This window comes from Fringilla coelebs (genome assembly GCF_963513975.1).
Source record: "Fringilla coelebs genome assembly, chromosome: Z".
Lineage (NCBI taxonomy): Eukaryota > Metazoa > Chordata > Aves > Passeriformes > Fringillidae > Fringilla > Fringilla coelebs.
This window is the reverse complement of record NC_140031.1, coordinates 66,344,038-66,480,689: the sequence shown is the minus strand read 5'-3', so window position 1 is coordinate 66,480,689 and position 136,652 is coordinate 66,344,038. Positions and strand designations below refer to the sequence as shown.

Sequence of the window (136,652 nt, the reverse complement as noted above, 5' to 3'; positions counted from 1 at the left end):
CACGGAGCCCATCAGCTCTCTTGGCCTGGCTCAGAGACTGTCTTCCAGAGCTGCACGGTTGAAAGAAAAAGGCAGAGCAGGTGCTCATGGCTATGTAAAAGGGAATTAGAAAGCTGCTTCATACTACCTGGGGTCTTTTTGAACACTTGAGTCTGATGTTTGTCATCACAACACTTTGTGTCAATGCTTCTATCAAATCTTGGAGGAGATCAGTTCTACTCTATCAAATGCTCTCTGCTCATCTTTCAAGTAGCCATAGCACAAACCTAGTAGCAGGCTGCTATGTCCATTCAAATTATGCTCAAAATAAAACATTCATATATGTTCCCTGTTCTTTTTTTAGAAGACCTGTTTCTTACACACTTCATTAATGGATTTTTCCTTTCTTTTAATTTCCTGGGAAATCTGTAAAAGTTTAATGATTCCAGAAGAAGGACATGATTCCAATTAAAGACAATACACACACTGAAATCTCCATTTGTTTTTGTACAAATGGTTTTATCCAAAACTTCTGAATTGTATACATTTAAAAAGCTCTTCCCTGTCAACAGGCCAAAAATATTACCATATTTAAAAATGGTATTAATTGTTTATGCTTATTATTTGACCACTCTAATTGCAGTTTTTCCTCTCAGAATATCTACTTGGGCTTTGCAAATGATATTTTTAAAAGCTGAGGGTGAAATATTCCTTTTAGTAAATCCATTTTTACTTAATTGGGAAAAAAACGAATGATCTGCTTGCATGTCTTCACAGATGGGATGACATAAGGTAGCTTCTCACACTGTAGATATTTAAAGCACGATGCAGCTGAGAACTCGGAGGCCTTTGCTACAAAGAGCATTGAAAGGATTCAACATGAGACAGAGGCTTACACGACGAAGACCTAGCTGGTTGACTTTTTACTTCACAGGTACTAACTAGCTCAATTAACATTTTTTCCTAATAAAATTAAGACCTTAAATGATGCTGATAAATCACCTAAAGCCTCTCTCCTTAGTTAAAACTCTCTACAGGCTTCTCTTACTTGCTTGTCCTTTATGTGTATCACAAGCTTTCCTCTAGAAGCAGAGAGTGAGATTTTTCTCTAGCATTTAACCAAAGTTGCAGTTGTATTCTTCTTGTCTCCAATGCACCACCTACACACTGAGACAAGGTATTTCTATTTCTTTATTCTAGTTTATGCAAAGTATGAGCTAGGTGGTGACCCCCAAAAGGCCAGCTCTCCAGTCATCAAAATTTTATACCAGTTGTACAATTTAGCAAACAAAGAAACCACAGTTCATTGGCTACAAGTTACATAGTTCTCTTATTAATTAGTATTAGACCTTCTACTGGTTGATTGATTTCTCTCTTGCCATAATAATTAGTTCACATGTGTAGATTTCTTTTCTTTTGAGTTTGTAAGTTTCTTTAGTTCATGGGCTGTGAGTCAGTGGTCCCCGTCTCCCTCTGCCAGAATTGCTTTTTAAGCAGTTGGAGCTGATCTCAATACGGTTGCTGTGTTTGCTTTATTAGTTTCTTCCTTATCGTAGGACTCGTGCCAAAAGTCCTTGTGGCACATAAATTCTGCTTTGTTTTTGTCCACTATCAGCAGTACATCCTTCTCCCCAAGCTTTGTCAGCCTCCCACTAGTGCTGAAATTACTGAAGCGTGTTAAGCTTTAAACCTTAACAAGGCAGTTCTACCAACAAGTAATTTGTCTTTCTACTTCTGGACATCATTCTGAACCCATGTTCTCTTGAAAAGAAGTAAGATGGGAGCTAAATATTGTTTTATGATAGGCTCTAACATCTCTTGTTTGAAAGCAGGTAAAGCCAGATCATTATTTCAGGGCCACCCCACCATTTCTTGGTTCCATGTTTTCTGTCTTCTACACAGAGGCCTGGCCATATTTAATTTGGAGAAAGCCTGAGTGGTTTCAGCTGAGGAACAATATTGTGCCTCCTAACCTCCTAATCTTTCTGAGGCCTTATGTCACAGAGGAATCAAGCAAAAATGCCCCTTGCCTCAGATTTTTATAAAGGAAGAGAGTCCAGTGTAAGTCAGGTGGCTGGAGAAGGCACCTTCTTACCTTGCAGTGTCATGCCTGACCCAGCCCATAGGTGGAGAAAAGTCGCAGTCCTTTGCAGGCATGACAAGTGTGTGTGAGGAGGGTGTGACTGACCCTTGCACGGCCCCAAGTCTAAGGACAGCACTGCTCATTTACTGTGAGACTCATCAAGCTGGGTGGAGATCCACCAGTGCTGGCACATAATAAGCATCTCATTTCTAGGGATTTTGTTCTTTATCTCTTTATCTGTGACCCGCTGTAATACCAGTAATACGACTTATGGGACTGACCTATTCAGCCTTCAGCGAAAGTCTCTGTGTTAATAAAAGGAACCTGGGTTAATAAAAGGAACTCCCTGATGGCTGCACTTGGCCTCCTAGAGGCCAGTCTCCTCCTGGAAGATTTTTTAAAAATGAAAAACCAAAAATAGTAAGTGAGATTTCTAAGCAAGATTTAATAACTCCAGAAGCTCACCTCTCCTTATTTATGGTGCATTGCTTAGATAAACATCTCTTTCTTGTAGAAAAACAGCCTTGTCCCACTTGCCTGGAAAAGTTATTCCTTCTTCCACTCTCTGTGAATAACCTCTTTCAAGGCTTCCTTTGCCTGAAGTTGCATTGAAATGAACACTGATAATAGGAGTCTGTTTCTGCCGTGGTTCCTCTTCCCTCAAGCCTTAAAAAACTTGCTTTTCTTGGTATCGCAAGATGAGAGGTTCCCTGCTATACATCTCTTACCAAAATGCAGGAGGCACTACTGATCTTCAGGGTAATGAGCTGCAGGCTGGTGCTAAACACACAGGGCATATTTGCAGTAGTACATGTCAACTCCCTCAGCATCTATCCAGCATGGTGCCAGCCCTGTCTCTGTCCTTCTGATCTGCATGCTTGTGCAATGGGCAGAGCTGGAGGCTGAGCTACTTCATCTGCCTGTGAGTGAGCTGTGGTTAACACAGGTTGAACATGCTGAGCTGGGTACAGCTCAGGTAAATAACCTGGTGGGGTCAGAGGATGGAGACTGGGAGCAGAACAGACAAGTTCTGCCACTATGCTCCTCAAAGCAGTCCCTAGAGTGGTACTAAGCAGAGGAGCTGTGAGATTAAACCTCAGCACTCCTGCTATCACACAGGAGTGGCTGTAGTGCACTGAGTGGACATGCAATGTGAAGAATGTTTGCAAGTGGGCTTGCCTTACCTGGGGATTGTTAATTTACATCAGTGTCTGGCCTCTTTAAAAAAAAAAATACAGGTTTCTTTTTGCTTGCTTACATCTACTTACATGGGACATATTCTTTCAATAAAGAGTTAAATGAAGTTGGTGTCTTTTAATATGTCCACACTATTTCATAAAATGCACTGAAATGCGGTTCTCTGTGAATACTTCTGAAGAGACATGTCTCTTAGAATTTAATGTATTAAGCCCAGAACAAATAAAATTCTTCTTGTTTTAGGTTTGGAAACGTATTAAGTTTTGATACAGAGTCTCTCAGCTATAGCACAACTAAGAGAAAGTGATTTTATGGAAAGTTCCAGTCTGGAGAAAAAAATCTCATCTCTCCTACAGTGAAACAAGAATAAAAACAACAGCCTACACTGGAAAGGATTCTGTTAATTGTAATCAACTTGTAGGAAAAATACACCTATTATGGAGAGAATCCTCCCAGCAGGCTTGGATGGCTTGACATTGGGAAACTCATGGGTCACTGCAATGTTAGGAAGATTGGTTTAATCATTCACTTGGAGAGCTTCAAATATCAATACTTACCCAGGGGGTTCCTGGAATTCTGAAATCCTGAACTTCCCCTTGTTTACTTGGAAGCTACTGATGTCCCAATGGTTTGATGTAGTCCTCTTGAAGAACCTTGATTTTTTAAAAACACCTGGAATATTTCAGAAAAAAATTGAAATAACTTCTAAAAGAGGACACCTGTCCACCTGGAAGTGTTTCATAACAGTGAGCTCTTCCACAAGAATTTACAACACCTGCACAATCTCCAGCTTTAAATTACTTTGGCCATCCTTTACTCAGTAAAGCAAGTTGTTATTTCTAGACCTGTCTGTCAAGTGAAGGAGCTGTGAACTGGGATTCAGTTTGACAGACAGACAGACTGGCAACAGCAGAACCTGAGTTTGAATCTAGGTATTTCTAGCTCCATATTCCAAAAATTTATAGTCTACAAGCCCAGAACATCTTCTTCACACTTGGTAGCTTCAGTAATCACTGCTCAGGTCTAATGAGAAGGTTGGCTGTTGCATTTTTGCTTTATCTGGCTGCTAGTCCTGTCTCAATACAAACAAGTTACACAGGCAGCAGGACTCAGAAGGAATGCTGAACAAAAGCCAGGGTTGTTTTAATTTAGAGAAGAGGTAACTGGGGGGTCATACGATCCTTGTTCATGTAATTACAGGAGTGCTTCAGGAGAGAAAGGTATAATCTGTTCTCTCTCCTGGATAAGATAAACGTAGCTGGCTGAAATTACAGGAAGGAAAATTTAGATGTCTTCCACTTGTTAAGATAGTGACACATTTGAAAAGATTACCTGGGATAAAGAGGGATATCCAGGCCCAAAAATAATAGGGATGGTTAAAATGGTGTTCATGCATTCACACAGCTGGTATGGGCTAGATTAGCATATTTGTCGTGTGAAATATGGACTACAGAGTTACAGTCCATGAGATGTACATGGCCCATGCAGCATGCAAGGGCAATGGGAAAACGATCTAAAGATATTCCTCAATCTTCACCTAGCCCCCTACCTCTGCCCCCTAATCTGAGGCATTATTTGACATTTTGGGATCAAAAATACCAGTTTGTAAAACCTTGGTCAACCCTTTGACGAAATGCTAAGTAGTTTACCCATGTGTCGCCTTCCTTGCTAATCACCCTCAGATCTTGTAATGCTTATTGGCTTGTAGCCTTTTATTTTCTGACTAAAGAAAGTTGTGACATTTTTGAACTACTTGACTTTCCAAGTTCCCCCCACACATCCTGTCTAAGATAATGTTGATTTCTGTGAGAAAGTAATTTGTATTTATACCTCAAGATTTTTACAGTGGTTTGATAACAGGCAACTACTGCCAAGAGCCAGTCCTTTTTCTCTGAGCCTTCTACATTTTGAGTGGCTACCAAAACAATCAAGGATGCTTCAAGATTAAACATTGCAATGCAGCTCTGCCCTCTATATGCCATGAAGAATTTTGTGCTGGGATGGTTGCAGACCTGGGAAAGGGTGAAAAAAACTGAACGCTGTGCCATAATTCAGCTCTGCTGACCTTTTCATTATTTTTTATCTGTGATGTTGGGGCAGCAGCTTGGGTTCACCAAAGAGCTGCCCTTTGGTAACCAGGAGCTCTTCCCTCTGCTAGCAAAGAGAATGAAGGAATCCTCTTGTTAGAGCTGGCAGGATTTCAAAAGGGACCAATGGTGTTGTTAGTGTTGAAACACCAAACTATGGCCCTTGTTTGCCTGCTGGCAGGGCACATGTATCACAAGGACCTTCTGCCAATGGTAACATTTTGTGAAGTCTCTCTTCCTACCGATTCACTCTTTTGGGCATATCTCTTGCAGGTGTGTCAGTATTTCCCGCCTCCCATTTGTGTCCTGCTGGATACCTTTGACAGGGAAGAAAATTACCTAGATGAGTAAATCTCTGGCCAATACTGACCGCTGCCCAAAGAGATGTACTTCTCCCTGTCTTTGACTTGGAACAAGCATAAATAAAGTGCTGATTTCTATTAAATTAATTTTCCCTGAGACCTCTGTTCTACATTTGTTTGAAATTAGCCAACCAGTTCAAAAGATGCTTATGGGAAGCAGACAGATGAACAAACAGATAACATGTTGCATAACCCCATAAGCTTTTGTTTTCTCAGAAAACCCAGCTAAAACAAGAACTGTTGAATCAAATTGTTGCTGCCTGTGTGTTGGTCAAGTTAGGCACTCAGGAGAAAGCCTGTGCCTCAAAAACCATGAATCCAGCAGACTCCTTGGGGGAGCACACACTATATGAATATTTTAATATTTATAGTATTTGTTTTTGTATCTTTGATGAACATAAATTCCCTGTCCAGGCTGAATTATGGTTCAGTGTTCAGCAGTGCTCTCAGTACAGCTTCAGCAGACTATGGGCAAAGGACATGAAGACACCCTTGTGGTTGAAGGGCAGGATCAAGTACAGAGGACTGGGGTTGGTCCCATCTGTGATGTTGCCTTCTTTTGGGACTTGAGGGAGAAGCTAAGGCAGTGGGTATTAGGATATGGCAAGAGGGCAGCCACAGAACCTCAGTACCAAGTATTTCCTTCCAGGGCACCTTTATTAGTTTCCTTATCATTAACATCTTAGAAGTCGAATGTCGACTGCTAAAAAATATCACTTAGATTGAACTGTGAACTTTTTGGGTAAGGAGCAATGCTAGCAAGCATTGTCCACACTTTGTTCTCTCTCACAGGGTACACAGTACTTACATTAATAGTTTTGGGTGGTCTGTACTGTACCTTATTTACTGCAACATGCTTTAGTCTTTGAAAGCATTCCACTGTGTTCCTTTCCAGGATGGCTTTCATGCTCCAGTGCACTCCAGTCATATGAGTTTTCCCCATAGTTGTCCAGTCTACCACTGCAATCCCATTTGAAATACATAGTGCCATATCATAAAGATTACTCTAATCCATAAAGGGAGTTTTTGACTGGTGATTTGTCTTAGAGAAATCTTGGTGGCCTGAGATCCATTAGTTGTAGGTAGAGTTGTGTGGTATGTACACTACAATCTGCCAGGTATTTTATGGGCTCTGATCTATAGGAAAACCCATTATTGTGGTGGCTGTAAGGCAGATTGTATCCCTCTGTTCACTTCAACTACCTCCCTCTGCTGGATCTGCAGCCACATACTTAAGCCAGATTAAAATGCTGGAGTCTATGCCCAACCCCTGCCAAGTCTTGTAAAGTAGTGCTTGGATCCCAGAGATGTTCTGGCATAATTAATTTCAAACATGGCTTCCTAAAGAGTATAAATTCCTTTGACAATCTGTTTTGCCGGGTTACCTCAGTGCACATAGCACAATGAGTCTTTCTGTGTATTTGAATATTTCATGTCCAGAAGAAACCCTTGTTGAGGTACTTGCAAATCCTCAGGCTGCATCAAGGACAGCTGTATGGCTTGAGGTCCATAGCCTCAATACAAATATTACCTTTGTGATGTACATGTTCCATTCAAAAAAATGCATTCCCTGCAGGAAATGCAGGGAGAATGCAGGAAATGCAAAAACGATTCCTGTCACACCACCAGATGATTTGGTAGTTTTGTGTCGTCATAAGCCTGCAGTGTTTGTTTTCTTTAGAGATCAAAGCCATTATTTAAGTAAGTTACTTCAGCAATAACCACATTCCCATAATGGGAAGTAGAAGGAATTTCCATTGTACTTTTGGCTTTTGCTAACATCCAGTGCAAATGTTTGCTTTTCATAGGTGTATCTAAAGAACTGCTGGATGGGTTCTTTGGAAAAGCTGAGCCTTTATATTCTACCTACAGAAAAAACAGTGCTCTTCTCTTGGTATCAAGGGAAACACTAGCACATTTACAAATACGGACTTGCAAAGTCTTCCATCCAATTCAGAAAATCCCTTCAAACTCAAATCCAAGATGTGAGGTTTATTAATCTGGACTCATTGATTGAAAGGTTTTCCCCATTCAAGAAGGGGATGGAGGGACAAACCTGAGTGCCTCAGGAATATAATTCTCTTCTTTTTCCATCCAGTTCCAACAAGCCCAGGCAACCTGGGGAAATTCAGGCCCTCCCTGACATCTCATTCCACAGAGCTCACTCCTGAGCCAGCTGGGCTGGCTGGCTATTTAGTGGCCACTACAACTGTAGAAGCATTCAACAGAGTTCTTGCCCAGCCAAAAAATGTGAATGTGGATCTAAGATCTTTGGGTCCTAGATTTATAAAGTAGTGGTGTGTCTGTCTGATTTAATGTATGTGACTACCTGCAGTGGGAACCGTATGTTTTAGTGGGGACTGAGAGGCGCCGAGCTGAGAGATATATGGTTTATTGCCATGCAAAGAGGAGCCTTTTCATACTGAGTGTAACACTCCCATGCATCTGTGGTTTGATCGGGTCATTTAACTTCTCTACCTCAGTTTTTTCATCTGAGAAGTCAGATTGCTAGGGCTTGCATTATTCAAGTGGTGTAGGAGGATTAACTCATGAGTGTGCACTCTGGACTTCAGACAAGCCTACCAGTATGAAAAACTATAATTAAGATTGCTTGTCCTGTACTTGAACACACTTGCACACAGCCTTATCCTGAGTACAGCTGGCTGTTTGCTACTAGTACTTAAGGCAGTGAAGGCTGAATGTGCTCAGTAGGATTGGAATCAGACTAAAAATTTACTTTTAAGACAGTCATTGAAAATCCAAAGTCTGGGAAGAACCAAGAGAGACTCCAAAGGCTGAGGCAGGCAGTGGTAGCTTTCCACTGATTCCAGCAGGCTTTGAATGAAGCTTGTATCTCCCACAACTGGCTGAGGCAGTTATCATTCCTCACCATACATACTTCTTCATCTTCTGCTTCTCTTAGAAAACAGGAATCCAGGAAGTTGTTCAAGCCATAAGAGACTATTTCTGATGTCAAGGAAAGGGAAGAAAACAGCATGTTGCTTCTGTACCTAGCTATCAAAATCTAGTATTCTAATTAAAAATATATAAATGGGAAAAAATGTGAAGGATTGGAACACATACTTGTGGAACTAAGCAGGCTTTTTTTCCTTGGAAAAAAGGGGATTGGATTGGTCTTGAGATAATTAGGGAGTTGTAAATCTGGCTTCATGGAATTGTAAGAAGTCAATATGGCAGTGGATGAAAAGAGTCAAGATTTTGGAAACAAAAGAAATAAGGATTTTTGGATTTGAGGAAGTCAGGAGCAGCACATTTGTTCTACCTGTAGGTGCTGCATCCAAATGGTTGTGGTGGGTGATGAGGACCAATAAATGACAGGCAAGGCCCACCAACACCCTCGGTTGTTCACATAAAACTTGCTTTGGAGGAAATTGAATCTCCATGCTAGAGTACTGTATTGTCCATTTCATGCCTTCTGCATTCCTGGTGAGGATTTTCTGGAAATAAGGGGAAGGGAGAGATAGATGCTGTATAGCAGCTACTCTGACTTTTAGTGCAGTCATCTGGGGTGCAGAGGAAGATAATATACAATGGTGAAAACTAATGCTACAGGAGCAGGTGAGAGCTGCTTTACCCAGTTGGTGATGGAAGAGTAAGGCTGAGGCAAAGAGCAGGGGGAGCAAAGGTGATAAGAGCAACTAATTTTAGGGGAAAAAAGGTAAGGAAAAAAGTTGAAATGCAAAATGATGCTCTTTGGCTAGAGCATTCTGTCTGCAAAGGGCGTGCCTGGTTACATGTGGCATTTGGCACAACTGCAAAATGTCAGGAACAAATGAGAGTGGGGTGGGTGGGAACTTCCTATGTCTTTCCTGCTGCTTCAGTTAATATGAAATGTCAAATTCATGCTCCTGTCTCATTGATGAAGTGTTGGCTCCAGGCTATCAGCAGGGTGGCAATTAACAATTAGCTGGGGAGAGAGCAATACTAGTAAGATGAATTGCTAAGGAGATAGGGAATGTGAGTGTTGGGATGTATGGCAGTGAGGCTGGGACTCTTCACCAATAGGGCAGCAGTGCTACAGAGTAGAAGACCCGGGAGACTGAGAGCTGCAGTGTTGGGGTATGGGTTTGAATGATGTAGGAGCCAGGGCTGTAAGGAGCAAGAGGTGGAGTTTGGTTGTGAGGAAATGAGGTGGTACAGGAGACAGTGGACATTTAGAGGAGGCATGCTGACATTGATTTTTGGAGAGGGAGGAGACAGAGATGAAAAGTGTGAAAGGAGGTCTGGTAGAAATTGAATCCACTTTGGAGAATCAACCTTGGAGAAGAGCAAGAAATTGTAGATTTACATGAGAAGAGAGGATGTGAGTCTTCCCCAGTAGCCAGTTTTCCATCCACATATTCAGTGTGTGATGCCAAGCACAGTGTCCCTGTCTCTTGATGCAAAGCTATGCTTCCCTTCTTGCTCTGTCCTCCCAGGCACCTCAGGGCTGCTGCTTTTTTAAACCTTTCCATCCCTTCATATGACCCTTCCAGGCTGATATTAGCCCAGTAGGCTGTGCAGCAGCCTTGTGTGGCAGGCTGCCCCTAGAAACCAGCCCCAGAAGGAGAAAACACCATACTCCCCCATGCTTGGGGGAGCCCAAGCACAGCCCACTGCGCAGCAGACCATGTGTTACCATGTTGTTACCATGGTGCTGCATCACAGGAGTGGGTGTCTCTGGTGTCACACTCTGGCTGACACCTGATACTTCTGTCTCAAGTCTTTTTCAGTTTTGGCTCCTGTCCTCTGCCATGGGAATGCATGGTGTTTTACTTTGTTTAGAAAATCTGCTGAGAGATTTGCCAGCTGAGGCCTTCCAGTTCTGACCAAAGCCAATAATGATCTGCTCACACTGGCTAGGATCACTCTGTCCCCGTGAAATGGGCTTGTCCCCATTTAACTTTCCACCTGTCATTTGTGACTGATCCGTGCTCACTGCCAGGGCAGAGCTGGGGACGGATGTGGATGTGCCCATCCAATTCCAACTCTCTGCTGTCAACACCCATTGCAGATTTGTTTAAGAAGAGGAAGTGATCTTGTTAGTACTTTTCTTCAGAGCAATGTTATTTGTGCTTCTGACTGGAGCATTTCAGCCAGAGGCAGCTGTATGAACATGCCAGAGTTACAGACCATAATTATCTCATTTTTGGGAGGAGAGTGGAGTGTTATGCTTTATGTTTTCCCAGCTCTGAAGGCTGCTTGTGGCATGTCAGTGTGACACACAATTGTAGCTGCAGCAGTCCTTCTCTGACTTGGGTTTCCAGATGCTGATAATCCTGCAAAAAGCTGCTGTCTACCCTACCAAAAAAGGGGCCATTGAATAAATGTTATTTTCCCCTCATGTCTCACTGGCTTTGTATCTGATGTGCAGTCTCAGTCCTCTGAACCATCTGTAACAGGATAAAGAGGATACTCATGAAAAAGGGAAAATTGTACAGGAGATTCAACAGGAATATGCCAGGGTCTAAGGAAGCCAAAACCACAAAGCCACCATATCTTGGCTTGAAATGTATGCTTCCCTTGATGATAGCATACCATACAGTTACAGTATTTGGCACCTCCTTTAGGAGGTCAAGACCAGAAAGATTTCTGTGAGACTGGCTAAGGCTTCTGTAGAAAGAATAATGCTCTGTAGAATCACATATCTTGTTCAGGAGGGTAAAAGACCACCTGGACCATTTATCTTCTGCTCAAATACAGTATTTCCTCACCTGTGTGTTTTAATGCACTTTTGAACACCACTCCTGATATTTATGCAAGACATTCTTTTTTCTTGTGGCTGATAGACTAGATGTGCTACTTTACTAATGAATCCATCTGGTTACCAAATGCAGGCACAAAGTAGAGATGGCAGAAGGAATCAGTGAGACTCGGGCAGATGGGGCTCTGAGTGGAAGGCTCCTAAGAGCAGCCATGCTTAAGCAGAGGTTTTTCACTTATTTTGAGATGGCCTTTGATAATTGGATTCAACAGATGAACATAAGGTTCAGTGCTTCAGCCTGAGAAAGAAAGGTTTCTCTTTCCTTATATGATTCCCTTGCTTTTCTACTATGCACTGTATCCTCTGGGAAAAAGCTGGAGGAGATGTGCCTGCCAGACTGACTTGTGGGGCTGATGACTCTGATGTGATGCATGCTCTGCAGTACAAGGCAGTGTGTCCTTGTTAAGCTAGGGCAGAGTTAATTTCTTCTCAGTAGCTGTTACAGGGCTGGTTTTTGATTCAGCACGAGAACAGTGTTGATAACACACTGATGGTTTGTTCTTTGCCAGGTTGTGGTTATCCTAAGTCAAGACTATTTTTCCCTTGTTTTGTGCTCTGCCAGGGAGGCAAATGGGAGTGGGGGGGAGCACGGCTGGGACAGGTGACCCAAAGGGGTGTTCCACACAGAACGTTGTGCTGGGTATTTGAAATGGGGGGAGTTACCTGGAAGGGTGAATGATCTGGTTTTAGGAAGGGGAGGTCTGCTCAGTCAGTGGGTGGTGAGCAATTGCATTGTACATTACTTGATTATTTTTCATTAACATTATTATTTACCATTATTATTTTATTTTCCTTTATTTTCACTATTAAAGTGTTCTTAACATACATTATTTGATTCTCCTCCCCATTCCACAGGGGTGAGGGAGGAGAAGGGAGGAGGCTGAGTGAGCAGCGGCATGGTACTTAATTTCCATCTGGGCTTAAACCATGACACAGTTAAAGAGCTCTTCCCTTATATTCTCCCAATGCCAAATCTATCTTTGCCATATGGATAACACTGCAAAGAAACCAAAATGTGATTCAGTTCTTTACCCTCTATGTGCAAGTTGGGGGAAGGGAAAGAGTCTTGGTGATTTGATCCCTAGAAAACTCCATCTAATGATCTAATATGGCAAAGATCCAGACAGAAAAACAGCACCAAGCTCTGGGAACTGGCTGAAATTTCCTTTTCCCTTCCTCCACTGTTGGTGTTCCCTTGCTGGAGTATCCTGAATTCCTGGACCTGGCCTCTTGCTTGCCTGTCAGGAGCAGGATGGAAGGCCTTCCTCTTTCCAGAGAGAAGGCTAGGTTGTACCCTTAGTGCTGGGAAGCAGCAGGAGCTTGGTAACCCTAGAACAACCAGTTATTTCTTTGTCACATTTGGAAAAGCTTGGGAAGAACATGGCCAACATCAATCTGGCCGGAGCCCTTCCTCATGGTCTTCACTATGGCAAACTTTTAGTATGGGCCCCTCAGTTACACCATGATTGCTGCATTGGGCTGCCACTTTTGAAGGGAGTTGGCAAAGAAAATATTTAATGACCTGCCTCTGCTTTGGGCTCATCAGTTCCACACAGACATCCAGGAGCTGTGGCTGTTTGTTGGGGAGGGGACAGCAGCCTGTTTAGAAGGTTGTACCCCCTACAGATGAGCTGATTTCAGGACCCTGCAGCCCTTTCTAAAAAGAAGGCCAAAGTGACAGATTTGCTGGACATGGGGAAGAGTAAGGGTTAAGATTAAGAGAGGACATGACAGCAGAGACCCATGAGGTAACCAAGAACCTCCCAAAGCAGGGATATTCAGCAGAGTTTTCTGTGTTCTTCAGTTTGACTTGAGCTAATAAGGAGATTTCTAAAGACTCACTCAGCAGGGGACGTTCTGTGAAGTCCCTGGTTTTGAAAGTAGATATAAAATTGGAGGTTCCCAAACTTTGATGGATAGAATAACAAATTTGAGATTTCCCATCAAATGGTCGAATTCTGCCTAGTTACCGAGCTCCCTGGGCAGGGAATGTTGGTCATTTCCTTTCCTCCCAATAAACATATCAGATGGAGGACAGAGTGAAGTGAAATCTTTGGATTGTTCCTTGGCCATAGCAAGACCCCAGAGAATTGTCCATGAGTGAAGGAGCAGGACAAGAGTCAGTTAACCCATAAAAGGGAAGTTTCCAGGAGCTCTGGGTATGAAGCCAAACAAACTGACAACCTTGAGGAAAAAGCCAAGTAAAGAAGGGTGGTAGTGTTGTGGTTTGCAGCATACACCTTCTCACAGTGAAGCTGGCTAACTAGCCAGTGTGTCCACTGGCTCATTCCATGGTGTAGCTGTTGCCCTGGGCTTTACTATAATAATTTATGCCTGAGTGTTTTTAAAAAAAATAATAGGAAGGTTACCATACATACACATGGTATTTTTCTTACTCTGTACTTCACCTCCAAGTCTGCTGTTCCCCTTGTGAAGTTGCAGCTTCTTTTCCACCTTTAATTCAGGAAAAAAAAGGTTGCAATGGCAACTATGTTTTTCTGAGTAAAACAGAAAAAAAAATGTTTTCCCAGCTGTTTCCAGAAAATCCGGACACATGAGGAAAATCCAGTAAATTATTAACTTTGTCTTTCCATCTGTAGATAGTGGTGTTTCTGGTTAGGCTTTTTACATGATATTATTTTTTTATATCCCTAGCCTTCTTCTCCCTCAAGACAAAAGAGAGTCTCTTTGATTTGAAATGCAATGTCATGAGAAATTTTATGGTGAGTACCTGGATGATTACTTACTTGTGGTTTTCTGACTTTTGAACAAGAAAAGATTATATGGAAGTGAATTTCCTGTACTATTTCCCTGTGATGGCAACTTTATTCGCAAAAAATGACAGAGTTTATGCACTGGTTACTCTTTGCAGAACACTGAATTTAATACACTCCTTTTTTTATTTTTCCTTCTTTATTTTTTTTTCTTCATCATGGGGTGGTATAGTGAGGTAGGGTATTTTCAGCTGTGAATTTTTGACCCAGACAAGTTTGTCTTAGAAAGTAGAGGGGAAGAGACTGGTACCATCTGGCTGGAACAGGCACTGACACAGCAATGCTCAATCCATGTATCCACTTAGGTGCCTCCCTGCTGATGAGAGAAAGAATCCTATTACCCCTGTGTTGTGACCAGAAGCAGGTTTGACCCATGTGTTATAGTCAGAAAACCAGGTTTGGTTTGCTGCCCTGTTCCCACTCTGGTGGTCAAGTGTGGGCTTGGTTAACAAGCACATCTTGGCAGCCCTTGACACTGCCTATTGTACCCATTTTCCTATTTATTGATCTCCTGTTTTCTACTCAAGACTCTTTGCAAACAAGCAGTCCACCATAACTGCTTTTTTGCCCAGGGTACCAATTTTGCTACCTGGCATACCCAAACTTGATATTTTCAATACTGTGACCTGGACAATCTCAGCTGACAGCCCTACTAGGGCACTGTTGGCTTTGCAAGGCTCCACTCCCCCAAATACCCCCAGCAACTACCTTTGCACTTTGGCTACTTCTCACACAAATCCTTCTTATCCAAGCTGTGGAATCCAGCTGTCCCTTGTGCTGCTTTCACACTTCTGTCTGCTGCAGCCACCAGCTTCTGAGATTGTCTCCCATTTCCCATGCCCTGCTCAGCCTCAGCCCAGCACCCATGCACATCACCTACCCAGTGCTGGCTCCCTGCTCCCCATCACTGCCCATGACTGGGGAATTCAGAGCAGCTTAGCCACTGCACAGGCTGGACTTGACTGCCATCTTCTGAGTTTTTGTTGTTTTTTTTTTTTTTTTTTTAAATTTTTTTTTTTAAATTTCTGTTTGGGTTGTTTAAAGATACATGCTGTATGCTCATGACTAAATTCTTTAACAATTAAGAGTGCTCTCTAACTGCTTAGAAAGCTGCCAGGTTTTGTGGCAGCTTTTTGTGTCTTTTATTTTTTTTTTAATATAACTACTTGAAAATTTATATCAAGTGTTTGGATAAAAAATAAAGATTTCCTTCACAAATGTACTAACCCCACCACATTTCTCTGCTGATTGCCCATTCACAGAAATGTTTAGGATTCAATATGGCCCTTCTGCAGAAAACAATGATCAGTCATGTAAGAAACACCAGCTGGTGCCAGTTTCAGGACTCCCTCACCCTCCTTTGCAGTGAAGCTAACCAAGAGCTAGATGCCCACATAGCAGAGGCTTGCAGGACCATTCCACCCCAGGCTGGCAAACGCTCTCCTTTCCAGTCCCTCGGCACAGAGCACATTCTGGGCAGCCTAAATGTCTGTGTGACTCAGGCCAGATGCCTGGATAAGAGAGAAAAGGTCAAATTTTTCTCAGCACAAATAGGGGGTGGGAAAGCTCCAAACTGGAGTGCAGTCGCTCATCAGGCACCTTGGTACGCAGGGCAGGGGATGTGCCTTGCAAGGGACATCACCAGCCCCTGACTCCAGCCCTGCTTTTGCTCCCTCCCAGCTGCCTCCTGGCCTGCAGTCGCATGACCTCAGCGTGTCAGGAAAGAGGCAGGCAGAGTGCATCAACTCCTTGGAGACCCAGGCACTGGGTGGTTTCTTTTTCCGCTGCATTAGCCATCTCAGCTGTGGCACAGATGGGGAATCTGCAGCCTGTGCCCCCACACCGGCTCCCAGGGCCCCCAGGGTGTCTGACAGATGGGACAAAACCTCGACGGGGCCAAAACATGTTTGTCACAACAGCTGTGGCTGGGGGAGAGGGGTGAAGCCCATCAGCACATCGCCCAGCCCTGTAAGCACAATTCAGCCACAGAGGATGGGCACAGAGGAGCTGCATCATAGGGACCTCTTTGGGACCCTTGTAAGCTGTTTCAGGGGATGGAAAGACAGGTTTTCACCCATCTGTTCCCAGAGGAAAGAAACGACTGCATTGGAGTGCTGCTGAGCGGGTAGGGAGCAAGTCTTGTGCTGCTCCTGGGATGGATAGTTAAAGACAGCCTGTGGTGCTGGGGAGCAGGTGAGAGGTTTGGGATGGGGAGAGGGGAAGTTGTAGGGAAAGAGCAGAATGCCTTCTGAAATACAGTGTACACCACTGGCAGCCAGATGACAGAGGCAGTGCACTCTGCTGCCAGGTGACGTGGGTGTAAGGCAGGGGCAGTGCTGTTTGGGTAAACACGGAGCTGGAAGTGCTGAGAAATCGTGGGTTCAGTTGAGGAGAAGCAGTGCGAACTCTGCATTGCCACAGCCCTGTTGGGAAGAGCGTGCGGAGGTGCTGCTGGATGGAGCCCCCAGACAAGCTGGAAGAGGCCGGAGATGGTGCTGCTGCCCCTGTCTTATTGCCAAACAGGGAAAGCTTTAGGCCAAGGTGCTTCAAGCGTTATGCCTGGACACATACTTATCCTGTTGGAAATGGATTTTTTCCCCCATGGGCTTGAAGAAAGGCTGAGATTGCCCAGTGCTGGCAGGAAGGGTGGCTCTGGCACTGAGCTGTGAGGGCAGTGGGGAGCAAGGCAGGGCTCTCCGGAGCCACAGAGGTGCTCCTCTGGCTGGGTGTGGTACGCTTATGTCAGTGACTTCATGGTGATGCACTTCTACCACCAGCACTGTCCAAAGCCTTTCAGAAGAGCACAGCATTAGAGAACAACCTTGCCTACCACTTAACACATGGGGTTTTTTTACCCATGCTCAGAACGAAGCAAACATACAAAGTGTTCAGTGATTCCTGGTCTCAGAGATTGTTCCAGAAAGCAAATCGTCAACCTTGATTGGTTAAAACCAAATAACTTTTCAGAAGTTTCAGTTTTCTGCTGCTGAACAAAACACAGATATACTGAACTTAGAGAAACTGACATCCTCCTTTACGTAGTCTGCCAGCTAAGTCTGCAGTTCACTCCTCTAACTGGGCTAATGAGATCTGGGAGTATTCTATAAAGCACAGATTTTGATAGGGAAACCCCTCTTTTATTTAAAAGAACAAGGCTCAGAGTTCCTAGTTACAGAAATTCTAATGATGTGGCTGAGTGCTCTAAAACCTGACGATGCAAGAGAGCTTCCAGCGAACTGTGAAAAAAACAAAAGTGGAAAATCAGTTTCGAGTGTTCACATGGGGTTACTCCAAAGACATCTGCGCTCTTCTGCTTTTTGAAGGCGAACTGCGAGGGAAAGCCCCAGGGCTGAAAAAGGCTTCCGCTTTTTTTTTTCTTCTTTCTTTCTTTCTTTTTTTTTTTTTTCCTTTCCTCTCCCAGCAACTGCGAGCCGCACTGAGGGGATTTAAGAGCAGAGTACGACATGTCCCAGCCCCCACGGGCTTTGGTCGTGTTCTTGGCCAGCGCCGCTGCTGCGGGCACGCGGTCTAGGTTGTGCTTTTCACTCTATTGCTTTGCTAATCCTGAAATAATTCGCATTTATTTATTTATTTATTTAAAATCTTTTCAAGGAGCACGTGGTGCACTCCGCTCCCCCCCCTGCCCTGCCCTCCCCTTCATCGTGCCCACCCCCACCCCCGTCTCCCCTGCCCTCCCTTCCCGGGCCGCCCCGCCCCGCCCCGCCGGGCCCGGCCCCGCCGCCCGGCCCGCGCCGCTCCGCGCCCAGCGCGCCGGGGCCGCCGCGCTGCCCGGCTCCGCTGCGGGCCGGGGGACACCACGGCACGGCACGGCACGGCACAGCCCGGCTCGGTGCGACTGGGCTCGGCGCGGCCCGGCGGGAGGGCGGCTGCGATCCACCGCGACCGGCGATGGGAGATGGAGGGAGCCGGCGGTGCGGTAAGGGGCGGCGTATGCCCGTGCGGGTGCGGGGGTTGCGCTCAGCCGGAGGCACTTTTCCCCATTTACTTTTGCACTTTTTCTTTCCCCCCGCCTCTTTTTTCTTTTTTCTGTTTTCTTTTTGTTACCCTTTCTCTTTTCTTTCTTCCTTCTTCCCTTATCCCTTTTCCTCTTTCCTTTTATTGTTTTCATTTTCCCCGCTCAATTTCTTTCTTTTTTTTTTTTTTTTTAAGTCCTTTCCACAGTGCCCTAAGAGAAAAAATGTTGGAGCCCACTTCTGTACTCGTAACTGCTAGATCCCGAGAGACACCAGCTGCGGCAGAGAAGCTGCACTCAGGGCTGGGACTCCGAGCCTGCACATCGTGCAGTTCGTTTTGCTCGTGTCTCCAAGTAACTTGTCTGTCTAACACATCAGCACTGTTGCTGCGCTGACAAGCTCTCTTAATATAGCCAAATTCTTGAATTAAACAAGACGTTGTTAGAAAAGCGTTTGGCTGAGTAGTAACATTGCACTTTCAGGGCATGAGTGGGGTTGAGATTATTTCACCAAAAGTGGAAAACTGTAGAATATTAAACTACCCAGGCATGCTCCTGTGCAGTTGAAGTGTTATCTTCATCCTTGCTCCTGGGAACTGGAGCTACACTTCTCAATGGGAATATAAACATATATTTGAAATGAGTTTGAACTTCACACAAACCCACTGAAGTTGCTCACTCCCATATAGGTGAGTATTTCCGTGCTATAAACATCAATTACCTGTCTGCCACAGGGTCCAGTTAGTATATTGTCAGGCAAAGCTACACGTATATGTAATTGAAGTGCTTTGGATGTGTAATAGGCAACTGCAAGCACTCTTAGTTTTGCAGCTTCAGTCACACTTTAATTCTGTCTGTGCATAGGGCCATTAACACAGAATGTCAAATGCAGTATTTGTAATAAAACTGGAGGTTGCACACCCAATCTTTGAAGCAATTGTAATAGAGTGCTGAGAGTCATCCAAGCCTTTCTGGTTTAGCTAGTAGAAAGAAGCCTCTTTCTACTCCAAATGCTTTTTCATCAGTCATAGCCTTAGTTGATGTGTTTCAGCAGATGTTACTAGTTTATTGCTCAGTGAATCTGTCCTAGCTCTGTTGGTTTACACAGACAGGGGGTTAGTTTTGGGGCATACTTTTGATGGGAGAGAGGTGAAGTTAATAATATATGAGACTCTGTTCAAATCATCCCATTCAGTTAGAGCCTTGGTTCATTGGGGGATGTGAGAACATCGTTTGTGGTAGTGGTGATGATAAAAAAGAAAGTCCAGGAAACTTACATGCTGCTGTTTTCAAAACTTGAAACAAGTTTTGGAACAAAACAACTAGGACTTCTTAATCCACATAGAAAATTTTTGCGTAACTGTTCTGTGTGAAAGTGGTTCTCTTGAGCTATTTGTACTTAAGTGGGTTGTTTGATTTACTATTTCCATTTTTCAGTTTGATCTCTGTGCCATCAAAGTGAGAAGGAAAGAGAGAGGAAAAGAGTGAGGATCTTAATGAACATACTAGTGACTTTTTTTCCCCAGCAAATCCTTCTTTACTGTTGTCAAGGTGCATAGCTGAAGGACATGGATGTTGTTGAGAGTACTTCCCCCCCCTGCCTCCACACCAACACAGTCCTTTCTATTCTTGCCTGTCATACCAGGAAACTGGCAATTGATTTTGCAGCTTTGATATAAGACATGGTTTTGGGTTTGATTCTTGTGGGCTGAGAGGCAGACTCTCTGCAAGAGTGCCATGGAGCATCTCTGTGGGCACTTATCTCCATGAGTGTGTTCTGAGACAAGTGCTGGAAGATTCATCATTTAGATAGCACAACTTCTACACCACACAAGGCCACCAACACAAGCACTAAGTAAGGGTGCCTGGGCCATGGTGGATAAACTGCCTTTGTGCTTGCACAGTAGCTGATTGCTTGAAACCATCCCTGCTTCATGGTTAGACAGGCTAGCAGACCTGAGGACTGGAGTGATTTTTCTCAGGCATGTGTTTCTCGGAGGCTTGTGTTTCTCTTTGCTTGCAAGGGTCTTGAGAGAGAGCAAGAGGCTGGGGGTACTGCTGGTGCTGATTTAAATGTAATTTAGAGGTAGCACAATGTAGTGGCCTAGTGAAGGGAGCCCAAGAAAGAGAGGGACGGGGTATAGTCTCCATAGTATTAGGTGGGTAGGTCTCCAGGGTACGAGGGAGCCATCTGCCAAGCTGCTGTTCTTCAGCTGAGGCTGGACAAACCTGTGAACTGCTGCCAGAACTAAAAGACTGGGGCTGTCAGAGTATCCTGCTCCAGATCAGCTCTGCATTGTGAGTGCTGAGGATGCCCAGGGTGCAGCCACTGTTAGAGTTGTTTGGTGAGAGTCTTGCTGAGCTCACCCAGCAAAGGTGGGAGTAATGTTCCTGGGCTCAGCAGGGATGCATGCCACCCACTGCCCTGGAAAGGACATTTCCTTGCAAATGGTCTCTGATGGAAGGCTGGCTTCTGGTGGAACAGGGATTTCTCGATCTGCCACTTTTCGATCTGATTTCTCGATCTGCCACCAAGACCTGCTCTGTGACCTGGGTGGTTCATTGCATCCTAGTGGATTGTAAAATTGCATGTGTCTCCTTCTCTCTGGAAGTTTGGCTGAGATGGAGGATGTGTGCTAGGGAGCTTCTCTGGGCATTCACCATACAACAAAGTGTGTCTGCAGATAAACTAATTTAGGTCTTGTGCAACTTGTGTCCTAAACTTCTGAATATCTTCCTAAATGGATTGATGCCCATCAAACCCCATGATCACAAAGACTATTTCCAGTCCTTATTTTCCTGTTTGTAGTGATGCGAATTTGGGGGGCGGGGGGGGGGTGGGGGTGTGTGCGTTAGAAATAATTTTCTTCTGTTAGGTGAAAAAGCTGTTTGAGACCAGCTCAAAGTGTCTGCCTCATACTTTCATTCTGGATGTAAGTGCCTCTCAGGAATGGCGCTGTTTGAAGTATCCTTCTGCAGTATGTTTCCAGTTACTCTCTCTAAGTGCAGCTCCTCCTTGCTCTGAGATGTTTCTTGCTGTTTTGCCAGCTTCTGTTCGAGACCACAGACTCCTGTGATGCTAATGCATCCAAACATTTATTCTCTTCATTACAGAGATGAGCAAGGCAGGTTGCGGATGGTGCTTAAAAGCAGGGTGGGGTGAGAGCTAGCCCTCTGGGTGCAGGCTTGGTTGCTACAGGGTTGAATCAGGAGTCAGAGGAGTTCCAGTATTATCTAGCCCTTGAAGCTTGAATGGTTTCTGAATTGACTGTACTTCCTGGATGCTGTAAGTAAAAAAACCTGTTTGGACACTGGATCAGGCTGTCCATCAGGGATCAAGCTGTCCATCAGAGTGTGAGCACTGCATTTCCACTTCCACTGAATACCTCAGCCACCAGTGATGGCTGTGGGAAGTGTGTGGCTGCCTTTGCTAACTGCACAGAAGATTTTCAGTGTTGCAACTTCTGAGCTAAGCCAAAGGAAACCAGGCTGGAGCTGGCTTCTGAAGATGGCCTGTCAGGGCAGAAACACAGTGGTCACTGCCATGCTTGCCGAGAACATCACATCATAGCCACAGCAACTTTTTGTTGCCTGGTGAAAGGACTGTCTTGCACAGGACCAGGAGTTGGGACTTGATGATCATGATGGGTCCCTTCCAAGTCAGCGTATTTTATGATTCTAAGACTGAAAGGAGGCCCTTGTCTTGAAACTGTGATGCAGTAGTTTGGGAGAAGTAAGAAAACAACTTAATGGCACAGATTACATAACACAAGCCTCCCTTTTTGCAGAAGCCATGAATGGGGCTTGCTTTCTCTTCTCGGAGTGAAATGACTCAGTGGAAGAGGTGGTTTAAAGTGTACTAATTTTTTTACAACAGTTTTCAAATAGGAAGTGTCATTTGAGTAATAACTGCATCTCCCAGGCTGAATGAAAGCCAAGTGTGATGGCAAGATGCACTTAGGCCTGGGATATGTCTGCATGACAGTGCTAACAGAAGAATGCTTCCCAGGGAAGCCCTGTTCTCAAGAGGGAACAAATTCTAGTACCAGCAAGTTCTGATTGTTGTCAGCCGTCTTGTCTGTGGACTTGCTGTGACTTAAGGAGGAAAAAAGAAGCGGTATTAACTTCCTCACCAGTGGGACACGAGTGCCAGCTGGCCTGTGTTGTGCTGCTTGTGGGGGATGTAACATCTTTGAAGTCTTCTGCTTTCTTGCCACAGCTGGAACTGCCTGTTGGCTCCTGACCACTTGCAGAGCCATAGCTGCCCAACAATGTTGGCAGTCCTTAAGGTGCACTTTCTTAGCTAGCATTCGGTCTTGAAACAATATTTTCAGTCCCCCAGTGCCTGCACCTCAGGAGAGATTTGTTAATGTGTTTTCTCACTTCTGCCTTAATTGTGCCAAAGATAAGATGGCTCAGATCAAACTTCTGTCAAATTTCTGTTCCAAACACCTTCTCTTAAATCTAGGTAAGGCTCAGAAAAAACTGCTGAGGGGAAAGCTGTAAAATTATTTTTAATATATGATATGAAATAATCATGCAGAATCAGTAAGCTGTGTCTAAGATACATACCCCTTTTTGCACACTCTGTTAGTGTGTTGTTAGTTCTACCGTTTGTGCTTGCCACAGAGAAAATGCAGTTTTTACACTTTTGCAAATGTTAATTCTTCCAGTGTGGAGAGGTCTGATGGCTGGGTGTGGGGTGGTTTTTTGTTTCTTGTTTTGTTTTTTGGGGGTTTTTTTTGTTTTTTTTTAACCATTCACTCAAGTGGAATATTTTAATCACGTGGGGACACTCCCTTAAACTATGTTTATAACATTGATTTGAAAAATGAAGATGAGCTTTCCCAGTACCCTGCCCCTCCATTCATAAAAGCAGTATATATTTAACTGGACATAAAGAATGTACAGCACATGGCAAAGGATGCTGTCTGTAAAGTTTCAAGGAACAGCAGATGTTGACTAGGGTTTTGGAAAGGATTTAGTTGCTTAAAGAGAAACAGAACTAACTTCTGATAGGCTCATGAGGCATTTAGGTATACTCAGATTTTAGCTTCCATGGAGGAGAAATCCATGTGGACTAGACCTGTAGCCTGTCTAAACACTGTCCTGCCATCTGAGATGATTGAAGATGATGGAAGCACACTACCTGCTGAAGTGAAGCAGTCTGTCAGTTTGCTAAATATACTGGAACAGATTGAACAAAAACAGTAAATGCAAGATGTCTAACGCATGCATCACTGAATTCTCTGAATATAAGATGCTGTCTTTGCACAGTTTTTCTTAAATCACACCCCACCCTAATGCTCTTTGACATAACTCAGGAATATACTTGCACTGTGGCTTTATAAAAGTTTTGGGTGTTTTTCTTCATTTTTGTCTATTATGTCTAAGAACACAGTGGTTTGGGCAGTGAGCTAAAGTCTTCTTCTCAGAGGACTTGTTTTGATTCTTGCACATACCTTAGAAATAATGCGTAGATACCCAAAGGTCCATACAGCATGCATCAAAAATCACTGACTTGACAAATACAAAATGCTGAGTGACCTTTAATGGTAAAGTGTAATTATACAGACTTTGAATTAATGTGCTCTTCACAGCCATGCAGTTGCAGCTCAGACAGCGTCAGCCTTTGCATAATAGAAAGCATTTAATTCTATATAACAGCTGACTGCTTCCTAACAACTTCAGCCAAACAACAAAGCAAACATTTTTTTTAAGGGGAGAAAAACTCAAGTGCAGGTCCAAAACAAGGTGAGCAGACTGGAAAAAAATTTTACCTGCATGGTACTGTTGCTAAGGCATTAATTTGAGGCTTTTTTGTCGCTGTTCCCAAGTTTTTTCCTAAGCAGAAAGTCTTTTGCTTCATTTCTGAACTGAGCTTCTCTTTTGAGACTGAACTTCTGTGAAGTCTTCCTTTGTGCAGGGAGAGCAGCTTTGATAGTATCTGCACCCTTTCAGTTTTGCTCTCTCCAGCCTGACTGCTTCCTGTGAGGCTGCTCATAGTAAACAAACCCTGTAGTGCTGGGAATTACGGCATAGGAAGCCTGCAGTGCCCTGGTGCCTTTTGGTGAATCCCTGGGGTAAGCTGTGGAGTGTGTTGTGGTGAGGACTCAGGAGGAGCTGGCTGGATGGTACCAAGGGTGAGGTCTCTCCAGTCCAGGGCCATCCAAAGCCTTGTGAGCAGGTAATAGGGACTCTCTGCCCTGGTTTGGATTCACGGCTGCTTTAGCCCAGGAGCATGTATGTGGTCATGGAGGTCAGCAGATGCCCAGGAAGAGGTCAGCTTAGAGATTCATGAGAAGGATGTGATTTCTATAATGTTAGGGATTTGTATGCCTTGAGCTTGTTCACCCTCCTAGTTAGGTACCTCAGTATTTTGGTTTCTGTGAGATTGCTTTGCAAGGTGGTTTGTGGTTTTGACTACACACTGTACCAGGAACCATGTCCTTTGTGGTGTGGTGCTGACTCCCAGTACCTTCTTCTGTTGTCTTCTGGCTGTTACATTTTAAAAAAATAATGGGGCTGAATTACTGATTGTTCTTTGCTTTTTTCAGACCCCTTATCACTGCAAGCACCTCTGCCATATCTCTCAATTGCCTTGTAGTTGAAAAGTCTTATGTGTCCCTCTCTAAAATCCTGACTTCTCTGCTGGAAAACAGCTATATGCAGTGCTCTTACACAAGGCCATTCTTTCCTCCCCACCTTCTGTCTTTCTATACATCTCCCTGCAACTCCTTATAGTTAGGAATTAGTTTAAAACCCAGGCATAGATTTCTTCTTACTCAAAACCTTGGCTAGCATTAAGTTTTAGCAGCTCCAGCTGAGATTAAGCCATGCAAAGCTCCTGTTCTTTTGGATTTTAATTACTTTACCAATGCTTTAATTCAAGAATTGTGAACGTGTATTAGTGTGGGGAGGTATAAGGAAAACACAGCTCTGGTTTATGAGGTCACATGGAAATAAACACTACAACCATTGCCTACCCAGTGGTCTTACTGTGAGCGCCCACACTCTTCCTGTGATGTTGGTACACTAGGTTTTACCAGTTGGCAAGTTTATTTTAATGCCAGCTTTCTGCATTTAATCCTGTTACTTAGGAAAGCGATTTAAGACAAGCTTGACGGGCCTAGTCTTTTCAGATCAATTGCTATGACCTATCAAAAACAGTGAAGCTTGCTGAGCTCTTGGCCACTCAGGGATGATGTGACAGGAAAGGCAGAGCTCTCAATGCAGGATTCTGTAAAGACTTGCCCATGACATTGCAACTTGCTGGAGAAGGTTTTAACATCTGTGGGAACCTTCTGTCTGTCATTCCTGCTGAGAACATAAACTCACTGTATCGGGGTATTTGATACGCTGCTGACAAGCAATTGAGTTTTGTGCTGCTAGAGATGTTGGTGAAGCAATGAGAATGGACCAAGCACAGCCTGGGATTAGAAATGGCCCAGGTGTGTCTGTGAAGCTCTCCATAGTAGACTCTGATTTACAGGCATTCTTCAAGGCTTTTTTCTGCTTTCTTGCAATACTGCAGTATTTCCCCAGTAGCCTCAATGAAACCTCCAAAAGTCACTCCAGTGTGGGGGCTGTTGCCTGTTGTCAGGGAGCTGACATCCAGTGGTGGTATGGCTGAGGGGGAAGGCAGGAAGCTCTGGGAAGCAGAGCTGTGCACATGTGAAAGCATGTAAAACTGGCTTTGTCATGATATGGCTCAGCTGTGGAGACACGCCTGAGGATGCTTTCACCTCTGTGTCCCAGCTAACAGTTCTTCATTGATAGTCCTTAGGTCCCATCCTGCTGATGTTTCCCCTTAGGATGAGTGGTCTCTTGCTGTCCAGAATTTTGGCTGACTCTTGCCCCCTGAAGACTCATGCTTGAGCACTCACCCTGTTCTGCTTTTTCTTATGCACTCTTTTCCCAGGTCTTCTGCAAGGAGTGAGTCTGTCTTAAACAGCATCTGTCTGTCCTCTCAGGGAGTCTGAAAAATTCCAGACTGGAAGTTGCCATTTAATTATCTGCTTCTTTGAATACTTCCTCCTTATTAGACATTTTCAAAGAAAATATATGACCTTAAGTGTGAATGCTTCAGGAGGCACGGGTTCACACTGGTTCTTTGTGCTCAGACTGACCCACTGCTTATTGCAGAGTTGTGGACAGTGTTATCCCCTTCCACTGAGACAAAGCCCAGCTCTCCTATCAGGTCAGCTGAAAATGGTGGTGAGATAGCAAGAGTTTGATATTCTTCAGTTAAAGATTTCTGACATGTATGTATGTGTCTTGGCTTGAAACAAGTTAGGAGGAAATGTTCACAGCAAGTCAATATGATAAAAAAGGCCCCAAGACAAAACCAGTTGGTCCCAAAAGAAAGGTCCCAACCAAAACCTCAGTGAAAGTCAAAAGAGGATGCTTTGGTGCTTTTCTTCTGTGGAGAAAGGAGAAGCATTTTCTTCAGCTTTTTATGACTCACTATACCTATCTAGAAACCACTGGGAGTTTTGGAGGGCAGTTTGAAGGGAGCTTACGAGTTGAAATGAAATTCATCCAGAGAGTGAAACTGAGCTTCAGGAAAGGCAACAACCAGCTCTCATCAGGAGTTAAAGACACTTCTCAAGGGTGATTTGTGGGAACAGTTTCTCCTTGCAGATACTAACCTGCTGCTCCATTTGCACATCCAGACAGCAGAGCAGAGGCAGTGTATGTGCTTCTTGCTGGACTGACTTATCTGTCCTTGACAGCTCCTGCTGGAGAAGCAGGAACCCTCTGGTCTTAGCATCCTGCTGCTGTTCAGTTCAGTGCTGAGACACAGATTCAGCAGCTTCATTCCTATGCTGGCCTGAAACCACCACAAGCACCACAGGCTTATCCTAAAGAATCTCTCTGCTCCCTAAGCATGAAACAGAAGACCAGCAAGGTGGGATCTCTGTTGACCCATGTCAATGCCTTGTGTGAGGTCAACAGAAACTGGTCCAGTGTGTTGGCAGAAGGTCTGAGGGGTGAGGACTGCTAAGTGCAAACTAATGCAGCCTCGTAAATGTCATCTAAAATTCACTGAGAGGCAAATGCAGCCTTCCTAACTCCTGACCAAGAGCTATGACCTGGAGAAGTAGGCTTGATCAAACATGTTCAAACAGGCAGAAAGCACTGCAACAGTGATGCACCAATGGGTAGGAGCTCGCTGCCTCTCTGTCCAGAGCATCACTGGACTGAAAAATAATATGTATATGGCTCATGAGAAATGTATGTACAGCTGGGCTGATTTAAGGGGATTGGTGCTCTTAAGCATCACCCTCTTCAGTAGTGACAAAGATGAGATGCTTCAAAGGTGGTAGATGAGATGCTTCAAAGATGAGATGCTTCAAAGCCCTCTGAGGGGAGCAATTATGAAATGGCTGACCTGGATGCAGATTTCTTTGCCCTTCAGCTGAGAGAGAAGGCTTAAGCAGGAGTTTTATATCCCTTTCAATCTTGCTCATATTTAATCTTTGCTAATGCAGCTTGAAAGCACCATGAATGTTTGTCCATCCCATTTCTGGGCTCCTTGTTTTGGGGCGTTTTGACTCCTGCAAAGCTTGGGTGAGTGGTAGATCGAAAGAAGGAAAGGAGAACACATGTTGTCTCTTGATTTGGACATTGGTAAAGCAATAGTCGTAAAAACTAGCTCTGACCTCAGCATCCTCATTCTTTCCTGCTCCTGCATTCTTTTTTAATACTTGTTTGGATGAAATATGATAAACTTACCCTTAAGTCTGGATATAGACTTTCTTTATACATCCTTTTAGTGCTCTGACAACCTAAATAGATGTTTAATACAGCTGTTCCCATACACAAGCCAATATCTGTAATTTTCATCAACAGAGTTGAGCACTTCTGACAATCAAGTTACCCCTTTCAGATGCAAAGACTAAGATCATGCAACCTCTGTTTAGGCACTTAACTCTGATAAATGATGGCCTATATACTGAAACCCCATTAATTTTACAATTTACTTGTGACTGTTACTGGATAATGCAGAGGGTGCTGTGAGCTGGAGTTTTCTTCTTTGCTTTACAGTAAGGTACAGGCAAATAGAGATCCTTGGAACACGTGTTTGCTGGCAGGGATGCTCAGTGCAGCAGATGTCTGTGAAATCTCAAAGAGCAAGGCTGAGGGATGGAGAAGCTGTGTCCCAGAGGGGTATAGATCAGAAATTCCTTACTGCTCAGGAACCGGACTCTTCTGTTCATTTTATTTTCCATTTCATTTATCTGTCACTGGGATTTGGCACCAGCTAGTTATAAGCAATCCCATCCCTTCACAGCCATCTGAGTAGGCTGAATTTTTGTCTGGCTCTGTAAGCTACTCCTGTCTAAGCTTTTGCAGACAAAGAGCCTTCTCCTGTGTGCTCTGGCTCCAGCTATTTTCTAGCCCTTCCTGCCTCCCTGTCAGTGAATGAATGCAGGCCTGTAAAGCCAGAACAGACATGGTGATTTCTTCCTAGGTCATTTTGTCATGTTTGTGATAGTCATCTTTGGGATAGTAAGCCCGCTATCTGTTCCATCACATCTTTACCAAAGGATTGGGTAGGCTGGTGTTAGCACGTGCATCAACATACGGGAAGCCCTAGTGCCAGGCAGTTGGACTAATGAATGTCTTGTGAATGGTAAATAAATTAGTCCAAGACCCCTGTGTAAGATCTGCTGTTGACTTTGGGTAGAGTGGTGTTGTACTAAATCTTGCAGAACTGGCACAGTGCAGAAAGGTAGGAGAAGAAATGGGTGTAAAAGGCCAGGGGAACCTGGAGCAAAACCATTCTAGGGCATAGGGCAAGGTAACTATTTGTCAGTATGCTCTTGGAAGAAAATACAATTGTTGGACAGATGGCCTAGGAGGAATATATGGATTTGTGATTCCATCCATCTCTGATTAAAGAGCTGTGACTTCATGTTTCTGTGAATTATGTGTCCCTTTTACTTTGAATTTCTGTTTGTATCTCATGCTTATCCTGAGGTATTGGACAGAAATACATAAAAGTTATTGTTGCCCTGGGGGGCAGAATGTTCCATTTAACTTTGTTTTTTAAAGAGGGTTTTCATAAGCTAATGCTTTCACCAATGTAAACCATGCCATGGCTTGCTATGCCACAGCAATTGACTGCCTCATATGAATATAAAGTTTACTGAAGAATTTACACAGTTAGTGATTTATTTTATCTGTCACTTCAAACAGAAGAATTACGGGCTCTGTCTTGCCCAGCTGGGAAGAAACTTTATGCTGACTCTAGATAGTTTTTGCACTACAGTTTATTGCTGGTGTGTGCTTTATCTTAGAGATTTGTTTTGTCCCTACCTGTTCAGAAAAGTGTTTTGATCTTAGTCCTGTAGCCTTTCTCTCTTCTGAGAAACCAGACCTTTACTCTATCGAAGTGTTTCTTACAAGAAAGGAGCCCTGGGAAGGTGCTGGGGGCACCAGACCTGGGTAGAACTGGTTGCTCAGTCCGTCTGTCCATTCACCCCTCCAGGTGTTCCCCTGCTCACTGGGCTCACCACCCTGTGTCCCCTCCCTGCCTCCTGGCCAGATAAGCAGGTTTGACTTGTGTGGTATGGTTGTAAAACCAAGTTGGGCTCTTGTCCTGACCTAGACAGTGGTGGTCATGCATGGGCTGCCCAACAGTACTGCCCCTTAGACACTACTCCTAAGTACATGTTTGCATGCCTTATCCTTCTTCCCCTTCTTGATCATCCTTGTTGTAGTCCTTGCTCCTCACTTTCTCTACCCCACTATCTTTTCAAAGAGACAGCTTGCCCCATTTATGGTTTTCCCATGGGTTCCAGTTTTATGACATACATACTCAAATTTGCTATTTCTGATACTATTCCCTTGATATTTTTAACCCTAACCAGTATTACTGAGATAGTTGGCCAGTGCTGCTGGACTTCCAGTGGGTAAGCTGGCTAAAGGGTGTGTAAAGAGTGGTTGCGTGCTCTCACATCTCTGTTAGGTTTTTTTTTCTTAATACTGAAATTCTTTGTTCAATGATAGAGGGGTGAGCTCTTCAAAAGTGCACTGAGTTGGCCCATGTCTACTCTGGATGATCTTCGTGGTGACACAATGAAATGAATCCTTTAAAAATGCTGCCTGAAGGGATTTCATGTTCCTTCTGCTGTTTTTTCACTAAAAGGTATATAAGCTTTGTTTATTTTTACTCTAGGCAGAAGCACTTGTGCGGGATAATGACATATCAGCTCATGCCCAGAATGTTGCCAAGGCCAAATATGCATTTTTATTTGGCTTGGAAGAAGACAAGCCTTCAGGAATGGGTAAGTTCTATTTATTACTACTGTGTGAAAAAAAAAATATCTCTTGAGCCACTCAGGAAAGTTTTGTAGAAGCTTCTCCTTTAATGACCCCGTGAGGCTCCCTCACTGTGCTATGCTGCCCTTCACAAGTAGCGGACCAGAGGATCCTTCTGGTTTGGCCACAGAAAATGACAGTGGTTCCCTCTCTTATACCCCTGCCTTTCTTCCTGGCTCATGTGGGTCACCATGATGTGACAGCAGGGACTCACCTGCTAAAGACACATTGGTGGAGGGAGTCCCTGCACTTCTCTGCAGTGGAGTTGTTCAGCCACGAATTCTGCAATTGCACATGCTGAAACGTGGAGATCCTTCCAGAAATGCACTTTGTGGTCTTTCTTCAGGTAGAGGTAGGTAAGATTTTAATTCAGATACTTGAGGTGGTATCCGAACTGCTCTGCCCTCTGTAGTCAGTGATTCCAGAAGTCTAGGTGCTTCCATAATATCTAATGTTATGCCTAAGGATCTGTCTTATTCCTGTTGTCTTCCTGTAAATAATAGGGCATTTTCTACCTTTTAAGAGCCCAAGCTTAGAAGGAAGAAAATGTAGTTATTGTAGCTATTCCTCTTGCCTTGTCAAAATTATCAACAAGCCCTGCCCTCTTTAAAAAAACATTTCCTCAGGCTGTTTTCTCTGTGTACCTTGATCCTTTCTAATTGCAAACTTTCTGGAATGTCACTTAATTAAAGAAGACTCTCTTCTTGCCAGAAAAGGGCAGCACTTTGTTCAGAAACAAACTGTGTATTTGCCTCAACTTCAGTAAGGAAAAAAAAAATATTAATAATAATAAAGAATAAAAAAGCAGAACTTGAGTTTCTTCCTGGATTTTATGAAGTTTGGTCATCCACCTGGGAAATACTAGTTGCAAAGTGGAAAAAAATCCAAATTTACAAAAAGAGAAAAAAAACCCTCAAAAAAACCCAAATCAAAAGGATCTCATTTAGGAATTTTAAAAACTCTTCCAAATTGCCATAAAACATGTATCAGTTTATTACATGAATCATGATGACCTCATTTCTTGCTTGGAAAGACCCAGTGTGAGAGCACTGTCAGCAGGCATTGGTACAAATCCAGAGATTGGTATTAAATAAAGTATGCTGTGTCTAATAAATCCAAGTGAATCTATTGTTATTACCAGCCAAAACAATTATCAAATATGACGGGTATTTCAAGCTAAGTACTGAGCTCAAAAATAAAGGGTAGCAAAGAGTAAGCCAGATATATTGACTGATATGCCTAATTCTCTGTATTTTTCCTGTGCTTCCTGCCTTGTTTCTGGATCTCCTCCTGTTCCTTTATTAATGAGAAACTACCATTAGGGGCTAACAATTAGCAAAATGGGAGTGATTTCAAGGGACCCTGACAGGATGGTTTGTGAATATTTAACAGTGGTTAACATGCAACGTTCGTGAATTGTACCCAAAAAACTGGGTGACATTGTGCTTACCCAGACTGGCCTCATGCTGTCACAGACAAATGCATCCTCCTCCTCCTCCTCTTACAAGTTGACTGCCATGGGTAAACTAGAATGGTTCTGCCCCCTCTAGTTTTTTCTTCAGCTTTTAACTGCTATTTACTGGAGGTGAATGAGGACAGGGTTGACTGAGGGGACAGTAGTACAAACTCAGGGCTTTTGTACATCAAATCATGGTTTTTTTGGATTTGACATATGTCAAATACGTCATGACATATGCTTTTGAGGGAAGCAGCTATGCTTGAAAGTCTTTCTGTTCTTCTCCCTGTTAGATGGGAAGGGAGAGAACACCACCAAAAATCCAAATAAACATGCTACTTTCTGAAGTTTCCTTTAAAAGAAAGAAGACATGCTTTTTAGGGGTCAAAGTATGAAATATTTTAGGCAAATGAGTGACAGGGCCATGAGAAATGTTGGTGTTTAAACTTGATCAAGAAAACAGCTTGTCACTGTGGGCAGTTAGGCTGAACTTTAATTTACCTAACCTAAAGCAGCTGACCCATGGCATGGCTGGCCTTAGAAACGGAATGTAGCATGTAAGCTGCTAAACAGCTTAATTACTTCTGCCTTCTGGTTTATACTTTCCCTTTCAGCCACAGCCATGTTACTGTAGCCCTGCTGATGCTGCTGAGGATATTTATGTCTTGACTGAGTACTAAAACACTTGCATCAGAGAAGCCAATTCACAAAGAAAGAGCAATAATTGGGGGCGGCTGTGGCAAACACTTCTGTTTACCCACGTGGGAGATGGCAGCTTTTGTTAATAAGCTCCTGGCTGATTTTTACCTTCCAGGTTGAAGCTGCTGGTCATTTTCAGATGAGAAAATGGGGGGGGGGAGTTAGATGGCTTTAGAGGAGGTGTTTCATCAACGATATTCAAATGCTAATAAAGCTGTCACTAATAAAACATTGTCCTTTGTTGTCTTCAGCCTGATTTTATCTGGGATATTTGTGATCACTGATGCCCTAATCTGCTCTTGTCTTTAATGCATGATGCCTCTTGGCTGGGTCCTCTCCTCTCTTGTCCGTGGCCCATCCTCCTGCCCTAGATGCATTACTCGGAGCAGAATCAGGTCCAAGCCCCCGGGACCCTCCTGTTGTGGAAGGGTTCAAGACCACGCGTTTCCCTGCAGACCCCTCCCACTGGGGGAGTGGGGAGGATGCACCACAGCTGTCCACGTGGCCCTGCACAGCCTGGCCACCTTCCTTGGCGAAACCCCAGCCTTCTGCCTTCCAGCAAAAGAAAATGTTTTTTAGAAACTGAATTTAGCTGGCTTGGATAAGGCCTCTTCTCAGACTCACTGGCATAAAAGGCCGCTTGTTGTATGTGGAAACATACATTCCTTCTCTGGAAACTGCCGTGGAAACAGTGATCTCTATTGAGCAGACTTTTCTTCAGGCTTGGCTATGCTACAGGCCTGATTTTTATGACTTTGCCATTAATACATTTAAATACCAAAAAAGAAAAGAAAAAGTCACGTCCACATGAGCATTTTTTTTTTTAGTCTTAAAAGTGCTTCCTTGGGGGAAAAAAGTGGGGGATACTACAAAATAATTCCTTAAATAAACATGAAGGCCAAATACCCCATAATTCTTGTTATATGAGAAAATAAATCCAAAACTGTTGTTAGGAAGAAAATAGCTTCTTAAGATTAATAAATAGTCTTTTCTCTGATGCTTCTGAGAGGAGAAAGCTTTCATCCCTCCTGTGTACCAGAGGTTTAATCTCTTCACAAAAAGCCCTGTACAAATACTGCCTGTGTTGCTATGCAAATCTGGTCTTTCCCAACAGCTGCTGGAAGAAGCTGCTGGTTTTGAATTCCTGGTGAAACAAATAGCTTTTTGGAAAGCCTGTCACTTGCTGTTTTGTGTTCAGTGAGGTGTCATGAGGCAACTGAGCTCATTTAACATCTTGCTTCTGCCAAAAGAGATGGTTCCAGACACACACTGCCACCGATTGTCTCATGCTAGTTCTTGTGCTCATCTGTGTGCTTAGCAAGCTCAAGCCAGCAAAAACTGTAACAAACCCCTCCAAAATAATGCCAAGAGAAAAATTCTAAAAAAAGGCCTTATTTTCTCCTGGCAACGTATACTGAATCACCTTTGCAAGGGGTCAAACAATGCCAGATCTGACACGTGAAAGAAAATCAAACACATACTTTGACCCATGCAACATACCTGTTCCTGAACTGCAATCAAAGAAATGATTGCTTTTGCTTTAGAATGTCTAGAACCTTTTTTCAAGAGCAAAGGAAGGATGCAATGCCTGCCATTTTGTAAAAGTAAAGCCTTTTCAGAGTTCTTATGCTTCTGATTTAAACACCTTTAAGAAAATTATCCCAGTATCTTTGTATAAAGTGAGCATCACTGACATACATTCTGCCTTGCTTGTCCAGCTCTGCTGCATTGCCCTCACATTGCATGGATGTGGCACCTTCCTGGTCCTCACTGCAGGAACTGCCCTTAGACCACAGGCACTCATTACATTGTTCTCATGATAGCCCAGACTGCTGACTGTAATCTTGCCCAGTGCTCCAACCCTGTTGTTTTCCATTTTGAGGCACCACCCTTTCATCTCTTGCTCTTTCCATCTGCAGGCAATCCTGAAAGTCTGGGCTGCCTGGTCTGGTATCTTCCTCTGCAGCTCTGTTTTCCGTAAGAGGTGCAAAACTGCATTTTCTGAGGGTTGGAGGACTGCCTGATTTTTACATTAATTTTCCTTAATTGCGGTGAAGGATTGGCACATCAGATGTCCTGCAGTGTTTATCAGGAGCACACACAAGGTTGGAATACAGAAAGCTCAGAGCTCTGGTACCCCTCTCCCACATAATTAAAATCCCATCATCATGTTGTGCGTATTTGACTTTATCAGCTTGTTGTTGTTTCTAGTGTCCCACTGCATTTTCTGACATACAGAAGTCCTGCAGGAGTTTTAAAATCATAGTGTGTAATCAATAGTTTTCTCATAAATATCCCCAATGTTTGATGCAAAAAGAAGGTTAACTTTTAAAATTAAAGTCTCCAGAGGTACTGTATTAGAAGGCACTTTTCCAGTTGAGTTTCTGCACTACAGGAAGTGATTACCTCTTTTTCACCAGCATGTTCACTGGCCATGCTGAGTGCTCCTCTTTTGCAACATGGAGTAAAGCAGGTCATTTTGAATGCTCTGCAGAGCAGTGCTGTCAGATGAGAATCGTGCCCATGGAAAAATAAGTGCTGGTGCAGAAGGACAGGTTCTATTGTGCTCTGCATCTTGGCTGCAGAGGTGGAGAGGTGGAACTATTTTGCTGTCTCCCTTGAATTTCTTAGTCCCGCTTCCTGGGGCTGGGAGAAGTTGAGGCATGCTCTGGAACTGTCAGGTGTCATGTGATAGATGTCTGAGTTTCCAGTCCAAGGGGGAGGAAAACTAAAGGGGGCACAAGGCATTATCCTAAGTCCCTTGCTCCACAGGAGGAAATTGAATGTCTTGTGACCTCCACTTGAAAGTGGATAGATCAAGTTATCATAACCTACAGCTGTAGGGAGGAGATTACCACATCCTCAACTTTCTAAACAACAGAGTTGTTTGAAGGCCAAGAGTTTAGTACAAATAATCATTAAAACATGTACTGTTTGTTTATTGATTTTTAAAGGTGCAGAATTAAGCACTCAGAAGTTAGGAAATGCCAGAGTTAAGGCAGTAGATGTCTCCCTGTCTGTGTTCTTTTGGCTGACGCTGAGAGCCATGCTGATGTGAGCACACAAATATTTGGGGACCTGGTGATGCTGGCAGTCTGTCAGTGTCTGGCCACATCAGATGCTCTAAGTACACATGGCACAGGCTGAATTCGGCAGGGCTCAGCAACAATTTCCTGGAGGCAGTCAGGTCATCCTCTTCCATCAAGCAGAGAGAAAATGGGGCATCTAGATCAGTGGGCATAACAGGAGAGGCTCAGCTAGCTGACTTGACTTGTTATAGGCAGGTACAGTGGGACACAGATGTGTTTTTACCTGTCACTATGGCCTCCTCAGCCTCAGCCCCATCATCTGGCAAGATCTGCAGCACACCAACGCAAACCATCTACTGTGCTGTAGCCTTGCTTCATTTCTGAAGCTTTCTGAAGGAAATGATGCATGTTAACTTGCTGCTGATATGCACACGGAGAAGGCATTTAAATAAAATTATATGGATAGGTGCAATTCTGGCCTGGTATTGGACTGAAAGAGTGTAACACAGAGTACAGCATGTATTTTTCCTGTTCACAGTTCGCTGCTTTAACAAGTACCTTCTGTCGTAGATCCCTGTGTTGTTTATTTAACTCTATCCAGCGTCTGGAGGAAGGGAGTCTCAAATGCTGTGAGAGCCTGCTAAAAAGTTACTGTGCAATGTCCAACAGCACATTTAGCAACAAACACTTGGAGCCTGGGAGACGCACGTGTCCCTCTGTGTCCTGTTTTTGTTTTAGCTGGGCACATAACTTGAGATCCATCTCCTAGGGTGCTTTAAGAACTGCCTAGCAAGACTACTGTCAGATTGGTAATTGGTCCCAAACCCTGAAAAGTAGTAAAGGACATCCTTTTCTGCATGTGTGCCAGGTTTCTGGATCTACAGAAATCCAGAGTTTCTGAGATCTGTGCTTACAAGTGATGGATTTTTAAAGCCCTTTTTGCTTGCTCAAAGCAACTTTCCAAGGGTTTTGAGAGGATTATTGAAAATACAGTATTCTAAATATATAACATTAATTATAAGTGAATTTAGAGAGGCTGTAAAGTCATTGTAGATGCTGAAAGTGTCAAAACAGCTGTGAGTTGTCACTGCTTCAGAAGTTTTTTCTTCAGGTGAAGTCTCTTATGGAGCTTTTAAAGTAATTCTTGCTAATTACTGTGTGTGTATCTACACTTAAAAAATCTGTTAGCTACTTCCTTTCTAAATCACGGCAGCAGAAAAATAGAAAATTTCAGATTCTTTTTGGATCTTTTGTTTACATTTTGGGTTTCAGACTTCTCCAAACATAATAAAATTAAATGAAAACTTGAGATTCTTAAATGAAAACTTGAGATTCTCACAGCCATATAATTCCAGAGTATGCAACTGCAAAGAAGAAAAGGGCATTAAATATTCTAAGACCCACTTGCACTTTTATGTCAGGATAAGGAGTCCAGATATTCCCTTTGTATTTTCTCTCCTGTTCCTGCTCTTGCTAGCAGCTGTTCCACTCTACCATTTTGCTTTCCAGGGTAATGACTCTTGGGACTGAGCTATCTCACTGACCATCTGTGGCCCATACAGCAATTTGTAGTGGATAATCCCTCACACTAAATCCTCTCAGCACGTGCTGCATGTTAGTTTTGGACTTTGTCCTGTTTTGAGCTCGCTGTAGGCCTGTGAGTGACTGCAGCAAGGTGCCATCCTTCTTGCAACCAGGGGAAAGGTACAGGGCTCTTTGGAGGACACTTAATTCAGTGCAGTTGGGGTTATGCAAGTGGTCTCAAACCCTGTTTACCACTGGGAATTAGTTAAAATCTGTGGGGAAAATATGCAGCTAAGTCACAGTGTTGCTTGCATAAAGCTTTCCATCAGGAATAGGGCTAGGACTTGTGCAGTTGTAAAAAAGTCCACACAAACTCTCAAAGAGACACAAAGTGACCTGTATATTTTACATGCTTTCTAAATGGTCATTGCTTTCTAAATGCACAGAATTTATGTTCTTATCCTAGTGGCTTTTCTCACTCTTTTCCAAACCAATGACAACTTAGCATCATCATATCCTGCCAGACTCCAGCACTGGCTAGCAGAGAGATTCATCACAGATTTATCTAGCATGGGCATGGTGGTCCTGTGGCAGACTGAAGTTTTGTCTGTCTCTGGTAGCCCAAAACTGCCAGAATTTAGGGAACTACACAAGAGCAGTGGTGGGCAGTATCTTTTTGTGAATCTCTTCCCAATGTGCAGGAAGCTGTGGGTGTACGATTTCCTGAGGAACATACTGCGCCTGCATGTGTGCAGGGGATTATTTTTTTCCCCCAACAAATTAGTTTAATTTCTGGGTAACCCTGAGCCACTGGCTATCACACACTGTCTGGCTGTTCAAGTATGGGCTGCAAAGAACACACAGCCAGTTTGTGCTGTTGGGCTCTGTGCCAAACCTCCCAGTGACCACAGCAGGGAGTCCCTCTAGTTGTCTCTTTTTGGGGTGAGGGATCTCAGCCAAGATGGTCAATTTTTCTGCAAGGGCTCAGCCATACCTCTTTTCCTTTTTACCTTCCCTGCTAAGGCACAGAAGCATTTCACCAGGATTTATTTCTAGGCAACTCTCCCCAGCCTCTTCCCTGTGCCTCTCACTTTCCCTCAGCTTCCCCATTTCCACCAACTTGTTGTTTTTACATAACGCTGCTGTAACTTTCGACGGGATGAAGACCTGGCTCTGCTTCTCCTTTTTGGAGCAAGCAAACTGCCCAAAGGCCTGGAGTGTCTGCAAGCTGCAGAAAATCCTGCGCTCAGTCCAGTGTGGATGTTTGCAGTCCAGTTACAAAAGCCCCATGTTTGCATTATGTTAATCCCCTGGCTTTGGCTACTCTGGCCAGGCAGGACCTATTGCAGCATGGAGAATGACATCATTTGGAAAAAGAGCTGCTGCACGAGGCTGCCAGAGGCTGTGCAGCAGCCCTCCCCTTTTATAGGGGACGGCTGCTTCATCTCAGCAGTAGCAGGCTGCTTTATCAATTGGAATAGTTATAGTGACTGTAGAAGTTGTAACATGATGCAATGCAGGACAAGGAGATGTGTGTAACCCTCCTCTCTGGCAGGCTGCAGTAGTGATACAATACTGTAAATCCTGTGATTTGTTCATTGAGCTCTGTCACCTAGAGATTTGTCTCATCTTAATGCATACATTGTTTTTTACTTGCCCTAATTTGCCTTTTACAAATGGTGGCAAGAATACCAGGAAAGCATAAGTGATATGATGCTGCATGCGAGCTCACCCACGTGCTACTTGTGATCGGCGCAAGGAGCTGCAGAGACATAAAATGCAGGATGACTGGGCTGCTTAGTGAATGCTTCCAGCTCACTAATGCTGAAATGCCATAAAGCATCCTGCATTCCGAAACCAGCACATGACTCTCAGCATCGCCATTCTGCCCGATTCTCCCCTTACGGACGCAGTTACAAAAACGGCAGCTAAGCACAGACGTATCCCTGGCATGCCGTCAGGCAGCCTTGCTGGAGGAAATTTTTTTTTCCCCCTGCAAGCTGCCAAGGTGGACTCCTTAGCTCCTGCGATAGACTGAATGAGACTGCAGTTCCCCCATCAGTTTCATAATACTCAGAAAGCATCCATTTACATCATTGTGTGCAGTGCAGGGCAGCAGCTGCCAGGAAATTTGAAACTATTTTGATTCCAGTTGACTAGAACAGCAGCAATTGAATTAGCTGGTATCGCTATAGATAAACTGATGATCTTTGCATTTTATTTCTTTGACCAATGGGTAACTGCTGGAGCTACAGTAACCTCTGTGAGTAAGGAGACTGTTCAAGCAAATATATCTAATTTCTCGAGCTATATAATATATATATATATATATATACTGTATAGAGAGAGACACTCACACCATTCTTTTTTAAAATGTACCTGTAAACAAAATGTCTGTCTATGCTTTTAACTTGTGTTTTGCTTCCTAGAATTTCCTTTTATTATGCTGTAGACAAGTTTGCTTGACATGGAATGGTTATTTACCTATGAAATATCATATCTATGCCTGATTTAAGTAATTAATTCTTTCAACGTCTAGTCATCAGAAAGGCTGCCAAATGCTGTTAGGTTATATTTACCCGGTCTCAGTTTTCTAGTCACTCACCCCCTTTCTATTTTAGCTTTTTCCCTATCCATTTCTTTCTTCTTTTTCTTTCTTTTTTTTTCATTTGTTGAAAGAAGCCACCTTCAATGCAAAGTAGAAATTTGTGTTACCTGGAAGTGTGTGTCCTTTCTTTGTTTGTTTGGTGGTGGGTATTTTTTTTCCCTGCGCATCTTCAGTGCAGTCCTTAAATTTTGTTGTTGTCTTTCTATCCTTGTTTGTAATGCAGTCATATTGGGGGATGGGGTTAGACAGGATATGCCAGTAGCTGCAGCAAGACATGATGCTGTGGTGGTGGATGGGAATAAGGGAGGAGTTTCCCTTAAAGAGCTCAAGCTCCCCTAAGCTCTTGTACCTGAAATAGCTCTCTGAGGAAAGGGAAAGGCTTTACAATTTTGGGAGAGAGTGGCGGATTGGTCTTGGTTTACTTCACGAAATAGAGACCTTGGCAGTCATGTGCATGGTGGTACCTAACATAATGGCGACAGAACACCGCTTTGATGTCATATAGGAAGTTTTTTCAATCAGACAGAGAATCAGGAAATATTCCTGCATGAAGGCAAGAATCCCACTGACTTGTGCTTGCACACAGCAGCGACAGCAGCAGCAGCAGTCTGTCTAGAGGATGGCTGCTGACATCTCACTTCAGAAAAGGCTTTACATTTCTACTGTGATAGCACTACTTTCTTGCTCAGATGAAACACAGCTTGCAGTGTGGCAGAGGGGAGTACATGTAAGCACTCTCTCTCCCTTTGGGCACCTCTCTGTGCCTGCATGTGCAGGTATGTGCTCTGTATGTGTACCTCTTCTGGAGTCTGGTGGGCTTGCCAGACTGTGAAGCTCAGGAGGAGAAGTAAATCAGAAACTTGCTCAAGATTTCTTTCCACAGCCAGCAGTGGCTGTCAGCGGCAGATGGGGACGCGCAGCAGAGCATTTAGCATTCACCACAAGAAATAAGGCCCCCTCTGTTTCCCTCGTGTTGGTTCAGAAGCTAAGATAGCAATTAGTAGAGACGAGCCTGGCCCCTTGGCAGGATCTGTGTGCGGTGCCTTGTTAGGGCTTGGCCTCTGGAGCACATTGGCTGCCTCCCAGCCCCACAGGAGGCTGGGGTTGATGCTCTGGGCTTCCTTCCAACACAGCGGGATGTGTGGGTTGGAGTGAGACATGGGGGGTCCCAGCTCTTGGGGCACTGTATATTCCCTTTCTTCACACAGTAAGCCAGAGAGTGTGGCCCGGGCAGTGGCCTGGCCAAGTGCTGACCCACAGTGCTGAGGGCACATACTAAGCATTGCTTGTGGGTGGATGTGTCCACCAAGAAGGGTTTATATTAGCATCTATAGTGACATGCTCCCTATTAGTACTATGAAATCCCTCCTCTAGAGCGTGCTGAGAGAGCAGCAAGCACTAAAGCTTCTGCATTAGAGAAGGATTGCGGGATAAGAAGGCAGCTTTGGGTTGCTTGCCTGGGGTTTTTCTGGTGCCGGTGTAGGGGCATTGTAACCAGAGAGCATCACTGTCATATGTGAGTCTGTCCTGGTGAAAGTGTCCCACAGTGGCAGCCTGGTGCCTGTGCTGTGAAAAGTATGGGCTTGAGATGCACACAAGCACTGTGTGGTTGAGTTGTGTGCAAAGGGGACTGTTTGTCTGTTGCTTCAGACACTCAGGAAAAGCACTGTGGGTGCCCCCACACCTGTGTTTTGGAAACCTTGCCATGAAGGTTTTTGCTGGTGATGCAGTTGTGGACAGGGCATCCTTGCTCCTCTACGGCTCCCTGGGACCTTGCAGCAGAGAAGAGGTCCCCACTTTGTCCAGTCACTGTCCTGAACAGCAACCAAGTTGCCTGGATGAAGCTGAATTTTTATTGTATAGTGATTAAGACAATGGCATAGAGACATTTGGAGAACCCACTGGGGAAGATTCCGAGGCTTGGCAGAGTCCAAGACTGTCATTTTGATCGTGCACCACACCCATTGTGTGGTATTTTCCCTGTAGCTAGATATACTGGGATATACTGGCAGGTGTGAGCTTCTGCTTACCTTAACAAGCCGCTGCCACATAGATAGCCATATTAATGCGGCTCTAAACTTGTGTTAGATTATCCTCTCTTTCCCTTTGAACTCAGCATATCATTAACCACAGCTGTATGGCTTCTGCCTCAGAAACAGACCTTGGCCGGCCTGCTTGGGGCAGAGATGGGGATCAGTTTGCAGCGCAGCACCTAGAGATGCACCTTGGGACCAAACCATTCAAATTCAAGTTGGTGTCTGGTTTCAGAGCTGTCACCCGCGATACTTTTCAAAGTAGGTGTTTGGATCTGGCCACCCTGCAGTTTGATTTAAAACACTTTTATACTGCAGGCCAGTTGTTTTTTGTTTGTTTGTTTTGTTTTGTTTTTAAAGTAGTGGGACAAATGCAGCTGTTGATGGTTGGCTTTTTAATTGTGCTTGGGGTTTTTTTTTGCCCCAAGAGCTCAGTTCCTCCTTGGACTGTGATATAAGGTGGGCAATTATCTGTCATTATGTGATCCCTGAGGTCCCTTTGGACAGATGGTTCTCTGTTACCTCGAAACAATGGGAGCCACTGGGTGCTTGGCGCTTGGAAAATGGGACCATCCCATTTTTGCTCCTGCTTTGTTTACATCAGTTGGAAAGGCACAAGGAAGAGAGGAGGGTAGCAAGGTTTTTCTGCAGCAGTGCACTCGCAGTAGGAAATGTGCATTGCTTGGTATGTATCCCTCACTGCAACATGACTTATAGCTACCTGAGTTGTTAAAGGAAGAGGGTAGTGCTGGCAGAAAGTTTAATTGCTCATTAATTAGTCGGTAATATAGCTAATTAGTTTTGTCAAGGCTGTAGAACATAAGGGGTGTGGCTGATTATCTTCCCATTGTTTCACCTTTACAAGTGCAAATTACCTGAAAACGTAAAACCATCACGTGTAGTGTCTTTTTTAAGTAAAACCATCGTGGGTGGTGTGTGCCGTGGATGTATGTCAGACATCTGAATCTCTGTTTTCTTAGGCCTGTGGCCTGGCCTGAGGCCTGAGACTGTTCACGTGCCATTGGGACCTTTTCTGAAGTGTAGCAGACATTTCTGGCATTCCTTCCTCTTCAGTGCAGACTCCCAAAGTAGGGCCGCCCAAAAACTCCTATGTAAAAGGACCAGCTTTGGATAACTGCAGTGTGAGAGCAGAAGCGGGTTAAACTGAAGTATTTTCCCTGCAGGGGAGAACGTTGTTGCTCTGTTAGGAGCGGGCCAGGGAGAGAGATCAGACTTTTTGCTTTGTGTGTGTGGTAGATAAACCCAGGCTCTCTCTCCTTTTACTTTGCAGGTAGTGGCCGCGGAAGCAGCAGTTTGCCTCCTCATACCACCATCAATGAATTTCCAGAGTACGGCACTGTAGAGTCGAGCAGACAAGCGCCGTCGGCTCCCTCGACGTGCCGGGCCGAGCCTGTGACACGCAGTCCGGACAGACGGGGCAGTCCCCGCCGTGCCAGGCCCGTTCCTCAGCGCACGGCTCCTGATGATGATAGTCTGAGGCCTGATGCAGGGGCAGTGCAGCTTCACACTCCAGAAGAAGGTTTGCAACCCACGGGTAATCTGCCAGAGATCATGAAAATCTCTCGACAGCTAGAAGCAACAAAGGTGCAAGAAAGAGCAAATAGTTCTCTCGATTCAGAGACGCAAATGGAAAAAAAGAGTGTTACTGGCAGCCAGAATGTGGAGGCAGCCAGAGAGCCAGTTCCAGCAGGCCAAGAAAAACTCTCAGACATGCTTCTTCCATCTGAACGAACAGCTGAGGAAAAAAAGTATTTGATCATAGAGAAAGATCTGGCTTCAGTACGGGCTGGAGAAAAGCAGTCTGAATCCTCACAAGCCATAAGTAATAAAGCAGAGGAGGTCCACGCAGCTCAGGAACCAAGCTGTCACAAGCCATCTGTGACAAACCTGGAAGCAGTCAGCAGAGTGGAGAGGGGGACACGTTTTGAGGAGTTTTCAGAGTACAGTCAAGGCAAAATGCAAACAGGTACCGAGAGAAGGCTTGCTAAAGAGGCAGCTGTGGGTAAACATGTAGAATTTCAAGGTGTGGAGATCTTATGGCTGCAAAAAGCTGAGGAGCAGAGAAGAAAGAAGCACTCACTGCTGGACTCTGTATCTGTGGAGAGGAAGGCATTCCCCAAAACATCCAGCCACCCTGTGTCACCAGTGATCTCCCCAGCCTTGCTTTCCTTGCCAGACAGTGCATGGAGTGAGGTCTGTGAAGATGCACGGCTGGAACCTGCTGCTTCTGGAGCCACTCCTCTACCACTGCTCGAAGAAAGCAGGAAGGATGAAGTTTCTGTGAAGGACAGGAAGAACTGTGGTGAGGAGGAGATGGCTATGCTTGCAAGAGGCCAGAGCAGGTGAGCTGGTGCTAAGAGGGGAGCAGGGGTCAGGCAGGGATTCACTTGTCTAGGCATGTGGCTTGTGTCCACCTGTTTAGGAGATAATAAGAAGGAGCAAATATTTGTCTGCTGCCTGTGGTGTGGTGTTTACAGTACTGGTTTACATAGTTGGTGGTTGGCCTGTGCCTGAAGTTGGTACTGAAGCCACTTCACACCATCTAACTGAAGTTTGCAGTCCATTTCAGGTTTTGAAACGTAAAGATCAGAAGTCTTTCTGTTTGCACAGTGATGTCTGTGTGATAAAGCATCTCTAGCAGGTGTAATTGGGATCTGGACATGCCATGTAATTAAATACAGTTGGCATGCAAACCTGGCCATACGCACCTGAACAGATTTTCTGGTTTCATTCAGAGTTTGGGCAAAACCAGTATGACAACCTCTGAATGGTTGGATAATAAAGACATTTTATCCAGGGCCACGTAGATCATAGGAGGATAAATGTTAGAGTATGTGCTTTCTATAGCTAGCTAGCTATCTGTCTATCTGTCTATCCGTCTGTCTATCTATCTATCTATCTATCTAATCTTATTTATCTGTGTTTATATATTTTCAGCAGTACATATTGCAAGAATGGCGTGCTGCTTTGCATCTTGATTTGCTTGCTTTTCTTTCCTGATGCACATCTCTGACAAAACAAAGGGTTCCACTGGTGTGCTCTGAGCAAACCACGTCCACTTTGACCTGGAGAGATGTGTGCTACTGACACATCTCTACAAGGGAGGCTTTTCTGCCTCTGCACCTCTGTATCTGTGGAGTTTTGCTTTGGCTAATGCATGGGATTACTTGGGCTGGCTACCCTGACCTCTGGCATGTTGAGGAGCCCCACAGTATTTGGTGCATCAGAGAAGAAAACTCTTCTGGGGGATGGTATATCTTTCCTTGCATCTCCAAGCAGGCTGAGTCTTCTCCCTTCAAATCTGGTTTCCCAGGCTCCGTATTTTTAATTGCATGTGCTTTCCTTTGCATTTTGGAGTGATTTCCTTCAGCTTTTTGCTGAAGACCCCAGTCCTAGGACGGCAGAGATAGCAAATTATCCTTCAGGGGTAGAGGCTCCATCGGAATACACATCTCCAACATGTGCAGCCTCTGGCTTGGCTCTGGTGCTAGGATAGATTTACACATTGTATGTGCTTTTCTCTTTTGTGTGTAAGCAGCTGATCTGTTAGACAATATTAGGATGTCTCCTAGCCCTCTTCTTTTACCCAGAAAATTGTTTCTTTCTATGTCCCTGGAGAGGGAGATGATGGCAGTCATAAAGAGGAGTGCAAGGAGAAACCAGCATTTTACCTGCAGTGCCCTCTCTTGCATAAAGCTGCATTGATCTTTCCGCTCAGAAAGGCGGAAGGTCAGAAGGGTTGCCCAAAGTCTAAACCTTGCCCTCAAACTGAAATGAGCTGTTTCTGGTTAATTTTCAGGATGGTGGAGGAGCGGGAAGCTGCCACAGAAGGATACGAAGATTTCCTTGGGCAGAGGCACTCTGACGTCTCCACTGATCTATACAGCTCACAGTTTGAAAACATCCTAGACAATGCATCTTTGTACTACAGTGCGGAATCTCTGGAGACATTGTACTCGGAGCCCGATAGCTATTTCAGCTTTGAGATGCCACTCACTCCCATGATCCAGCAGCGCATGAAGGAGGGTGGACAGTTCTTAGATAGGACATCAGCTGTGGGGCAGACAGATGTCCCTGACAGGGAGGTGAAGAGATGTGGTGAAGGCATTGCCAATGGCTTAAGGGATGTAAGCGAAACACTCTTCAAAGGAGATGTCACAGAAGTCCCTCATCTGGAAAGGTAAAAGTACTGGGTGAGCTTTCTGTGTGCCTGCTGATTTTCCCCCACCCTCTCTTTACTTCAGTGTGCTGTCACAGAGTGTAGTTTTGCCTCTTTTAGCACTTCTAATTTTCTACAGAGAATAATTTCCAGGGGGACTGCAGGAGAGAAATGAGCCATCCAAACCTGCCATTCATAAGAAGAGTGACAAATTTACATTATGAAGGTTTATTAGGCAATGCTGATGTGTTGATAAAAGTCTGTCTGGTATTATCTCATCTCTGGGACCTGTCTCTGGAGGAGTTAGTTATTAGTTATAAACGAACCTCAGCTACAGTTCCTATCTGAGTTTATTGGCAGCAACATTAGGAGTGGTAACACTTCGTGTACACAAATGAGTTGTCCAAATGCAGTTTGTGATCTGGATGTTAAAGATGTGTCTTTGGGCACAGTGTTTCTCTCTTGAAGCCAGTGGGAGTTTAGAACATTACTTCTGCTGGGATGAGATTTTGCTCCACATTCACTGGTTAGCTCTTCTTTTGTTTGTGCACTTACTGAAAGGAGCAAGCATTGCAAAAATGTTAATAATTTCTATTCAGGTAAAAGGAGAGGTGAGAAAGCCTATTTAAAGAAAGTCATGTGAAAAACAAAAACTAGGCTGAGTGGTAAGAAAATACTGTACAATTGTACAAAATCACTCTGTGCAAACTTCTCATATAGTGTGCTGTCAAAGAGAGTGGAGACACTGAAAGGCAGACACAGACAAAGTGGGAGGTTGAATTAAAAGCAGAATGGTGGGGGTGCAACACACCTGCAAAGTGGTGAAGGACCTTGTGAGTGACAAAGATACCTCTGGTCTTCATCCTCCAGGGACAGGATGATCTAAGAATCCTACGACTATTCCCTTAGATTCGACTAGTCTAGTTAGAGCTTTTCTGGGAGTAAAGGTGGGAGATCTTTTATCTGTTCTATTTCTTTTGTGCTAAAATGAAAGAAGTCCTTTGAGCAGAAGTAGTTTTGCTGGCTTTATGGATTAAGGTACAGTTTGTTCTTAAAACAGCAGGCAGAAGGGCATTAGAGTTTAAAGTGTTTTTCCCTCAATCATGCATTAAAACGGGTGTTTAAATCTTGTGCATGCATGGTGCCTGCCAATAGGCAATAAGTGATTGCTAATCTACAATAACCTGTATGGAGCCAGAAACTGAAGTCAGTCCTGAGACTTGCAGCTCCTTACTTACAGCAAAACCAAAGGTTAACAAAACTGGACAGAGGAGAACAAGCAGCACATTCAGATCCTGATTCTGTTACCCTGTATTTGCAGCATCTAGTATTTAAAAGATACTGTCCAGTAAGGCCTACATTGGCTCATCAGGACAAAAATTATGACAAAGATCAGATGAGTCACATCAGGTGCCTGCCTAGTGTGGATTTCACTTGGAATTAATTTTAGTTTAGATTTGCAGTCATACTGATAAACTAGCAGTAGATATTTAAATACTTTTCCCCTCACTTAATTAAAAAAAGAAAAGAGTGTCCCTGGTTTGTTTAGGGATAAGTCTCAAGGGCTCACCTAAGGTAGGTGCCAGGAGAGAGTGTCGCCACGGCAAGATAACTAGCCACGAGTACGCCCAACAGAGTAATCCTCTCAACAATAATCTCACAGCTAACACCACCCTTCCTCCTCCGGTATTTCAGTATCATGTTGTATTGCACCAGGCGTGTATCTTGTGTGGTGACTGACAGGCGACTGACAGGTCGTGAGTACTACTTTGTTGGAGCCAGTGGGGAATCACGGTGTTAAGAGCTCGTGGGTGAGAAGCAGTGTGTACGTGCTGGGGGCGGCAGGAGCTTTATCGCAGGCGGGTCAAGGCGGTGTGTCATGGTGATGCTCAGGTGAACCAGAAACAGCCTCCTAAGCCCTGGCGTCTCAGGGAGTTTGAACGCGCGGTTGTGTTGCCTGAAGCAATCCGAGATTTAGGTTTACCCATGTCTGCCTGTGCGATGCGTGTATGGCACCTCTGTGGCTGCTGCTGAAGCTCTCGTTTCCTACCGTGCCGTGAGCCTGCGGTTGTGCTTGGGGCTGGAATTCCTCACGCGTAGTGCCTGCCTGGCGCTGCAGAGCGGGGGGGGGGGGGGCACCCTCCGCAGTGGTCCAGCCCTCCCGAAGGAGGAGGGTAGGGGAGGGAAGCCCTCCGCCCCGCCGTGCCCGGCCCGGCGTGGTGCCGCCGGGGCGCTCCGTGCGCTTTGCCCGTCGGGGTTCTCCGCTCCCGCCGCCCCCCGCCTGGAGGAGAGCGGCGGGAGAAGCCCCTCCCAGAGGGGTGGGGGTTGCTGTGGGGGCTCGGCATGTGGATACTGGCAAGTGAAAAGGGAAGCGGGGGGATGTCGGGTGCGGGGGATTTGGGAGTAGAGCAGGGTAGTGTGGCAGTGCCAGACAGCAAGGAGCATGAGACCCCTCGCCTTTTCCGGAAACGGTACTGCCAATCCGAGTGAGCAAAAATCGAAACCAAAATGTCAAGCAGTGCCTTGTGCCGTGATATAAAAAGTGACTGGGGAGGGAGCATACTTCCAAGTACCAGCACTAGTTAACGGGGAGCAGTGTGAAACACGAGCAGTTCCTCCTGGCCCAGAGCAGAAGGGGATGGCCGACTTGAAAGCAAAGAGCTGGTGGTTTTTCACCTTGAAATTGAAAGCTATGTGCCAGTTGGGAAAAGGGGGAGCCCCGTGCCCTCCTGTTAGCACGTAGCTGAGCACCACAGCCTCTTCTGCACCTGTCCAGAGGGATCCAGAGCATATGCTCTTGATGCACAAGGACAAAGAATGGCCTGGCCTCGTAATGAATAAGCGGGAGGGTAACATCCTTCTCCACTCTTAGGAAATTGCTGGCTTTGGGAGGGGTCAACTCTGGTATGTGAGGGCCGGTCACATGCCTTCAGAACTGAAAAAAAAAAAAGAGGAAAAAAATTATTAGAGGCTTGCAGGCTGCAAGATCCTGTGAGCTCCTAGGTGTCTGAAGATTTCATTCCTGCTATCCTCCCTGTCAGCTGCTGGCCGTGGTTAAACACAGTAAGTCCTGGCAAGAGCTGTATGATGGACCTGCCTGCTTTGACAGCCACCTGCTTCCTTAGGGTAGGGGGATGTCAGCTGCCCCTGGGTCTTCCTGCAGAGCAGGCAGGCTTACTTTTGCAAGTAGTCCTTTCCTGGCGTAGCTTAGGTGCTCTTTGTGCCTGGCCAGTGGAGGAGGGATGGTTGGGGCAGAAGGGCGTGCAACTTGCCTTCTTTTGGGACTCTTAGTGTCTTTGGGGTGGAGTTTATTCTCTTTCAGTTCTCTGAGATAAGCTCAGTTGGTTAGAGCATGGTGATAATAATGCCGAAGTTGCGGGTTTGATCTCTGTGTGGGGCGTTCACTTAACAGTTGGAGTCGATGATCCTTTTGTGTCCTTTCCAACTCAGAATATTCTGTAATTCTGTAGTGATTAACCCTCTGAGGGGAAAAAGAAATTCTGCAGCTGAAGTAGCCGTGAATTTCCACAGGAGGGGGTCAGAGAACAGGGGGAGGAGGGGTAGTGTGTGAGATTTCAGGGCTGAGCGACAGCCTTGCTGTGTGTCAGGGCACCATGGGATACTCATGAAATAGGCTGAGCCGCAGGCTGCCAGTGTACTGATGAAGCTTTGTATTCTCAATAAGGACGTTGCAGTTGGACCGTGTTTGGTGCCCTTGTCTCTCTGTTATCCTTGCAGAGGCATGCAGTCGTCACTGCCACACCCATGCTCCAGGTGCTGTACTCCTCCCTTTCCATGACAGTGGGCTGTGTTAAGGCGAGCGAGGCTCAGCCTTCCTATCTGGGAGTTTAGTCTTACTTTTGAGGCAGTAAGGGAAACTGTTGGAAGCTGCTACCAAGACACTGAGCCTGAGTTTGTGTTGCCTGGACTAGATGTAATGATTTGCAAATTATTTGATTGAAATTGGTGATCCAAGTCAGAGTTGGGTGAAGGGGATGTGTTTCCAAAGCAGTAGGATATACCTGAGGGGAAAAGGAGCTATCTTTTATGTGTATACCACAGACAAAGCATCTGTGTGACTAAATGTGAACTGTGAAATTATCACTATGATGATCTTTATACTTCCAGACTTTAAGGACTGGAATTCTTTTAGTGTTTTCTTATACTGCACACTTTACAACAGGTTTCCATTCCCTCTCCCCTTGTAGGTTAGAGTTGGAATAAATTTTTAAAAACCCACAAAGCAACAACAAAAACTTATGGCATTTTTTTTCCGGCCATAAGTGCCTTTTCCTGTTGTCTTGGGAAGTATTGTCTCTGTTGGCAGGACATTGCCCAAGATTTTTGTAAATTCAGAGAGAAAATAAAAAATCTGTATTGCAACTCCTAATCCTCAAAAAATGCTAAATATTTGCCACCTGCCATCATCTTCAAAGAACTGCTGGTGCTCAGCAAATTCTGCAAGTCCTGGTTTTTTTTTGTAGAGATGCAAACACAAATTTAGTTGCCTATGTATTCAGGAGGGGAAGAAAACAAACTCCCTAAAGCAATCTGGCAATTCTCAAAATAAATTCACAAGAATGTAGCCTGAAATTCCCATGGGTACCAGGTTACTTTTAATTGTTGGGGCCTCTTGTGGTAGTTCCCATAGTGGATATTTTTCTTCTGTGTATTGGTCATTGCCAGCAGTTTCTTACTTGGCACTCTGCTTATTTCTTCTTTAAGACAATAAACTTTGTTGACAAATAAATTCAGTTTTTATTCCTCTCTCTGGGTTGATTCTCTAAGTCTCTTCCCAGTTTATGAATACCACATGCCAGTTATAATTTTGGTTTTCAGTTTGTACACTGGTATTTTTTGTCCAAAGTAGCTTGTATTTGATTTTTCAATGTAGTTACAAGACTCAGTACTTAGGAATCTAACATGTAACCTTTATACATTCATTTTATTAGTCTGTTTGACAGAGGTGTGGTAGAATTTTTTTTCACTTTGAAGATTCACTTTGAGACCCAGGTGAATTTTTTCATTAAGTGTGAAATCTGCTGAGATGCCTGTTTTTCTGAGTGGATGGTTTTTTCACCTTCAGACATGCCTCAGCTCATGGCAGACTCTGGGACTTAGGAGACATAGGTCAGTGAGAACATGGTACTTCACATTTGCTGCCAACCATATGCCCAGCAGAAGGTTTTTCAGAGGGATGGTGTTGGTTATTGTCCTAGAAAAGCAAATGCATCAAATGCATCTGCAGCTGGTGAGCAAGCAAACAAGCATTGGAGCTCATTTGCTGGGCTCTGCATTAGCCACATGGGCTAATGCCTCTGTCAGTTGTTGAACCGCTGCTAACCACAATATGCTGCCACAGGTGTATGTTGAATGGAGGTAAAGATGAAGTGGCACAATTCACAGGGTAAATTTCTGGCATCACTGGCATTTTGACAGCTGAGGATTTGCCTTTTTATTTCACAGCCTAGTAACTTCTAAAATGTTGTGCTACACTGTTCACCTTGGTATTCTCTCCAGGAAGGTATCATCACTTTATCAAGGCTCTGGAGATACACTTTACAGAGTCTGCCTTTGCTCTGGCCAATGAGGTCCTAGTGAGAGTTTGTAAAGCTGCTTCTAGTTCCTAAATAAACTGTTGTTTTATGAAAAAAAAAAGGGCTGCTGACTTTTCGCCTCTTCAGTTCCCAGCCTCCTCTGAAAATAAAACAAACACAACAAAAATCCAAGAGCTGACAGAGACAGAAGAGAAAAAGAAAAAAAAAAAAGTGGAGCAGCTGATCAGTTTGCTGCACAAAGCGCCTCAGTATAGAGCTGTCAGCAGCTCAGCCTTTAAGCTGGCATCTGTTGGCCCATCTCCATTAAAGTCTAAGCCATTTAGGTCAGGAAGGCTTGATTCACCAAAACTGAGGCATCTCTGCCAGCTCTGAGCTGGTCTCAAAGTGCAGCCTTGCTGTCTCATCTGTTAGCCACAACTGGCTGCTAGTCAAGCCCCTCTCCACATTATTGCTGGTTAAGTCTCTTCTTCCTGTGTGTGTGTGCTGGGGTAGGGAGAAACGGAGCCTGGCAGCTGTCAGGATGGCATAGAGAGGCATGCATGTCTTTGGATGTTGCTGGAGCAGCGGTGGAGAAGAACTGGGCTCACAGAGATTGCAGACTCCCTGCTAACACAGCTGGGTGAGCTGTGGGTTGGTTAGTGGTTGCTTTTTCTTTGTTGTTTTTTTTTCTTTATTCAGTAGTCTTTTTGAGGACAGGTAGTTCATTTTGCTGCATGGTTTCAGTGTATAGCTCCTGTGTGATACTAGTGGCAGTGCTCAAGTGCTTCATCTGCACATTTGCATGGAAGCCTGAACTGAAAGGTGTAAAGACATATATTTTTATGCATCTGTTTTACTCCCTGCCAGGGAGGACCAGCTGGACCAGCTGCCTGGTTAATATTCTTTTCCTGAGCCAGTCTCCCAACAGTTAAACCAAGCCCAAGCACGGGGGTGGGAGAGAAGGTCCTCTGATGTCTTCCCAGTTTCGGTCCTATCCTTGAGGACCCAGCAGGAGCCTTATAGGGAAGGAGGGTCATGTAGGTGCTGAACACAGGGATGGTGGCTCTTGATACCTGGAGCAGGTGGGCTCTGAGGGGAGAGCCTGAGGGTTCCTGAAACATGTGGGGGCTGAGTGTTTTCTGAGCAAGGTCATAGGTATGCAGTGCATTTGTTGGGTCTGTTTTTTATTTTTGTTGGGGCAGGTGGATCAGATTCTGAGTATAGGACAATCCTGATGCTTTCAAAAGACCAGTCTGTGTGTCTATGTATGTCAGAAATATGCATTGCAGGGAGGAGCCTTTGGATACCCCCTGTGGTGAGGACCAGTTTTTCACTTTCTAGGCATGGTGACATTAATGTGGTGAGTGTCCCTTTGCAAGCACTGACCCTTGCCATAGTGATGTATGAAGCCTGAGGTCAAAATGGAATCAAACCTGAAGTATTTTTAGCAAGACATTTGTACTTCAGGTAGCAGTGGGCCAGCATGTCTGTGTAATAAAGTACGCGCTGTCTCTCTCAGGATTGCAGGGACTGTGGTGGGACTTCTTGTTCTAATGTTGTGATCTTGGAATGACAATTGCATTTGCTGTATACAAGCCTACAGGAGTGGTGTTTTCTGAATGCTTTAGCTCACTTTTTTACAATCAGTAGGAAGTATTTTAATGAAAGAAAAAAACCAAATTATTAAAGGAAAGAGGAGGTTATTTTTGAACAGCAGTATGCATTTCTGCCCATGAAATTGACTTTGCATATGTATTTTATTGATAACCAATAGGGGATTACAGGGATTGTTACTTAGCTCCTCTCCCTGTGATGTGACAAGGTTGAGGTACTTTCTAATAGATGCTTGGTGGTTACTCTGGCTTATGGATACCATCCTCGCTTTGTATGTCCTGGCTGATGCTGTGCTTGTGAGACACCCACTGAATTGAGTTGCAGCAAAGTGCAGCTGTGTCAGTCCTCAAAGAGAGATCTACTTCAAAGCATGTCTTTGAAGAGAATCCATACGTAGGACTTCAAAGCTGATTAAACCATTTGGAGTAAAATAGCACACTGAGTCATCTGCTAGGAAAGGGCATTATTTTTATTTTTTTATTATTTTTCTCCTTCCTATGTCCTATCTTGGATGAGCCCTGGAGCTTAAGGTAACTGGCAAGGTAAATCATTGCTTGAAGTGCTTTTGTGCCCCCTCTCTCTTGGCCCTGAAGAAGCTAGTTAGGAGCTGCAGCAAAACTGCAGCCCAGCCCTTCCCAGCCCGTTTGTGTGGTCAGGTCATTTGTAGCAGGAACTGAGTCATCACATCCCACTGCTACTGGAATTTCTTCACTTTCTTCAGTGGGGCTGCTCCTTTCAGAGCTGGGCTGTTCAAGTACGGCTTTTCAGGTCTTTTTAAACAAAATGCAGACTGTGCCACTGGTTATGTCTGGTCTGCTCTGAAATGTGAGAGGATATCATTCACTGAACAGCCACATTTCTCCAAAGGGTTGCAGACCAGGGATTTGTTTCTGCAGGGCAGGACATAGAGGATGGAGCAGAGGAGTGGGGGCAGGCACAGTGGGGGCACCTGACTGTTTCTGATTTGTCCCTGCCATGCTTCTGAGAGGCTGTTGAACTAGTATTAGAGCATGATTTTCATGGACAGAGTTGATGGTTATGGATGGGATACTGTCCTCTTTCAGAACTGGGAGGAGAAGGCTTGGAGTGAAAGCATTTAAAACAGGGTCCTGCATGCGTGTTTATCAGCTTCAGTGTGGCTCCCCAGTGGACACTGTACCCCTGCTGAAAACAGCATTGGTTCTGGCCCTAGCTTCAGCATGCCAGAATGTCTCTCCACCCTTCCTTACTTTTAATCATTGCTGCGTTTTGCTCTGATGAGTTTTGCTGGCAAATGCCTGACACAGCTTGCCTTGGAGTAAAGCTGATGTTAAATGCATGCACATTTATTTGAGAGAAAAAGTTGTTTTTCCTCCTGTTCCCTCCTGCTCTATTTCCAAAAAGTCTGTGAAGGCTCCAGCCCTGTCTTAATCCAAGCGGCCTTGGAATTGGCGCAACTAGTGCACTCCCTCCAGACGTGTATGCCAGATGAATTAATGTTCCTTGGGGAAGAAACATATGCATCCAGGGGAGTCCATGTGCCACAGAGCATATGCTGTGCATCAGTCTGGTAAAAGTGAAAGGCAGTGGCAAGTTGGGATCACTGGAGTGGCTGTGATAAGGACAGCACTTAGGCTGAGTTGTCACACCCTGCCACTCAGTGTCAACTCTGAACGTCACTTCTTTGTTAGCAGCTGGGCCAATTGCTCAGAGCATTTACTCCATAAAGGAAAATGCTAATAGGCGTTTTTTCCTTGGGATGAAGGAGAGAGTTTTTTCTCCATGTATTTGCTACAAAATGAAGAGCATAGCAAAGTTTAAGGCATCATAAACTCACACTCAGACTGAGGTTTTCTCTGGAAGCTTAGTTGGCTGGGAGGGTGGACCACTGAGATACAAGGTGCCTGTATCATTATCATTATATTACTGGCCTTGCTGTGTTTTTTCTGGAAATTGCATCCATTGTTCAGTCAACTGTGTAGAGTTCCAGTTTTGGTGGGACCTGGAATGGCAGATGGGGGAAGTAAGTGAATCTAGAATGTTCACAAACAGATCTAGTGTGCTGAGTGCTGAACATGGCAAGATTGAGATAGTTTGGCATTGGGAGCTAAATCCCTGTAGAACTGGTGTATAATGGAATAAGTGAAGAAAACAGTATAAAATGCCTGGCAGTTATGGTGTATTACAGGAATGCTGGAAAGCCTGGCAGAGCTTAGAGCTACAGCTTACATGTTTTATCGGTGAGCTTGGAGAATTGTTAGAAAGTATTGCATTTACCACAGCAGCTGCTTATCGAATTCCTGTAATTTCTGCTGGATATGGTGGTCACAGCCTCTGTGCATTCTGTGTGGGTGTGGGATGCTTTGACAGAACGAGAAAGGATGCATCAGGAGTGCATTGCTGGGGACAGAAATACCATAGTCTATAACCCTGGTTTCTGGCCAAAGCTCATGTGCTGTGAGACTAGAGAGGTCTGGAGCTTTTTTGTAGCTTCTGTTTTCTGTGTTTTCTCATAGCAGAGATTAATGTAAGCATCTCTAGATAAAAATCAACAGCCATTGCTGGGCAGGCAATTACCAACAATATCATTACAATCCCTTTTAGCCTTGAATCTAGGATTAGGGGGAATATAATCTATTACCTGTGTTTTTCAGCGGTGGTTTCTCATTTTTATGTGATAAAGAGTAAAGCTGCATGAGAAATCCACGTCCAGCCTTGCTTTGCATCACAAAGCCTTTTCTTGGCGCTGTTTTGATGGTAATGCTGCTGTGGAGTCTTTATGTGTAGAAACTGTAGACTACAGAAGAGAGACCTATTTTCAGCCTTGGTTGCTCTTAGCTCTTGATTAGAATTCATTATAAGCACTTTACAGAGGGAGGCAAGCATTACTGAGTTCAGTAGATTAGTTAACTGAGGTATGAAGGGAAAATGATGGACCTGGAAATCGTTGAAAATAAGAAGGGATCACAGCCTTTTCCCGGAGTAACACCACTTGGACCCTGCTAAAATATCCTGCCCTGAAGGTGGCTTGCACAGTAGTCATGCACAGGTGATCTGCATTTCCTAAGCCTTCAGTGACATAAGCAGTGAGTCTTCAAGCTACCTAAAGCCACTTGAGAACTGAACTCTCACTTTACTGCTAAGAATCTGTCATTTCCCCTGAACAAGAGGGTTATGTTACAGACAACCTTTATTGATTCGACAGTCTTTTTGTACTTGTACTTTGTGAGTACAAAAAGTACTCACTTAGTACTTACTTCTTGTACTAGGCACAAAAAGTACTTTCTTAGCCCCCCCTTTGTACTAAGTAATAAGCTAATCAACTGTCAGAATTAACTACTGGAATAGCAGAAGGCAGTATCCCTTATTCTTCAAGGCATGTATGGGCACCCTCGGTCAGTATGAAGTTTTAGAATGGAGAAGTTGGAACATAGTTTTTCTTATGCAGCCCTGTTGACTAGTTTTGGCAAACAGGGGAAAGAGCACACCCTCCCTCTTGCAGGTTATTCCCCCTTCACATCCCAGCCATAGCTCTGAGGGGCAAAGCAGAAGCTGGGAGCTGCTGTACTGTTAATTTCAGTAAGTGGCAGATGCTGGCGCTTCCTTTCTTTCTGAACTTTTGGTGGTTTGTGGTAACATTGAATCTCGTAGTGCACTAGTTCCTAGCAGGGTACAGATGTTTCTTGTCAGCTTTGGCCATCTTTCAGGGCTATAAATACTACCTTTAATACAGAGTAGTGGTGAAAGAGGATTGTGATATATAGTGAGGTGAGGCTCTGTGAATTGGCATGGCTTTTGAAGCAGCGTTTTTACATTAAAGACTGTAGATTTGTTAGCTCACCTGGGTATGCCTTGCTCTTGTCAATTGTTGGAGATGGGAAGTTGGAATGAGTCCTGCCTGATTTGAATGGACGAGGTGTTGCTTAGGGCTTGCATCAGGGTACTCTGTCATTTGCTTTCTTCACGAGTTTCGTACAGGCCAAATTTAGAGAATTTCAGACATTTGCTAGTGGCTTTGGGTAGGGCCAAGGAGGCATTTTCCACAACAATGATGTCAGGAGGGGCTTTTTTTCTTTCCTAGGATAACTGATGGCCTGTGATATTAGTGTTGTTGGAATTGTATTTACAGTACTTATTTCCTACTAGGCATTGAGACTGACTCCCTTTTGCTATAGCACCATTTTATTTACACAGAAATAATTACAAACCAGTGCAAATCCCCAGTTCTTGCAGGAACCAGTTAGATTTCTGTTTTCCCCAGATACTTGATAAAGAAGTTGTACCCACAGGGTGAATGTGTGGTATTTCTGATGTTGTAGAAGCACTGAAGGAGGGAAACAGAGGTAAAATGGGCAAATCTCTGTTCTGTACGTGTCCTTCTCTTAAACCATGCATGAGAAGTGAGGTAGGAAGTAAGTGATGATTTGTGGCATGCAGAATACCTGATTTTTTGCTTTTAAACTCACCTTATATGAAATCTCATCTTTGAGAAGTTAATGGGTGGCTAGCAGACATTTGAGTAAATGGCTAGACAATTGTTACTGGAACACAGTGATCAGTTGTTTTAACCACAGCTTGTCAAGTCTGAAAATTACAGTGGTATGTGAAGCTGTGGTATGTTGTTTAAAGTGCTATGTGCACAAAGTCATCTTTAACTCATTCCATTCATATCTGTCCGGTGCGTAACCCTTGCTGATCATTCATTATCCCTGTGTAAATGGCATTTTAGTAAAAAGAATTTCTATATAGTATAAGAATGTAGAAATAAAAATTGAAATGCTGTCAAATGCACACACACACACATACACAGAGCTGAGATTTTGCAAAAATTTTCATACCAGTGTCAGAGAAAAGCTCTTCTGAAGTTCAAAGTCTGCCTTTGTGCAGGGGTGTGTATGTGGGGGTGTGCTTTTGGGCTCTTGGCCTCTTTAATGGGAGAAGCAAAGCAGGCACACAGCTCAGCCAGAGCTCTCCTATTGTACTAGAGGTGGGAGGAATCTGTAAGTGCATGATTTATCTGAAGTGCCCTGGGATTGCCATGCTGAACATTTTGACTTTGAGCAGCTGGTGAGGGAAATAATTGCCACCATGAGGGAGCAGGAGGGAAGCCAGGAATTCTCCAGGCTGGCATGGGTAGTTTGTGTCTCTCATAATCCAAACTGGGCTCCTTGCTCCGAGTCATGCTTTTTCTAGCAGTGCCTTCCCATGAGATGTCCACTGCTCATGGGTGACACAGAAGCCACTGAGAGTTCTGGTGATATTGTTTTAGATTTAAGGAATTGTGTTGTTTCCAGGACAATGGGGAAGAATGAGGAAGGGACGTGTTCTGACTCAGCTTGGAGTAACTGATCACCCTAGCTTAATCACTGCATTTCTCCTGGAAAATGGTTAATTTCCTGCTTTTAAAGAGGCTTCTTCAAGCCAAGCAGGCAATTGCATTAAAAAGTACTGATGCAAGAAGCATTGGTGCAGTGGCAGTTGTAGGCTGAGCTCTCTCTGAAGTGAGCCCAAATTGAGGATACTTAGCACAGTCAGAAGGAAAGTCCATGTTGTTTGGACTGTCTGGCTGTTTGTTAAAAATCCTTAACTTTTGCTGACTGCTAAATGAATGTCCCTGTTCCACACTGCCTCTTCAGTTAAGTGGATTTTGTTACATTGTGTCATCTTGCCTCTGTACAGTTAATTGCCTTCTGTTCTAAGAGGAAACTCTTATCTTATTTTTCTTCTTTCCATATTCTTTTAATCTCACAGCAATGTTGACCTACAGAATGTGATGTTAGACTCCAGTGCAGCCATGGGGAGCAGTGAACTTCAGGAGAAAGATGCCACTGGAGCTCTTGGCCATGACCTCAGCAATGGCAGCAGCAGCAATTTGGAAGCAGCCAGGCGCCTGGCTAAGCGCCTCTACCATCTGGACAGATTCAAGCGCTCTGATGTGGCAAAACATTTGGGTAAAAAGTATGTGCTGATATGAGTACATGCTTGGCCACATTCTTATTGATGCTTCTGGAGGGGTTCGTTCTTGAATGATAACTTTTATGTATTTCTTCGCTTTTCTTTAGCAATGAATTCAGCAAGCTCGTGGCCGAAGAATATCTTAAATTTTTTGACTTCACAGGCATGACGCTGGACTGTTCGCTCAGGTACAATTCCATTTGTGGACTTTATATTCTTTAGTAACAGCGCTGTTTGCAATGTTATCCTGATTTACATGGTTGTCCTTTTGGGATGTAAGAAGATGAAGAGAGGACTGTAATGTATTTTGGGGACAGAGCTTTCCTCTTCTGTTTGGTTTTGTGTGCTACCCTGTTCTAGTGCTACTGGAGTGGTGACCACACAGAGGGGGAAATATTTGGGTGGACCTGCCTTGAGATGCTGGAGAAAAGTGTCCAGTCACTGGTAAAACAGGGTACTTGTAGTCTGCCAGGTGCAAGTGAGGAATTACAGTGTTGCTCACAGCTGATCTGCACAGACTCTCTGGCTGATGCCTTTTGGTGCTTACCCTGCTTTGCTGCAGTGCACTAAGACCAGGGTTTGGTGTGGTTTGGCAGCTCCCCTCTCCGTGTCTCCCTGAGGAATCCAGGAATGTGCAGAACAGCAAAAGCTTCTATGCGGAAAAAGCTGTAGTGAGTTTGGTAACTGTTGACTTGGGTGTTTGAAGACCCAGCCCTTCCCTTTTCTTTGCTTTTTACATTGGAATCAGACCTCAACAATGTTTATTTTCAGTGTTTGTTTTCAGAAGTCAAAACACCAAGTGTAGCAGTGGCCTGTTAGCCCAGTTGCTGGTGTTCTGGTGATTAAGGAGATTTAAATGAGTTTAACTCACTTGATTGAGGTTACTTAAGGGGGAATTTTTTTCTAATGAAAATCTAGAAGATGTGCACACACTTCTTAGCCCCTTTGCAAATGCATTTCTGGGGATCTGATGCCATGAGACCATAGCAGATCAAAGGCACCCACAAAGTCCTGCCTGCTGAAGGCAGTGGGAATGGAACATGTCTGCATAAACATGAATCACCTGGTCCTGAGGCAGGGGGAGTGGAGCCAAGCTGGAGCACCCTCACTGCTGGGCAGTGGGAGGTCTGTTGCTCATTTCCAGGTTTCAGCACCCCTGAAGCATTATGCTAAATATACCCTTCTTTTCAATTGTGAAATCCAGCACATAATTGCTTTGTGGCACATATTTAGGAGGTCTCTGCTCCCTGTAGATCTCCTGTTAATATTACTAGTTAAGACTTTCTCTAAAATGTGCCCAGGCTCATGTAGGACTTAAACAAGTCAAGGGGATGTTGAGGTTTCAAGAGTAGCTACAGTAGTTGCCAGCTACATGCCCTAAGCATGCAGCAGCACCTGGGGACAAAGAATCCTTCCAAAGCCTGAGGAAACTGAGGCATGCTACCTCACGCTTGGCAGAGAGTGAGAGGAAACAGTGTTGTTGTTGCTGGCTCATTGACAAGCTGTTTATTGAGCATTTTGGGGGCAGCTGCTGAGATCTCTGCTACCTCCCAGCTGTGGGAGGCTGTTGTGCAGCATCAGTGACAAGTCTGAGGCCTGGGAAGGTTGTTCCTTCACAGTCCACTCCCTGGATTCACATTACCCATGTATACCTCCTGAGTGCATCTCTTGCAGCCTCTACAGGATGACAGGAGGGAATGTCATGCTGCTCTGGCTTCTCTCAGTGTGCATTCTGGAGTCCAACCCTGGACATGGGGAGAGCAGACTTAAGGCTGCTCAGGGAGCTAGTTAGTAAGGTTCCCTGGGAAAATGCTTCATAAGGTGCTGGGATCCATCATTGCTGGTCACCACCTCCTAAGGGCACAGGGCAGGCAAATCCAGACAAGGCAGAAGGCTGACTTGAATGACCATGGATCTTCTGGAGCTAACATAAAAAAAGGTGTTCCTCCAATGGGAGAAAGGTAGCGTGATGTGGGAAGAATACAAATTTGCTGCTCACTGCTGTAGAGAGAAAATTCCAGCTGACAAAGTTCCGCTAGAGTTGAACATTGCTAGTATTTGTGTGAGACAACAAAAATATATTTTTTTTTAAATAAGTCAATAGAGAAAGGCAATGCAGAATGGCTCAGTGCATTGAGGGACCATGGCTGTGAGAACGATAAACTCCCAGCTGACCCTGAACCTGTGTGGGATCTGTTGCTCCATCTGCATCTCATGAGTCTATGGGGCCACATGGGATTTATCCAGAAATACTCAAAGAACTGGTTGATGCCATTGTGAAGTTTCTCTTAATGATTTTGAAATGGTCTTGAATGATCCAAAGAGGTCCCATTTGACTGGAAACTGTCTAACGTTCAAGAAGGGCAAGAAGGATGACCCTGGAAACTATAGGCCTGTCAGTCTCAGTTCAGTGCCTAGTAAAATAATGTAGAAAATTATTCTGGGAGGTATTGAAAAATACCTGAAAAGCAATGCAGTGATTGGTCACAACCAGCATGGCTTCATGAGGAAAAAGTCCTGTTTATCCAACCAAATTTCCTTTTAAGACAAGGTGACCCACTTAGATGATCGAGGGAAGCCATTTGATGTGATCTTTTTGGATTTCTGTAAAGCTTTCAATACTGTCTCTCTCAGGACCCTTCTGGAGAAAATGTCCAGCCCACAGCTGGATAAACACATCATGTGATGGGTGAGCAGCTGGCTCATGGGTCAGGCACAAAGGGCTACAGTGAATGCGGTGACATCAGACTGGTGTGACCTGGAGTTCCACAGGGCTCCATTCTTTGCCCTGTGGTCTTCAACATCTTCATAAATGACTTGGACACAGGACTTGAACATATAATAAGTAAGATTGATGATACTTTACTGGTAGGAGCTATCAGCTCCCTCAGAGGAACAGGGGTCCTTCAGGGAAACTTTGATGAACAATAGGTCTGGGGAACTACCAATTTCGTGAAATTTAACAAGGGCAAGTGCTGGATTCTGCACCTGGAACAGACTGGGAAATGAGCTGCTGGAGTGCAGCACAGTGGAAAAGGACCAGAGAATCCTTATGGAGGGCAAGTTGAATGAGAGTGAGCAGTGCCCTGGCAGCCAGGAGGGTCATCTCTGTCCTGGGGTGCATCAGGCACAGCATCAGCAGCCAGGCAAGAGAGGGGATTGTCCCAGTCTGCTCTGCACTGGAGCAGCATCACCTCAAGTGCTGGGGGCAGTTCTGGTCCCTTCAATATAAGAAACATATGAAGCTACAAGGAGATGTCCAGAAAAGGGCTACAAATATGTTGAAGGGCCTGGAGGGGAAGCCAAAGAAGTGGCTGAGGTTCCTTGGTTTGTTCAGCCTAGAAGAGACTGAAGGGAGACCTCATTGCAGTCTACAACTTTCTCACTGATCTCTGTGGTGACCTGTCACAGGATGCGAGGTAATGGCTTAAAGTTACGTCAGGGGATGCTTAGTTTCACACAGCACGGGATTGGGCACTGGAACAGGCTTCCCCAAGGAAGTGGTCACAGCACCAAGCCTGACAGAGTTCAGGAAGAGTTTGGACAGCACTTTCAAGCACATGGTGTGATTCTTAGGGGTGTTCTGTGCAGAGCCAGGAGTTGGACTTAATGATCCTTGTTGGGTGCCTTCCAGCTCAGTGTATTTATTCTATGTTCTCTGGTGGGCAGAAACTCATCCCTGTGGCCCTTGGCTGTAGCATTGTGCTCTGAGTGTGAGGAAACTGCCTTGTTTATTTACCAAATATACTTTCATCAGTTTCCTCTCCAAGTTATCTTCCAAGGGTGTAAATGTGCTGCAGAGGAGGAGAAGGTATAGGTCAGTGGTACCTGGCATGGGCTGGAATGAGCCCAGACTGGGGTTTGGAGACAGAAAGATGGCTAATTCTCAAAATGTGCCTTGGGAGCTGTTGTGAATTTAGGAACAGTATTCCCCAATTTAATGTTCCCACTGAAACACTCCAAAACATGCACCACTTGCTCCCTTCCCCCTCCCCCTCTCTATGGGGCATCTGTAGAGGAGAACTGGAGGCACAAAAGGCAAAGATCAGGGGTTGAGATAGCAACAATTTACTGGAAACAGTAAATGAAACAAGAAAACCAAGAGTAAGGGCGACAATATAAATAACAGAGTGTACAAGAATCACATGCAATCTCTCACCATGTGGAAACCAGCAATACCCTGACTGCTCCACCATGTTACCTGACCAGAACGGATGCCTCCCCCTCCCACAACCTGTGTCTGTAGTTGTACAGAATAGCATCAGGCTTCTAGGCATGCTCCTCCTGGCTACTGCAAAAGTTAACTGTCCTGGCCAGAATCAGAATGTTTTCCTTCTCTTACGCTATACCATCTATATCATGTCCAGGTCGTATACCTCCCATCTACATATATATATGTGTGTGTGTGTGTGTGTCTGTCTGTCTGTCTGTCTGTGTGTGTATGTATAAATGCAAGCATGAATATAATTTCCATAGTCAGTGGCTGTCCTTTCAACATGTATGTTGAGTTCCTTTAGTCCATCACTGTGGGTTCTGTCTGTTCTAGATGTCTTCCAGGGTGGGAGGGCTGCTTGCTTTCACCTGGTTGCAGTCTGCGTCAGGAGCTCGTGACTGGTATATCTGGAACAGTCCGTATTCATTCTCCATAGTAGTTACAACATACAGTGGCAGTGCCATTCAGCAAACAGTATTGTACAATTGAACATTACAGACCGTTCTCACCCAAAAATTGAATTCCCTTAGGGTATGCCTCATGTTTCCTTGTCCCTCTGCATTACCCATCAAGTGCCATCAGGTCCTTGAGCAAAACCAATCCCATGAATGGATTTGCCTTTGCAAAAAGGTGGGACCAATCCTGACCATGTTCCCTAACACATTTCTCCTTTGTACGACAGGATCTTCATCCCCTGCTACAGTGCATAATAATTTTAATTGGGCAGGACCAGCTTGATTGGTAGAGCCTCTTGTTTTAACTAGCAAGTTGGCCTTTGCTAAATGCAGATCCCCATGTTTGAAGGTGCCGCTGCCCATTGCTTTCAATGTCATTTTTAACAGTCCATTGTACTGTTCAGTTTTCTCAGAGGCTGGTGCATAATAGGCAATGTTTATACCCACACAGTCCTGTGCCCTCTGGCCCATGTGTCTGTGGGGCTCCTTTTGAAATGAGTCCCATTAGTCCAACTCGGCTCTTTCTGGGGTGCCATGTTGCTGCAGAAGTTGCATCTCGAGGTCCATGAGGTGTGAGGCAGAGGCTTCGTTTCCAGACACAAAGTGGTTGTTTCCACCATTGTAAGCACTTGAGTCGCTTGCCTTGGTGGGTTTGCAGCAGTGTGATGTAACCAATTTGCCAGGCTGCTCCATATTTGTGTTTCAACCATCTGTACCCACCCTACCAGGGAGGCCTTACCTGCTTGGCCTGCTCGATCACAGCGCATGTTTCACAGTTATGGTAACTGAGAGGCATTGTCCATGGTTAAGTTTGCCCCTTGATCACAAGCCCACATGTATGTTGTGTCTCTTCTGTGATGACCTGAGGCATCTTGAGCCCACTGAGCCAGAATTAATTGGCTCTTACATTGCCAGTCCGGATTAACCCAAGCCGCTTTAATCTTGGTGGCCTGACCCACCTCTCCATCGTTGTGATGTTCTTCGGCAGCCTGACTCTTGGGCAGATGTGCATCTCATTATGTTCTTCTAGAGCCAGCTTCTCTACCAGGGCAGTGATTTCTTGCCAGGATTCATCAGCCCAGATGGGTTTCCATCTCTACTGCCAATTGGCCTTTTTCTGTCAGTCCTGCCACCCCAACACAGCGTGTGCCACTATCCATGAGTCAGTGTAGAGGTAGATTGCTGGCCATTTCTCTTGTTCAGTGATACCTAAAGCCAGCTGGATAGCTTTCAGCTCTGTGACCTGACTTGATCCACCTTGTCCTTCAGTAGCTTCTGTGACTCATCATGTAGGACTGTCTACGGCTGCTTTCTGTTTTTGATTTGTACCTGTGGTACAGGAGGAACTTTTAATAAAGAGATCGTATTCCTTTTCATTTATAGGTAGCTGATTGTATGGTGGGGCCTCCTCAGCATGTGTCCTCTGATGATGATCATGGTAGTCTGAAATTTTCAGCTTCAGGCCAATTAGTGATGACTTCCAAGATCCCTGGGTCATTGGAGTTTCCTATTCAAGCTTGCTGTGTGATCAGAGTAATCCAGTTACTCCACAGTGGCATGATGTGTTGCAGGGACTTTCTCTTTGAATTTTCAGCCCAGTGCTGGCAGCTGGGGCACCAGGAGGGGCTGTGCCTTGGTGCCAATCACTTCTGAGGCAGCTCCAACCCCTTCATAAGTTGCCAGTGTCTCTGCTTCAGTGGAGGTGTAGCTGGTCTCAGATTCTTTGTATGTTGGAATATTTGTATTCCCAACTCTGGAACACCAGGTGTCATTGTCGAAGCTCCACATGTAACCTTTTGCCAGCGACTCCTGGGAAGGATCGTTCTTCCCAGCTGCACTGTGGAGCATATTTTTTATGTCTTGTAGTGTTCTGACTGGCTACTGCATGAGCAATCTCCTGTTTAATTTGTTCAGTATTATTATTTTTCAGGACCCTGCTTGAAATCCTTTTTCTTTGGTATCACTTGATAGAGAGGTTTTAAAATCTGACTGTAATCTGAAGTATGCATCCTTCAAAAATGCACAGTGCCTAGGAAAACCTGTGTTTCCTTCTTGATGATTGGTGGGGACATAGTTGCTGTTCCAGTGACCCTGTCCATTGGAATCTGATGACATCCATCTTTCCATTTTACTCCTAAAAACTGAGTTTTCTGGGCAGGTCTCTTGATCTTAATTCACCATGGTGCAAAACCAGCCTTCAGGAGGATTTGGATTGTCTTCTCCCCTTTCTCAAAACTCCTGCTGTGTTGTCCTGCATGATCATGTTGTCAGTATATTGCAAGTATTCTACGACCTCACCCTTTTCATTACATCCTTTTCCAGTGCAGTCTGGATTAGTCCAGGTTAAATAATGGGTTCTGTTTCCACCCTTGGGGAAGTCAGTTCCCGGTGGATGTCACACCCCTCCAGATAAAAAACTGAGGCCTGCACCCTGCTGCTAAAGGAATGGAGAGCAGCATGTTAGCAGTGTTGATGGTGGCGCCACTTCACTGCTTTGGACTCCAGCTCATACTGAAGTCCCAGCATGTAGGGCGCAGTGGCACTCAGTGGTGGTGTGACTTTATTCAAGCCATGATAATCTGTTGGTCCCTGGGCTTACACACTGACCAACCATATAGGACTGTTAAAGGGTTAACAAGTCTTTCTGACTACTACCTGGCTCTCCAGTTTGATCATCTCATGGATGGGGGTCAAGAGTCCCAGGTGGTGAAGTATTGTCGATGGTGCAGTAGGGATGGGGTAGCAATTGTATCTTGTTCTTCGACCCTCCGTTGTTCTTCGACCCTCAGCAGTCCCTAAACAGAGAGTTCCTCTGAGAGACCAGGCTAGGTGTTCAGCTGTCTCATTTCTTCTGTCTCCACAACAGCCATCCCAGAAATCCTAACAATGCCTTTTTGGGTCCTTGAAATATCCCCTCTTGGGGTAACCTGTGCTAAGGATGCGCAGGGCCTCAGGGCCAGTCACAGTGCGGTGTTTCTGCCATTCGTTTCTCTCCACCTTCCAGTGCAGTCAGCTTTTGGGATCCCTTTGGGACCCCAGAAAGAGATGGATTCTGTCCCCACATATCTTGGTGGCATCAGGGTACATCATGTGCCAGTGTGAGCTAAAGCCTTATACTCTTGTGTGTCTGATATGCCAGAGCACTGGATCCACACCGTCCAGTAGATCTGATTGGCTCTTTCTTCTACCAGGCTGGGACCTCTGTAGTTCTAGTGATAGTACATGTTGCTCACTTCTTGTAAATATGAGCTGGAGGTCCCTTCAAGAGGATCAGAAGTAACATCAGCCCTTATATTAAAAATTAACTCTGTCCTGGCCAGAATCAGGACAGGAGCACAAAGTAGGAACAACAGAGAAACCCTGTCATGGTTCACTTATATCTACTTGTGAACTGGATTATTTGCAATACATTACATGTGAAATTAAGTTATTACCATGCAGATCACACTCTGTGTGGGTGTGAGATTGTTGCAAGTACAGCCTGTCTCTGACCTTACATCGGAGAGAAAAAAATTAAAGTTTGTGCACCCAGACTAGATAGATGTGAATGTTTCAGCAATATATTCCATTCCTCTCAGATCTGGTGTTAGTTTCTAATGGGATGTTTAAAAATTGTCTGTTAGATGGTTATTCTGTATGTCTTCTTACTTCAGATCCAGAAGTTTTGTGTTTTCAGTATTTTCTTAAAAGCATCCTGATAAATGAATATAGAAGGTCATCTTTGGCTGTGAGATGCATTTTTCTATGTGGGAAGAACAGCAACGTGGTTAAGAGGAGGTGTGGTCAAGTAGGATAGAAGTGAAAGAGAATAGAAGTGAAAGATGTGTGTCCTCCCCACCTCTCTGCACAGGCTTGCTGGCTATATCCTGTCAGTGCCCAGGTGTGCACCAGCCCTGCACCCTGGGCTCTCATGAGCTAGAACCTCTGGAGGGCCAAGTTACTCCTCCTGTTGTTGAAGCTCAGTGGAAGATGTTGTAAGTCTTCTGCCCTTTTGCTCAGTTATTTTCTGCAGGTCCAAGTAGTCACACTCCTCCCCATCTGATGTGGTCCTGGCCATTCTGATAAGTGAGCACACATTCAGTGTTAGCGGTGAGTGCTGTCCACTTGCTTGACTTCACCACCCGGAGTAGCTTTTCTGATTTGGAGAGCAGTACTTACAGTAAAGTTAAAAGGTGCAGGGATGGTGGGCAATTAGAAGAGAATAAGGAACATCCTGGATATCTTATCATGCATAAAAAACACGTGTTACAATTCCTTGCCCATAGGAAAAAAAATTAAAAGTAAGAACAGCTCTTTCAAATAGTGAAATTACTTATTTTGTATATTCAGTGGCTGAGACCAATGGTAATTTAAACCTTCTTTCATTTACTAAAATGTTGGAGTTAACTGCACTCAGAATGATAGCCCAATTTCCTAGAAAGGCTCCTTGGAACTGAATGTGTGCTTATGTACTTCTTGCTGTGATGTGTGCTTTGCTCTGTGCACTGTGTGAAGCAAAAAGAGATTTATTACCTTAATTTCACTTATTTTTCCACTGCTCTTTTAGGAGTTTCTTTAAAGCCTTTTCACTTATTGGGGAAACTCAGGAGCGAGAGAGAGTTTTAATCCACTTCTCCAGCAGATACTACCAGTGCAACCCAAACGCCATTTCTTCTCAAGGTAACTTTGTTTATGATCCTGATACTGTTTTTGATACTGTCTTTACCCACATATGGTGTATGCCTGGAAAATGAAGCTGTGTAGTCACTGTGCCACACTTTAGAGACTCTCTCTGGTAAGCATTGAAACCCTCGGCACGAAAGATATTAAATATAAATAGGTCCTCAGTATAAATCCTCAGTTGTGGCACCTCCAGATTTGTCCTCAGTTGTAGTTTCTGGTCTTGCTGGCTTCGGTGTGTGGGTGCTTGTACTCCAGCTGCACTCATGTGGACAAGAATAGGTCCCGTGTCAGGTGAGAGAGAGGTTGTTTGCTTTCCATGCTCCATTCAGCGCTTGTATCTGCATGCACTGGCATCAGGCATGCCAGTTCTTGCCAGTTGTGGGGGTGAATTTTGGGTGCTGTATCTAGACACTGGCATGGTTTCATCTCGACTAGCTAACATCAGTCAGAGTGCTTCTCCTTGCCAATGTTTTCAGTCAGTTTGGAAATAAATGATGGAAACAAACAAGCACATAGATCAAACCTGAGAAAACTAGGATTGCAGAAGAGGACAAACTGTCTGTTGGCATAACTGCTATGTTCAGCCAGACATGCTGGCAGAGCCTTGTGGCCCTGTGATTGCAGCACATGCTGATCACACACTGAAGGAGGAGGTTGAAAAAGAAGGCAATCATTGGTTTAGCTATACTTTAAGTTTAGAGTGTGAGAAAGAGATGCTACAGTTAGAGGTACCACTGTGCCTCCTTACCCCTTGCTTTGTGACCTACCCTTGTTGCAGTGAGATAATGTTTAGGCACTTGGCACATCTTCAGCTTTACTGGCTGTCGTGCAGGGGAGGGAAAAAAGTCAGGAGTAAGACAGGATCTGCTCCTGTGCTGTCTCTGTACTCTGCCTATTGCCTTTCTTATTTCAAGACACTGTAGGCAGTCAGATAGAGCAAGTGCATCATGACCAGAGTGAAATAATGACTTGCCTGTTGATGCGGCTGCCTTATTCTAGTTAAGACTGCAAGAGGGATATTGCGCCTTTGGACCCCAAATAAGCATTTAAATCCTGCACACTTAACCCAGGATCTTAGTAGTGTATGCAGTTTGGGCACCACAACATAAGAAAGATACAAATCTATCAGAGAGTATTCTGAAAAAGGATATGAAGATGGAGAAAGGTCTAGAGGGGAAGCCAGATGAGGAGCAGTGAGATCACATAATTTGCAGTGTCTGGAGAAGAGGAGACTGAGGAGAGACCTCATTGCCGTCTGCAGCTCCCTCATGAGGGGAGGGGGAGGGGCAGGCACTGATCTCTTCTCTGTGGTGACAGTACCTGAGGGAAAAGTTGTGTCAGCAGAGGTTTAGGTTGGACATCAGCAAGAGGTTCTTGTCCTGGTGGGTGGTTGAGCACTGTAACAGACTCCCCAGGGAAGTGATCACAGCACCAGCCTGACAAATCTCAACAAGTGTTTGGACAATGCTCTCAAGCACATGGTGTGATTCGTAGGGATGTCCTGTGCAGAGCCAGGAGATGAACTCCATGATCCTTGTAGGGCGCCTTCTAAACTTGCTTGGAAAGGTTATTCAGAAAGGGCTTAAATTACTACTGCTTTTTCCTGAGTTGGGCACAAAGAAGAACTTTACAAAAGTTCCCAGAATGTTCACAACCAGACTTTCCTACCAAATCTTAGAAAATCAGGAATTTAAAACAAACATTCAATCAAAATAAAGCATTTCACAGAGCATTGACTTAGTAAACTTTACTCATCCAATCTTAATTACCCGTATTTCAGAAAATGGAAATTAGGAGTAGAAAAGAGGAAAAATATACAAAAAGAAAGAGCCAAAAACAAGATACAGCTACTGCCCCGGATCCTAGTGTGATTTCAGCTATCCAGAGACAATAGGGACACAACCATATGTCCTGGGGTCTGCTCTGGCTTCCTGTGGCAAGAAACCCCTGGGGGCACTTCCAGTCATCTGGTCACCCCAAGGCTTGACTGGGGCTCCGGGGTAGATTGTGGGGCATTGCTTTCAGTGTGCCAGTGATTAGTGGCAGTTCTGATCTAAAGGGTCCAGAGAGTGGGTTGTGGAGCAGTGCACCATCCCATTTTCTGCAGAGCTGCTCCCCCTACACACACATTTCAGTTATTTTGAACCAGTAATAATTTTCTTCAGTCTCTCAGTCCTCCAGCTTTATTCTGTGGTTCTATGAATCTAGCTTATTGCTGAGGGTGTTGGCCACAGGACCAACTTAGAAGCCCCTCTGGAGTGCTCTCTACCAACATGGAGCCAAGGCAGCACAAGTAACTGACTGTTCTTCTCCAAAATTAGGTCTAATTGAGCTCTGAATGAGGACTAAGCCAGAGGGGGAGAAAACCAGGATACCCTGCTGCGCCCACTCCTTACAAAAGAACAAAATGTATTTTACTTTTCCCGTTCTGCACTGAAGTAAATGAAGAAGGAGGTGTTGATTCAGACTGTAATATTGGTATTAGCAAGCTAAGAGTGATAGCATGATTTCCTGTCTTGCTTGCTGCATCCATGGGTGCTGCAAGACAGTTTTGACAGTTACTAAAAGATGAAAGAAAGACTGTTGTGGTTTGACAGCTGTGTGATGACCTCATTGTTCATTTATTTAATTATGTATATTTCATGATAAAACAGATTCTTAAGAAGGGAACAGACTCAATTAATCCATGAGTCTCAGTTTCAGCTTCTTAAAGGTCCAGATGTGGTTTTGCACATGACTCTGGTTATTTCTCTTTCTGCAGATGGAGTTCACTGTCTCACGTGTGCCATGATGCTGCTGAACACAGACCTCCATGGCCATGTGAGTATGCGCAGCTTTGTGTAGACTGCTCCTATCCACACCATGCTGGGACTAGGTAGTCTTGTGGCAGCCCCTCTGCTGGTGGCCTTCTTCTGAAGCCCCCGCAGACAGCAAACAGTGAGAAGGCTGCACTCCCAGGCAGGCCTTTCCAGCATGCCTTGATCAGTCATGTGTGAGCTGGCATTGTGCCTGGCGTTGCCATAATGTCTGAGCACACTCCCTGACCTTAGGGCCGTCTTTCTGGCGTGCTTACCATCCTTCCTGCTGCAGGCCCTGACCGGGAAGCTGTGCTTGGGATTGGCTTCTCCTTTGTAGTATGTACAAACATGTGGGAAGGCAGAATAGAGATGGGAAGTGAAGACAACCTTTTGGGAAGGTCACAACACAAAGGGAAGGTGATGTTTGCAGGCATTCATTTGCAGGCAGCAGATCGGGTGGAAGCAGAGTTTTGCACAGACAAATGATGGGTGTACTCAAAACCAGGAGAATGGAGGGAGGATGTGAGCATGCTGAGTGGGAGCCCTGTGTTCCTTTACTGCACACCTCTCCCCACTGCCTGCCTGAGTGAAATAGTATTCTGGTTTGAGTTCTCTTAGTTACCCTGCTGCAGGGTGCCAGCAGCCTTAGGATGGGTATTTCAGCACAAATGGTGCAATACACCAGCTATGCAAGGTATTCCCATGCTGATGGGAGGCTTCCTCTGCCCTCTAGTTAGGATGGAGTGTGTAAAAACACAGGGAGCATGGCATTATAGTATGCAAAAGCAGTGGCTTAAGCCAAGCGGCTCTGAGGCTCCTCTCTTGTCCTCCATTGCACTTGCAAGGGCTCTCCCAGGAGGATGCCTGTCGGGAACTCTTATGTATCAAGGGTGTTGGATTGGGCAGTAGGACGTGGAAGCATCCTGGGTCTGTCTCAACAGGCTACTTAACCCCTGTGGCGGTGCAGGTAATAAAACCAAGACTTGAGTGTTCACAAGGAGTTCTGAGACCCACCTCCCATTAATTGAATGCCTTTGTTTGCAGGTTGTGGAAACAGGAGCGGGTAGGGAGTTGTGAAGAATTTTTTTTTCTGAAGGCTTAGCTTTCCTTACTGAAGGACTGGATGCGGGGCATATAGGAATGTGCTGCAGTTTGTCTCTTAGCACACATGGCTTCTCTTGAGGACACCTTGAGTATTTCTGCACAGGTATCCCACTCCCCAGAGTGGTGAGCAGCCTGGGACTCCTGCTTTACAGTCTGCCTGGCCTCACATTCCAGGGAGGGAGACCAATTAATGGTCATGCATTAGCCTGACAGTAATTTTGATTGCTCCCTGCTTTAGTGAGCTGTACTGTCTTCAGTAGGTACTGGAATAAACAATCTGGCTCTGATCCATCATTGCTACTACTGACTCTGGTTGTTGCGGTGTGTTACTTTGGAGACTTAGCCCACTAGCAGTTGACAGTGTGTTGTTATGTATATGCAGCTGTAGCATTTGCCAGACTCCTGCGTGTATTATGTCCATGGGTGTGTCATTGTGTTCCCTCAAACCCCTCTGATTTCCTCTGAATTTTGGTCTTCCTCTTACTGCTTTGCATTTTTCCACATAGGTGGTAAGTTTGGTATTTTTGATTTGGAATGCAGCCCTTGCAGATATGCCTAATTGCCTGTTTCCTAACAAAGATAATGCTTTACCCCATCCTTACCAGGATTCTGCTAGAGCAGGAAGCAAATGAGTCACAGGGCTTGTCTATACACTGTGCTCTATTTGTTACTGACATACTGATCATAAGCACAGACATATCTATTTCACAGTCAGCTCCACTGTTTGTGGGGCTGTAATGCAGCTGCTCTGCCTTCAGTTCACACTTGCCTTTAACTCCTGTAGACAAACTCTCACTTAATCCCCTTTATGTTCCCTGTCTTGCCACACTTCTGTTTGTAACCAAACGGTTTTTGCTAGGTGTGTCTTGGAAATGCATGCTTGCTTCTCTGCACAGAGGTCATCACCCACATTGGTGCTAGAGAGTTTTGAGGTATCTTTAGAACATCAGGCACATCTTCTGGAACCTCTCTCGCACTATATGGAGATGTTAGCTTTGATCTTGCAGCAAAACAGCCCTTTGTCTGCAATGCTGGCTTTGGTCAGTGTGGGGAAGCTGCCAGCTGCTGCTTGGAGGAAACAAATAGAAGTAGGCTGAAGTTTCAGGGAGAAAGGAAAGCACTTGTAAGTGTACTAGACCAGCTCCAGCATGCATCTGAAAACTGAAGTTAGAAGTTGTGTTCTATAAGCTTTGCAACCAGAGTTACAGCCTATCTGTGTTGTCAGGAGCCATCCTTTTGTGGGAAGACAGGTATTGTTCCAGGGTTACTGCTTGCCTTCTTTCTGTGGGTTTGTGCTGGCTGCAGGCTATGGGATGTTCCTTATTGGCAAGGTGAGGCTGATGGGAAGATTTGGTGGTTTTCCTGATCAAACATTATGGAAGGGAAATAGAGGATAATAGAGGACTTTAAACTGTCATGTAATTCATAACATCGAATGGCCTGTATTAGCAGCTAAGGGCACCAGTCTTGTGTTAGTTTGAGCCCCTGCTCCTAGCCAAAGACAATGCTCACACAGAGCTCTTCTGCTGTATTTCTACAGACAAAACTTGCCCTGACAGTGGAAAAGTCTTCACTTCCATCTCCCGACTGACAGTGGTGCTATCCTCAAAGATACCATGACTGTCACAGAGCCCTATTTTCCCCTCTCTGTATACTGTGTTTCACAGCTCATCTCAGGCTGCTTTTCTTCCCTCAGATATCTTTGGTGTCCTTTTTCATCAATGCAGTGTTGTAATTGTTGCCTGTTCACGAGGCTCCCCGCATGCTAAGCAGAGGCCTTCTAGCACCTGGGGGACTGAGTACAGATGCTTTCTCTGAGGGGTGATAGAGGCAGGGATTCAAGAGTAGTTTAGGGCAGCCTCAAACTTCTGGATGTAGTTCAGCTCCTACACAGACATGTAGGGACAGCCAAACTGTTCCTTTGTGTTTTTGGCTTATTTGGGCAACTTTCAGTCTGAGACTTCGACTGGAAGAGAGAAAAGAGAGCAAGCCTATGGAAATGTCAAAGCAGCTTCAGCTCGTGAATCAGAAAAGGTAATGGCCATGCCTGGACATCACACTCCAAGTCACAATAGTTGCCACTGAAAGGAGGCATTTGAAATTATAAGAGAAGGGTCTAGAAAGGGCCTCAGTTGCATGTTTTCTGGTGCCCCACAGCAGATTTAAGTAGAGCTATTCCGTCAGAGACTCATAGAGCTTCTGGAGACATGGGGATATAAGGCACCATGCAAATAGTGCAAATACCAGAGATGATCTTCATTGTCCTCTTCATTACCCCCAGTATTAAGGTGGGGTTTTTTTGGGGGGGTGTATGTGGGCCTTGGGTTGCAAAAGTACTTTCCCTTTTCTAGCTATATGCATACAAGGATGCTCATCTATGAGTAATCTCATGAATGCATTCTTAGTGCTGCCTGGCTTGGGCTTAAAGGAGAGCAGAAAGATGCATTTAATCTGATGATGCTTGTTCCTGTCATTATGGAAAGCAGCAGGAATATGATGTTGTGTTTCTCTGACACTCCTTTCAGAACATTGGGAAAAAGATGACCTGTCAAGAGTTCGTTGCTAACCTCCAGGGGATGAATGATGGCAAAGACTTCCCGAGAGGGCTCTTGAAGGTAAGGAATTAACTGCAGAACGTGGGTTTCATTTCTATTGAAAGATGGTTTGAAACAAAACACCCGTCTTGCATTTTCTGAATCCTAATTGTCAAACATGACAAGTGATGGGCACATTTCTCCTCCCAGAACATACATAATATATATAATGTTTATTCTCTTGTTTTCCCTCTTACCTTCACTCGATAGTGAAGGAGACTCTCTGCAGCACAGAGAGGTGAAACTGAGCTGTGGCAGGTCTTGCCCCAGAGCTGTGTGCTTTGTAAACTCCTGTGGTCATGCCAACCCAGAGTGCTGTCTCCTGATTACAGCAGACAGAAGCAGCCAGTTGGCTCTGAATGTGAATACATTAAAGGCTAAGCCTGATCTCTGTGTACAATCTGGAAGGCGTGTGTGTTTTTTCATCAAAGGTGCTTTGGGGTATTCACATTAGAGCTGGAGATGTAATTTCAGATTATAATGTGCTGTCTGGCACAGGCTGCATTGCTTCAGCTTTTGTTCATTAAGTTTGTGCTAGGAGTTAAATCTGATGAATGGGGGAAGAAGCTGAGCAGGACAAACCTTGTTTTCTTGTCAGTAATAACGAGAATGTTTTGCCTCTTTTTTGTCTGATTGCTAGCATGAAACAGCACTTTGTTTAATGAAGACAGGTGTGCATACTCTGGAGTTCATTATTTATTTATTTTTTTGTAATGGAAATAAAAATAAGAGGCTGCCACATCTGAGAGCTGACCCAATGCCTGTTGAAGCCAACCAAATGAGTTGCCATCTCTTGTGTGAGTTTTGTGTCAGAATCATTGAGAAATACAGATGTGCCTGTGTAGTTAAAGCAGCAGAATTTGTCTTCTACTACTGGTAATTTCTTCATTTTCTTAATCTTCTTCAGGGAGATTTTTGTTGGACCCTCCTGCTTCAGTTCTTAATATGCAATAGGAAATATTAAATTTTAGATTTAATGTCTTTAATTTTTGAATCTGTATATCTGTCAGCAGCCACATTTAAATTACTTTTTCCCCCAAAGGAATCTCATTTCTCTGTTTGCCTTAGAGGGATGTGTTGAGATTAATTTGCAGGCTAATTACAGCCCTTACTGAATAAATAGATCTCCAGATTGTGTTTAAATAACCTGAGTGTACTGACAAGAGACTTCCAATGGTGCTCACCTGCTGTTTGTTTTCCTCCTGACAGAATTATGCAGTTGGTGCTGTACCTTCATGTTTAGTGCACACCTGCTGATGCTAGGGATGTCTGACTCTTCACCCAAAGCAAATTCCAGGGCTCAGGATTTTTTGGATGTAGACGGAAGAAGTTTGGTGTTGGTGTCCCATGTTGCTTAAGGCTTTCCGCCCTTTTCTGTGTGCTGCCTTGATGTCTTGGGGACAGAGGTGGCATCCAGCTTTGTTTTCTCATCTGGCTTGTCTGAAGATTTAATAAACTGACCTTTATTTTTTAATTTATTAGTGGAGGGGGAGTGGAGTGAGTACAAGTAATTGTGCTACTGTGTTCACAGCAGCCATACTGCCACTAAATGTGCGATAACAAAGAATTAGCGGAAATTAGTTTTTGCATTAGTCTCAATAAATTAAATTCACAGCACCCTCCTTCAGCACAGCACCGAAATGCATGTGGCTTGCTGCTGCATTAGCTGTGTAGCCACTGAGCATGGGTGAGGCTGCAAGCCTTCTCCCTGCATCCTTGCCCAGCTGCCTGGGAGAGGAAGAGTGGTTTCCACAGGGTGGCAGTGTGTCCCTGTAGGAGTGAGGTCCTGAGCATCCACTGGTGACTTACGCAGACCTGTGGTGAAGCAAGTGAGCTTTTCTGCCTCTGCAATCTCTCCGTGTTCTCCTCGTGGCCCTGCTGCACCCTTGTATGAAGCTCTGCAACTCTGCTGAGCCCCAGAGTAAAGCTGAGCAGTAGCGGAGGGGAAGGAAGGCTGGGAGAGCTGAGTGTTCATCCAAGGCTTATGAAGCTCTGTGCAGCATTTATTGTGGATCCAGTTCTCAGAGTCAGGGGTGCAAATGCAAATGCTTGTGCTATCCAGGACAGCTGGTTGACAGTCATCAGTCAGACATTGCCTTCAGTCAATCCCTTCACTGTTTGGAGTGTGTCACTAGGTGTTTCATCTGGATAGGAAAATAGCACATCAAAGGACAGACATCAACACTTGGGGAGGGACACATTTTTGTGTGATCAGCCTCAGAAAACCTGGGACATTGGATCAAGTTACTCCTTTCTTAAACCTCCATGGGGGAGCTATCTCTGTGTTTTATTACGTTTTTTTTCCAACAATGAGAACGCTTTTGGTGCAAACCACAAGGCCTTCGTGACCTGATTCTCTGTGTGTCACTAGTTGTGCTTTGAGAACAGATTATTTCACTCTGACTTGAAAGTAGAAATGAGAAATGCTAATGTGATCTTGCTCACCTTGTGTCCTGCTGTTTGTTCATTTAACATTGCTTTTGTACACGCATCTGCACAAAGATTCATTGCCTTTTTCCTCGCTCCTTTAGTCAGATCCGAGATTGCTTTTGCACTTGGGACTCATAAAGACAAATACACCAAACTGTGATTAAAAGTGCACTTCTCCTCATGGGGTCTGCTTGTAGTATTCATGTATTCATCACATATATATATGTAGAAAGGGAAGTCATTGCTAGGATCTCCCTCCTTGGAAAAAAACCAAAATCAGTCTGGACATTTTGGCAGTGTCAAGAACCTCATGATTACAACGTAGGAGTGGTTTCTTTCTCAAATGCTCACACCAGCTTTAATCTTTTGTAGTGATATCATTCTCACAATTACATGCTAGGGAATTGTACTGTGTGACTGTAGCCTTCTTCAGAGCTGGGCTGCACAAGATTTTTCTGGAATGAAGAGGAGATTTGCTTGGAAATAGCCTAATTTTGGCCATACATTCTTGCTTAAATTCCTGAGGGCAGTGTGGTCCCCACAAATAAAGTGCTGGTATGGTGTTGGCCACAATGTTTTTCTCTTGTCATCTTGAGACAAGGTGTGGGGTGGTCCACTCCAGGAAGGTGGCATTAACAAGGCCTTTCATATGTAAGGAGAGAAAATGTCTTCTGTGGTCCACAGAGGGCCTGCAGGAAGGCATCACTGAGGACATGGATCCCTGCTTTTGTTAGCACTGTGTTCTGGGAGGGGTACTCTGTTGTTAGGCTGTGTGCAAAGTACCACCTGTCCTGTGTAAGTAAATGTCCTCTGCATTTACAGCATCCAACACACCTCATTCATGGAATCACAGGCATCACCCAACCTCTGACATGGGCTGACTGGTAGTGGTGCTGCCCCATGACATGAAGTGGGGAAGTCACACCTGGCTGTGTGTCTTTTGGTAGGAGGTAGTAGCTCTTCTCTGACCTGTTATACCATCTGGGAACCTCCATCATGCTGAGGTACCTGGGTTGCACTTGGCTAGACTCATCCTTTCAGGTGACTGCTGATCGAGATAAGATGCCAATCCTGCATAAAAGATCTGCTTTTTCTCAAAGGGTGTTTTTTGGGTAATCCTTATCTCCTGCAGAAGTACTGTAATGAAGTGGCCAAATTAACTTGGAGTTGCTGGTGCTGAACTCTTCTGAAGAACCCGTTCTTAATTTCCTAAATGATCTGAATTCTTGATTAGGATTCCTGGGATATGCAATTTCCTACAGAAGCTGCAAAGTAGGGTTTATCTCGTGTTGCTCTCAGTTCCCTGCACTTTAATTATGGGGTGTTTTTGTCACTGTCTTTCTGCCTCCTCTCGCTCTCCCTCTCTCTTTTTTTTTTTTTTTTTAATTCCCTTTGAAAGCCCTCCAAAGCAAATACTCAATTTAAAGAGAATTACTGGCATCTTACTTCATCCATTCCAATCATTTCAGGTATTTAGCAGAGAGAATGAGCATCAGGTGGCTAACTTCTCCCTGCACAGCCTCAGCTCCCCTTTACGGAGAGGAACTCACACTGATTGGACTGCTGTGTGCACCCTAATTGCTCTCATCAGCAGTCTCTGTACTTCATCCATTTCATGGCTTTTGGGCAAGAAATTCCCACCTTCGAGGGAAACCTGATGAAGTTGGGGAGATAAGAGTGTGTGACAGCATACCAGGATGGCCCCAGGAGGACCACATTGACTGCTCTAACACCCTGCAGCAGTGGGCAGAGGAGGAAGAAGATCAAATGCCTTTGCTTCACTGAATAAGACAGAGCTCTGGCTCCTTGTTTCTTCCACAAAATAAAGTTTTTTCTCTTCAAAGTACTTCTGTTGGAAATAGTATTTTTGGGCCATTTCTTATCTGTATGAAATAGAAGATCCATTAGAGAAGGCCCCTTTCAGATGCTAGGAGACAGAGTCTAATCTGGCAGTATAAAAGTCAGGGAATGCAGGATTAAATTGTTAATCCTTGTTTTAAACAGTTGTTTGTGAAAGCATACTTTTTTTTTGCTCTCAGAGGAGCCACAGATCCATAGGGAACTGTAGGTGACTGTAGGGAACACCTGGCTTCTCTTTACTCTTCTCCATCCTTGCTGAGAACCTTCCTGCCATGATAACCTTTGTTTCCTTCAGCTTGAAGTTTTTTGGGTGTTGTCATTTGTCCTATTCAAGAGCAATAGCCATTTAAAGCATACCTATGCAGAACTGAGAATTAGACCAGGTTATGATGGGGTGTGTATTGCTTTGTGTCCCTTGAATTACAGAGATTCCTGACACCTTCCTGCCCTGTTAAAATGCAAATATATTTTCTTTTTGCATTTCAGGAGCTTACCTCAGTGCATATAAAAATAAAAATCTATAATCTATATGTTTTTTCTCAAGTCAAACCCAGATATTGAGTTGAAGAAAGCCTTATAATGGCAAAAGCTTATTACCAGCTGTCCCTGAGCAGGGAAAGCAAAACTTTAAACAAGGCTTAAAAAGTTTTTTGAAGGTGATCCAAGAATTAGGGTTGCTCTGCATAGTCTAGGAGTGGTATGAGGGATTTCTTATTTTACTAGGAAGCAGGCTGAATTTCAGGATGGACCCGTTCTGCTTTGACAATTTGCATTTTCCCTGAATTATTTTTTGCTCCTTTAACCTTTCACCTTTTTACTTTCCAGTGTTATTCAAAAGATCTCACTTAGCCTACCAGGCTTTTGTGTCAGTAAGGAGTGAAACCCAAGCAGGGTCAGCTAAGAATTTCCATTGCTACTGGCTGCAATTATGTGGCTCAATACCAGCCTCATAATGAACATTTAGGGGGTTAATTTTCATCTGTGGAGGCAAGGTGTCTGTAGTGTCTTGTCCAGGTTGATCAGACAAGGGAATTATTTGACTGATGTTGGATTTCTCCAGCCTGTTAGGTAGCCAAGGCTGTCAACTTGTCTCCTATTGTAGCTGAAATGCGTAGCAGGTCCCAAGGATGAATGTCATCTGTCAAGTGTGGAGGATACAGACTGGTAGCCTCCAGGCATGATGGACTTTGCCGCTTTAAAAGAGGAATTCTGGGCTCTTTTCAGACTGGGAATTCTCTAATACAATGTCACACATACATTTTGGTCCCTATGACTTATTACTCCCACCTCCATGTAGGTAGAAAACAAATTCTGAAAAACATTCTTTGATCTTCCACCCACTGATCTGCTTGAAATTTAAGTTCTGTGCTGCATCTCAAGGGAAGGAAGAGTACGAATATAATTTATACTATATTAAAAAAAAAAGGAAGAAGAAGAGAGAACATTCCTTTCACCAGCTTCAGAATTATTGCTGTATAAATCTTCGGTATTCCTTCCTTCTGTTTTTTGCCACACATTTCAAGTAGCATTGGACTGTTCTCTCTCTGACCCAGTTACACTGTTTTCTTTCAAACAAGAGTATTAGGCTGCTTCTTAAATTCAGATTTTTTTTTTTGTCCTTTCCTGTGATGTTAAACGGAATATTTAGTTTCCTTCCAAAGTCACACTTTCTTGGATGATTAAATATTCACAGGATCCTTGTACAAATATGGGGCAAATCCAAGGCACCAGTTTTCTGTCCTGTTGACATATGGGTTCTGGAAGGTGTCAAGAGAGGTAGAAAGGATTTAATCTGCTTTTGGGGCAAGGTAGCTGGATGTGACTCCATAGGTGGATGGAATTGTGGAGAAAAGGTATGTCAAAGGCTATGCCTATTTTTCCCCCTTCCATAGTGCAATGCCTACAGCCACAGGTGACACCAGCTTGTAACCTGTGTGGATCTTACAGTCACCTCAGTTTCCTTCTTCCCTGTCTCTTCTCCCACTTCTCCCTGTTGTGCCCCCTCCCTTTCTTTTTGCCCCCATTCTTTTGCCTCCTTCCTTCCTTCTCCTACTTCCTCTCCCCTGGACTTTCTTGTCCTCCCCTTCCTTTTCCTCCTTTCCTTTTTGTTGATGCTGAGTTTGCTATTTGAGTCAGAGAGAAGCCTGGGAGCGAGGTTGTTTTTCCTTTATTTTTTTCCTTTTTATTTATTTTTTTTTTAATACAGATCTCTATGCCGAGGGGTTTATATCAGTGGTGTTGACTCAAAGCATGCTCACTGCAGGGACAGAGGCAGAGGTTTTTTGCAGCTGATCTGAGATAGCTTGTAGACTTTACATCACTTCTTCAATCATTTTTATGTGGGTTTCTGTCACACCTATGCAGAATTTTAGGGTTTTGATGCTTTTATGGATTTTTTGAAGTACTGCTGTTTTCTGTAGCTACATTTGTCAGCTTTAAGTTAAGGAACTTGGTGGTCTGTGTTAGTCTGCATACTGTATGGCTCACTTAATTTCAGTGAGCTCTGTTGACAGCAGATGATAATTCCTAAAAGGAGGAATTCAAGGATTCCTGTTGACCTGTTTGCTTGTGCATGTAGAAATTAAGTGGCTGCTCTTAGTATTTCTGCTGTTCACAGGAGACATGTAATCTTGATTGTCAGCTCCCCCTAGTCAACAGACCTCAGAAATTGTTATCATAATATTACAGGAATTTTACTGTTGATCAGTTTTAAGCTCTAGTTCTGTAGCCATTGTTTATTTAACAAACAGCATTTAGTGGCAGCATTAAGTAGTTCTGCCTTTCTGTGCTACACAAATACGTTACTGGTTTTTGAGGGTGTACTTTAAGTAATTGATATGCATGTGTTTATGTATTTTGTCAGCTTGTGTTGTTTGTATTTGTTATTGCCATCAGGCCTGAATGATTCTAAAGGATTCTTGTGACTTTGTTGGAGGACATTGGAGTTCTTTAGATACAGTAATGTGGTCTTTAGGTTTGTACCCCAAAAGCCAATATTGAATTTTACTTTGAATTCTGCAGTTTTTCTTCTTGTGTTGTTGATTCACTGAATGACATTAGGAAGACCAAGTAAGGACTGAGTACGTTTTGCCTCCCAGGGAAACTTGACTGGTGGGAGGAACAGATGGGAAGGAGCTTATTTCAGGGTAAGTTGGAACAGCTGCCCATTTCCTCTATGGGTGATGGGGTCTGACATAGTGCCTTGTGACAAGACAAAAGCTTTTGTATGGTTTTAAAAGGATGAGATGGAAGGAATAATAGAAACTCTGGTTTTCTGTTCGTGCATCTGTTTTGACCCAAAGTTTTAAAATTTCCTGCTGGTTTATGGTTTGTTCCTTAGAGGAACTGATTGGAAAGGTCCCTATATAGGGTCACAGTCCTTTTGGTCAACCCAGGGGTGTTACTGCCTAAATGAATATTTGCATTCTGCCCCTTTTCTATCACCTCTTTGCTTGACCTCTGAGCAAGAGGAAGATGCTGAATTCTTGAAACACTTAGGAGGTCCCAAGTGTTTCAGCTGGGTGTGGTCAGCTCTGATTTTTCTGATACTGCGCAGCTATTTCAGCCCCTCTTTAAAAATGTCTTTTCTGTCCCTCTATTTATGTTAACAAAACACTTTTCCCTCAGAAATTCCTGTTGCTCAGTTACAGACATAAATCAATCCTGTGTGCATACTAATTTCTAAAATGGTGGGTCTTCTCTAATGTCAAAGCGTGGCCTTTCCCCAGAACAGCCGTGAATGTGTACACAGAATATTGGCTCAGTCAGGAGTACAAGGTTGTATTATCACTTGCAGATGAAAATCAGGGATGCTGATGTAATCTAAACTGAATCCCCAATCTGAAGATATTTAAGGCTTCAAATGTGTTCTCTCAGGAGGCTCTCTTTGTGAGAGTGTGAGCTGAGAAGTGTTTTCTAAGAAAACACTGAAGAAAGAAGAAGAAAGAAAGTCCTTGGGGTTTTGGACTGCTGCAGAAACAGACTTGTTCTTTTCTTAAGCAAGGTTCCTGTCCTACTTGAGGATCTGCTAACTTCAGCTCAGAGAATGCTAGATGAACTGCTGCAATTAGGCAGCAGTGATGATGCTGTGGGCAACAGAAGAGAAATATTGCTTTGATTCAGTCTAGTTTGTGTTTAATAATAAAATTGCTTTGTATAATTGACACTGGCCTAGGTCTGTGTGTGATATTTAGGGAGTATAATTATTTCAGATATAGTGAGAGTGCTTGGGGAGTTAGCCCTGTAAATCTGAGAGCAAGAATAATCTGCTAGGCAGGGGGCTGCTAGGATAGAGAGTGATTTGTGGCCATTTACGTAGCACCTGTCAGGACCTGCTGCTTAGCTCATCTGGAGCAGTTTGACTGCAGTGCAAATTTCCTCTAAGAAGAGATTTTCTTTGAAAAGCTTTCGCACAAGCAGTGGATAATTTCACATGGGTTAAGTAACATAAAACCTTTTTAGCAAAGTGGCAAAAGTAACTCAGAGCATGAATATTGCCAGGGAAAAAGGTTCCTTTCAGTTATCCTCTAGCAATGACAAGGGGGACATTTTGGGTTTGATCTTAATGTGTGAGGTAGGGATGGGCTTGCTAGATCTAATGTGGTGGAAATGAAAATGTATTTTTCTTGTTGGCAAGAAGGGAAAGTGTCTGTGCCTCAAGCAGGATGGAGGCAGAATCTGTGAGGAATCAGAAGTTTCCCACTCCAGGGACAGTTTTTGTGTTGATATTTAGGTAACCTGTTCTCTGCCCCACTGATTGTTGTCCTTCAGCAGGGTCCATACCTATTACAGTCTGTGGGAAGGATATGCACCTTGTAGCATCATTGGAGACAACATTAGCAGAGGGTTAATGCTGTCAGAAATGCTGCTGCATGCTGTGGAGACAGCAGCGTCTTTTATGAGCAAAAATGCAGCTAGGACCATCATGTGGCTGTCTAGCTATTTGCCCTGTAAGGATGTAAATTCTGATTGCAAGAGACTGGGAAGATGTAACCAGGAGAAAAGTCCGCTCAATTCATATGCCTCTTATTTACCCTTGGGTGCTGTTGGGTGCATGATGTGGGATAAGTTAACTCTCACTTTGTTTTCACGTGGCTTGGCAGACATGGTGAATGTGGGGTTCAGATGTGAACAGAGGTTCAGATGTGAACAGAGGCTGGAGCGTCTTCACCCAGCTTTTGGCTGCCTGAAGTGTCTCAGCATGGGACATTCAACTCAGCATGCCAAGGCAGCACTGCCTCATTGCTGTCTGTGTGCAGAGTTGCACCCTGTGTGTCTTGGTGTGAGTGGGATGACAGCCCTCATGTCCCCCCACCACCCAGCATCGCTGCTGCTGTCCTTGCCCTACCTGTGATATGGTGGTATGGGGCAGATTGCTGAACGTGGTGTTAGCCTTGCTGCAGAGTCTGCCAGCTCCTCGTGCACCCTCTGCACAAACTGTTTGCCTTTTCGGGGTTTGGCACAATGTCCCCATTGTCCACTTTTCCCTTGCTGCTCACACAAGCTGCTCCACCTGTCCAGTGTGTGTCGGCAGCTGTCATGATCCTGTGCTGAGCAGAGTAGAGCACAGCAATCTCTCTCTCTCCTCTCTCTCCCTCACACCCTCTCTCTCTTACATTGGAGCATGTTGCCATGGCAATGCGCAGTCTGCTGCACTCTGGGTCTCCAGGAGCCAGAAATGATGGTGCTTTTGCAACACTGAGGTAAACATCTCTCTTTTCCTGCATTTAGCGCATCCACCCCTCAGTAAGAGTACCAGCTCTTTTTGGTGTTGGCCTCCCCTTGTCCCCTGTATGAAGGCAGGTGGCTCCAGGCACAGAGAGAGTGCCTAGCCTCTGAAGCCAGACTTGTGTGGGTTTGAGTGGTGCCTCCGGCAGTGGTAGCGGCCCTCCCATCACTAGGCTGTGTGGATTTCCCACGAGGGAGAAACAGGGTGCCACTCGGGAGCTGCATCGCTTGTGTGGGGGTATGCCTACAGCTCTCCTGACTGCTGAGTGGGGAGTCCCTAGGTGCTTCTTCATGACTACCTCTGGTTTGCACTGATTACCTTGCAAAAATAATCTCTTTTCCCCTAAGCCCCTTTGAGAGTGTGAAAGTGTTCCTGCTCTTTCTTGCACTTTGGGAGGGCACCCCAAGGTGTCTGGCTAGTGAGTGCAAATATTTAGAGTTTTGGAAATTTGTTGATTTGTCTCTCTGGGGCTTGCCAGTACTTTGTTATGGTGCTGTAGGTTTTCTGTCATTTCTCCAGTACTCTGGGAATCCATCAGTATTTCTCACATCCAGAAGTCCGTAGTTTCTGGCAGTTGATTGAAGACTCTTTTTACAGTGTTCTTTGTTATTGCAGTCAGTAACGAGCATGGCAGGCTGTTGCAGGCAGGGAAGTGTGGCTGCGTGAACTGAAAATGAATATCTTGCTTGATCTGCTGGCATTTGTTCCAGTATCTTTCTCTCCACCTCTCTTCCTCTCACTGTTGGTGTGTGTGTGAAGGGGGAGTTGATGCTGGAGAGGGGAGCAGAGCAGAGCAGGGGAGGAGTTTCTATCAGCGTCTTCCTTTTCTTTTTCTTTTTTTTCTCCCATCCAGTGACGTGAGCAATGCCTGGAACAATCAGGCTGGCTCCAAACACTGTGCCTGAAGATGCTGGAGAAAACAGCCTAGTGTGCTTTAAGCAAACACTGATTGCTTGAGCCTGGGCTCTCCAGTCGTAACCTTTTCCAGTTCCACTGCAGGGGATTGGGAAGTTTCATTAGCTTTCTTCTTTCCCATCCCATCCACTCACTTTTGGAAATGATTGGAGTTAACAGTGTTCAGAGCACCAGCAAAGTCCGGGTGAGAGCCACAGGTTCGGTGAAATACTCCCGAGAAGAATCTCTCTGGCGGCAGTCCCATCGGTCAAAATCTATGAAAATCTCCAACTCTTCTGAATTTTCTACTAAAGAAAGCAAGGTAAATGACTAAATATTAGTATTGTTTTGCTTGGTTAGGCTTGGGGTTGATGTTGGGGAAAGGCTATGCTTTGCAGGAGTTAAGAGCTCTGGATGATCTGCAGTGATCACAGAATTGCTGTCAGGTCATGAAAAAAAATCTCTGCATTTGAGGAGAGATCTGAAGGTGAAAGAGCTCTGGTGTTACAATGATCAGGTCCTGGTTGAATGCCCTGTCACTGAGCTTGGTGCAGTAGTAAACAGGAAAAACTTGCTAGTGACAGTGCTAGTTGGAGCTGTACTCTTGGGAAATGTGCCAGCGTTGGCAGGTGATGTCCTTGGGATTATTTGTTTAATGGGAATTGTTTTCTATATAAAAATAATTTTTAGTCCTTACCTACAGCTCTGTGGTTTAGTAGGTGTGGATACTAGGTGAAAATATTGTCTCAATTGCATGCATGATTAAATACTGCTGTCAAGTATTTATTAGGAAGGCATTGCTTGTGCATTTATAGGAATGCATTAGAGTATTGTAATGGCTGGTAGCACAGGCTATTCCCAGCTGCTACAGTGACTGTGAGCAGCATCTCCTTACCCAGCCCAGCCCAGCCCAGCCCAGTTATTCAGTTCCTAAGCAAACATCTCTTACACCATGCAGCATCTCTTTTTTTTCCTCATCCCTCTCTCCCACACAATAATGGAGAGGCACCCAGGAACTCCTTGCAAGTGCTTTAAGAGCTGTCTCCCTCTCAAAGGTGCTCCCTATCTCCAAGGGTTGGATGAATTTTATGCAGTGACAAAAATATGCCTCTAATTTCATTCTTATTTGCAGTTGATTCTGACCTTGGGATTGAAAGATAAGACCACTTGCAGAGGTGTGCATCAGCCCAGCATTTAACTATGTCTTGGTCCATGTACATGCAAAGCAGGCACCATGGACCTTCCCTAAATCTCCTGTCTGTTCTGTGAGAAACCTCCTCTGCTATGGTGAAAAGACCCCAGTGCTGCACAGTAGTTCCTAGCAAAACACACTCTGCTAGCTTACAGGTTGTACGGCTTTTCAGAGCCTGAGCTGTGTAACTTAAATCACAGGGTACTGCAACCAGAAATAAATGTTGAGTATTTTATCAGTTCAATTAAATGTGCTTCTGTTTTCAGGACCTTATAAACAATATCTAAGAAATAGTGTATTGCTGAGTTAGGGCAGAGAAATGGCATGGCCATCATTTTCAGGCTGTTGCTGATGCAGTATGTGCTTTTCCAACAAATATCAAAGTAAAGGCTGCATCTTGCAGGTGCTCTGGGACCCTGCTCTTGTGATCACTTTCACCCTAAGCATGCGTATTTGGTAGGAGGATTTATGCATGAAAACTCTCCTGCATATGGTAAAAACTCAAGTCTTTTAACACTGGATGAAATCCTTAATCTCTAATCTTCCAGGTTTTGTGTCCACTGTGTGAGCATGGTGTAGCATTCTCAGGGCAGGGACTTTCCCCCAGGGATGGTGTCTGACACGATTAGTTAACTACTGCAGTAATGAAAGCTCTTTATTTATTCCTCCGTGGAATTCACTTTTCTTCCTTCTAAGTGCTGTAGGCTGTTATTTGAGAGATATCCACTTCTTTTCCTGCCTATCTCAGTATGCTGGGAAGAACACTGCAGCTTTGTTTCAGTTTGTTGTACTGTTTCCTTATTTCAAACAAGGGTTTTTGTAGCTGTAGGGCATCTGAGATGCATAAAAGCTGTGTTACAGAGGGCTGAGAAGATCCCTGTATTCCCTTCAGTGCTGCTTACCTGGTTGATAAGATGACAAGTGGCTCTGCAAGTGATTGGTGTCGTGATTTTGGAAGTCGTGTTCTTTCCATCTCTCTGTTCCCCCTCCTGATTTTGTCTGCCCATTTTTTTGCTAAGATGTTGCTGATTTAGAGAACCAATTTATAATTGAGCTTTGGCTGTTCAATACTGTTGTGTTGGTGGAGGAACCTGGAGGTTAATCTGTAGTGTGGCAAAGGAGCTCTTTTTATTAGTGTAACTGTGCATATATGTTTGTGCATCACTTCTCAGGAAATGTCTTCAGTTCTAGGCTGAGTTTTTCTGGATACCAATGTCGTGTAGATCTCCTCAGTCTTAAGTAAGGTTTGGTTTGTAGACTTCATATTTCTGTGGGTGTGTCTCCCTCTTTGTGTCCAAACTGCTTTGTATTTTATCTGTTCCCCATATAAAGTGATTACAATGCTCAAGACCTGTTTCTGTGACTGCTTCAACTGACTTTCGACAGAAGATAGATTTAAATCATTTGTGCCTCAGAAACATACTCCTCTTTTACTTTTCAATTATATGACTCAGCCTGTTTTGGTAAGCTAGAGAGTATTATGTATCCTCATGCTTTAGTAGTATGAACTAAGTGGCAACATGGTGCCCGCAGAAAAGGTGTGCCTGCTGCCAGTGTCAAGAGAAGCTAGGCAGCCCAAGTATATCCTTGACACACATCAGGTAGTGCCTCTGTGTGGACAGGCTTCACTAAGGGTATGCATCCCGAGTATGTATTATAGGCAGGTACCACAGCTTTAGGCCAGCAGAAGAACCTGTGAAATGGCGCTGTAAATTCTGTACCATTGTTCTGTGGAGGGCAGGCTCAAGTCCAGACTGCATGCAAGGTGAGTCTGTGTATCTTAGGATGATCCGTGTGACCCAGCATGCTCAGTAGTCTCTTTTTCTGACAGACTTTTTTTCTGCAGCCAGGGACTGAATTGCCAAGTACTTGTGCCTGTCCTGCCTACAAATGCACAGGGCCAATAAAACAGTTGGAAATAGGCTGTGTAGAAATAAGCTGTCGAGGTGCTCCACTATCAAGAAATACTTCTCTAGCCTTTTCTCTGTTTTTCTGTAATAGTTCAGTATTTACAATAACACTGATGAAACGCTTCAGCAAGTACAGAAAAATAAATCTTTTCAAGCAAGCCATGTGTATTAATACAGAGGATATATTTCTTGTGTGGCATTAATTTCTTGGGTCTCAGGAGCCACAGCTAACCATCCTTTTCTGTTTTATGATGATATATCTGGCACAATCTTTCTTTCCTTTTTTTCTTTCTCCCCCTCCCCCTCCTTCACCATATACAAACCAGATTTTTAACAGAGGAGTTTCTCTTCGAAATGTTCTCCTCCAGTTGGTGACGCACTTGAAATTCCCTGGGTGAAATGATCTCCTTTCCTTCCCTCTAAAACATTCCTATCAACCCTATCTCCTCCTACACCAAAACAGCATTCATCAGTTCCATATGCTGCTGAACAGCTCTGTGCTGTTTCATGAATAATGTATGCTGGCTTGTTAGAAGAACGTTTATTGTACAAACCAGTGGAATTTAAAATTGAGAGCAATATCAGCAGACGTTATGCCATGCACTAATGCACAGGCTTCTTGGGGTACTATTTTGGCATCCTTGCTGCATCCCCATCTGAAGGGGGGAAAATGCATGAGAAATTGAGGGTGTGTGGGCTTTGAATCTGGCAACAAGCTACAGGCACTCAGTGATCAGAACCCTTATCCTCCCTTTGCCAGGTGTTACAGATCCGTGCATGAGGACAGCAGAAAATGTCAAGATCTGGGTTTTAAGGGAGGGTGGCAAATAGCAGGTGGTGGAGTAGTATAGATCTGTATTCCAAGTGAGGGCCAGCCTTCAGATAGTGATCTAAACAGCAAGCTACGAGTGGTATATAGCAACCAATATAGCTCTGCATCCAGTCTTGGCAGAAGGTAATGATACAGAGCTATGTCCTGGTCCAAAGGATGAGCACATTAACAGCTATTAGGACTCCATGCAGATGTTTGTTATGTCTAGTATCTGTTGCCTCTGTAACCTGTTTTATTTTTGTAGAGTTCTGCTACTTCAGTTGTTTTTTCTCCCTCCAGTAAAGCACATATGGCAGGAGCTGGAGCTGATGCCTGTCTGATTGCTCAGCTCCAAAGGGCAGAGCCGATGGACAGATGCTGAGTGACTGGGGGAGGTACTGTGACTGCAAAGACTGAGCATGTCTTTGCCCTCAGGTGTTTATGGGGCTTCCTTGCTGCTTGAAGTCAACCATGCTGTTATCAGCTGGAGGTGAAGAAGTGTATCCAGGCAGGGCTGTCTCTGGAGGTGGCAGCAGGGAAGTGTGGCAAGGGCCTGGCTCAGAGCACACGTGCATACCTGTTCTGGGGGCATCAAAAGGCACCCAGGCTATCCTTTGCAATGATCGATGATCATTCCTTCAACAATGTCTCCAAAAATCAGGGAGGAGCTGGATGCAAGAAAAGACCGTGGGAGACAAGAACTGGAAAAGACAGTCTGGGTCATCCCTGATGTCTCTATGAAATTAGTTTTGGTTTTGCCTATTTACTGGCTCACAGCAGGTGTTTCCAGCTCCTCTTCTGTGCATGAAGCAGGTGTAAAAAATGTGTGGTATATTCCTTTCCCTCTTGGCTGGCTTTTCTGCATGGGCTAGTGCAAACAGAAAGTCAGATTTCTTCAAGAGCCAGCCCTATGTTGCTTTTTGAGGACAGGAATTGTACAGTGCTTTGGGAACTCTTCAAACATCTTGTACCCTGCTGGCCAGGTTTTGGGGGCCCTGTGTCTACTTGTAACTTAGATGATTTACCGCTCTCAGTATCTACATAATTTGCTCTGTCTTTGTCCCTGTGTACACACCTGGTTGTGCCTTTCTTTTGTGCACTGCTTCTGCATGCAGAGGCTGACTCACAGCATCACTGGCAGCTGACAGGTGACAAGAGCAGCTTATTTAAATGGGTCCAGTGGTTCATGCATGTGACAAGATTTTGAGGAAGGTGAGGGTGGTGAATGACCTTTTTTCCCTTGGTAGCTTTGTAAAATAAACCAGAGTTTTCAGAGGCATTCTCTCCATAGTTTTGCTTTTCTTTCCAATTGGAATAAAAGAACCATTTTAGTAGTAGTGAGAGCTTGTGAAAATCTGGGGTTTTTGTGGATCTACTTGCTTACAAAGGGGAAATGGGGTGGAATTCAGCAGTTTTTCAGAGCTACAGCCTTCCACTTAAAAAGGAAAGCATTTCTTGCCTATTTTATGAACAAATACAAACAATTGCAACAAACACATAGCAAATCTCATTTTCTTTTACACTTCAGTCTTCTGAGGGTCAAATTGGAGCTGTAGGAAACAGCATTGGAGTTAAAACAAGGAAGCTCCTATGATTTTGCCTACTGTTCTGCTTTATGCAGCAATTTCTTTTATTCTGCCTTCAAAATTGCACTTGTTTCTCCAAGGAGTTTTTAGCCATGCAGAGCCTGAGGTGTGATGTACCTAGAGATCAACACTAATCAGAAAGGGGAAAGCTGTCAGCTGTAAGGAGTAGGTCTTTGTGTTCTGTGTAATAGGGATAAAAAGTCAAAGCATTGAAGTCAGACACTGCTGAGTAGTTGGTATCTGGGGGTTTGGATCCTGTTCAGAGTAGCCTTGGGTGACAAAAGAGATAGAAAGTCTTTCCACTTTCTGACTGGCATCAGTCCAGATTGGAAGATGACACCTTTGCAATATCCATTCTGTCATTCACTGCTCTGGTTCAACCTCCTATTTTCTGGCTTACATAGCAAATTTGCCGAACACTTCACAGGCTAGCAGGTAGGAAGTGGTCAGTGTTGTCAATCTTTAAGAGTGCTTTAAATGAGAGCTTTTTTCCTTTATTCTTTTTTCATTTCCCAGGGAGAAAACACAAGTTAATAAAACCTGTCCTTGCAGCTAGCTAAGTACAGTGAGAGTCATGACCTTGCCATAATCTCTGATGAGCTTTGTTGCAATTTAGTGAAGCATTTAAGTGCTTGTCTCCAAGTTTGTTTGATTTACTCATACTCTGGAGAAATGTCTATTGAAAAGTGCTACTCTCTGAATCAGGGCCTTGGGGAATACCCATGAGGTAAATCAGGGAGCGGGTGCTGTACTGTGCACATGTAGTTCTGTTAGCAAAACATGGCTGGAAGAAATTTTGCTTCTCTGGAACATGTGAGAGCCCAGGTAGACATAAGGAAATTGTTTTGGAGAAGTGACATAAAGCAGCTCTGAAAGGCTGGTGAGTCCAGCAAGTGCACAGCCTTGCCGGCAGTCTCTGCCAGAGAGGTAATTTGGGGGACAGGCATGAGAACTCATGTATTTGCATCCCTGGAGTGGTCTGCTTGCTGAGGTCTCAGTGAACATGCCTGGTAGACACACAGAACATGTATAGGTTCACAGAACACAGCTGCCCAGACTATGCATACTCTCTATAGTTTTCTTTCTGTTTTGTAAATGCCGGAAACTTTTGACAGGCTCTGTTTGATGGTCTGTGGGGAACACCATGTCCTTGGTCAGATGTGTACTGTATGACTGGTTTGGTGTCTGTTAGTCCCTAAAGAAGGAAGATGATGTCTGGCTCATTAGTAAAGGCTGGGACAAACATAGCTCCCTTTTCACGAGGCAAAAGCCTGGGGCATTTGTTATCCCTGCCCCGATATAGACTGCTGCTTTTGTGTGTTCTGCTCTTTGGCTGCAATGATCCCTAGAGATGTGCTTAGCAGTGAAATCTCATAAAAACCTGCACAGGGCAGGTGTTAATTTTCAGAGGTTTTGACCCAATCTTGTTGGCATTTGGGCCAGAGAGCAGCAAATGTGTTTCCTCTAGCCAGGTTTTTGCTGTGTCTAAACGCATTGAGATAGATGAGGAAAAAAAATTACTTCTGAAAAATTGAGGAGGCAGCTGGAGGAAGTATGCAGCCTCTTGGCTTTGTATTTGGAGTAATTTTCTGGCTCAAAAAGTAAGAGAATGTTTCAGTCATAGCAGGAAGAAAAGAACAAGTCAAAGAATAAGACAGGGGCTCTGGCCAAGTTATGAAATAAATGCTTGGTGACTGCAGGAACCAGTATCAGCATTGGTTTGTGTACAAAAATGGAGTTATGTCTAATTCTGCTGAACTGGCAGGAGAAATATTAACTCTTTCTTTTGCTTTCTTTCTACAGAGTGGTCTTAAAATCTCTTGATAGCTTTCTTCTGAAAATTAGCAAGTGCCTACAAATTGCCAGAAATGCATATTCTTTCACCTTTGACTGTCTGCCTTTTGCTCAGAGCACCTATATACTTCAGAGAAGATAGGTTCTGTAGAAATAGTGAAAACTCCAGACTTGGAAATACTTAGTCATATTTCTCTGAATGGCACAGTGAAGCTCAAGTTAGTGTGAGGACCTCTCTTTGCTAGCTCAGTATCAGTAGGATGAGGCATGAGTATTCTTCATGTTTATATCTGTTGTATTGCTCTGAGAAACTTACTTTATTGGAACACTGTGACCAAGAGTTGCTGCCTGTGTAGCATCAGCGTGAGGTGAATTATACCATAATGTTTGACCTGCTTGGGTATAGTTCAGTTAAGCCAGATTTCCACAGAACTGAATATTAGGGATCTTCAGGTAAGACTTCCAGATTCAAAATGGAGCCAGTGGTTGACAGGATGAAGAGTGGGATACGCCTATGGTATTGCTCATGTGAATTCAGCTGTGGCATATGCACAAGACTAATTTCAACTCTTCAGTTTCCAAATTATTTTTGGTTTGGGTCAGCATTAAGGCTATCTAAATGTTACAGTTTCTGTTGAGCATCATGTCAAAGCTATTATAGTATGTGATTTTCAGCCTTGTTCATACTTGATGTGCTACTTTTTGCTAATCATGTGCATCAACAGTTCTTCTACACGTTAACATATTTTGAGGCTGTGTAGGAGTTATGTGCCAGAGGGAGTAAATCTAACTATGTATATAAGGTGAATTACAAATGCAGATTATACGTGTGAGAATCAGGGACATTCCATACCAAAATACTTCACTTGAGTTAAGTGACCTATTTGAAGAACTCCACTAGCTTGGTAATACCAGGGGTTTATCCATTGTATACATCAGCTCGTGGAGGGCTGAAATAAGACATACTTATCCAACTGATAGATATACTTTCTCTCAAAAAAAAAAAATCCATCCCAGCTGTCTAACACTCACCCAGTCTTAAGTTAGGTTTCAGACCCTTTGCAAGCTTGTATCAAAACCAGAACTGTTACCTTTGGTGTCAAAAACAGTGGGCATCTTTGCTATGAATTGAAAGAGGAGCAGTGTTAGTGGTCAGCAGTCCAAAACAGTGATCTTCAAGCACAAAAGTTGCTTAAGTTGCTTAGCATTCATTTGCTGTTTTGCACTAAGAAATTGAACATGTTTATGTTTAGGTGTGTGACTGGGAAAGCATTGAGGTGTCTATGAGGCTCAGGGACTTTGGATAGCTATTCTGGCAAATTTTCACAGATTGGCCCATATGATGAAATCTTAAAGTCTCCATTTAAGTCATTGTCCAAAAGGTCTCATTGTCAGGAATTAGACTGAACCTTAAGTTTCAAGGCTGTAGTCTTGTGGCTTTTGCAAACTGGAAGTAAAGTTCAGCTTCATTATCACCTGAGGAGCTAGAATGTACCTAAGTCTATTAGAGCCAGTGAGATGTATCCCAGAGTCCTCCGGGAAATGGCTGATGTAGTTGTCAAGCCACGCTTCATGGTATTTGTAAACTTACTGTAGTCATGAATTCACCATTGTATTGGTGAAGTCCCAGGTGACTGGAAGAAGGGAAACATGGTAGCCATCTTTTGAAAGGGTGGAAAGGAGAACCCTGGCAACCAGGGACCTCCCAGCCTCACCACCTGCCTGGTAATATCATGGAGCAGATCCTCCTAGAAGCTGTGCTCTGGCACATGGAGAACAGATTCAATACAGCCAGCACAGCTTCACCAAGGGCAAGTCCTGCCTGACCAACCCAATGGCTCTGAATGATGGAGTGACCATGTTAGTGGACAAGGGAAGGGCCACAAATGTCATTTATCTGAACTTCTGTAAAGCCTTAGACAGAGTTCTTCTCAACATGCCTGTATCTTAATTGCAGAGAGATGGATTTCATGCATGGACTGTTAGATGGCTAAGAAAGTGGTTGGATGGTCACATCCAGAAGGTAGTGCTCAATGGCAGTGTCCTGATAGACATCAGTGACAAGTGGTGTCCCTCAGGGGTTCATACAGGGATCAGTGCTATTTAATGTCTTCATCAATGACATGGATGAAGGGATCACATGCACCCTCAGGAAATCTGCAGGTGACACCCAGCTGAAGGATGGGATGGCATCCAGAGCAACCTGGACGAGATAGAAAAGTGGGTGCATGGGAACCTCAAGAGGTTTAACAAGACCAAGCTCAGGGTGCTGCACCTGGCTCAGAGCAACCCTTGATATCAGCACAGGCTGAGCATGAACAGATTGAGAGCAGCCCTGTGAGAAGGACTTGGGGGTGCTGCTGGGTGAGAGGCTGGACATGACCCAGCCATGGGCACTGCCAGCCCAGAAAGCCAAACGTGTCCTGGGCTGCATCCAAAGCAGCGTGGGCAGCAGGGGAGGGAGGGGATTCTGCCCCTCTGCTCTGCTCTGCTGAGAGCCCACCTGGAACCCTGCATCCAGCTCTGGGGTCCCAGCACAGGGAGGACATGGAACTGTTGGAAAGAGTCCAAAACAGGGATACCGAGGTGATTAGGTGGATGGACCACATTTCCTATGAAGACAGGTTGAGAGAGCTGGGTTTTTTTAGCCTGGAAAAGAGAAGGCATGAAGGTGACCTAATTGTGGCCTTCCAGTCCCTGAAGGCAGCCTACAAGTAGTTTTACAAGTGTATATAAGGAAAGGACAAGGGGCAGTGTCTTCAAACTGAAAGAGAATAGGTTTAGAGTATATGTTAGGAAGGAATTCTTTACTGTGAAGGTGGTGAGCACTGGACTAGACTGCCCACAGAAGTTGTAGATGCCCATCCCTGGAATTGTTCAAGGAGAGGTTGGATGGGGCTCTGAGCAACCGGGCCCATTGAAGGAGTTGCCATGGGCGGAACTAGATTTCTTTAAGGTCCCTTCCATGGCTATTTCATGATTCTGTGTTCTTTAAAAGTCACAAACCACAAACCTCCCAAAATTGCTTTAGAAAATGACTGTTATCTTAAAACATGCGTTCAGTATTTTTTTCTTAGGTGGAATTTCTGCTGAAGTTTCTCACATTATCATTAGCAGATATGGGACTTTCTTGATCAGAGACTGCTTGCTTGGTGGCTTTACCTGGGTGTCTTTACTGAGAATATTAATGTATGTGTAGGAGGGGTCAAACAATAATTCCATCTCATTTCTCTCCTTTTGCAGGCCCTCTACAATTCAATCAAGAATGAGAAGTTGGAATGGGCAGTGTAAGTATACTTCTATTGTAGAAATTAGAAGTTTTAACAGTAGTACCTGTGTAGTAATCTGTTTATATGTCCTATGTCACCATCTGTGTGGGCTCCAAAACCTGTAGAAGATAGTCAGCATACATAAAGAGTTTGCTTTTTTGCTAATGAATGACCTGGCAATACAGCCTCATCTCTTTCTCCAGCAAGGGGAGTTGTTAATGATAGGAGTCAACTGCATTTGTGAGTAAAGAGGACATTTCATTTAGTAGGAAACTTCAGCCTGAAAAGAGAGAAATGAAATCCTCTGTTCTTCTCTGGCTGCATAAATAAAACAGAAGTTGACGTCTCCCTTTATCTTTCTGTTCATTGTGTCAGAACCGCTGAATAGAAACACACTTCTTGGATTGAGTTTCCTGCTGTTGGTTTATTGTCTTGGTTTGTCTCCTGATTAAGTATGGATAACTTGACAACAACCTAATGTGAAAGATGATAAATGGACAAAGTCTGATATTACTCCCTCCAATCCTTAGTTGCTTTTGACAGGCTAACACTTGTTAACTATGTAAATGCTGCAGATGAGAAAAAACTTCAGTTTCATATTTCTGATTAAACTGACATTTCTCTGTGCTTATATTTTATGTGGTCTAATTATGCCAGAAAAGGACAGAAGTGTCTACTTTTGATTTTGCCACTTGCAGAACAGTGGATTTTGGTATAAAATAGGAAAATTATGTCTTTCATATATATTAGCTATACAAGGGTATTTCCCTGCATGTATTTGCATATTTGAAACTTCACCCTTCTGGGAACAAGATATGTCTGGAATGCATGCTCCTGCACCTCTTGTGCTAGAATTTCTAGCAACTGCCATAGGTCTTGTAGGCCCAGTGGCTTTTATCTTCATTGTTTTAAGTTCATGATCTGCAAACAAATTTCTTGTTAGGGTGTGCAGCCTCTCAGGGGCAGCTGGTTCCAAGAGGGATTGCTCTCCCAGTTCAGAAATGTGTTAGGTGGTGTCAGAGTAGTAAAGAAGGTGTGCTTTTAATGGGAATCAGCAAGAAGTGCCATCTCTAATGAGCATTAAAACTCGTGGTGGGAGCATTTTCACAGACTGTGTCTTGGACCTGGAACACTCTGTGTGAATCTTACGTGTCACACCAAAGCTGTTTGCCAGACACTGTCACAGGTACTTTAGTACCAGCAGAATCCATTATGTGACTTTCTCAATGTCAGAATTTTCCTCCATCTCTTGCCAAGAAACTATACCGTGTCTAATACACTTGGGCAGCCTCCAGGTGGCAACTGGCTCACGACTGGCTCTGCTCCTGTGAACCTCAGTCAAGGTGATTTATGAGATCTTGCTGCTGTATAGGTGGTAACCGCTTTGACATTTACATAGTCTAGTCCATGTCCTTTGTTTGGGGGAAAATTCCAAACAGCCTCAAAGAGTGATAATTCAGACTCTTTCTTAAATAGGGCTTTGGGTGGATATAAAGCTACTTTCTTACAGGAGAATGCTCAAAGGTGCCAGTTGTTGGCTCCATTCTGAGATGGACACATAACTAGGACTGATGTTACAATTAATTTCCATGATGAAAAACAAAGCTCATTCTGGGTATAATTAGTACCTTTAGAGCTGAGAGTACTGGCTGGAAGAGGAAGTGTGAAGATGTTTCTCTTCATTTTTATAGAGACGTTTGGTTGGTGTAAAGTAATAACCCCAGGAAGACCTGGGGCTGCCTGAGCTTGAGGGAGGAGGCACATAAATCTCTTGCTCTGCTGTTGTCATCTGCAGAGGAAGCTGAATTGGAAGGAAACATGATCAGTTTTGTTCTGGTGGGACCAAAGAAAATCCTGTCTCCCGTCCAAAGATTATTCCTTTGCTTCCCTGATGCACTTGGCAGGGTAAGAAGAGGGAGGTAAGGCAAAGGTGAAGATAGGACTCCAAAACCCTGGATAAGCTCTCCTGCAATGCTGGCATTTTGAAGGAATGCCTTTCCTCCAGCCAGAAATCCTTTGAGGATCTAAGACGCTCATCAGCTGAGCAAAGGTTTAAGAGCTGCTCTGAAAGTACATTATTTAGTGTATTAATGGCTATCAGTAAGCCCATAGGCAGGAAAGGGTAATGGTAAAACATAAGATGGGGAGGGACTGCTATCCAATCCTTATCTTACTAGTTGTGAGCTAGTTGTGTTACCATCTTAAAGAATTTGCAGTACATTTCCAGTAAAATTATAGTCTGATCCAAAGCCCACGCAAAGAAAAGGCTACTATTGACTTCAATTTTGTAATCACAAGAAGTGACACCTTAATCAGCAGATGTTCTCCAGAGACTTTCAGTAGGAGTGTTCATTTATCCTTTTTGAACCAGAAAGCATGAGTACAGCTCTGAAGAGAGAATTGCATTACAGTTCTTCTTCTGCAGTAGTGCCTGGTTCAAGTTCTCCACAAAGTTAAAAGTGAATCACATATCATAATCTGTAAAATAAAGAGATCTGACCTGGAATTTACACTGAACTGGTGAATGTGGAATCCTGAAAACACACTTCTGCTCCACACTGCAAGCCCCAAAGGTGTGAACTGTTCTTTATGTCTGTTGTGGATGGCCTTAAATTTGAAACAAGGGAAATTTGAAATCAACCTTTAAAAAGCTTTTCTATGAATTTAAACCAAGGCACAGGTTTGCCTGGAGAAAGTACAGAAGTACTTTCATTGGAGGTTTTTGTGAACTAGTTTTTCTGTCTGAAATAGGTTAGGAAGAGGAGATCCAGCCACAGAGACAAAGAGATAGATTGCCTGGCCTTCTAGCATCCCTTCATTGTCTATAATATTATATCCCAAGGTTTTCAGGTGTTTATCTTTCTTTGGCTTTCACACTGATAATTGTCAGCTTTAAGCTAAAAAAGAAAAATCCATTTGATTACAAAGGTGCCAGAGCTAAATATGTTTTATTTGCATGATGTCTGCCTGGAAATGTCATGGTGGCCATTATTGTTTTCCTTTGTTTGTAGTACTGTGTCTGTTTACTGTTGAAAGTAATAGGAGTAAAAAAATAATCATCTTAAAATAGGTGATCTAGAATTAATATATGAACTCCCAAAGCACTGCTTACAAAATTGCTAAAGCCAAATGGCTGCATTTGAGTCAGTTGTGTCCCAAAAGCCTCCTCTCGGCAGAACAGTATATTTTTCAGGAGAATCACTTGGTTTTTAACTAGCCAATTATATACTTCTTTAACCAGAGAAGTTTACAGGGACATGATGTATTCTTTTTTTGTTTATCTGGACTACATTGATAAATTATCTCCTTTCAGCCAAAACAAATCAGGTCATTCAGATAGTGATGGTGGGAAAGAGATGCTGCCAAATCAAACTGTGATGCTGAGATCAGGGTAGTTATAAAGACATCTGTGCTGAAGCTCACCTTTTTCTAGGTCAAACTGAGAAATCTCTTCCTATTACAATTAACTTTTGTCTCCAAAGTTCCAGGATGTTTCTGGTTTGCAACTTCTTGATTGGTATTTGGGTGGGGTCATGTGGTATTCAGCCTGGTTCTTTCTTCCCTCCTCCTGCTGGGAAAGATGCCAAAAATTTTCTCAAGTCAATTTCCTAATACAGATGCTGCTAGTTTCACAGATGCATGTTACAAACCTAATTTTTTTTTTCAATTGCAATGTTTAAATTGATGAACTCAACCTTCTGCTGTGTCATATAAGGTTGCTATTTGAACAAATGCAGCTATGAAGCAGAATTTTTAAAATGAAGGGCTTGACCACATCGTTCCAGATCAGTGATTTCAGAATTTTCCGAGGCAGAGCCGCAAATCAGACCATAGATTGTACAGAAATAATTTTATTACTGAGAGAATCGGATGGTGCTTTTCTCCCAGAAGACAGAAATGGGACTTCCTTGTATAGAGTCTTCTTAGGAGAGGCAGGAAATGCTTTTCTTCACCAAAATGTCAACGTCTGGATTTTTATTTTTTTCACATCTCTGTGTTTAAGAATAAGGGGCAAACTCTTTCTCGTTGTCAGTTATCATGTATTTGGGAAGGAGAACATTGCTGTTTCATTGCTGTGACTGCAAGTGATGGCACAAGCAAGTCCTGGGTTTGGTGTGCTGGTTCTCATGGGCAGCCAGAGGGCTGCTTGCTGCTCTCTCTTTAGGTCCTTCTCCAAAGAGACAGGCTTACAGCAGTGGAACTGAAGCTTCTTGTTTTGGGAAGCCTTGCAAACATCGTGCGCCATAAGCAGAATCTTAGAGAAACTCTACAGATGGTAACCTTTTCCTGTCACCAGTACTCTGCAGAGAAGAGACACTGTGGGTCCCGTTTCCTATGAATGGAAAGTGGGACCCAAGAGAAGTTTTGCAGCCCTCAACCCTTTTCAGTCATCAGGGAGGAATCACCAGGGGAATTGCTTCCAGACCTGAGTAGGGAATGATTTTCCTCTGCTGATAAGGGGCAGAAAATCTCATAAGACTTCTGCAAGCCTAACTGAACCTTCATGATGATGTTTTGCCTACTGAAAGGTGTTTTGGAACCATTGTGGGTTTTTTTCCCCCTAAAGGCACAAGGATTGTGTTACTTCCTGTATGAAATAGAAAAAGAGAGGCAGTGGTCCTGCCCTCCAAAAGGACCTGAGCTAATGCCTGTGTGACACCACGTCCACAACTCTGAACATACCTGCACAGAGATCATCTCTGACTCTTACGCACATCACTGGAGGTCTTCATGCTGGGATCTTACAGCACATGAATGATCTGTGAGAGCTGTCTGAGGATGGGCAGGTAGTCACACTCCCCACAGTGTAGGGTTTCAAACAAAGGTCAGTTTTCAGGTTTAGGTATCCAGAGGCTTCCCTGAATTTTCTGCAGTTCTTTCTTAAAAAGTACCCTAAAGGCTTGTTAGAATTAAGCTCAGTTTGTTAAATTCCTGATAAACAGTATTCGGGACCTATCTATTCAGCCAGCTTTGGAAGATGCATGAGGGAAAGCTAATACCTGAACTTTTTTTGCTACTTTGACATTCCTCCGAATCATCTTGATTTCTTCTTATGTTTGACCACTGAAGTACAGTGGAGTATTTGAGCAAATGAGTCCCAGATACCCTGGTTTTCATCCACTTCTTGCCTGTAATGAGTCCTTCCTGCCTCTTTGTCTCCCTTCACTGCCTCTTGCAGACTGATTTATGCATCTTGCCCTCATGCATCTTGTCAGAGCACTCAGCTCTCAGAAATGCCTGAAGCTTCTGAATCTCAAAGAAGTCCCATTTTCATGATAGAACAAAAGACCAGTTAAAGGTTTGTTCAGTGCTACCAGCAGTTGTGACAGCAGATGCTATTTTGTCCTTTCTGCCATGTCTTTTGAGAAATTCCTGCTTTAACAGGTACCCTAGAAGTGCTGAGTTTAAGAGCACTGCCCCCAGCTCTTAGTGGTGTCCAGGATCCCCCACAGGATTGTTCATGCCACCACTGTGGCTGCTTGGTTAAGGGCACTGGTGTATTCCCACGGGACAGGTGATCAGTATACAGTGATTCATTCCCATAGCTCCAAAGGAGATAGCTTGTTCCAAGAAAGTGTTAAGCCTTTTACTGCAGTTTGTCTCTGCTGACAAGGAGAAATCTGCTGTGTCCTTGGCTGAAATCCCAGAATTCACAAGGCACTTCTGTGTGACAAATCAGCCCATGTGCTTATGCCCTTTGAGAGATTTTAGTCTGGATTAAGTGCCTCAGACTCACGTTGAGAGAATTTTCTTCTAGAATGGACGTATATCTAAGAAACACATAACACACAGTGGTTCTAACTTACCAGCAGCTAATGCGTAGACCCATTTACGGTGGGGACAAACAAAATTGTCAGAAATGCCTATGCCTTTTCAATTGGGAGAGGGCTTCAACTAAAGCATACTTGAATAAGTCCTTATTGCTTTGACTAATAAAAAAAATTTGTAGAACTTTCTGTGCTGGAGTGGGAAAGCAGACATCAGTAGGCTAAGGATGCAAGGTCTGCTTGAAGTAAAAGTTTCGTTTCTCCTAATTAGGAGACCTTGCAAGACAACATCATGAAGGTATGGTGCACCTCCTGACTATATTTCAATAATTTATATGAGGTGACCAAAGTCAAATGCTTGGGAACATTCACTGCTACTGCAGGGTTCACTAATACATCCCTATGTTTCTGGATTTGTTTTCCTTGTTGTCAAACCAGTCTCTTAGCCTTTTACCTCCTTAGACCAAGTTATTTCACCAAAGACCATTTCCTAGAATCATAGAATAATTTTGATTGGCATCATCTAGTTTGGATAAAACTTCCAAGATCATTAAGTGGAATCTTTGAACATCACCCTTTCAACTAGGCCATGGCACCAAGTGCCACATCAGTTTGTTTCTTGAACACTTGCAGGGATGGTGACTCCATCATCTCCTTGGGAAGTTTGTTCCAATGTTTAACCACCTTTCAGTGATGAAATTTCTTGTGATGTTCAGCCTGAAACATCCCCAGGCACAGCTTGAGGTTAGGTCCTCTCATCATTCACTGGTTGCCTGGGAAAAAAGGCCAACCCCCACCTGGCTGCAACCTCCTTTCAGGCAGTTCTAGAGTGTGATAAGGAGCCTCCTTTGCAGCAGAGCTGAGGATAAGATAGATTTGTTGCTATTGCTTGCAATTCTTGGAGGATGTTTTTTTTTGAATGGTCATTCCCACAAGCAGCCATGGTAGCAGTGTATTCATAAAGTAGCTTCTGGATTGATATGTGCCTTGCTAATCGTCGCATAATACATGCCTTTGAACATACAGATGTGTTTGGAAGATCTCCTTGAGCTTGCTCTCTCTGCCTGTTATCTGGGTCCAGTGGGATGCATCTAGCTGAGGTCCACCCCCAGTGGGTTAGCAATATTAGCCATCATTATGCTCAAATGATTTTTTTTGTTTTAAATCGTATGCTGGTCTCAGGAGGTGTTGCTACCACAACTTTTCAATGACAGCCTTCATACTCCCTGACACTCCTTTCCTAGTCACCTGGAGGGGAATGTGTGTGGATTTCAAAGCATGAAGGTCTACTCTGCAATCTGGCCTGTTCTCTGAAAACTGTTGTCCTACTGCTGTGATGGACGCCTTTACTTTCTAGGTTGCCTAGTCCTTTTTAGCCTTTGCCTGTGACAAGTAAAAAGGTATTTATTAGTCAGGCAACGCTTGTGACTTGCATTGTTGTCCCCAAGAGCTCTGTGGAATACATTGCCCTAATAAGTAACATTTTCAGCAGCATTTTGTTTCCAAAGATGATGTAATTCACCTAGTGTGGTTTTTATTTTTAAATGACTAATTTTATGTTAGTCTGCAGAGAAATAAAGAAAAAGAGGTAGAATCTGTGTTTCATATGCTAAGTTAAGGGGTAAGCCACAGTGATCTGTAGTATTCTAATTCTTTTCATCTGCATGTGAGCTCATGAAGAAATTGGGGACTTTTCAGCTGAACCCAGCAGGTAAATATTTCCCATTTTAGCAGTCAAATACGTGGAATTAAAAATAGGCAAAGCTGGAGGACACAGAATACTCTTGAAATCTAATCTTCTGAGACAATAATGGAAACTGGGGCTTTTTGAAAATCTGTGTCCTATGCTGGTGAAATAGGTGAACTGAAGCTTTGCTATAATATGTCTATATGTTGTAATATTTCTAGATTTCTCCCTAAATATGGCCCCCTATAGAGAGGTATATTTTGACAAGGAGTGTTCAAAAATTGCTGAAATGAAACTTTGCTGATCAGTCCATCCTTCATGCATGATTTTCATTGCTTTTTAAGGGATGAAGAAGAGAAAAAAAAATCTCACTCGGATGGTACAGATGAAAAGGATAATGGGAACCAGACAAAAGCTGTCAGTCGAATTGGCAATTCAAATAACCCATTCCTGGACATCCCTCATGACCCCAATGCTGCCGTGTATAAAACTGGATTTCTGGCTCGGAAAATCCATGCAGATATGGATGGAAAGAAAAGTGAGTAATTTTTCAAGCCTAATGTGTTATTTTCTTGTTATGTCTTCACAATGCCACTTGCCAGTGATCCCATGTACTTCTCAAGGCAAATAGTGCTGCTTCATTTGGGGAAATAGCGGCAATAACAGGCAATACAACAACTGGATTATCACAATCACTGTTAGGCCAGAATTTACAAGGCTCAGTCCCTTTGCAGCAGCTCTAATGCATAAGTATAAAAAGTAATGTGATATAGCAAAGCCTTGTGAATTTTTGGGCTGAAAGAAAGTTAATGTAGGGTTTTACAGATAGAAAATAATTTCAAGTGAATTACAGTAGCTGTTCTTCAGTAATTTGATAATTCTCTTTTTCCTTATATGACACCAGATTGTTCCGGATCTCCCCTCCTCTCTGGGTCTGTCTTTAAAGAAACGCTGTTCTTTACCTCTGTTTAGAAGATCCTGTTCCCTTCCATACTTTCCCAACCTTGGGTCACATATCCAGTGCAGGGTGGCAGCTTTTGGCACCAGCCAGCTTTACTATACAGTTCCCCCTGCCCCTTTCTTGTACTAATCCTGCTGTGTCTCATACTTACTTTAATTATTTTCTTCCCTTCTTGTCCTACTTCTGTTTGTGATGCAGTAATTATCAAGGGCTTCTGATGCACCTGTGTGTGTTTTGTTGTTTGGATGTCTTCATTTCTTATCTATAGATCTTGGAAAAAGCTGAGGTTAGTCAGAGCATCTGTGTTTTCCCCAGTAACTGTTGATGATTGCCTATTCATGATTCACATTGGTGGGCTAAATCCCAAAGACAAAGTCTGGCTTCATGATGGGTTTCCAGTAACAGCCAGACTTTCCTAGGCTAAGCTCTTTGGTGTTCACATGTTTTGCTAATCTGTTTTAGAAGGTACAATGAAAGGTCATATTTTCAAGATGGAAGCTAACAGCTGGACAACTGGATTCAGACTGCTCAAGCTGACCTAATTCTTTGTGGTGGCTGGGTACTCTAAATAGGCTTGTCTTTATTAAACATCTTCTTATTCAGCCTTAATAAGTAATTGTATCTAGTTGCCTTTATTAAGTAATTTCTTTAATTATAAACACACTGTCATTCTGGAGATAACTCTTATATGAGTAATGTAATTAAGGCCATGTTTTCTCAAGTTCCTGTACAATTTAAAAGTCTGTCTTTCTCCAGAAGGTTGCATTCTGGCTTTCCAGGCGCTAATAAGACTTCTTTCGTTTGTTTGTTTGTTAGACCTTTTCATATTTCATTTTCTAAAAGAGTTCTTGCAGAGCAGAGATTAGCATGTATGGGATTTCTAATGAAGTGATGTGCTAGAATGCTCATCTGTATTTTCTCAGGAACCTAGTTCTGAGGGCTAAAGCGCTTAGCGCTTAGAGAAGAAGGATGTAACAGAGCCCAGTGGCTGAAAACTGAACTTAACAAATGCCACTTAGAAATAAGGCCTGTTTGGCAAGATGAGAATGATTAACCACTGGGACAAGGGACTTGTAACCTCTTCATCTTCATTTTCTGTCTTCAGATCAGAATGGGATGCCTTTCTCAATGTCATTCTTTAGTTGTGTGTGTATTAATTTTGGTATAGTTCAGTGATACACTATAAGGATGTTGGTCAGTGGCATGTGCTTGGTGGGGAGTGAGCTTAAGATGTAGGCTTCTGGTCTCTGGTGGTGTGACTGTACAGCCTGTGCCTAATTCTGTTGCACCTGAATTTCAGACTGGATCTTTCAGCCTTCATGCTGAATTTACTTCCCCCTACCCTGCCACTGCTTGTCTCTAGGAGTTTATGGGCTACATATGTTGTCTCTGTTATGTTCTTCAACCTGTAACTGACCTTGGCTTTCTTGTGGGGTTGGGTATTTTACATATGATTTTGTTTGGCACCCTTTCCTTTCTCAATGCCAGCTTGGGGGTGCAGCAGCAGTAAAGGGGAAGGATGCTCTGGGGAGATACTGCTTTCTGTGTAGTATCCCTCTGGTTCTAAGCATTTCCCGCTAGCCTGATTGGCATGTAGAAAGTCTGCTTCCTTCTGAAAACAGCCCTGGTGCAGAGCTCAGGCGTAGTTGTGTATGGACAATTCCTGCCTGTATTCAAGAGCACAAAGACTGGATCTCTGTGGCTCTCTGTGGCTCTCTGTGCCCTGCTTTCTGCATTGCTGCTGTTCTTTCTGATCCAGTGCACGGCTCTCATCAGGGTTGTTGTATTACTTTCTCTCATGGCAGGTACATGCAGGCATTGTGCTAAGTTGCATTATCCTAAGTTACGTTGCATAGTTCGAAGGAGGTTTAACACAGGTCTAATGTAGCTCTCCTGTAGCGTGTAAAAAGTGTAAAAATGGATCTGATTTAAATGGGTTTTCATTTGTTTTCTTTTCAGCTCCCCGGGGAAAACGAGGCTGGAAAACCTTTTATGCTGTGCTGAAGGGAACGGTCCTGTACTTGCAGAAGGTAGGGGAAATCACTGTCTTTTGAAAACTAATTAAAGAGGGATAAAGCAGCACGCATCCTCTCCACTCTCTCATCGTACCTCCAGGCTCCTTTCCCTCGGATGCACAGCATGGCTGATCTCCCTACCTCCACCCTATTAACACACACATTCAGGCATGAATCCTCTCATTGACACCCTCTCCCTTTTCACAATTTCAAGTTCCGTTCCACTGCCTGCATCCCCATGTGCACCCTGTAAGTTCCAGTATATGCCACTGCTGTCTCTCATGGCTGAAAAAGCCAGCCAGTTTCACCAGCAAAGACAGTGTCACCTCTCTGTGTTGTGCATGCATTCCTCTAGGCTGCTTTTAACTTTGCATTTCATATGTATGATTTCCCCTTCTGTAAGGTTGTCCTCCTTTCCCACCTTTTCATAGTACTCTTTTCTGCAGTGCCTGCAAGATCAGCTGCAAAACAATTGAACAACAGCTTGGCTTTGGTAGGAGTCTGCAGCTTCTGTTCCTTTGCAAAATTGAAGGATAAAAGGATACTTTTTTCCCACAAAGCAAGAAACGACTGGTTTCTAACAAAATGTGCATCCTGACAGCAAGGTGTCTAAAAAAAAGTCAGATGAAACCCTTCAAGCCTTTTGTTGCAAGCTTAAATATATTATAGTACATTTTTAACTGCACTGTTAGAACATAAAATGCAACATATGAGTGAGAACTGTCAAAATCAAATAAATGGCAGCAGCTAAGTAGGTTGTTAAGGCTTTTTGCCCTCCAATATAGATGAAATATTCATGGAATATCTGCTGCTTGTCCAGACTGCCCGTATTGCAGAAGTATGCTTCTTTGAAAGCTGTTTTACATTTTCACTCAAAAACTGATAGTTTTGTAACTATCAGGAGTGCAGGTACATACTGCTGTTTCCTCCTCCCCTGCTGTAGCTTTCTGAAGTTGTTGGTTTCACTGGAGCCAACCTGAAAAGTCTCTTGAGAAAACAGAGTGATTTGAATCAGATTATTATAGCATGAGGTTTACAAGGTGAATGCTTGGGGTGCAGTACCTTTTCGAGGGGGCTGAAATCCTGAAACAGACAAAACAATCTGCAGTCAGGATAGAAGATTTGGGCTATAAGTTGGATGTGATATGTTCAGAGCCAGTGCAAGAGACTAAAACCAAGTCTGCTGAATCCCAAGTCCTTTTGCTGGGAACATGTTCAGGTATTACTAAAATGCCTTCATGGCAGGCTTGTACTTGCCTTTTTCTGACCAAAGTGGATTTATCTGCTTCAGTTTCTGAAATAAGTAATCTTTAATGTTCACCTGAAAAAAACTGCATGTTTCTCTGAGAAATAAGAATGCTCCTTTTTTGAAATACAATATTTAATTCCTTTTTTGATATTCAAGGGGAAGAACTGAGTATACTGTCTATTTTAGCACCTTAATTTAGTATTTTATGACTATTGCTGGCATATTGGTTTAAAATGCTTTCTGTTTAATAAAATGTAGAGATGCTGATGTAGCATGCAAATTTTCTACAGATTGCTGCCTTTTCCCCTGTTACCCTCCATGCTTTCAGGAACAGGGAGTAATTTCACATATGACTGCATTTTTGCAGAACAAAATGCTTTGTTGGAATTCTTGTTCTTATTTTTTTGTTAGTTGTGTATTTTGCACTTCTCAGAGCACTTGAATTCAGTGGTTACTGGGCAGTACTTCACAGAGCTGCATTCTCCCATTTAAATGGGAGCCATCCATTGCATTGAAGCCATCTTACTGTTGCACACTGCCAAGCAAGGCTTTTGCTTTTGTGCTGTGAAAGGTTGACAGAAGGGTGTGATGGGAGGTAACTCATTCCAAGAGTCATGGTGCAGCTGTAAGCCTCCCCATCGTTTCTCTGGCCCCTGCTCAGCCACGTGCTGCAGCTGTGAAAAAGTCTGTAATTTCTGCCTCAGATGGTCCACCAAGGCTTTCCTTCAGCACACAAATAAACTTTACTCTGTGAGGGATGTAGTATCATAGAAGGTGAAGGTGCCAGAGTTAAAAAAATACACAGCTAGGCCAAGTAGTTATAGTAAAGGTTGCTGAGCTGCTGTTTCCTTCTGTAGGGACTGAAATTATTCTAATTTTAGGAAGTACTGAAGTATTTCAGAATAGTTTGATTTCTTTGCAGAAGTGCATAGTTCTGGAAATAGTCCTGGCAATAGTCCTGGTCAAAGGATTACCTTGGCTCAATTCACCTCACTTCCCTCTTGATTATAGAGAAGGTGAAGCTGACGAAGTGCAGTAGGGCAGGGTGCATTCACAAGCACGTCCTCTTTCTCTCATTCCTCGTTTACCTGTGGAAATGACATCTGTGATGGTGATTTCATTGCACTATTCAAGCAGAATAGAGAGAAATCTCACTGTACAGGTGCTGTGTACACACAAACACATGTACAACCTTGGCAGTATTGCTTTCTGTATTCATCTGTAACTCAGCTGTTCCCTCAGGACACTATTGTATTATAAATATTAATTTTTCATAGCAGCTGTGATTCTCCCAGTGGGTACTGTGATCCCAATTCTGCTGTCTCTCTGTTTGCACTGCTGTTCTCCTTGTTTTGCTGTCAAAGGCCGTGTATGAGAATGTTTTGTAAATGGTGGTCACTTGAGATTTACTGAGGAATTTTCTGGACAGCCTTGTCTCCCTGCCCACCTTTTTTTTCCCATTGGAATTATACCAGTGCTAATTCCTGTGGCGCATATTGTTTTGTTCTTAAATAAGTGATTAAGGAAAGATGGTTTCTGAATTCTGAATAGTGAGCACAGAGAGCACTGGAGGAACTCAGTGGAAATGTTCACAATTAGCCAACTAAACATGCCTGCGCAGTATTATATAAAATTAGACGTTTTACATGTTTGGGACATTGGCTGTGTCTCTGGGCATCCTCAGGCCAAGGTTAATTTCCTGCCCTCTGTTCATAGCAAGAGGAAATTGCAAAGTAGCAGCTTGACAGAGTGTCTGTTCACTAGACTGACATGGGATGTGATGTGCATACACAAGAGAAGCTTATAAGGAGAGGACATAAGGCTGACCTCACTTCCTTGCTAGAAATGGCTTCTGGGCAAACAGTGCACGACACAAACCTTTGTGTTTTGTTTGGACTCTTCTGTGAAGTTTACAACATCTTTGCTCTTTGATGTGGCACTTTATAATCTTGCAGCCTTCAGGTTTTCTCAAATTTCCTCTGTTAAAAATTAAAAAAAAAAAAAAAAAGAAGGCCAGACTCAAGTGAAGTGTTTGGTGGTGAGACTTTCTGAAAGAGGATCTTGCAGCCCTCACATGCAGTTGCATGGAGACATCCATCCATGGTACGGTGACTGATAAGAAAAGACAAATGTCATTCTCTGGTTTACCAAAAATGTATTTAGAAATATGCTGACTCTGGGTCATCAAGATGTGGGAAAGTCATTCTCCAGGAGTTTGAGAAAGATTAATTCAGCATGCCATTGCATTGCACGCAGCACTCACATCAGCCTTCAGCTGACAGACAGATCACAGTTTCTTTCTGGCTCCATATATATTTCTTGCCACTGTCTAGGTCTGACTTTAGAGAGCTGCCTTCCATTTCAACTCAACCTGAACGCTGACACCAGCACATCATAGCACATGCTGTCCTTGACGGCTTAGGCAAAAATGGATGTTCCTACTCCCCTAGCATTCCCTACCAGTCAAAAAGAGTTGAAGGCCTTGGAGAAGGAATTTTGGCAGCACATTCATGTCCTTACAGCTTTCTCTGAGGCTGGCAAACTACTTGGAGACATTTCCGGTATGCTGATCAGTGCCTTCGGAGAAGCTGGCAGAGCCCCAGCTGTCAAGGTAGATTGCAGCCAACTGATCTGGTAGGATTAGCAAGGATTACCGTGAATACTTTCTGTTGGAAAGGAGGGCTTATAAACCAGGGCTGCTTCTGGGGCTGCCCAAATGTGGACTTCTTCTGAAACAGATTTAGTCACCAGAGCAAGTTGTAGACATTGGATGCAGCTTACAGAGGAAGCTAGGAGGCAACAAGCTAAGTGATAGCTGACACTGTCTCTATGAAATAATTTGAGGTAAGATAGAGTATCATATGTCTGAGGCCTGTCTAAGTCCATTTCCTGGCTCTGAGGTTTTCTCAGTCTTCCTGGATAATGGAGCCAGTCATTTCCCCCAAAACTACCACCAAGAAAATCAGCTTGTGAGCCCTTACAGGAAGGGGCTTGACCTAAGGCCTTGCCTCCTCCATCTTCAAGACAGGGTATGCCAGATTTCCTTGAAAAAGGTTTAAAGAAGTGCCCTAAGTGGGCATAGGCAAAATCCTTCAAGACAGACAGATGCCTCCAAATTTTGCTGAGTCTCAAATTATGAGAGAGGAAGGACATTTGGCTTTGCTCACTGCTGGCCCTTGTAAACCCCTTGTACCACGGATCTTTAGGTTGGAGGCTGCCCTTTGGTCACCTGTGCAGTAATGCTCTGCCTTTCTGCTGGGCCTGCCAGCAGAAGTGGTGGGTTGTGCCCTTGTCTAGCTCCAGATGGAGGCGGTGGTGTGGCAGGACTGCTGGATAGCTGCCTCTTTCTCAGGTTAAGTGTCTGAGCTGCAGTGTGGGAAGTTGTGGGCTTGCATTAGCAGGACCTCCATGAGAAAGGATGAGACATGACAGAGGAGCCAGATGTTTTCTCCTGCCTTCCAAGAGGTGGTCAACTCAGCTGGTGACTTCCTATCCACTGAAACTCAACCTGGAGAGCCCCAGCCCAGCCTGGCTGAAAGCTCAGATACCTTTGGCAGGGGCATAGATTCCTCTGGCTCCAGTCCTGTTTGGTGTGCTGCCAGAGAAGTTCTGTAAATGAATTCATGCACATTAAGCAGCTCTTCTCTCAGGTGGGTGTCTCCCTGGATGTTGAAGTTAGTGCTATCCCTGTGCATACTCTGCGTCCTGCTAAACCTCATCTCGTAAATTGTGTCAAGTGCAGGATCAATAGTTACCATGCCTGCAGGGAGTTATTTCACTGCCTTGCAGCTGTCACACTTGGTGCATATTCCAGGTGAGACTGATTTCTGTGATACACTAAGGGGGAGAAATGGAGTCAATTACAGACTGCTTTGGCCTCCCCTTCTGAAAAAAAAGTGATGCAGCCTTGGTGGAAAATCACTTTTCTTCTAAAAGCTCCTGGCTTTCCCAAGCCATTTATAGTCATGTGGGCTTTGGATGGAACTTGTGGCTACATTATTGTGACCTTGTCCAGCTTCCATCACTCAGAAGATCAAAGACTGCTTCCAGGCTAATGCTTGAAAAACAAGAGTCCCTGTTTTTGTCATCTGGTGTTAGGAGTGGTACTGTTACTGTGTCAGAAACCCAGATACAGCTGTGCTTGCCGTTTGTAGACCCTCGTCAGAGAGACATAAGGGAGTTTGCTGTAATTTTCTTTGTGGACTTGGTAAGAAGGCTTCTCTAGTGTGTGACGGCTTGCCTGGGAGCACCTACAAAGGTAATTGGTTGAGAAAAATTAAAATCAGGCAGTAGAGGCTGAGAACGTAAGTAGCTGAGCCAGTGGAGTTGGGGAGCTGATTATGAAGGATTCTTGAAATGAAGACAAATAATCTGCAGCTGTTGTCATAGTCAAATACTTCCTCCTTACATCTCTTCCTGTCAAGCAGACAGTAGAACTACTTCTCTCCCTTGGAAAGACATCAAAACAGAGAAAGAAAGAAATAAAGAAAGAGAAAGGAAAACATGTTAAAGGTAGTGGAAACCACAAGTCAGGTTGCACTTAGTTCATATACTCTATTATTATTTCTGAACTCTGGAATAAGGTTTTTTCCCTAGGCTAACGACAAAGGAATAGTACATGCAGAAATTAAATGCCATAAGTTTTCCCCCGCTCTCTCCTGCAGGATGAATATAAGCCAGAAAAGGCTTTGTCGGAGGAAGATCTGAAGAATGCGGTTAGTGTGCACCATGCACTGGCATCCAAGGCGACAGACTATGAGAAGAAACCCAATGTCCTCAAGCTTAAAACAGCAGATTGGAGAGTCCTGCTTTTCCAAGCCCAGTAAGTACTCTCCTTGTGCCACTCATTGAAGAAAGAAAATCGTGCTGAAAGAGGAATAAATTCGTGCCTGGACAGGTTAAAACAGAGGCTTAAGAAGTTCAATCTGTTTATTTGATCAGAAATAAGATTAAGTAGTAATGTGATTAGAGTGCACAAGTAGTGCATGAGAAAGAAACATTGGTTTTAAGAGGCTTTTTAATCTAGCTGAAAGAGGCATAACAAGATGCAGGAGTAAGAAGCTGAAGCTCCAGGAAATTCTATTTGGAAGCAAGGCACAAACTCATAACAGTCAGGATGATTAATCATTGAAGCAAATGACCAAAGGCAGTCTTGGATTGTCTGTCTCCTGATGTCATCACATCCTAGCTGGATGTCTTTCTAGAAGATGTTCTGTGGTTAGAAACATAGTTACTTAGTACAAGGATGACTTAATAAAGTTTTTCATGCTGTGATATCCAGACATAACGTATTACCTGCCTTTTGCTTCTGAGCCCTTTTCTGCTGAGATCCGTATTAAGCCTCCTAGAGATCTGTGATGTCCAGCACAACTGAGACCTTAGGATATACGTCTGAATCAGGGCATTAGTTGGCTATGTCAGCTGTGTTACTGGGATTGGATTAGGGAAAGATGTGTGCTAGGGTGAGATATGGACCTAACCACAAGCCAGCCTGTGACTGAGATACTTAGCACTAACTGCTTGCAAACACAGGCAAGAAGACGGAACAGACTCTTAAGACTTGTCCAGTTTTGGCTATTCTGACTTCTAAAATAACTATAGAAGAGATGGAAAGAGGTAGACAAGGCTGAGTCAGCAAGTGCTTAATATGTGTTGTTTCCTCAGGAGCCAAGAAGAAATGCAGACCTGGATCAATAAGATTAACTGTGTGGCTGCTGTCTTCTCTGCACCACCATTTCCAGCAGCCATTGGTTCTCAGAAGAAGTTCAGTCGCCCACTCCTGCCAGCCACCACAACAAAGCTATCTCAGGTGAGACATTTTTATACAGAGGGTAGGTGATAATGATTTCTCTTTCTGTCCAGGCACTTGGTGGTGGTCCTTGTCACTGTTTTTGTAGCTGTTGCTGCTGGCAGTCCTAGGAGGAGAAGGCTTGCATAGTAAATCTCTGCTCATTTCCTCATGCAAGATTTGAAGTGGGGGGAGAAAAGGAACACACTCAAATGCAATTGATTTATATTTTTGAAGAAAATAGTACCAGATAAAGAATTTTCTTCTTGTGCTTATGGCCCTGCAGAGAACATGTCAGATACTGATTGATGGGATTTTTTTTTTTATTTGAGTGTTTATGAAAGCCACTCATTTCAGAAGAAGTGGGCATATTCCTAGTCTTTGGCTTATTGAATTGATAAAAGGTGAAAGCTGATGCATCAGACAAACATCAATTATATTTCTCCCACTAGATTTTCCAGACTCCCATTTATCAGCTCAGGGATTTTCTGTATAATATATATTTATAAACTGTGTGTTACATGAATCTCTTCAGTCTCCCTTGTGATCACACAAGCTTTTAGCATCCCATGACAAGGAGTTTCATAGCTCTACTGCTTCTTGCACAAACACACGTATTTCTGCTTGTCTCAGACTAGCTGTGTCAGATGCTTGTGTCCATAGCTTTTTGTATTTTGGGAGATGCAATGCCTGCCTGGAATTCCTCCTGCATTGGCAGGAACATCATACTGAGTGTGTTGATCAGATTGACAAGAGTGACAGAGGTTGTACTTCATGGCATCTTCCTGTAGCTATTAAAGTGATCTGCCCATGCTGGATTGCTTCTTAAATGCGTTCGTTGGGTTTTTTTTTTACTGTCTTCATAGCTTAGCAACTATAGAAACCACTGTATCAAAAACTGTGTTTCTGTAAGGGTATGGGGTTTTTTTAGGTTGCCCATGCTTTTTCTCTCTCCATGAGAGCAGCCTTTCTTCTTACACTGTGGTGACTGACTTACTGTTTTTTGTTCTGGGTTAAAGTTGTGTAAAAAAATTATACTAATCTTGTTCTCATCCTTTTGGTTTTAGTTTTTGCTCATGCATACCTTTTTAAAAATACAGTATGGTGCTTCTGTAATTTACCCCCAGTCACCAAGGGAAGCTTTTTTACTCATTGTTGTTCTGTATGATTGTTCCATTTAGCATGTTGTTTCCTAGTCTCATTGTTTCCATTTAATCTGGAAAGGGAAAAGATAAATCACAACCCTGTGGTTTGTATCTTGAAGAAGGAGAGACATGAAAAGTGGAATAAGATAAGCTGTTTTAGATAAGCAGAAGAATGTTAAGTGTTCAAAATAGATAAATTCAAAGGGAAGCAGAAACATGTCTGCTTTCATCTGTCAGTGTGGAAAAGCTGCCAGCAGGCTGTTTCTCATGAAAAAAAAAAATACAAATTGTCAGATGCCTGTGGTTGATGTTTATGATTTTATGGAATGAGTCATGATGGACACTACTTCTTCAAAGGGTCAGTTCCTGGTCAGCCAGAAGTCAAGGTGCAATGAGGACCTAGCAGGGGTAAGGAAGGAGAGGCTGGACATGATGACAGGTTGTGCAAGAGCATTGTATCAGACTTTCTTTCAAGAGTGGAGCAGTGTATGGTCTTGGTTAGTCCAACCAAGGAGGGATGTGACAAAGCTATATATAAAGGAACAACCAGTCTAGAAAAGACCTACTAGGGTGTTAGTTTTTTTTCTTTTTTTCTGAGAATGCACAGCACATACAAAAGCTCTAAAGATGGTGCCCTGGAAATGACAAGTGCTGTATTAATAGCTGCTCAAAGACCTCATGTCATCAGGCTGTAGGACTCACTACCACAGGATGTCCCTGGGACCAGGGAATCAGCACAATGTTAAGAGTGATTGGCCACTAATGAGAGAGCATATATATTTAGGGTGGTAACTAACAGCAATAAGAATTTTTTGGCAATCAGTAGCAAGTGGTTTCAGCCCTATGATATTTAGGCAGAGGCAAATTATCCCAAATTTTTCTCTTTTCATTTCCCCTGCAAAAGAATTGAAACACAAGGTTAGCTGGGTCTTAGCTATCATCATCTGTAGAAGTTTTTCCCCTTTCTGCTGTTTTCCACAGCTCCAGCTCAGTGAGCCAAGAGGCTCAGTCCCTAGTGTGACTCAGTGCAGTGCAGGCACATCTGAGCTAGGTTTGAAGCTGTGGGCTTCATCTGAGCTGTGGGCTCTGCTCAGAACCACACCACAGAGGGACAACACTGGCAGCTGTTCCCTCCTCTGAGGTGAGGTGCCTACACAAGAGCTGACCTGGGTACCACCTCTTGGCTAATTCACCAATATCTGCATGATCACATGTCTATTTTGGACTTACTAATTCAAATATAATTTCATATCCAAGCCTAGAAATGGACAGAAGGCCATCCTGCAGGAGATGAAAACCTTCTGAGATGAGGGAAGGTTAGCTGACAGATGGACTGGAGGAAGTGAGGGGGCCTGGGTTTTATGATAAAGGAAATTGCCTAGAAAGTGGGAGTAGCAGCTCCTCACTTTCTCCAACTGCACAGTGGGATAAAAATTGGTAGCAGCTTAGCAAAATGAGATACTTTTTGGGGACTGGACAGCCCTTTCTCTTCTGAATGCACTGTATTGTTCTAAACAAATTGAAGCCACATACCAGAGAGCTTTTGGCAGCACAGAAATAGAAGATGGGGCCCTGACTCCATGTCTTTTCTACCCAGGAAGGAACTCCTTTTACATTTCAATAACCTGAGGCAGAGTCTTCACCTGTCTCATTTTGCCCTTGGTTTGTCTGCATACCCAACAGTCTTAATTAATTTACAAAAAAATGTGTTAGAGCAAAAGTGTCATGTTGTCAGTATTGCTCAGCAGCAGGCTGCTTCCGTTGCTCACAGCAAGGCAATGGATGACAGGTTTGCTCTCCTTCCCAGTGGCATCTGCTAGCTGCTGAATTTTTCTGCAAGCTTGGCCACTTTGACTGCCTTTGAGAGAGCTGTTGGTGGCAGCGCTTTGGGATGACAGACCTTATCAATCTAAGAAAAAGAAACTATGAGGTATTATTGTACAGGAACCTCTCTATTTTTCTTTGCTTATTGGATATTTTGGATTCTGTCACCTAAGTGCCTAATGTGTTTCTGAAGGATGAACAGCTGAAGTCCCATGAAGCTAAGCTGAAGCAGATCTCCACTGAACTTGCTGAACATCGCTCCTATCCTCCTGACAAGAAGCTCAAAGGCAAGGAAGTAGATGATTACAAACTGAAGGACCACTATCTGGAGTTTGAGGTACATATGGGAAACATTATTACTTCTTGGGTGTGGATGGTCTTATATTTGGGGTACAGTCCTGAAGTTCTTAATTTTTCACTTTACTTCCCTAGGAAGTGTGTTCTTGCTAGGCAGAAAAGTCACAGCAATTGCAGGTGCTGGGATGTGGCTCTTCTTTCTGGTGAGAACTTCCTTAGTGAATTTAGCTCCCAGCCTATGACATGGAGGATAGAAGCAAGACTCCTGTCCTTCCTGATGTACCTATTTGAAGGGATTGTAAGATCTTCATGCACAAAGTGTCTCGTGTTGTAAAACTGTGTTGCCTAGTGTATTGGAACCTCAGTCTGTAAAGAATGACTGCATTCTGCAGGAATGCAGATCAATGGTAATTGTCTTCCATTGGTAGGTTCTGAAGGAACTGATATGCTGAAGTTATTGTCATAGGCATGCCTCCCTCGTCAGAGCCATTTGTGTTGTATACCACTGAGATGGATGTCAGGATGAGAAGGAAAATGGTAGAATTAAAGATCACAGATTGAGTGATGCAACTTAGGCAGATGCATTAGGAGATTGTTTTGAGTATCTGACAGTAGCTTTTGTCTGTAATGGTGTCTGCCACATTTTAGGACTATGTGGGAATGAATCGGCAACCCAGCAGATGTCTGGCATTTGTTATGACTACACCTTTGAGCTTTTTCCCCCAGGACTGCGAGTCAATGTTGCCTTGGGTCTGAAAGGATCCTACTCTAAATAGGCACTGCCTGGCAAGGAAAATACGTAGTCTGAGAAAGAGGAAGAGCAGATAAGCTGAGACCACCAGAGCTGATGCTGGAGGCAACACAGCACAAGCCTCCAGAACTGAAGTAAGCCTTCTGCCCCGTGCTATCAGTTTCTGTTAGAGGGACTCTTTTTACTCCTGGACTTAAATCACTGCATACTTTTGCTTTTGCAGAAGGTTAACCGCTGTGTAACCACTGTGCTGAGTTTCACTTTCCTGTAGCAATGTCCATCAGCATGGCTTTATGAAGGAGGAGCTGTAATCTGACCAACATGATAGTCTTTTATGATGCGATGTTTGTTGTGATGGACAAGGGGAGAGAAGTGAATGTTGTTTGTTCTTCACTTCGACAAGAATTCTGACATTGTCACCTCTAATGACCTTGTAGTCAAGCTGATGAAGTGGATTAAGAACTTGACAGTGAGGTGAACAATCAAGATCAAAGGGTTGTGATCAATGGCACAGTGTCAGTTTTGAACAGAGCACTCAGATGCACAGAGTAAGCCACACACTTTCTCTCTGGAGGGCATCTTGTAAAACTTGGAAGGTCAAGCATTTTCTTCGCTTTGGGTTCTTGACACAAAGTTTATTTTCTGTTAATTTTAGAAGCTTGGTGAGTTAGGATGAAATGTAGGCTGGAGTGTTAAACATTTATAGAAAGATTGATGAGGGAGTAGATTGTTGTGGGAGTTTTTTTGTTTCCTGTGAATTTCAGCAGGGGTAAAATTTATATTCTTTATCTTTTGAGGATATTCCTCAGGTACCTCAGTACAAATCAGAACGTGTATAGACAGGAAACAAAAGGTGTCCTCTTCACTAGTGGTGGTCTTGAACAGCATTTGAGCTGTGCAGTTTAGATAAATGATCAGCTCTACACAGGTGCTCATCTAAGCAGGCAAGTTGTGGCAACAGCTTCGGTTATGTGGGAGAAATGGTAATTCAAGGCACTGGTTTGCTGTGCTGTGTTACCTTCACACTAAGCACAGATTTCACAGGCCATGTTGAACAAACGTCATGAGAGCAGGCAATTCCAAAATGTTGGAAGTCAAACAGATGAGGCAGAAGGCTAACTGGGATCTTCTTCTGGAGCTAAGGCAAAAAAGTAACATTTATGCTTAGTGGAAGCAAGGTCAGATGGCCTGGGAAGAATACAGAGAGAGATGCTGCTCACAGCAAGAAAGCAGCTTGTTACAAGAAAATTCATGTGGCCAAATCTCAATTGCACCAGGAGTTGCACCTGGCCAAAACCATGGGGAATAAAAAGAGTGTTTTAAAAATAGTGTCAATAAAAACAGTATTTTAAAATATATTAATGGTAAAAGACAGTGTCGAAATAACATCAGCATCTCACAGGATTAGGATGGTCATCTCACAAACAGGGACATGGACAAGGCAGAGGTGTTTAATGCAGTCTTTGCCTCTGTCTTCAATATGGATGGCAGACCAGGGGGATCTCAGTGCCCTGAGATGGAGGACCATGACTGTGAGAATGCTCCCCTTTAACCTTGAAGTTGCGTGGGATCAGCTGTTTCAGCTGGATCCCTGCAAATATATGGGGCCTAATGAGATTCATCCAGAATACCTCAAACAGTTTTCTGATGTCATCACAAAACTTTTCTCGCTGATATTTGAACATTCTGCAGAGATCCCAGTTAGCTGGAAGCTGTCTAATGTTTTCCCAATTTTCAAGAATGGCAAAAAGGATGACACTGGAAACTCCAGGTCTGTCAATCTCACTTTAGGGCCTGATAAAATGACAGAGAAAATTATTCTGGGAAGTACTGGGAAACACCTGGAGGACACTGGACCACAGCCAGAACAGCTTCATGAGACTAAAGTCAGGCTTTTCCAACCTGTTTTCCTCTTATGACAGGATAACCCACTTAGTTGATCAACAGAAGCCAGTTAGTGCAATCTTTTTTTGATAGTATCTTTTGATGCTGTCTCTCCCAGGACCTTTCTGGAGCAAATGTCCAGCCCACAGCTGGATAAACACATCATGTGATGGGTGAGCAGCTGGCTCATGGGTCGGGCACAGAGGGCTACAGTGAATGGGGTGACATCAGACTGGTGTAACCTGTCACTAGTGGGGTTCCACAGGGCTCCATTCTTAGCCCTGTGCTCTTCAACATCTTCATAAATGTCCTGGGGTGCATCAGGCACAGCATAAGTAGCCAGGCAAGAGAGGGGATTGTCCCACTCTGCTCTGCACTAGAGCAGCATCACCTCAAGTGCTGGGGGCAGTTTTGGGCCCCTCAGTTTAAGAAAGAGATGAAGCCCCAAAGCCTCCAAAGCAGGGCAGTGAAGATTATGAAGAGCCTTAAGGGGAGGCCCTGTGAGGAGCAGCTGAGGTCTCTTGGTTTGTTCAGCCTAGAGGAGAGGGACTGAGTGGAGACCTCATTGCAGTCAACAACTTTCTTGTGAGGGGAAGAAGAGGGACAGGCACTGACATATCTGTCATGATGTGTGGGAATGGTCTGAAGTTCAGGGGAGGTTTAGGCTGGACATTGGAGAGAGGTTCTTCTTCACCCAGCGGGTGTTTGGGCACTGGAACAGGCTCCCCAGGGAAATGATCACAACACCAGCCTGACAGAGTTCAAGAAGCATTTGGGCAATGCTTTCAGGTACATGGTGTGATTCTTGTGGATGATCCTGTGCAGGGCTAGGAATTGGACTGGATTATCCCTATGGGGCCTTTCCAACTCAGTTTATTATATTATTCTGTGAGGCAGTAAAAATCCCAAATCAAACCTAAATGTTGAGCTGTATGAAAATTGTGAATGGAAACTTTATGAATGGAAAGCTTCCCTTTAGAACAATGTCCTGTCAGGGTTGGCAGGAGTGGTGAAAGAGCTTGCTGCATGAGGTTAAATGAAAAGGGGAAGGGCAGGTGAGGGAGGATTTTCTAACTGTTTCGGGCTGAGACAGCACGCTAAACCTAGTGTCTGCGTACAAAGGGCCATGCTGATAGATCTCGGGATACACATCAAAAGGGCCTGTGAGGCCCAGGTAAGGTAGCAACATAGTACCATTAGGAAGGAAGATGCCATTTTCCTTTTCTGTAGGTCCTTACAATTTCTTTTTGTTCACACACTGGTGATGCCTTCATTCTTGTTCCTGGCGAAAGACAAGTGAGATGGAGAGGAGGTGACCCATGAGGTAACTGGTCCTTGTTCAGATGTGCAGCCAGTAGCATTTGTTTTTGATGGTGTCTTTGCTTATACACACTGTGGAAGGAACAGTTCTCATTGCCTTCCTTCTGAGGAAGTACTGCATCAGATTGCAAAAAATTTGTTGCTTATTGCAGAAAACTTTGAGAAATATCTTTTGAGTGCTGTCAGGTAAGAGGTGAAGCCAGAATACTGATGTGTAGCTGCTTCATACTTCTTTATAATGTGCATTCATTCTTCAAAGGTAATGTTGCCGAAGCTTTTGAATGTTTTCAACTTCTGTCGTTTTATTTCTTGACAGAAATTCCCAAATTAATGTATTTTTAGGCAAAATTTCCACTAGAATTTACCTAACTTCAAATGTCAGGTCACTGAAAGACCAACTTTGTTGTGGTTGAAATCAAAGTAGAAGTGTGTTGATTAATTGTAATATAAATCAAGGGTCCACGAAGTCCAGGGGAAAATGGCCATTTGCACACATGCAGGTCATGATTTTCTGTTCTGATTGCCTAGTCTTGAGACTCTGATGGTGTTTACTGGACCAGTAAAAGCATAAATAGTAAAGCCCCCCTCTCAATTTCATGATATTACGCTGTTCCAAGCTAAGAGCACTGGCTGGCCTTTTGCAGAAGTGTCTGGTTCATTTTGTGATGAATCATCCATCAGCTCAGTGCATCATCGTCAGGGTTCTTCTTGCTGTTTTTCCATTTCCATTTTTATTAAATGACACATCTTACCTGTTTCATGTGTTTGTCTCTCACGTTGTGGAGCTCCATCTCCAGATATAGAAGTCATAGGAATGCTTATTTATTTAATTTGTAGGAGGATTCTGTTAGAATTCTCTTCTATGAGGGTTTGTTTATTCAAAGGATTCTCAAAAGCCAGTCACATTCTCTTCTTTTTTTCCCCCTTTATATTCCACACTTCAAAGCAATTGCCAAGCTTTTTGACTTCCTGCCCTTAAATAAATGTTTTTACCAGAACTTTATTATTTTATTAGAAAATGTAAAATATTTTCTTAAATGCTTTTTTCCTCTGTCAGGAACATAATAACTTGGCTGCTGTTTTGCCACTTTCAAATGCAAGTTTACAATCAGTACAGATATTTACATCCACCTTCCCTGACTCCCAGCACACTGAGATCACTGTAATTACAATGCCTGCCCTATGTCTTTAGTGAGTATATCAGGACAAGTTACTAAATAAATCTTATCAAGTGGATTGCTCTGTTCTCAGGACCTCCTGCCTGAACATCTGTTTTTGAGACCCTTCAGGGGTCTTCTGTTACTGTACCCTCATTTTCTTCCTTGCCGAATTGTTTCTTGGAAAATGATGCAGTTGTAGCAAACAGAATGAAATCTTCCTGTTAGAGAGAGAATCTTCCTCTGGTCCAGACAAGGAATAGAACAAATGGGCGTGGGGCACGATAACGTGGACTTTTTCCAGTTGAAAACCACAGATGTCTGGACAGACAGCAACGTTCATCATTCCGTGTGAGTGACGTAGCAGGGAGACATGCCTTGCTGCTGTCATAGCCCTCTCATCTGCTCCTTTTCCTTAAGGTCTGGCCTTTTAGAAGATTCTCCCACATGCCTAGTGGTGGCCATCCTGGTACAGTCTGAACTTAGACCCTGCTTTGGTTTCTCCCCTGTGGATAAGAAAAGCAGGAAAAGCAGAACCTGCTGGTGGGAGTGCAGGATTGCAGCAGAGCAGGATTTTTGTTGTCTCTTAGTTTAGTGCACTTTATCTCCATGCGTGCCTGAGCACATAGGATCGCAGTATGTGTGAGCATGGCTTTGGTCTCAACAGGACTAAAGTAGCAAGCTTTTGTTTGGTAGTGTTACTTGGAATGGGAGATACCACTCATCGGAGCATCGGAATTTGTGTGCTGCAGAACTGAGTGCCTCTAGTTACACAGCACCCCAGGCCTCAGTCTGCCTGAAATTCCTCTTTGTTTAATTTACATTAGCCACTGTTGTTCATATCCGTATTAGGCACCACTAATGGTGGTTCGCATATATGTTGAACTACTGGCTTTCAAGGCCAGCAGAAAGCATTAAGTTACCTAGGTGGTCTCTCATGTGCCCCTGCAGAATTTCTTCCAGACTGATTTGTGCCTTTCTTTTCATTTCCCAGAAAAATCGCTATGAGATTTATGTTGGCCTACTGAAAGAAGGGGTGAAGGAACTGCTGAGCGGAGGAGAGAACGATGCGCCGGGACTGAAGAAGTCCCACTCAAGTCCTTCTTTGAATCAGGAGTCTCCAGTTAGTGCCAAGGTGAAACGCAATGTCTCAGAGAGGAAGGACTACAGGCCAGAAACACCCAGCATTAAGCAGAAGATCACTTAGGGTGGAAATGACAACTAGGGGAACAGCCATGCAGCAAAGTATTGGTGATCAAAATTTTTTCATTTAATAACCTGTCATTCACAAAAAATAAGTGCATCTGCCTGAATGGGGTGTTAGTGACATTTTCTATTGTATATTTTGCTGTTTCTGTGCAGATTGTGGGAGATGTCTTTGCTCCTGCTTTGCTTTGCTTTGTTAATTTATCATTTAGCAATTGAAGCATCGGGACTTTTTTGTGTTATTCTGTTTCTAAAGGAGCTGGGGAAGGGGTAGAGCGCTGTGACATTTATTCTGTCTCCTCCCCATTTATCTCCTCCCATCGGCATGTGGCTTTCATCTCTCAAGTCACTTGTCACTTTATTTACGTGGTGGGTGGGAAAAATAACTGGACAAGTGCTGCAGTGCTGTGAATGTGAGCTGTAGCTGTGAGAAAAGCTGTGCAAACACACAGCTGCAGAAGGCTGACTAGAGGATAGGGTGCTGGGAACACTAGTTTCCTAACAATGTGGGGCATGTTGGTACTGGTACTTAGCAGCAGGTGGTACAGTAAGTAGTCACTGTTGCTTATTGTTACTGCATTGACCCTAGACACTTCTCGAGTGTGAAGGAATGAAACCTGGAAACCTCTGGCAATGCTGAGATGACTGCATTGGAATAATTTATTTGCTTCCTTCCAAGCAGAGAACCTTCTCCTGAGTTTGCAGGCTGGAAGGCATCCAAACCCATGCTGTCTCTGCAGTCAGGAAGATTAGGGATTACCCAGTTGGAATGGCTATCTGGTCTTCACACTTATTTGCAGAGAAGGCTGCTGTAGATGTCAGCCACTATCATTATATATTAATTATATATATTAAAGACAAAGGGCCTCTGTGTAGTTTTTAACTATACGCTCTCACTTAGCTGCTATATAGAGCCTTATGATATATTGTGTCCTGTCGCTTCCCCTTCCAGGGGTTTCCTTGTTGGTGTGCACAGAGAGCTGCTTTCAATTCCTCTCATAGTGACAAAGCACTTTGCCTTTTTTCTTCAGAACGGGATTCTCCTCAGTTCTCCATTTTCCTTCTTTCGCTCACATATAGGTGGAAGAGGCTGGTGCCTCCTCACAGTTCCTGCATACCCTGTGCCAGGCTTTCCAAGGGGAGCGCAGGTCTGGAAGAGACCACCATGGGCAGGTCTTTCCATACCTGAAAGGCCCCTCTTTGGGCCACAGACCCTTGGGATGGCCAGCAGTTTTCAGGCACAGAGAGCAGAAAGATGGCGCAGAAATAATTTTCCTATTTCCCAGCCCCTCTTGTCTGGGCAGTGTCATGGCTCTGCAGAGAGTGCTGGCTCTCTTGTTACCTAACCTGTTACCTGAGTTTTAGTCTCAGTTTTTATACTGGCCCACAGGGTGAGCTTGGACATGTCTTTCGCATTTTGTGTCACCCTTTCCCCATATGAAGTAGTACTACCAAACTGGCCTTTCCCACAGAGCACCTTGGGAGATAATGTTGAGGGCCAGTTGAAAATTGCTCCTTGCTGTTTGTTCTGTTGTGCCTGGCACAGGACAGCCCTCTTTGTTGAATGCAATTATTGATGCATGTAGAAACATCAAGATCAATGCAAGGACTGTTTAGAAATGCACTGGTGTTTTCAGCCCAAGTAGTCAAAGGGCCACACATCAAAAAAACTGCTACCTGAGTGGATGTGTGTTCTGTCAGGCTTCCCAAGGGTCCAAGTCAATTCATGTAGTTTTGTCAGTGGGCAGAACTAGGAGTGATCAAAGAGAAAAGGCCCTTACCAGGCACTGCAGGACTTGCCTTCCCTACTGAGTACCACCATGCAACAGCTTTCCTGGTGTTGTGCTGACTGTTGGCTCTAACAATGATGTTGCACTCTCAGATGTGAGGTTTTGGGGAAAATTGATTCTTGCAGCTGCAGCCTGGCAGCAAAGACAGATGAGACTGTTCTCACGAGTGATGTTGGGATGCACATCCATCTGGCATCTGCCACAGTTGGGGAATGCTGAATACATCTTTGGGAAGAAAACTTGACCTCCCTGTTATGATTAAGGAGTGGTATGTAGTGTTCCCACTGAGACTCTCCAAACTACATGGCCCTTTCTCACTCTCTCCTTCCCCTCTCCATCCTTGCAGTGGGCTGGTGAGGAGAATTGGAGGCATAAAGAACAAAGATCACAGGTTGAGATAACAACAATTTACTGAAAATGGCAATGAGATAAGAAAATGAATGGTAAACAGCAGCAGAATCAATAACACAGTGCTCAAGAATGCTCACCACCCAGAACCCAACAATACCCAACCATTTGCTTCCCAATCCCTGACCCAGGAAGAACATCTTCTCCTGTTCCTGGAAAATGACATGAGGTAGTATAGAATAACCTTGAAGTCTAAGCTGCGCTACTGCATAAATTAACCCCATCCTGGCCAGAACCAGTACATCATTCTGTGAATTATTTTATATAACAATAGCATACATGCAGCAGAAACAAAATCCGAAAAGGTGCAGATCTATAAATGTCCCTGCTTGGTTGTCAGGGTTGGGTTGAGTAGATGATCTTTTTGAAGGCAGGCTAGAACATGCTTGGCAAACCTCTTGTGTTTATGGAGTGCAGTGCTTCAAAAGGCAAAGAGGTGACATTTAACTTTCTTCTTCCCTGGCTTTAAACATATTTTGGTTGCTGAAAATTCCAGTTAAATTGCTGAGCTCAAAAAGAAATTACTCCTGTTAAATGCATTTTCCAGCTTTGACACAGAAACTGGGTAATTCCTCTTCAAAGTCAGTGCAGAAAAGATTATTTGAAGCAATAGGAAAAATCAAAAAGTGAACTGCAAAAAGGATGTTTTTTTCATTATTTATTATCTATTTCCATGTATACTTGTAAACAGATAGGGTATTTTTTTTAGGTCTCATCTGAGTGTATCAAATGCAGTATTTCACTGCATTTTTTAGTCATTAAACATTTGTTGAGCTTAGAGCAGTCTTGCTGAGACTGCTGAGGTGTGCAGATCAGTTTATCCAGAATTTATAGTTTCTGCTCCAGTTTTAATTAAGGCCATTTCCATTGGTTGCTTTACAATTTATAAGCATCCCAGGCACCTGTGTAGAAATGCATGCTTTGGAGAACAAGAAAAAAATGTGATCCTGTTTGTGAAAGTCTAAGACTCCTGCCCTCCCTTGGGAACAGGTTCATCTACTAATCAGTACTGTAATTAGTTTTTTTCCCTCCTGATGATACTGTAAAGGACAGGGCAGGTTCTCAGGTGGTCTAAGTGGTGCATCTGCTTGAGTAGCACCATTAAGAGTCTGACCAGGTAGCTTTGCATGGTACCCTGCACCCTGCCTTTCTTTGCTGAAATGTTTACCTCTAGGGAAGATCAGTGCTTGACTGCAGCGACTCAGGAGCTCTGGTTGCGGTATGTAAGGATATTCTGCTGGTTTCCAGCCCGCCTCTGGGACTTGAGCTGCAAATCACTGGAGCAGCCTGCAGTTTTCTGGGTGTACTCAGTGTAAGGAGCTACTGGCTGGCTGCCATGAGCATGTGTGCGTGTGGGGGAGCCTTTGCACTGGTGACGCAGGGAGGTGCCATCCTTCCTTGTCACCCTTCCTGCTCCAGTGTGCTGTCATTGCTCAGGCGAGGCCTCTGCCTACATGTAGAGAATGGGGATGCAAAGAGGGGGGAGCAGGCTAAGGCTAGCACCTCCTTACTTCCCCTTAAGGTGCAGACAGTGGTTCTGGAGGGACCCACCTGGCTCTGAAGCGTTGCTGGCTCCAGGGCTGAACCAACTGCTATCCCCAGTTAAAGGAGGAGAGACCAGAAAGGTCCCCCTAGTCTGCACCTGACAGCAGAGGGCTGATGGAGAAGGGGAAAACTGCCTTCCCTCCTCCCCACCCAGCAGGTGAAATACTCTCCTGAAGCCAGAACCATACGCTCCTCTATGATTCAACAGGATGCAGGGGACTGTTTGAGATGGATTTTGTTCATCAGTGGCTGCAAAAGGGACTCCCTGGACTAGCTGTGTGTTTGCATCTTGCAGATAAATTACGCATGAACCAGTGAACATGACTACAGCTTCTAAATCCAGTATTTATGTTGTGTCTTCAGTTGATGCAGAGAGATAAGTCAGCCAGCAGAGTGATTAATGCAGCAGAGTTGTGCAGGAATGCTGTTCAGCTGTGTTGCCAACTCAGAGTTTTCAGCTGTAGCCAGTCACTTGTAAATGGTTACCATAAACTTCCTAATGATTAGTAACAGCTCCTCACTAAAATACTTTCCCTCTGATTCTGCCTGCTCCCCAGTTGCAGTCTGTCTGTGTTAAGGGGCTCTCTTGAAGAGCTGTGCTCTGCACAGTCCTGCTTTGAGGAGGAGTTTGGCCTAACAGACCTCCAGGGACTGAATTGTTCAGTGACTTTTCACAGCTCTAATACCTTTGGATAACAAGGCTGGTTGCTCTTCTGGCTTGAAAAAGCCAAAACTTTTGCCTTTCTCCAGTGGGGAAATGAGGTTCTTGCTTGACTGGAGTAGGCCATTCAGTGAAGATGTGTTTATGACAGTGGAAGAAGTCAGAGATGACAGGGTTATCATCAGACTTCTTGGAGGCATTGTATGGCAATGTTCTCCTTGAAAGTGGGAAAGGCTTTTCTCTGCAGATGGCTTACTGCTTACTGTGTCTGCATTCTCCATTTTTAAATTAATTTTGGTCTTGTTGCAGTTAGTCTGACAGCTCCTCCTCCTTTTCTGACAAGCTGCTCTTGTCTGTCATCTTAGCACCTCAGCTGCTTCTGTATAACAGGTCTGTTTCCTTCCATGCTTGCAGAAATCCAGAAAATTTGACTCTCCCATCTTGCATTGAGAAAACCTACTCTGAAGCAGTGCTGCATTGAATGGATAACCCTGTGAACAGCTTTTTCACTCTGCTTGTTGGTAGCCTGTGTTTCCAGCCACAGTTATAGCTGGGAGGTGCGAGACCCAGTTTTAGACTGCCGTGAACCTCTAGTTGTATGCTGCAGGGATACAAAGTCCCTTCCCACACTTAGACCAGACACTTGCAACATTTCTACTCTTCTAGTATCCAGGTTGTTGGAGATACTGGCTGCTTCTGCAGGGTCAAAGGCAGTATACGCATCTTATGCCAAGAAAACTTGCAGCTTGTGGCTTGTTTAAATTTTCTCCAGTATTGCTCTCCCCAGGCTCTGGGACATCACATCTGCTCTGAGGGGGCAGTTCAGAAGTCCACATTTCTCATCAGAGCACAATCATTGCTCCCCAGCATGTGTTCTCAGCATCTGGTATCTAGGCTTCCTAGAGGGATGAACCATAGAAGCTGTCTCAGAAAAAGCTAGTCTGCAGCTTGTGCTTCTTAAAGGATATTTTTAGTGCATATAGAAGCAGTACGTCTGGTCTCTCCTCTCCTCTCTCCCAGAGCTCTCTCAGCAGCATAGGTGTAGCACAGTGAGTTGCTTCACTTGGAGCGTCACTGTGGAGACCTGAGCTCCAAGAAGAAGAGGCTTTGTCAGCCTTCAGAGAAATGCTACCACCTGAGCTGAGCATCAGTGCACAGGACAGTGATGCTGTATGAAGAAGCCAGTGCCACCCTCCATGGCTGGTCACCTGCTGGAGATTTCGAGCTCCAGCATTGCCCTCAGTGCTGGAGGTAATGAGAAATGCTGGCTTCCCTTTCCCTCTAGTCTGTGCTGCTTGAGGAACTGTCTTTACCACCCACTGCTTTTCTCCCTTGTGACAGCAGCACCCTTATCCAGGGATACCACAGTCCCTTTGTTAAAAGACTGCTTTAGGTGAGAGCAAGGAGGAGAGATCATTGGAGAAAGTCTGAATGCCATCTAGGAGTATCTGCTCTGCTGATGGCAGTGTACAGTTGAACATTGAAAGGAGGCAGGCCCAGCCTTGCCTGAGAGAATGTCCCTTGCTCAAATATTTTGTTAGCTGAATTAAAGTTGTGTTTTAGTTATTTATTAGAGCCCATCCCTTACCAAATGCAAGAAAGAACTTTCACAAAGGTTGGACCATTGACCTGACTTTGCCCTTGTGGTCAGAAGGAGCAAGTTTAGGTGAGTTCAAGGCATTCTCTCTTTGAATGCTTAATTATTCCATGAAATTATACATGTTTAATCAATGAGGGACCTCCCACCGTGTCTGCTTTTAAAGCGAGCCAGGAACCAGCTGGCGTACAGGCCAGAGGTTTATTTGGACCAATAAAGGTACATCACTTAGCAATGCAAGCATTGAAAGTGCAACAAGCCACAAGGGCAGGATTTTTCTCTGACAGAAACCAGTGAAATTAGTGGCCACTCTAGCAGTGATCCTGTCTGTAACTCACCTAAATGAGACTAGCACAGGAAGACAATTTTTGTATAAACAGACGAAGTTTCAGCTTGGGCCAATTGATATCATGGTGTAGTGACAGAGCAGCTAGCTAAGCTGCCATGAAGACTTGTTTGACACAAAATCCTCCAACTCCCCTTAGCCTCTTGCTGGGAAGAGGGAGATAAATGCTATCAAGTCTGTGTCACCACACAGCGCAAACTCTCCTGGTAATATAAGTCTTAACTCACACACTTACGAAATTCTCATACTCAGAGCTGTCAGATTCTGAAAGACTGTAGGATGAGAACAGGGGTGGGTTGTGGTTGGGTTTTTTTTTAAATTTGTACATATTCATGACAACTGTGTCCTCTTACTTGAGTCTAGAATTATAATTTGGCTAAAAGGACAGAGTTTTTTAGCTGTTGAAAAACTTTAAAATCACTCCTCTTATGAGGTACACTCTGAGACTTAAACATTACTTGGTGAACATGTTTAAGTGATGCCTATAGATGTGTGTATATCCTAAGTATAGTATGGCTTCTATGGCTCAGCACTGCAGAACCTGCGGTTCTTTTCTGAGGCTTGTTTGGTCAAAGCATTCAGCAGCTGCAAACATTGTTAGGATGCTTGTTGTTCTCATTGTTATCAAGTGAGGTTAAAACAGCTATCAGAGCTTTTGCAGATCTAAGGTATACTTTGAGCTGCCTTGATCTTCATGTGTTGTCCACCAGGGGCTGCCTGTTGTTTTGCATGTTGAAAGCAAGACATATATTTGAGAGTCTAAGCAAGAGCTAGTGGGTGGAATTTTCTGCTAGCTTAACACTGGGCTGACTTTCTCCCTGTTTATATCTACTGATGCCTGTACAAGGAGCATCCATCCTGACTTCTTCTGAAAATCATGCTCTGGGGATCTAATGCACAGCTTTACTTCTGAAAACGTTGACCTTGCTCTGTGAAAATTCAGCAAAGGGACATCATGTCCAAAGTGTCCAAGAAGGACAGGTGCCTGTGATGTCTCCTGCAGATACAGCAGTACAGCAGTAGTGAGGGTTTTTTTCCTACAGCTGTTCAAATTTCCAGAAGAGTGGCTCATCGGTAGGGAAGAGAAGAACAACAGTGCTGAAATATCTGTCTTGGGCATCTCTTATGCCTCCCAGAGGTTTCTTTTGAGAGCATTGAACAATCTTTTAACAAGTTGCTGGTCTGAGGAAAAAGACATAGGGAAACCCAGTGTGTTTTCCTATTGCATTATAGTAAGGGCAACAGTAGCACGATCTGCATTGTTCTTGCAAAGAGAGAACAAAAGCTGAGGGTCTGATTCCTACCTGGAGTCATAAAACTCTTTATCATGCAGTTAGGTTGACGCACTTGAGCAAATTCAATAGTGAAACTATTCCTTTGCACTTCACTGGACTACAGCCAGAGTGATTGCGCCTTGCAGAACTGAGACGCAAGCAAACTGCAGCTCCAAATGAAATTACAGAGACCACCGTGTCACCTTGCTTTGGGCAAGCTGCAGTCATGTAATCTTTTATTGGGTACTGGGCTTCTTCCTTGGGTTTCCTGCCCTCCATGGTGATGGGAAGATGTGGGTGAGCGCTGTCAGCTTCAGAGTTGCAGTTAAGGAGTGTCATTTACCCTCCACCTGAGCTGTTGCTATGTTGTTTTCCCTTAGGCTGGGAAAGAGGACTGAATTTTCAGTCAATGTTGCTTGGTAGCCAATGGGAAGCATAACTCTCAGCAGTGGTGATGCAGAAAAACATGTTGCACATGCGTGTACATACACCTTATACATCTCTTGTGTGCAGAACTAACCTTTCAGGACTTGACAACAGTCCTTGCAAGACCTTTCCTCTGGGTGGTCTCCAATCGCTTCTGTGATGTGTAGTAACCTTCTTTCTGGTAACCTTGAATTCAGTTTACTCTCATCACTGAATTGCTGGAGTGTTTTTCATGTAATACACTAGAGACAGTCCCAGTCTCATGCTTTGTGGTAACTTCTTGGTCTGCTGTGAAGCAACAACATTGAGGTAGCCATTAAATCTTTTCCAGCAGCATGGAACTTGCTGTTCTGACTCTTAGGGAGGTCATCATCTCAGGTTTGACACTATCCTACCACCAGGATAGCCTATTTTGTCCCTGGGAATAGGCATGGCCAGAAAAGCATACTTGGTGGTTAGAGTCAGAGCTGTGCAGACTTAAGTCAAGCCCTGATTCAGGGAAGATTTTTCCATGTGCTGCTGATGTCCATAAGGACTCAACCATGTACTTGCTTACACAGAGATGCTTTCCTGAAGCAGAGTTGTCACTCTTTTCTACAGGTATCACAGGATGCCCTCCCTTATTCTGCTTCATGTATCTGGTACTAGAATGATCATTTCCTGATAAATGAAGGCACTTAATCAGTCCTCTTCCCCTTGGAAGAAGGACTTTTGGGGATATTGTTATATCATTTAAAATAATATTTTGGAATTTAAGTTTACATTGCTTTATTTTTCACTTGAGGTGACTGTATATAAATATTTTCCTCTATTTTATCATTGCTGATAAAGTAAGCCTACAGTATACAGACAAATAATTTGCCTTTGATGTATTGAAACTGTGAGATAAAAAGTAGACTTCTCTCTTGTGTCCATGTTCCTGACTATAACTCTGTTCCTCTGTGTTTTTATAAGTTGGAATAAATGTTGCTTACGGGCAACAAAGAGCCTGCAAGCTTCCCAATAATTTTTGTCATTGAACTCAAGCAACCCTATTGAAGGATCTCACATATGTATAATGATATATGTATATGTACAAACTTTAGAAAGAAATAAACCAAATGTATTTCACGTTCTGCAGCTGAATGTTTTTTATTTGCACCTTAACAGTTGCTCCTACAAGTCAGAACATGAAGGTGGCTTTACAGTGGCTGACTGTCCTATTTCTGACTCTTGGCAGTCAGTAGTTTCAAGGTTTCCTGAGCTGAAGCATACGTGTACTGTCTGCCTTACAGTCTGGATCTGACCTGCAGCTGGGGTAACCAATGGAGCCAGTGGCAATTTGTGCACATTGGTCCTGTGTGAGGGCAGCTGGAGCACATCTCTCTTCCTTCTGCACCTGTACAAGAGCTGGCATCCCTTCCAGTTTCATCAGGGTGTATAGCCTGCAAAGGTACCACTGCTTGCTGTGAAGAGACAGCAAGAAGAGAATTAACTGATTTAAAATGGGTTTACCAGCATGTGGATTAAAGGAGTGTAGCTGCAGCAAACAGCTGTTCAGAAATGACTGGGAGTTGATCTCAACATTTATATTTTATAAATATAAATATATAATAATAAATAAATAAATAAATAAATAAATAAATAAATAAATAAATAAATAAATAATTATATATATATTTTATATGACAAGGTCACTGTTGAGGCTGGGAATTGCTGCTGACATGGTGCATGGGAAGAAAGGACCCATGAAATGCAGAAGAGTCAGGCACTAAAGAAAAAGATGGAGTGTAAAAAGGCAGAGGTGGGTGTGGTTAAGAAACTGTGCCTGTCTAAAGTAAGGAGAAACATTCTGTACAACACACAGCAAACAGCGCTTGCAATTCTTGGGTTGGGCATAGCTCAGCATGGGAAGTTAGTATGCTGTGTGGAGGGTGGGTCACAGGGCAGATGGAAAGGATATGTCCAACACAGATGGGGCGTGCCCAAGATTTACAACAGGGCTAGCAGTTTGTATGTGGAACAAGAGTAAGGAAGACATGTTGTTTCTCACCAAGATTTCTGTGAATGTTTGACTATCTTGAGGGGACTGTTTCTTTGTATTTTTCCTCAGAATGTTGCCTTTAGATGAATGGTAAGACTTTCACATTTGAGATAGCTCTGTGTGTGTTTGTTTGGTTTTTTTTCCACACTATGCCTTGGGGTATCAGATTTTTCCTCTGTTGTACCATCCTGCATTGCTTCAAAGCACTTGGGTTTTTTTATTCCATTGCAGACTTCTGGATTAATATGTTTTTAATGAAAAGACTAAACAAAGTGGTGGTAAGGATGGGTGGGAGTATTTTAAAAGATATATTAAATGCCTCCTCTAAGCCCAAATGAATGTTTGAACTGTGTCTGAATGTTAATGTCAGTACTGCTCACCACATTTTTTCTTACTGTTTCTTCCTAGCTGACAGAGTCAACGCTGAGCATTTTCTGGTGGTTTTTCTACCTGGAATCATTAGTCACGTCACGTTGTTCACAATGCAGTGAGCAAGAACAAAATGACACAACAGGTGCAAACTGGAAGACAAATGCATTTATATTCTCTTCATTGTCCGTTTTCAGTTCAAGTTTCCAAGTACAGAATATAATTATCAAGGAAGACTGAAAAGGCTAGTTTGTGTGTGCAGGAGAAACCTCCACAGTCTACAGCAGCTACACATTTCTTGGGGTATTCATAAATAATGTAGCATGAGAGACACTTAGCCCTAAGTAATGCACAGTTTGGTTTGAAATTGTCATGATTATCTCTAGATTGGAAATGAGAAGAAAGTTCTTACCCATCAGAGCACTGATGTACTGCAGTGGCCTCCTAATCTACAGGGTGAGGGCAAAAATACCCAGTGGCTTTTAAGGGTGGAGCTGGAAGAGAAATCACGTGACGATAACCCAGGTTTTCATTTTTCAGGTCATTGCACATTGCATCTGTTTCTTTCCATGCTTGCTACTAAATTGATGTTTCTCAAATTATGTCAGCCACTAGGCTAACTCCTTCTCCCAGAAAAAGGGCCATCCTAGAAAACATGAGTTACTGCAAAACAGCTGTCCACCTTGCTAGGTTTTCTGTGTCATGGTCACGTTCATTTTAGGACATTTTTTTCTGGACCCATTCCACAGCTAGCTTTTGGATAGATCAATACATAATTGATGTGGGTTTTTGTTTTGATGGCTTGCTCCTCACAATAAGATGCAAAGACATGGAGCTAAACTGGGATCACATGAAGGAATCAAGACTAAGTAGACTTATTTGCCTTGGAGAATGTGGAGGTAATGTGTTGCAATTATGAACTGGAAGATTGTGGGGATGGTTTTGGCCCCTTTTCCCAGGCGGGGAGTAACAAAAGGCTGAATTTGCCTTCCCAGCAACCTTGGGAAGTTCAGTCTGGGACTGGTTTTGTTGAATTTGGCCAGTGAGGAAAAACTCGCAAGAGGTGTGTCTTAGGGAGGAGCCTGTGCAGAGAAGGCGAGGCACAAGAGTGGCAAAAAAGTTGTTTCAGGAAATAGAAACAGTAATGATTAAAGCTAAAAAATCTGATAAAGAACAAAAGAAGAGGGAACCTTCTGAAAGGAGTAGTGCAGGCACCTACAGATGCATTGCTGATACGTAGCTGAATCTGCCAGGAATTCTCTTCATGAGGACTGTGTCTGAAGAACTTGCTTTGAGAGGATGGGCTTCGGAGAGATAGATTTCCACTGTGGTAAAATGTCATATAAAGAGGTAAAGTGATGGATTTGTAAGTGAACAGTTGATGTATTTGATTCATAAGATTTAAGAGTGTGAAATAAGCACTTTTTGTAATTGTGTGTGGTAGGGTGGAAAATAGTATAATTGCAGATTAGCAGTAGTGGTGTGTTTGATAATCAGTATATCGATTACTCAGTAGATTGACCAGTTCCTTAGTAGCATGTCGCGTAATCACTAAAGCCTGTAATTTTGTTATAGCACTTACATCTTGACCTTGCAATGTAAATGGAGGGGGTTCTTCCTGAAGTAGCTATATTGAGGGAAAGAACATTTCCTACCTAGTCTTAACTTGCTTCAGCCACAACACACTGACCACTGCAAGGACGCTTGCAGGAATGTTTGTAAATATTTGAATTATGCCAGTGACCACAGGCCACAAATCTCAAGAATGCAAACAGCATAGAAATTACATATTGGGGAAGAGAGGTCTATGAGTTAAAATCTCAGGGAAAGACTGATTATGTACAAGCACTGTTTTCTCAGCTAACACTGCTTGTCTGCCTGTGTAAAGGTACTGAAGGGCCTTTATTTTGTGCAGTCTTAATATGTAGGGGAAGTCTACAGATGGCTAAAAATCTGTGGAAGAGAGCATTGAAGACTGAAAACTCAGTGACTCTGTGGAAAAGAAGATTGCAAGGAGGGTTTGCTCAAAGGGAGAGCATTTGTTTGAAAACCACAGGTAAGACAAAAACTGAACAAGACTATGAAGAAAAAGCATGGTAGGCAACTGAACAGCACACAGATTAATTTACTACTTGTAAAAGACAATCCATTAATAAGAAGGGACCAGCCTCTTGTGAAGGCTGCCTAACCATTCCCTTTACCACAGTGCTCTTTGGTGAAAAGTTCTTATTCCCCCATTGTTTTCAGAGGCATTTTGAGTACTTGCCATTGGGTCAGGAAAGCATGCTATGTGCTGGCCTTCAGGGCCGAAATTCTCAGAGTTAGCCAAAGTAGATGCTCTTTTCTACACCTGGTAGCTTGGAAGACAACAGCTTGCCTGGGGCTGCACACTGTCTGCTGGATGGGGCGTGTCTTTGCAGAAAGGACAGAAAGAAAACCCAAAACACAGCTGAAGCCTGTTTTCCACCGTTGCTATACTAAGATTGTTCAAAATAAGTGGTTTAGGGGGGTGGGTATGGTTTGCTTTCTTCCTCCCCAAGAAAATGTTTTTTGTTCTGCCAGAAATCATCTTTCTGCTCTACCTCACTCAAAAGGGCAGTGTAGATCTTGGAAGGTGAATATTTTTAGTCAGCTCGGGCAACCCTCTTCTGTGCCCAAATGTCCAGTGTAAAATAAGTACTCTTCTTCTTTTCAGGGT

At 43.8% G+C, this 136,652-nt stretch overlaps 1 protein-coding gene across 2 annotated transcripts; it reads left to right on the top strand.

The window, feature by feature from the left end:
- Positions 1 to 18,021: 18,021 nt before the first annotated feature.
- On the top strand, positions 18,022 to 123,516 carry PSD3 (pleckstrin and Sec7 domain containing 3; the record flags this gene model as incomplete). Of its 2 annotated transcripts, XM_084224757.1 has the most annotated exons (16): positions 18,022 to 18,183; positions 30,407 to 30,515; positions 43,190 to 44,261; positions 45,719 to 46,099; positions 58,960 to 59,166; positions 59,271 to 59,351; positions 68,378 to 68,490; positions 71,255 to 71,313; positions 74,921 to 75,010; positions 96,438 to 96,481; positions 104,263 to 104,456; positions 106,839 to 106,909; positions 112,808 to 112,965; positions 113,808 to 113,952; positions 117,094 to 117,237; positions 123,304 to 123,516. In XM_084224757.1, the coding sequence occupies 16 exons, from the start codon at positions 18,163 to 18,165 to the stop codon at positions 123,514 to 123,516; spliced, it is 3,102 nt and encodes a 1,033-aa protein (XP_084080883.1). The 2 variants fall into 2 exon arrangements, with proteins under 2 accessions (XP_084080883.1, XP_084080884.1); XM_084224758.1 differs by lacking the exons at positions 18,022 to 18,183; positions 30,407 to 30,515; positions 43,190 to 44,261; ... (4 more) ...; positions 71,255 to 71,313; positions 74,921 to 75,010 and adding an exon at positions 86,065 to 86,223.
- Positions 123,517 to 136,652: the final 13,136 nt, after the last annotated feature.